General features: G+C 43.1%; 2 protein-coding genes and 1 pseudogene across 4 annotated transcripts; all 3 read right to left on the reverse strand.

The window, feature by feature from the left end:
- Positions 1-43,322: 43,322 nt before the first annotated feature.
- On the reverse strand, positions 43,323-50,336 carry LOC147883674 (GDSL esterase/lipase ENOD8-like; annotated as a pseudogene). The gene is made up of 4 exons (XR_015543821.1): positions 50,031-50,336; positions 49,742-49,945; positions 43,975-44,134; positions 43,323-43,856 (listed from the first exon to the last, which is right to left on the reverse strand). The product of XR_015543821.1 is annotated as a GDSL esterase/lipase ENOD8-like (transcript).
- Positions 50,337-72,012: 21,676 nt separating this feature from the next.
- On the reverse strand, positions 72,013-101,998 carry LOC147883675 (GDSL esterase/lipase ENOD8-like). 2 transcript variants are annotated; one of them, XM_087399832.1, is made up of 5 exons: positions 101,514-101,998; positions 101,226-101,429; positions 100,255-100,415; positions 99,871-100,138; positions 72,013-72,373 (listed from the first exon to the last, which is right to left on the reverse strand). In XM_087399832.1, exons 1-5 carry the CDS (start codon positions 101,746-101,748, stop codon positions 72,093-72,095), a joined length of 1,149 nt encoding a protein of 382 aa, XP_087255958.1. In that variant the 5' UTR covers positions 101,749-101,998; the 3' UTR covers positions 72,013-72,092. The 2 variants fall into 2 exon arrangements, with proteins under 2 accessions (XP_087255958.1, XP_087255959.1); XM_087399833.1 differs by lacking the exon at positions 72,013-72,373 and adding an exon at positions 99,399-99,676 and having other exon boundaries at positions 101,514-101,996.
- A 17,424-nt stretch (positions 101,999-119,422) lies between these two features.
- Positions 119,423-121,302, reverse strand: LOC147883676 (amino acid transporter AVT1H-like). Its single transcript, XM_087399556.1, has 3 exons — positions 120,819-121,302; positions 120,068-120,669; positions 119,423-119,965 (listed from the first exon to the last, which is right to left on the reverse strand). Exons 1-3 carry the CDS (start codon positions 121,300-121,302, stop codon positions 119,423-119,425), a joined length of 1,629 nt encoding a protein of 542 aa, XP_087255682.1.
- Between the last annotated feature and the right edge of the window lie 594 nt (positions 121,303-121,896).

Here is a 121,896-nt window from a genome sequence, read left to right on the forward strand (position 1 = left end):
AGCCTTTGTTGGTTAAAGTCATTGTGCATTCCCGCCAGTTGATTTAGCAATCAACCACCCAACACTAAGTCCTCTCGAGCATAACTTGCTCATCCATAGCACCTGCCGGCATCACATAGCATCTACTAGCCATGATAGGGTTATTAATTGATATTGGCATCTCAATACAACCTATTGTAGGTGACATTTTCCGTTCACAGCACCTGCATTCCCGCCAGTTGATTTAGCAATCAACCACCCAACACTAAGTCCTCTCGAGCATAACTTGCTCATCCATAGCACCTGCCGGCATCACATAGCATCTACTAGCCATGATAGGGTTATTAATTGATATTGGCATCTCAATACAACCTATTGTAGGTGACATTTTCCGTTCACAGCACCTACCATGACAGACATAGGTTCAAGCGTTACCTTAAATGTCAGGAGCTGGGTCATCTCGTATGAAATTAGATTATGGCTTGCACCAAGGTCGACAAAGGCTTCTGTAGAGAAAATAGCATTCTTGCACAATTGGAAGTCCTCTTGTAGTCTAGTGGGGGCAATGGCGAGATCCTCCATGGGGTTTAACCCTTCCATGGATGCCTTGCAAATTGTTATTAGCCTTGGTTTTTTTCTTTCCTCCTCTATCGCTTGCCGCTTCATTCGAGCAACTTCTTTCCTTAGCTCCTTTTCTTGATGAATGTCCAGTACTGTATGGAGCGTTAATGGGCCATAGTAGCATTTAAGCACTTCCATTGCTATAACCATCGATTTCAATACCATCAAGGGACACGATTCTACATGCCCTTGGGGTGTGATTTCCAACAACACGGCATGGACCCATTCCTTGATATTTCAATTTAAGCTTCGTGTTCCTTACACTATACAACAACGTGAGGTAACATTCTTTTAGGTCCTTGTTCCAAAGGTTGCGGTCAAACCATTTTTTGTGGTGTAGTTTTTCAACCTTTATTCCATAGGCTGCTCTCACCTTGTTTCATCAAGCTTTTTGAGTTTGATTAGCCCTTTTGGAATCTCCTTTTCTGATATTTAGTCTTTAACTGATTGTGAGCCTCGGAATGATGTATTCCACAGGCATTACTACTTCCACCCCAAATGCTAGGCTAAAAGGTGTCCAATTGGTAGCGACCTTATATGCCGTTTGGTATGCCCAAGTGCTACGATGAGTTTATGCTCCTAGTTATGACTGGCCTCAAGCGTGCACGTCAATGTGTGGCATAAGGTCTTGTTTGAGCTCTCAGCTTGTCCATTAGCACGAAGGTAAGAGGGTGTGGATTTTTTATGACTCATCAATATGTGGATTGTGTCGTTAACAAAGTGTGCTCCCCAATCACTTATGATTTCCAGTGGGAGGCCAAAGCAAGATATTACGTTCTCATATAGGAACTTAGCGATTGTCCTCGCATCCACTTTCCTTGTGGCCTTGGCTTTTGCCCACTTGGTAAAATAATATATGGCCACTATAATATAATGGGCTTGGGTCCCTTTTGTGGATGGACTAATTCAACGTACAAAATCAATACCCACTTCTCAAAGGGTTGCTCTGTCAGGACGCCTATCATAGGCATGTATTCCTGGCTGTGGGGTATGCAGACTCATTGGTAGGAATCACAATGCTTAACAAACTCGATAGCATATGCGAAGAGCATAGGCCACCATAATTTGGCTTGTAAGACTTGATGGGATGTAAGCTCTCCAGCAAAGTGTCTACCTGCAATGCCCGAATGAGCTTCATCCAAAATCTCCACAAATTCATCCTCTCGAACACAGGGGTGCATTATGCCATCCTTTCCCAATTGATAGAGTTGTCTAGCTATTAATTGATATGGGGCCGCCCCTGGCCCTATCCTTATTAAGGGACTTGTCCTCGGAGAATCCATTGGCTAAGAAGTGTCCGATGTCCTTTGTTGGAAGCGGCTTGCTTATGCATGAAAGTCGCATGGTGATTAGAACACATGGCTATAGAGCAGCGTGATGGAAAAGGCTTTGGAGGCTCCTATGTCTCTGAAGAGGCAATGATTTGCACATCTTTTTCAAGCCACGATTCTGTGGAGATTTGTTGTAGAAAGCTCAATGAGAGTCGGCAATTTTCATTCTTATGATCAATAGTGCTAGATTTCAAGTAGCTAGTTGCTAGCAATCCATAGTTGAATCATTTTACATATCTATATCATGTATTATAAGAAAAGGCTAGTAAGCATGAGCGGAGCATCATGTCAGGTGATTATTTTTGGCAATATAGTGTTGCGATCTTATCAAGCTATGTAGACATATGTATTCCTTCATTAATTTTATATGTGGAACATACTTTCGCTTGAAGAATCATTTATGGATCCCCATTCCTCCAACTACCTTTCTCTTTATAACTTGCTCTTGATCATCTTTATAATATGTATGTTCTTGTTAAGATTTTGCTGCTTTAAAATTTGTCTTAAAGTACCCTAGTAAAACCACCAAAATATTGATTACATGAAATAGATATTGACTAAAAGTAAAAATAAGTGATTGAGTGCTATTACATAATGAAAGATTGATTATATGAAAAGTGTTATAATAAAGGTAGTAATGGAGGCTATGGTGGAAATCCCTACACATGGTGGCTACTCTTGCTCTAGAGAGGATGTCTATGGACAAGGAAGATTTCATATGTGTGTGAGAGAGAGAGAGAGAGAGAGAGAGAGAGAGAGAGAGGCCTACCCAAGAACCAAGATCTATAATTGGATTGGGATAGGGCAATGAGAATCAATTGAATGGGGATTCACATGAGGATTTGTTTGTGGACAAGGAAGATTGCATGAGAAAGAGGCCTACAAGGCAATGAACTAATATTGGACTTGGATAGGCGAATCTCCCCTTTGTATTGAAGTCACGCACTTAACAAATTATTCCTTCTCATGTCTTAAAAGGCAACTAGATGCCATTGTACACACAAGCATTTACTGCCTATGACAAAACTAAAATCTTAAGATTTTGCATAAGTAGATAGTGGAGTACACTAAATTCTTAATATTTTGCATGGGCAGAATAGTGTACATTCCCTTATCCTTCAAGTGAAGTTAGAAAATCACAAGTTGTTGAACACATATAAGGAAAGTGGTGAGAACCAATAGGTCAACGATGAAAGGGGATTTGTTAGAGATCAAGGAGGAAAATTGAGTGTACCAAAGGAACTCTGCACCAAGTTTTGTGTCTCTTAAATTTGCGGTCTTTTTGAGCATGGACCCATGTCCCATAATAGTTTTTGTTTGGGGTACTTTTTATTCTACCATTTTTTGTTTAGCCATATCTTTATGGAATGCTTGTCTATTTTGAAAAGGATGTTTTTCTCAACCATACATAGACCTACACACATGTGTTATGATTGATTTGGCTTGACCTATTCTAAGGATTCTAGTTGAAAGGGATAGGCTTGCCAAAAGACAAATGGTTTGGTACATGTTGGATCTACTATGGATAGAAAGGAAACTTTGTGAGGGGCTGAACTTTATTTATCATCACTTGGTCAAATTTTGAGGTTCTCTGCCTGGAATAGTACTCCAAAAATAATGTTATGTAACTTGCATGCAATTGAAATAGAAGGAGGTGGTGGAAGGATCAAGGTTTTGAGTACAAGGATGAAGAATATAGTGTCTTATGAAGAATCAAGGTTGGATAGGTCTTATTCATTTAGGAACTTCTCTTGTCAATTTGTAGAATGTAAATATGTTTGCCAACTTGAGAGCTTTTAATCATAGGTTTGTCATGCTCAAAATGCTAGTGTTGTTAATGTACCTAACTCTTGGTTCAAACGAGATGCCTCACTTTTTAGTTTGGACATGGTCATTGAGAAATTTCATTACATTTGGACCTAGCACGTTGTAGGGGATCATGCATCAGGCTTAAAATAAATTTAGATGCTCATGAAAAAAAAATGTGGTGGGAGGTAAACAAAAGTAAAAAGAGATCCACGGCAAGTTGTATAAGAAACCAATCAGCTTGAAAAGCAAATAGAGATTAAATCTCCCTTTCTCAATGAAGAAATTCAATAAACAACAACCAAGGAGGTCTATAGGTGCAATAAATGAAGTACTTGTATGTATGATTGGATGGACAAAGTGAATCATCCTTGAAAGGACATTCAATATGATTAGGTGAAATAGGTTAAGGGAGGAGGTATTATTTCTTTGTAGTTATGGTAATTAATGTGGACATAAACCTACTTTATGTTTATATGACTTTTGTTCCATTTTTTATTCTCCTAAGGTGGAGTTTTGAGAGTAAAAAAAAAGCCATGGTCGAAAGTAGTCTCGTGATACTGTTTTGAAAATTCTAAATTGACCTTTCTCTTAGATGAGTTGCATGTTGTTGTAAAACCATAAAGGTTAGAAAAATAATGATTTATTGTTTGAGTTTTATTAGACATTTTGGGATGCTGTCAACCTTAAACTCCTTTGTGTATGGGAAAGCATAGGGGAAGGCTTGCCTTTCTTTTTTTTCTTTTTTTTGTCTCGAGAAAAGAGCGTATATTATATTATGTCATATAATAAGTATTTACATCAGATTTCTCTCTCCCATTAGATAGAAAAAATGGGTAGAAGTAACAAGTCTAGTCAACATAACAAACCAAGAAGATCCTCCGCCTATCATTAAAAAGGAAAAAGAAGTTCCACTATCATAGTTGTTATCAATCCTTTTCCTCTTTAATGCAAAGTCAACTGTGATAGACGACACTAACAACCCGTGGATCAATGATAGCATTCAAGATCCTCTATCCCAACCTCTCTTTCTTCAAGAAAATTGGATGGTGAACCACCATGACTTGGTCTCTGTAGCTGGTGGTGATACTAGGACCCATACCTTCTAGTATGGAGCATTTCGGTTGGTGGGTTAGTTGCTCCCTTCTCCCCTATTTGATTCTTACCGCCTGCGGATAGCCCTGCTTGCATAGGTGCAATTGTGGTGACTTGGCCTCTTGTAGGTGACTTGGGGGCCAATATTTCCATCTAAAGTAACAGTTGAAGATACCAAAACACCATGACTAGATGATGCAAGGTACAATGAAGGTTTGCGAAGAGGGGGGACTTTGAATGTAGGAACCAAAAAATTAGATTGAGGGGCAAGGGGTGGGGAGATCACCATGCTTCTCCACAAATGGTCCCTGGGCAACAAAGGTAGTGGCGGGTAAGCCGAGGATGGAAGAGAGGCTCTAAGGAGGGGGCTTGTTCTGTGGGCTTACCTCTAGGGAGCTTGTTCTGTGGGCTTACCTCTAGGGGGAGGGGACTTTCTTCTCTCTTTTGGTCTTCATCTTTGTCAAAGGCTTCAACAACCTGGTGCCACGTTTGTGTTGTTGCCAACTTAATAAATACAACATCTTTCTGCAGATAACTGTGAACTTGTTGTGCCAACAAATCCAGCCTCTTCGAATTCTCGTTGCGATCCTAAGGTCAACAAACATGTTAGTAAAACATATCATGCATCCACATGTTCCCCTCTCAACAAATAGAAAATCTTTGAAGCCAAATGCTCCACAAAACATTGCTCCTCAGCATGGTCCAGTCTTGAGGTCCCCCAAAAGAATGTAGGCATCATGGGAGGGAAAAAGTGCAATATTACTCCTAACCGTATCCCAAACTTTAGTAGACTATGAGCAATGCATAAAAATGTGGGGAATATCCTCCAGTGATCTTTGACACCCAAGAATTTTCCATCACCATGGCCAATTCTCCTTGCTCTACTAGCCATTCATACTGCTTAATGGAGCCTTTTCCACTATCAAATCTCTTGAGCCAGGTCATGTATTGCCTCTCCTAAGCCATCCTCTATTTAATTCCTCAACCTATTCATCTTGAGTGTCCACTATGACTAGAAGTGGGAAGAGAGAGTTTTCATCTGCCCATATGAATTCTCTGATGGCAAGTTTTGACCTGCCTCCCAACCAAGGCAGAGCATTGAACCTCTCCACTGTTGTACTAAGGCAACATCAAATCTGGTTAGCCTGAATTCCCTTTGTAGCACAATATCCTATTTTCATTTACCCCTTGACCTATCCCAAAGGTCCACCCATACTCTTAGTCCTTTCTTATTTATCCTCACAGCATCTTAATTGCTCTATCCTCAAGCAATTGGTTACTATGTATGATAGAGAACCATAAACAGTCATTGCTATAAAGTATGCTAGTCTTTCTAGAGAATCCTTTCCACTTCAAGAAAGGTCTAAGGGACTTTCAAAATTTCCATATGCCCTTCTGCAATTCTGACTATTTAGCCACACATGGCTCTTTGCCAAACATAGCCACACCTTCTAGTAGGGATGTCCAATCTTTGCATCTTTTTGGTCTGACCTTGGTAATGCTTATCTGAACTAAAGTGCCTCACACAGGATCATGGTTCTTGATAATCCATTGGGCCATGAACCTAGATGAAGATAACTCCACATTGACAATTCCCAATTCCCCCATACTTTTAGGCTTGCTTGCCTTTCTACTATCTTAACACCAGGTTCATCAAGCATCTCATTCCCAAAAAAGGCAACAAACAAGAGTCAAGGCATGTTACCTGCCTAATCGGTCAAACAAAAGTTTTACTAAAGCACATGCATTATAGAATAGAGATTATATGTAAAGGTGGATTTGGGAGGAACAATAGGGTTTTGTCAAAGGGAAAGACATTCTTGCTACTATCATTTTCCTCTAAGAATGCATGAAACATAAGAGGAGTCAAGGCAGAATATTTGCTTCATCAAGATAGATTTTGAGAAGGCCTATGATCGGTTACATAGGTCTTTTGCTACTACGACTAGATGAGACTAGATGTCCTTGCATTTCCCAAGCTATGAACATGGTTCTATTTCAGCCTTTTATTGTGGTATTGTTGAATTGTTACACCTTTGAGAGGATAACTCTCAAAGGCATAAACATGAGAGGAATCAAAGTAGGAGAGAAATTCTCAAGGGATGGAACATAGGAGGAGTGAGGAAAAGATATTTGCTTTATTAGTATAGATTTTGATAAGTGACATGATTCATTGGAGTGGTCTTTTATTGCTAAGAACCTAGACTAGAGGGACAAGGTGTCCTTGCATCTGCCAAGCACTATGTACATGGTTCTATTTTAGCCTTTCGATGTGGTACGCTTGAATATTAATGCCTTGTAGAGGACTAGTCTTCAGAGACCAATTAATAGGGATGCCTTCTTTCTCTTGTGGTTTTTCTATTGAAACTGTTGGTACCATAGACTAGCTTAGAAGACATCTTAAGAAAAGGGGCTAACATTTTTAAGAATGCTGATAGTTTGATCTACCAAATTTTTGCTAACGATGATGAGATGTTACTCAACAAGACCAACTATTTGAAGTTGTTTTTTGATGCTTCAAGCACCTGAGTTGAACGCAAAAAGATAGGACTACGTGTAGGGTATTGGAGAAGAAAATATATTCAAACTATTGGCTACCCCTATTGATTTAAGGTTTCTATGAATCAAAGATAGGATTGGGTCCTCAACAAGGTCAAAGATAAGATTTAGTTTTGGCAAGGACAGAAGCTTGTCCTTATGGGATGCAAGTTGGTGCTTAGCTATGTCCTTTTAAACTTAGTTACTCATTTTTTGAGATTTCTTTAAACTCTCCACTTATGGGCTCAACAAATTGATTATCTTGTGTTGAATTTTTCTTTTGGTCGGCAAAGAGGAAAGATTATACTACATAAATGGCAAATATGTGTATTGGATAAAGATGAAGGGGAGCTTGGGATACATGAAACCAAATGAGATTCCCATATTCTTGGTTGCAAGTGGATTGCCAAAGTTCTTGAAAAATCTAACTAGGTTTGGAGTAGACTTCTTTGACGAAAGTTAGAGAAGCTATTACTTGTGCATTATAAACTATGCAAGGGAAGACATTATTTTGAGTGAGTGTAGGCCAATCTCATTCTAGCAAAAGGTTTTTGACTTATCAAAGAGAGTCTTGAGGGCATGGGAATAGAGAAGGGGAGGTACTCATTGCAATGGATTTTCGTGAGGAAAATGCATGATTGTCACCGACTCCATCTAGTGCTTGTTCATTTGGCCTTAGAGAATAATATTTGGGATGCTTGGAAATTAAGAATTACTTATTGTATCATGTAAAACTTAGTTATTTTGACCAATAACTTTTACAAATGTACATTGATCTTTGGGGTGTTCCGAGCGATTGAGCTGCGCCCATTACAGGATGAGCAAGCCAGTGAGCTATTTGCTCGGTGCGCGTCTCGTTGGGGTGATCCTTTGGGAGAGAAGGACGAGAAGTTTGCGAAAAGGGTCATGAAGCTATGCGGTGGGCTTCCACTTCGACAAATGACTCCAAAGCACTCATTATTGTGCAATAGAGAGTTATGAAGGGATTGCTAATTGCAAGAAGAAATTTCAAGAGTATATAAGGCAAACTAATCTTCCTTTCTCTCCCTAGCACTAAAATTCCTACCCCTTCCATCACTCACACCAAGATCCTTAGTCCTATGCATCTTTTTTCTTTGTACAAGGCTTCGATACTTCAACAGCTAAAAGGAAACATGATCAATTGGATTTTGTGATAATAATTTCCTTATAAAAATGGTGCAACCGACTATCCCTCCAAATGTCACGAGTACTTGAGGATCTAATCAAACATTTATGTTACACCAAAATACCAAGGAGCAGTGAGCATATCCATCCCTATGGATAAAAGTTTTGGACAAGCTTACACTCTAGAAATATTGTGTGGTTGGAGAGTAAGACATCCATTAAAAAGTGTCAAAAGTTTTTCCTTACATTTAACTTTTACACTTAATGCCTCTCAAATCTAGCCATTCTACAATATTCAATATAAAGGCCAAGTAGAGATGGGCTACAAACAATACTTTCTTTGTGTTAGTATTTTCTTCTATACATTATTTCTAGTAACTTGCATTCCTAATTTGAACTCTTTGACAAGGGTTTTAGAGTCTTCTATATTTTCACCCTGCATGACTTCCCTTTTTATTTATTGCATATGAAATAAATGCTCACATCCTCAAAAACAACATTTCTTTCCAAGAAGAGTTGAAAAACACTAAGACAACATTGGCATTCATTCCTCAAATTACCATTTCGTCATGTTCATTCCTCCACAACTAGGGGTGTTTGCTTCCTTATTCATAAATTTTACTCATAACATTTTTACCTTTATCGAGAAAATGCCCACAAATTCCTATTTTTGCAATCATGGGCTATTATCTTATGAAACTCTTCATCAATAAATATTTTCTCAAGCCCATATAGAAATTTTGTTGGGTATTATTTCCATAAAATCATGTATACCAAGGCAGTTGATAGAGCGAGCGGGAAAAACGAGCAAGCCCAAAAAAGCAAGCGAGAATTTGTTGAAGTGCTAGGAAAATCAAGCAAGAAAAGAAAGAATCTAAGTGTTCCAAAAAATAATTGCTTGAAGTAGAAAGTATTCAAAAGGGGGTTCATGTGTCACATTTCTTGAAATTGAGTAGTTTAAACTTAAGGACTATTTTAACGTAACCCATTTGGGTTTGGGGGGGAGGAGGGGGGGGGGGAGGGGTCACTCATAAACATGTAACATAGCACTTTAGTGCACAAAGGGGTATTTTTTTATTAGGGGGACTTACATGCCATTTATGTGCATGAGGAGGTTTATAAAATAGCAACTTAACGTAATTTATATATGTCAATTTATGAAGGGGTTTCACAATTTTAAGACTGAAAATGTAAACATGAACAAGGTGTCATCCATGTATATGATAAAATGTTAAAATGAAAGAATAGGGATAATTTTAAGAACATGCTTTATGGGTTTATGAAGAGTGACCCCTCGAGCGTAATTAGGATGCAGAGGATGTTAAAGTTTGGTTTTTTTTTTTTGCCAAAATAGATGGTGTCTTCTTGCTCCCTATTATGGGAAACCTTGATTTAAATTTGGTGCAACAAATTGAACAAATTCTCATAAATTTCATATTTTAATGCATGCAATTTTTTTAGATGATGCAAAAAGGCATGATATTCATCTAAATCAGTCTTTGTCATTTGTAACATTATGCCACTTGTATTTGATAGTCAAAAGATGAAGGGATGTCAAAAAGTCATTTTTTGAGCCAAATAACCAAATTTAAACACCTTGCAAAGATACAAGGATATGAAAATGTCATCTTTTAGGCCAAAACAAGGGGCGCGTTAAGTGCATGAAAGTTTACTAGATGGTGCAAAAAGGCATGATAATCATTTAAATCATGCCTTGCCATTTGATTTGATATGTAGCATGACCCCATTTGGACTTGTAAATCAAAAGTTATAGGGATGTGAAAATGTCATCTTTTGGGCAAAAACAGGGAGCGCATTCACAAATGGGGTCATGTTACATATCAAATGGGGACATTTTCACATCCCTATAACTTTTGATTTACGAGTCCAAATGGGGTCATGTTACATATCAAATCAAATGGCAAGGCATGATTTAAATGATTATCATGCGTTTTTGCACCATCTAGTAAACTTTCATGCAGCAAAATATGAATTTGTGGTGCTCAATCGATTGCACTAGTTAAAATAGTGGGATGTAAGAGGGAATCATTGGGGAGAGATATTTTTCAGTATAGCAAAGAGACATCAGTTTTGTTCCAAGAGTTTCTTGATCGTTCTATTTCGCATTTAACACTTTTATTGACTTTGATGTTGGCTTGAGAAGGAAAAGGTTTTCAAGATTTCGTACTCGTGAGAGTGTTGTGTATGTTAGATCATGTGCCTTGATGAAGGATCAAAAGCAAGGGAGTAGACCTTAGGAGCGATGGATTGTTCTTGCAGATGCTGGTTGTATTGGAAATTATTTTCTCGACACAAAGTTCAGGTAGTTTTTACCAATTTGGAATTAGTTCATATAGACAAATATTTTCTTTCCAAAGTGATGACATGGATGTTGAGTTTTGTGATTGTTCCATGAAAATCCATGAACCTTTGGTTGGACTTGCTTGCAGGTCCCCGCAGAGGATAACATCTAGTCCTCCGAATGGATTTTGATGATTGTGTTTAATCTCCCTCAAGCGCATGTCAGCTCTACAACCAGGGTGTTATATCCTATTAATGAAACCTCATCAAAGACAACTAGATGTAAGTCTTTCTATAGTTGTGATAGCTCTTGCAGTTTTTTAGATGATAGGCTTGTGTAATGGAAAGCCATTAGTGGCAAATGTAGCACTGAATGTATTGTTGTGCCTCCGATGTTGAATGTGGCTTTTCCAGTGTAGGCCAGTAGCAATATTTTAGGGAGGTCAACGTTGGTTGTTTGTTTGTGTGAATATTGTCTCATAAGTGCTTGTACTATGAGAAGTAGTACAAATGTTTTTCCTATCCCTACATTGCCAGTCAAGAAAAGATTATGTGGCTTTGTTGGTGTGCATCCTTTTTTTAGCATTATGTCTTCTAAAATTAAACGTTGTTCTGTGTTTAGTTTTCTTAAAGTTGAATAGTACTCTTCGTTAGGGATTGTGTTGTACTTTGGCAAGGACTTGTCTTAATGTTGAGTCACCTTTGGTTGATCTTGCATATCAATACCAATGTCGTATTTGTCGATGTTCAAAAATGTAGAGTTGTTAGTTGATGACAATGTTGTGCATGTAGTACTTGAGTTTGTGGGAAACTTAGGAATTAGTTTATTGAATTTGCTTTATCTATGACATATTTGTTTTGACAATACATGTCATGCCATGTCTAATTATTTTCTCTTAGACAAAATTATGTTTGGTGGTATGGGAGGAAGAGAATGCACAACTCTCTATAGTAGTTTTCAGGATTGTGAATTTCGCTAAAGTTGTTGAAACGAATGAATTTTGGTTTTTTCCTTTTTTGGGTCTCTGATGGGAATATTGTGTACTTGCTTGTGCGAATGTTGCCAAAAAAATTGGATGGAGCTCTATTGTGCGTTTCAAATACTTCGCCATAATGTCATCAAAGAAAATGTTGGTGCTTTCAGGATGCATTTTCTCTAGTTGCTCTCGACACTTTAGTAAGTTTGTTTTTCCAGTGGGTTTGTAGTGATGTATTGGAATTGTCTCATTATGAAGGATAGTGACCAGGACAGAGCCATTGAAGTATACTGCTTGCTGCGAGCTAATGTGCTGAGTGTTCAAAATTGCATTGCCAACCTTGCGGATGTGCTCGTTGGTAGGGAGGTTGTTGGAAATGCTTTGGTTCCTAGCATTTTTGACAGCTTCTATAGCTTCTTTGTCTATTTTTGTTATGTATGATGTGCAGTATGCAGCTGCTCCATGTGGATTTAAGATGAATTGGATATCCGTATTTGCTTCCCATAGTTTGGACATTGTTGGATTGAAATTGTTAGTGTAAATATCTTTTGGTTGTCTCCTCAAGAATAATGTTGGTTGTGAAATAGATGATTGAATGGTGAGGATGTAATCTTCTTATGACATTTTCAATGCATATTGAAAGGAGTCATAATTTAAAAACAATGTTTTGTCGTCCAACAAATGGTTATTGATGTGTTTCATTTGTTTCTTGAGAATTTTGTTATTCAAATCATCTTTAAAGGGTAGCAAAATTCTTGTGGTTCGCATGGATAATCGTCTAAATCCAAATCTACATTTTTTTTTCCCTTGAAGCATGTTTTTCGATGTTTATGTGTTTGTATTTCGTGTTTCTCAAGGGGGAATTCATTGATGTCGGTAGAGCTGTATGTGTCGACAAATTCTTCAATGTCTTTGTTGGGAGACACACAAAATGTTAGGGCATTCTCTACCCAAAGAAGGTCGTGGTCATGTTGGCTTCCTCGATTTTGAAATTCTGTGTGAAGAAAAAATCGTGGACCTTGCCTAATATGGTTTTGTCTTTTTTCAACAAAGTTTTCAATGCTTGGAATTTGTGTGCATAGTATTGCGCTGTTGTAATTGGATCAGAGAAAATTAAAATTTGAAGGAAAATGTTTGAGCTCGTTCTTCATTTACATGGTGGTTTAGTTTTCTAAGACAATCAAGTAGTGGCTGCCATAGTTTTTCAACTGCAAATAGTGTTATGAAGAAGTATGGAGGCCCTAGTTGTCTCAACATAGCAAAGAGGTTTTTTTTCAATTGAAATTTGTAGTCAATAGAGCTTCTAAGGTGTGTGCAGTCATGGAATCCAATGTTTGATTGGAGTAGCTTCTCAATGTTTGTATCCAAAACAACATCCTTCACTTGCAATGTTTTTCCCTTGGTTTGTGCCTTTCTCATTCAAACCCAACATGAAGAAAGTACTTGACGCACCAAGATTTTCATTGTTTTAAAGAATAAATTTTATAGTCGAAAGCAAAGCATCTATCAACATTTGTTAATTCCCAACAGCAGCAGGCAATGCTTTGATATGAAGTACGATCCAAGATGTAGTTTCATTGTTTCCCAAAGAACAACTTGGGATATGCTAGTTCCTCACAAAATTTGTCTTTGAAAATACTAAATGGTGAAAATCCTTATGAGGGAGTAACAACAATAGTTTGATCCTCAATGTCTTCAACTTGATGGCTTGCATAAATTCCATGGACGAATGTATCTATTGCATATTCTTTGGCTTTGTGTTCCAAAGGGTTTCCCACATTTTCTTTTTCTATTTCTTCTTCTTTTTGAATGGCTTTTATGTGATTCTCCCAAAGAGGGTTTACCTTTATGTTGTATTGTTGATATAGAGGAGTTTTTAATAATGGTAACCATAGTCAAAGCTGGCCACACAACACCGCTCTGTAAGAAAATAATACAACGTTTGTGCTCAACAGATAACAGGATCTCGTACGCAAGAGAGAAAACAAGATAGTATGGGGAATCAAAAAATTTGATTACTGTAGAATTGATACAATAGATGGCGCTGCCTCCCAGCCGTGCGCTCCTGTGAAAGAAGCTTCGATGACATGCTGGAAACAGTAGAAGACGGAGGCTGAATGCTAAGGAATCAAGGTTGCTGTAGCCAGTGATGAAATGGGCTTCACGGGCTTGCTCTTATATAGACACCAGTCGTAGTTGGTTAGGCTCAATTGGGTGGCCGACCTAGTCCGCCCAAACGGTCGACTGGTGGTCGGTCCCGAAATAGGCCACCGACCATACGATAGAACCGATGCGCAAAATAGAGCAACTAACCTACCGTCTCCGTTCGGCCCACAGCCATCCGAGATCATCTGAGGCTCCAAACGGGCCCCGCAACCCGAGAGTGGACTGCCCCGAGAAATGCTCTGTTTACCCTCAGTGCGATCAGTCAAAGGATGCCTTCCCGCACTTGCATGTAGCCTAGTTGGCGGTGTGCCAACTCTATCTGAAGCCGTCCAGCCATCAGGCCACACATGGCCCCCATCTGGTGTCCAAACTAGGACCTACCAGATAACCAAGCTACTCAAATGCCTTCTCCTCATATGGGAGGGCTTACAAGTAGAGTTAGCTGGTTCCCGCGTAGTTACATGAGAGTGGAGCATTGATATCTAACACCCCCCCTCAATGTCCACCCGCAAGTGAACTTACTTTTTCAGCCCAATGCCAAGTCGATGAAGATGCCTCTCCAGCAAGTCTCTTCCAAGAGCCTTCATGAAGATGTCCACAGCATTCTCTGTAGTCGGACAGTACACCAAGTCGACCTCTCCATCCATGATCAGCTCGTGTACAAAGTGATATTGAATCTCAATGTGTTTTGTGCGAGCGTGGAACACCTGGTTCTTTGCAATCGCCATGCAACTTTGATTGTCACATGATAACTGCGTAGGCTTGTTCTGCACTACACCCATGTCCCCCAAAATCCTCCTCAACCACACTGCCTCGCAAGAAGCAAAGCATGCAGATTTGTACTCGGCCTCGGTAGAAGAAAGAGCAACTCTGGGTTGCTTCTTGCTGACCCATGACACAACTCCAGATCCAAGTGAGAAACAGTACCCTGTCACTGATCTCCTGCTGTCCATGTCTCCTGCCCAATCCGAGTCACAAAATCTGATCAAGATGTTGCCCTTGGTATAGGTGATGCCATAATCAAGTGTGCCTTTAATGTATTTCAGCACAGCATCCCTGCCCTCCAATGGTTCTCCCGGGGCTTATTAGAAAACCTGCTAAGTACACCAGTCGCAAAGCTGATGTCCGACCATGTGTTGCACAGGTAGATCAAGCTGCCCACAAGCCTTCTATACTTCGCTTCGTCCACCAGTGGTGATAAATCCTCGTTTGAGATCTTCGCATTAATCTCCATAGGGGTACTAACTGTCTTGCACTTAGCCATGCCAAATGCCTTCAGTATCTCTCCAGCATACTTCAACTGTGAAAAATGAAGATCTGTTTCAGCTCCTGCCAAACTTCAATCCCAAAACAAAAATGCATCAGTCTGAGGTCTGTCATTTCAAACTCTCTTCCTAGCAAATGCTTCGTCTGCGAGATCTTCTCTTCATGGTTCCCTGTTATGACAAGGTCGTCCACATAAAGGACCACGATCATACACCTGCCTCCTTCTCTGAAGATATATAAATTTGCATCAGATGGACTCCTCCTGAACCCGTTTTGCAGAAAGTAGGCATCAATTCACTGGTACCACGCCAGTGGGGTCTGTTTCAGCCCGTAAAGTGCCTTCTTTAGTTTGCAGACTTTATCTTCTGAACCGGGGATCTCAAAACCTGGTGGTTGTTCCATGTATACCTGCTCCTTGAGATCTCCATTCAGAAAGGCGGATTTCACATCCATCTAAAACACGGGCCAAGTTCCCTAGGCAGCTAAAGCCAAAACACTACGAATTGTGGTTACTCGAGCTGTGGGAGCAAAAGTATCTTGATAATCAAAACCATGTACCTATGCAAATCCTTTTACCACGAGCCGAGCCTTGTACTTATCCAACGTGCCATCAGACTTGTACTTGATCTTGTACACCCACTTGGTTCCGATTACCTTGCGTTTTGGTGGTTGATCCACAAGGTCCCAAGTGTTGTTCTTCATTATGGAGCCATACTCCGACTGCATAGCCTCCATCCACCTATCATCGCCCTCTGCCTCTTCAAGACACTTGGGTTCATTAGCACGGATCACTTCTATCATCAAAGCATAGTTGACCAAGTGTTCCTGCGCCCTTCTTTGCTCCTCTAATCTCTTGGACCGGCGGTGTTTGGATGGTTCCTCCTCAATGGCTGGAGGTTCTCTGCCATCCAAAAGCTGCTTTACCCACTTCGGGAATGGCCGTTGCCATTGTGGTTCTGCAGGCTCTTCTTCATCTTCTTTGTCTTGAATCCTCCCAAGCACCGTTGGGGGGGTTCGGTCTGCTGTTGGTGGCGGTACTGGATGGATATCCTGGTCCTGGTTGTCTGGGAAGGAAGCATCCTCCTCCAATTGATGCGGCTGTTCTGAGAAGACCACATCGCGACTTACAATTACCTTCTTGGTAACAGGGTTATAGAGACGGTAACCCTTCACCTCTTCACTGTATCCCAAGAAAATACACTTTCGGCTCTTCGGTTCCCATTTGGTCCTGGTAGCATCAGGAACATGTACAAAACAGTCACATCCAAAAACTCTGAAATATGCAGCTGAAGGTTTCTTACCAGAAAAGGCTTGCAGTGGAGTCATCCCGTTCACAGCCTTCGTGTAGCTATGATTGAGGATGTAAATTGTAGTGTTACATGCTTCAGCCCAGAAAGTCTTTGGCAAATCTTTCCCTTTCATCATACTCCGGCCCATTTCACAGATGACGCGCATCTTGCGTTCTGCTACTCTATTTTGCTATGATGTATGTGGCGGGGGTTTCTGCCTCTTGATTCCGTCACTTTTGTAGCAACTTTCGAATTCAATCGATGTAAACTCTCCACCTCTGTCTGATCTCAACTTCTTCACCTTCCTCCCCGATTCTTTCTCGACCATTACATGCCATTCCTTGAACCTACTGAAAGCCTCGTCTTTTGTCTTCAGGAAGTATATCCATATCCTTCTATTGTAGTCGTCGATCAGCGTCATGAAGTAGTAGGAACCACCCAAAGCTTCCATCTCCATCTTTCCGCAGAGGTCCATATGAATGAGCTCTAGAGGAGCCTTTGCTCTATTGGCCTCTTTAGGAAAGGGCTACCGATGCTGCTTGCCCATCATGCAAGCTTCACATACATCGGGCAGATCTGAAATTTCTGATAGGTTTGCAATCATTCCACTTTTATGCATCTCCTTCAAAGAACTAAGGTTTAGATGACCAAACCTCTCATGCCACAGCTTAGTGTTATTCACATCCGCTCGAGCACTGAAAGCTGAGAGTTCATAAATGTTGTTGCACCGTGTACCTTTACCAACGACCTTTCCTTGAAGATCCAGGATCTGTGCACCATTCTTATCGAATTGAACTTTGAGGTCCCGATCCGTGATCGCAAAAACAGACAACAAGTTCCTTTTGATATCCGGCACATAAAGAACATCAGATAATTGTTTTACAACTCCATCTGACTTGAGAGCAATCGTACCTTTTCCTTTTGCTGGACATTTTGCATCATTACCGACTGCTACCATGATGTCATTCCCTACCGGCTGTAGAGAGGTATACCAATCCTTCCATGGCGCGATGCACCACTGTCAATGATCCAAGGTTCATCTGCAGGTACATGAACTGCCTCCATGCAAATCTCCTCAATTGTGACAAACAGCTCTATGGGTACTGCTGGCGCGCTGTTGCTGGACTCTTTCTTCACTCCGTTCTTCTCATCTGCAATCTTCTTACGGCACTCATTCTACTTGTACCCTGCCTTGTTGCAATAGAAGCACGTGATCTTCTTCTTTCTCTTTTTATCATCAGAAGAAGAAGGGTTACCAGAGTCCTTACCCTTATCTTTCTTTGATCCGGTCCAGAAAGCCGAATCTTCTCTAGTCCTCGTCTTTTGACGCATCTCCTCCTCCAGAAGCATCGCGCTGAAATCCTCAAAGTTGAGGGGTGGACTTTTGTTCTGTATATTCAGTGCCGTAACAAGACCGTCGTACTTTGGTGGGAGAATCCGTATGCACCTTCGTGCTAGATTCTCGCTGGTGATGGTGATGCCAATCGCAGTCATCTGATCGCGCAGATTCTTCACCCTGGTGATGAACTTCTCTGCCGCTTCAGACTCTGACAACTTTTCATTCGCGAGTTGAGTCTCCAAATTCTGAATCCGCGTCTGATTCATGGTCTCGTACTGATTTTTCAAGACCGTCCATGTCTCCTCTGCTGTGGTGACATGTTGAATTAACGCCATGACGGAATCACTAACACTGCAGACAATAGAACACAGCGCATCTGCATTTCTTCTTGTCCATGCGAGAATCTCATCCGCAGTTGGTACTATCTGTTGTCCTGCATTGGCTGGATCCGGTCTCGGAACCAGCCTCACGTCCACCCTAGTAGCAGTGTCCCAAAGCTCATATGCGCTTAGGATGGTGGTCTTCATCTTGAACTTCCGGAGAGGATAGTTAGAGCCGTCCAACTTTTAGCTTTCACCGAACGGTGGGATTCGCAGTCTTACGGGCTGGGCCATCTCTCACAATCTGCTCGCAAACAGAAACACACTACCAACTCTTCTTGCTAGAGTCCAGGCTCTGATAGCATGTAAGAAAATAATACAACGTCTGTGGTTAACAGATAACAGGATCTCGTATGCAAGAGAGAAAACAAGATAGTATGGAGAATTAAAAAATTTGATTACTGTAGAATTGATACAATAGATGGCGCTGCCTCCCACCAGCCGTGCGCTCCTATGAAAGAAGCTTCGATGGCGTGCTGGAAATAGTAGAAGACGGAGGCTGAATGCTAAGGAATTAAGGTTGCTGTAGCCAGTGATGAAATGGGCTTCACGGGCTTGCTCTTATATAGCCACCAATCGTAGTCGGTTAGGCTCAATTGGGTGGCCGACCCAGTCAGCCCAAAACGGTCGACTGGGGATCGGTCCCAGCCATCCGGAATCATCTGAGGCTCCAAACGGGCCCTGCAACCCAAGAGTGGGCTACCCCGGGAAATGCTCTATCTACCCTCAGTGCGGTCAATCAAAGGATGCCTTCCCACACTTGCATGTAGCCTAGTTGGCGGTGTGCCAACTCTATCTGAAGCCATCCAACCATCAGGCCACACATGGCCCCCATCTGGTGTCCAAACCAGGACCTACCGGATAACCGAGCTACTCAAATGCCTTCTCCTCATATGGGGGGGCTTACAAGTAGAGTTAGTTGGTTCCCGCGTAGTTACATGAGAGTGGAGCATTGATATCTAACACGCTCATGTAGCTATGTTTATATGAAATTTTGTGTTTTATGGCAACTGCCACTGTGTCATTTTCACTCAAAAACCTTGGTAAGATGTGTTGGGCTCTATCAACATCTGCGAACACATTTACAACACTACCGATCTTGTGGAGCACGTATGCGAGACATGTGGAGGATTCCGTGTCATCTGTGATCCACTTCGACCTTTTTGCTACACTTGCAAGGGTCCGGAGACCATTGAGCAAGTTGCAAGCTTGACTAGCGACATAGTACAACGCAATGGAGGGAAAGTTCTAGGGGAGCATATGTGGACATAGTACTGTCACTAGGGGTTCCTTTCCTCCAAATGTATGAAGAAGACCTTATGATGGCACATAGCAAGCTAAAACTTGCAAACCTAGTGGAAGCTTTACAATCAATACCTCTGGTTTTGTCATTGCATTCGAGCTGAATGCATGATGTATGCTTCTACTTTGTTGAAATGATTTCCTTGCATTATGTTTGAATGATAAATTTTGTCTCGATGTACTTTTGAAATCTGCATTGCTTCAAATTTTGGTGTTTAAACTATGGATTTAGAAGGACTTCTTCAAAAAAAAGAAACTTTGCAAGAAACCAAACTTTCTTACATACAAATCCTTCTAACATGAATGTGCTAAATTGTCTCCTACAATTCTTTTCAACTGTAACTCACGATCAATTGTTGAATACAATATTTGAGAACATTTGTGTTTATTCAAACAATTTAAGTAGCCCATGGTATATCTTTACAACAATATCTAAAGCTCTATTCTTGACAATTGAAATAGTGCAAAGCTTGGTTCAAAATTCTTCAACATCACTTGCACTAATTGTTGATATTCTCAAACAGTTTAATTTCACCTTTGGTACATCATTTTCTTTGTTATGCTACAATGGACTTTACATTAAAAATAAAACAACTATAGACACAAGTAAATGAGAAAGTAGAAATACTCTGTTTTTGGATTCATCAAATGACTTTTTGACAATCACTCCGTTGGTTTCTTTGAATGCAAAGCGAACCTACAAAATATGGAATGAAATATCAAAAAAGTTCATTATGCAGCGAGGGGCTTTTTTGAGATCATCATGGTTGATGAGGAGCACCCTCAAGTTTTGATGAAGCACTCTCCTCTCTTCTATGGCCAGCAGATGTTGCCCTGGTCTCCCACCTAGGATTATCAGGCATTGATGCGGCATCGTTGCCCTGTTTAGGTAGAAGTTGTGGATTTTCCCCAATGCTTGTCTTCTCTTCTACCTAAAATTGCAGCTTCCCTCGGTAAGGTGGTATGTCCACTGCGACCCAATGGAAATTCAAATCGCTTCTGCATTTTATGGGATACGGACCATCCCACTCCAGCTTCATATTCGGTTATTGTGAATAATGTTTCCATGGGGAGTGCCTTTTACAAGCTCAAGTGGGGGATATTTGTAGGTGCTTGCTTTGAATGCAAGCAATTTGGGCACATGGCTTCACAATGCCCTTCCCGAGCTCCACGAATGCCAGTGCAAGCTGAAATGGTTCAGCCTTTGAATAAGAATGCAAATGCCTCTTCTATGGTAAAAAACAAAGGGGCCAGACAGTTTTTCTCTGTTCAAGACAAAGGCAAAGCCCCGGCTATCTCAAATGGTAATGCTTCTTTTCCTGTGCCTTTGTCCTCTCCACCTCAGGGAAAGGGGGAAAATTTTTTGACTGATGGATGGCAAACTCCTCGCAAAGTGATCTCCCCCAGGCGACCTTTGCCTTCTCGGACTTGGAGTGGTGCATCCTCTTATGGGAAAACACCTGCTGAAAACTCTGGTGTTGGCTTGACCTGGGCTACTGTGACTACAAATCGGACCTTGTTTCCTGAAGAAGAAGTTGCTGCACTTTTGTCCTCTCCTCAAGCTGATGCTTCATCCCAGGGCAGAGGCCCGGACATTGAGGTGGAAATGCAGACGTAGACAGCCCGTTAGTTGCTGTACATACCTGTCCCATAACTATAAATATGCTTGATGATTATCTGAAGTGTGTTACTCTCAATGTACAAGGAATGTGTGATGGTCGCAAATGGAAACTAGTCTGGATGTATATCAGGCAATTACAGCCCGATATAGTTGCTTTGCAAGAGCATCATCAGCATATGTATGCTGGTCAAATAGGCCATTTTGCTAGTTATGATATCTTCTATGCTGGAGAGCAGTCCTTTTCTGGTGTGGCTTTTTTGGTAAAGCATGACCTTCAACCTGTTGTGGCTCTCAATGATCGCCATGGTAGATGGATTATTATTCAATGCCTTGTTCAAGGGGAAATTTTTGAATTTGCATCGGTTTATGCCCCCCAATCTTCTCGTGATAGAGCTTTGATTTGGGCTGCCATGCATACTTATCCATGGCAACAACATGCCTTCATTTGTGGTGACTTTAATAATGCCCCTCAATCGGGTGACAACACCTCACGCCACACTCATATGTTGGCTTTTGAAACACAGGCATGGTCTGATTTTTTGCTTCAGTTGCACCTAGTTGATCTTTGGAAGAAATTACAGCCCATGCTTCCAGGCTATACCTTTCAGCATAATGTTCAATCTTCTTATCGGGCACGCTTGGACAGATGGTATTGATCCACAGCATTGTGATGCCTTTACTTGTCAAATTTGGGTTGATCATGCTTTCACACATTCGGATCATGCTCCTCTTTGGTTGAGGCTTTCCTTACATGAATTTCCCACTAACAGATTGCCTTGCCGAAGGCTTTTGCTGATTAATAATAGTTATCTGGAGCATGCTGATTTTAAAGCCTTGGTCTCTGATGCTATTCAGCCTCTCTCTCGTCAGATACGCATTGGTTTGGATTATGCCTGGCAAGTTTTTGTTGCTTGGATGCAAGCAATTATTCGAGATTATGGCAAATCCTATATGCAAGCCACAAGGGAGACTGTAGCACATGCCAAATTTACTTGTCAGAGTTTGACTGAGCTTGCTCATCTTTGTCCTTTGTCTTCATAGGAAAGCATGCTCTTATGTCAGGCTCAATTCTCTCATTAATCCAATGATCGCAGAAAGCTTGCTAAATGGAAAACTCGATCCAAACAACGAGCATTTTTGGATAAAGGCTGCTCTTCCAAGCAATTTTTTAAGAGTTTACACTACAAAAGACAGGCTATCAATATTTGTCGGATCCGGATGCCTGATGGTTCTTGGTTAACATCTAATTCAAACCTTGCTAATTTATGTGTGCAGCACTTCTCCACTCATTTTGGGCATGTCGATACTCTTTCTCCTTGGGTTGTGTCTGCACGTCAGCTTCTTGTGTAGCATATTCATCCAATTCTGTCTGATGCTCAGGCTTTGGAACTTGAACATCCCTTCACTGAAAGGGAATTGTCTGATGCACTGAGATCCTCTGGCAGATGGAAATCTCCAGGATGGGATGGTCGCACTGTTGAATTTTTTCTTGCATTTTGGGATCTTCTTAAATTCACCTTGCTGCAAATGGTAAATACAACATGGTAAAATCAGCAGATGCCTGTGTCATGGAAAAAGGGTCTTCTCAAGCTGATTCCAAAAAAGCAGCTATGTGATTCACTTGGTGATTGGAGGCCAATCACACTCATGCCAGTCATTTACAAGATCATTGCCAGAATGGTGGTTGATCGAATTAAAGGTTATTTGCATGATGGGTTGCATCCCTCCCAATATGGCTTTGTTCCACGTCACCATATCACAGATAACATTGCCGATGCTTATATTGGGATTGAATATGCCAAATACACGTAGCAGGATGTTCTACTCTTGCAGGTAGATATTGCAAAAGCTCTTGACACAGTTCAATGGGATTTCATCTTGCAAACTATGCGAGCTTTGGGGTTTGGACAAAAAATGCAGTAGGTTATTTACTGGTTTTACAAAGATAGCAATGCGGCTTGCATTCTTTCTGGGGATATCTCTGATGAGTGGACTCTTCGTTGTTCGGTCCGCCAGGGATGCCCTCTCAGTGCTTTACTGTATGCCATTGCTACTCATCCTATGCTGCAATATATTGATCATCTTGTGGCTACAGGATCACTTCATGGCTTGGAATTGGATGCTAATCGTAGCATGGTTGCTCAAGCTTATGCTAATGATTCTTTCTTTACCCCGAAGAATACGCCTCATGATCCTGGTGCCTTGATGCAGGCCTTCTTTGTTTATGGTTTGGCAGCTGGTCTTCATGTTAATTTTCAGAAGTCTAAGCTGCTCCCTTTGCATTCCAAAGATTGGCATAGTCTGTTATGGCCCAGGGATATCATTCCACCCACTCAGTTTGTTCATCATCTTGGTCACCCTTTGGGGTGGGAACTCACTCGCCGACAACAAACTGATTGGGTTTTGGCTAAGCTTCGAAAAAAGCTTGAGTATTGGAAACTGGCGACCTAACCTTTGCACATTCGTCTTTGAATAGTGCAGTCCATCCTTATGGCATATATTCAATTTTACTTGCCATTGATCATGTTCACTAAGGCAGATCTTACATCTTTCATGTCTGTCTTTATGGAAATCTTCTGGCGATCCAAACATGGCCAAAAAAGTCTCAGGTTGCTTTCGATGCATCACATTTGTTCTCCCAAGATGCATGGTGGATTGAACATCATGGATATTCATGTGCATATTCTTGCCCACAGGGGGAAAATGTTGCTGCAATTTCTGCAAGGTGATCAGCAGCCTTGGGCTCTTATGATTAGGACTCTGGTCACTCATATTAGTATTTCTGTGTTTGGTCATTGGCAACTCGATCACTGGGATTTCTTTTTTGGCTGCATTGATGGCACTTTGCCTAGCTGCCCTTTTGTCTCCCGCTTGCTGCTTGACTAGAAGCATGTTCTTTCTCATTTGGAATAGAATGGACGGCAATCTTTGCTTGGGAATTCTTTGAGAGCTGAAAGCATTCATTGCTCGAAAGTCTTTCAACCTCCCTTGGCTTTACAGGAACCTCCACATTCCTACTTTGTCTCATTTAAAGGCATCACCTCGGTTGTTGATGTTATAGATGATGCTGATACTGTGCTTCCCTTTTCTCTAGCAGCCACTACATATGGATTGGGCTCTCATTATCGTCCTTTGTGGTGACAAATTACTTCTATGCTTTCACCTTTTGTTCTGATTCCTCCTTTGGAACTCCAGGACCGGCTGGAAGATTGGGCTTTGACTTCTCCAGGGTCCTCTTCTCATCCTTTGAGGTTATCTCAGATTACTGTACCTGCATTGTATAAAATCCTTTTGCCTCAACCTTGGGTTTCAGAGAGAGGTGATTCTATTTGGCGAATGCATTGCCTAGCCAAGTGGTGGAGGAAAAGATTACAGCAACTTTGGGCCTATAAAATACCGCTTCGACAACAGGTTTTCTTTTGGCGAATTCTTTTGGGAGTGTTTCCATCTGGATAGCTATTAGCTCATCAACACATTGCTCCTGCACTTTGCCACAAATATTCTGCTTCTTTGGAGACTATGCCTCACTTATTTTGGCATTGTCTGTGCTCTCATGAGTTTTTTTATCTGCTTCAACAGCGCCTGCAAGCGAGATTCCCATCTGTTCTGTTTGGAAAGTTCTTCTGGCTATTTGGGTTTCATCCATCTAGACCGGAGTTGCATCTTTTCTTCGTTTGGGTTCGCTACTGAGCACTATGGACTTTATGGACATATAGGAATTGTAAAGTCTTTGGTGATCCTACTTTCTCTCTATTTGGCTTTTATAGGTGTTCTCTGCAGCAATCTTTCTTTGATTGCTTGGAGACCCGCTGCATAGATCATGAGGTCTTTTTGGCATATACTGAAATTTTCAGTTGATGTAATTGTAACATCTTATTTTGAGGTTGCTACCCATGTAATATAATCAATCAAAGATTTCACCAAAAAAGTGTGTGTGTGTGTGTGTGTGCGCTGAGCATGATCACGGTTGTCCCGACTATCATCCCCACAAGGAAGAAAGTGGAATCATAAGTCACTACCTTTTACATGAGGACCAACAAGTCCCGTTATATCAGACAGCACGCATGGCCTCGAGAGCAAGAGACATGAATTCCTTGGCACGAAGGCCCCGGATCCAATGTTATACATGTTAAGGTCCACACAGGGCAAGCGAATGCCCGTATAAGGGCGCAACGAACTCTCCTATATCATGCTTTAAATGCCAAGGGCTCACTTTTTAAAGGACTGTCCTTACAGGGATCTCATCCTAGTGGTACCCCTTCAACCGGGGCCACACCCCTGTGTGCTAGATGCAAAGTGGAGCATCTATTTAAAGATTGTCCCCTGAGGAGGCCGACGACTCCAACCATGCTGCTTAAGAGCACTAGCATCAATTTGCTAAGCATCGAACAAGGTCAAGAAGTAGCGGTGCCTGTGAAGGTCATCATAAGGATGCAGGCAAGGGCTTGGGCAAGGAGATGAATTAGGCAAGGAAGGACAAGGCTTCTACATCTCAAATCCTCGAGGCACACCAGTCCCCACAGACCAAGCCCAAGAAGGTCAACAGGGTAGGTGAAGGAACAAATCAATTGCTCATCCAAGACGGTTCATATCAGGAGACAGCCACCCCTTGCCACCTCCTCTACATCTGGACGAGCCCCTTCCCTGGATGATCCTAGTCTGCCTCCATATCCGGAGGTAAACAAACCAGTGCGGGCCCAAGGCCTTACATCTCCACCTTCTCATAAGGGAGCTTATCAAGACCCGGTCTTAGAGGAACAACGCTTAATAGACACTCATAACTTGGTACAGGAATGCCAAGAGAAATTTGAGCATAGACTCAAGGGTCAACAAAGGGTCAGATACCATGCACCCTAACCACCTAACAACTCATAGGGGAGTGAAGGTACCTAGGGCGCTAGAGAGAGTGGAAGAAGAGGAACCACCCAACTCCGATAACTCAGAGGTCCCAGACTTGATGCAACGGATATTTCAAGAGGACCCAATGTTGCAGAATCTAAGAGAGAAGGAAGAACTCTACGGCTTTGAGGAGCCACTATTGATGGGGAGGGAGACCTCTTAGGAACCACGTGATATTGCCGGGTTAGTGGCCTTCCTCTCCACAGAGGTTAGAATGCCAATTGCATCCTTGCCACAGGGGAATCCTACCCTCTGTCGAGACCTCTCAAGGGCAAATCCTGGCCCAAGAACCTACCAACCCCGAAGAAAACCAACCACAGAAGGAGGACCGGAACCTACCTAAGGCTGCCATCAATAAATTAGGCTGATACTTTGTAGGGGATGACACTAATGTAGCTATCCCCATAATCTACCAGAACCAAAAGGTTGACGCCATCCTAGATGGGGGAGCAGGTGTAAGTGTCTGCACCAAAGAATGTTGGGAAACATGGGGGAAACCTTCCCTCGAGCGAACCCATCTGGTAGTGAAGCTAGCCGACGGTGAAACTGCTGAACCCCTAGGAGTTCTCACGAGTATTAACATTAAGATGTTTGGTTTCACGCACCCTTTTCCATTTGTGGTTATGGACTTCACCAAGCAGTCTGAATATGAAGTCATCCTAGGTAGGCCCTTCCTGCGAATGTCGGGACTCGTACATTATTGGCGCATGGACAACATCTATTTACGCCATGAGGAGCAAATCGTGTGAGTGGACCTGCGCACCTACAAGGCCCACCCACTGTTAGGACACCTATTTGCCGCAGAATTCGACACAACTGACAAGACAACATCCCTGAAACTGTTCCAAACTTGTGAGAGAGAATGACAGGAAGGAGGCAGATGAGTTTTGGTATGCCCCTCTCCCCAAGCCAGAATTCTCTTAAAATTGGATGCACATCCTGGCAAATATTGACATCCCAGAAAGAATAAGGTTCCAAATAACAACCCCCAAGCATGAAGAGCTGAATATGCTGGTGCCCCTCTGAATGTTTAACATGCTCAAACCCCGCGAGGTGAGAAAGGGGAAAGTTGGAGTCAAATCGGACCTCCATTGGCTAACATATGTAGGGACCACTGCTGTTCACCATGAGCTTTCCTCCAATTCGGGATCTTGGTTGAGTAGGGTTACCTCTCCAATAGGCTTCATAATCGTCATGGAGGAGCCCAGATCATAGGAACTCCTAAATCAAAGGCACCTCCCCAAGTGAGGGCCTTGCATTCTTGAAAATGAAGTCAAGTTGAGTGTGTTTTAGTGTGTTCTACTAGGAGTTCTAGTAGAGTCTTGTGTGTGAGTGCCACGTGTCATATTGGGAGATATCCCATATACACTTTGGTATTCTAGTGTGTATCTATACTATATATGATTGTACTTGTGTGCCACATCAACACACATCAAGGAGTCTACATCAAGCTTTATCAATGTGAGTCTTTCCATGTTGGTCTATTGCTCATTTCCATTTCCTTTCACTTTCATTATGTTTCCATTTGAGTATTATCTTCTCTCTCCCTAGCCTAGCTTCGCTCTCTCCTCTCCACCATGTTTCCTCATGTGGTATCAGAGCCATCCTCCCTCCTCCCTTTCTTTCTTCCTCCATCCTTCCTTCTCCTAGTCTTTTCCCTCTTGCTCCTTGATTTTTCAAGGGATTGAGGTGAGGGAGGCCCAGAAAGAGGAGCTACTCTCCCCCTTTTCTCTTGGAAAGAAGTCCTTCATTCACCATTAGCCTCTCCATGAGCTATCGACTTTGGAGCTGTTTTCGTGGAGTTGATTTATGGAGCTGCTACACGATTTGCTGTGGATTTCAGCTGTGACTATCAGCCTCGAATTTGCTGTAGGATTTTGCTTAGATTTGGAGCAACTTGGTCAACATTCTCGTGGGCATTAGTGGGCGTCTTCGTAGAGGAAAAGACAGCTCGTTTTTTGCTCAAAAGCAGCCCATAATTTGCTGAGAGACAACTCGTTTTTGTTGTTTTTGGGGCGTTTTTGTGAAGGAAATAGTTGCTTACTGTTGTGGAGACATTTCTACTTCTGGTCACCCTAAAATGACCTCATTTGGTGCCCGTTTTTGAAGAAACGACCTACTTGAAGAGTGCTGTTGCTGCTACTATTCATGCTAGCCTTTGCTACGAGCTCGCACTTCAGCCCGTATTGCTGCAACATTTGAAGCAGACATGGAGTCCAAAGTGGGAATTGTCATTGAAAAGTTTTCTGGTAAGAACTTTCCAACTTGGCAAACCAAGATGAGGCTTCTGCTTATGAAGGAAGGTGTGGAAGGTGGTTTGTGGCAAAGACAAGAAACCTGAATCTGAAGGAAAGAAAATTGTAACGTGGGAAACCCTCAATGGCAAAGGTTTTTCTATCATTGGTTTGGGTTTGTCTGATGACGTTATTCATCACTTGGATTTTGATGATAGTGTACATGAATTGCGGGACAAGCTAGAGTGCTTATTTAGCAACAAAATTATCAATTCCAAAGTGTTTCTTAGATAGGAAGTCTTTAAGCTCCATATAAAGCATGAAGATTCTCTTAATGTTCATTCACCACCAAGACCATGACGTATTCCAGGTGTCTTTGCTCAAACCACATGTGGGCCAGCAAGTGCACATTCTCCCAAAGTTGCCCTATGGATGAGGAGGACATATCCTCTATCCACGAGCGCATGTGGGTTTAAAAGATAGAGTACTTCGCAATAAGGTGTACATTGAGTACCTTATCAAATGGAAAGGGCTACTATAGGATGAACAAACATGACAGCCAGAGAGCATTGTTCATGAATATCCCCATTTTCATAGCATGTGATTGACGGGAAAATTCTATGGGGAGGGATGCTGTAATGAAGGGGGAAAGGGACTAACATAGTAGTACCCTAATGAGAGTTAGAGAGAATTATAGAGGTGACCTCTAATTGAGATGCATTTGGCAGTATTGCATTGCTTGGAGTTCATGCTCCACATTTTAGCGAGGCATTGGTTTGGGACAGCACCCCCCATTGATGATAATACCGCGCCTTATCTCAGGACATCCATGACAAGATGCAGTTCCATGATTACACAGATCCATCATTTTCTGAACCTTAAACGTGATGATGCTCGCACATTCGGGGGTGGTCAAAACAAAAAATTTATTCCGAAAGATGTCAAGGATAAGCTCAAGGTGCATAACCTTAAAAGTGAGACATGCACCCCAAAACTGCCTCATGAAGCTGAAAGATTACTTCTGCTTCTACGCCAAACAATGAGAACATCATATTTGCACGGATGCATTTGTAGGAAACAAAAGCAAACATTAGCGCATTCAGCATGTCAAGCAAGTGCTGGAAATTGAAACCCAACAAATGCATTTTTATGGCAAAAAAGGTTGAATACATTGGGCACATCATGCAAAGGTGAAATGCATGAGGGAACGGCTGCAGCCACTAAATCTCACCTAGCTGAGGGGTTTTTTGGGTCTTGCATTCTAAGACGATTATACAAAAATTCGCCAAGAGGGCATCCCCTCTTCCAGACCTCTTGTAGAAGATGCTTTTTTGTGGTCAAAGGAAGCACAGATCAGTTTTGATGACCTAAAATTTTCATTGAATCATGCCCGTATATTGGTATGCCATGATTTCTCATGGCCATTCATTGTGGAGTCGGATGCACTTGACAAAGGCTTTGGGGCTGTTGTAATGGTGCGATAGCTTTTGAAAGCAGAAAATTTGATGCCAAAGAATTCACCGACCATGTTTATGATCAAGAAATGCTGGCCATCTTACATAATTTCAAAAAGTGGCATCACTATTTGTACGGGAGCAAAATCAAAGTAATTTTTTTCCTTAGGCAGCCCAATCTGTCGGCCAAGCAAACGAGATGGTTCGCTCCAATGCAGTCCTCTGATTTTCACATTAGATCCGTTGTCCAAAACATGGGCTTGCATTTTATCAGCAGTCTCTACATACCACCATTGGATATACGGTAGAGTCTCTTCTAGGAAAGAAAGAAAAAAAGAAAGACATATTAACGTCCACGGGAGGCCTCACGGGCCTATGGGACAAAATGCAAAATGTCAATGACTTACACCATCTGGATAAACCAGAGTGTCGAGGAGTGCACATGGCATCTCAGCTTGAAGTTATTATAGCACACATCTAAATTATAGTCCTATCATAAAATGGCCTTCATTACATCAGTTTAATACTGAGGGTCTTTGGGTTTAGATTTGAAATCTCTAATTAGTGCCAATCCTTCGGTAGATTGACCATTTTCCAGCTTTGCGTCGTGCATCTTTCACTTTAGTACGTTCAACATTCCTTTGTTTGAGCTAAGTTGGAGTAACCTCCTCACATATCCATACCCACGTAACCTTCAACTTGTTTGTCTCGCGAAGAATCTGTACTCTTCTTGCCGTCTCATTGAAATAAACTTGTAGTTGTTTGCCTTCTGTAGTGATACAACCAATGTCATCTGCATCCCATTCAACTTGTGCTATCTCCTTTCTTAGGCATGTGATTCTCTCCTCTTGATTGTATCCTTCATCACAATCTTCTTATTACCCCCCAATGCATAGTATTTTCTTATTATATACTCTGACATTCTGCTCTTTTACTTCTACATAAAGATCTTCTTTGTTGATTTTGTTGTTGGCCACAATGGACATCTCTTGTTTGGCTGAACTTACTTGAGTAGTAATAATCTCTTTGACCGTGGAGACAAGGTTGCTAGTGGAGATGTGCTGCACTTTTGTATTACCTCTGCAATGATCTCTTGCTTACCATTTCCTGCCATCTCTGTCACTTTCCTATCAACAGCTGCAACCATAAGCCAGAGCTCTCTTACTTCCCGTTGTAGAAAGTTTATCTGCTCTTGTGGGTCAGGTCCAATCCTCTGCTTGTAAATGCAATGCATAGGGGCTGGGTGTCAATGTTGAGGCTGCAACGTTAGAGTTAGAGGGCTTTCTATTCGATGTAGTGGTAAAAGTCTTCATCTTCGGGAATTCCATGGTGGTGGCATGTGCAGACTTTGATAAGCCCTTTTACTGAAGCTAAGACCCCAAGCTGAGCTCATTCTGGGGTGACCTAGAACTTTGCTGTTTTGCTTCATTGGACGGCTAACGACGGAAGGCTGACAGGATGTACGGGGGGCTGTACAGGGAGCTAGAACTGTACAGCGTGTACGAAAGAAAGCTGTACCGAAAGCTGTACGGGGTGTATGGAAAGCTAACGGAGAACTATGCAGGATGTATGGAGAGCTGTACAGGGTGTACCGAGAACTGTACGGGAGAGAGATGTGGTGAAATCTGTTGCTGAATGTTTGCCATGTCAGCAAAATCAAGTGGACAGCAAACTACCAGCTGGTTTGTTGCAGCCATACCCATTCCAGAGGGAAAATGGACACACATAGCTATTGATTTCATCACGAGGCTGCCTTGTATAGATAGAGGGTGGGGCAGCATCTATGTAGTGGTGGACAGACTAACAAAAAAAGCCCATTTCATCCCTACCAAGACCCGGTATTCAGCATCACAGGTTGCCTGACAGTTCATTGATCAAGATCATAGATTGCCTCACGAGATTGTCAGTGATAGAGATGTAAATTACATAGGTCACTTCTGGCAAGAATTATTTACAGATGCAAAATTATATAAGTTATTTCTAGCAGGAACTCACACCTAGCACAACATACCATCCTAAGTGTAATGGTCAATCTGAAAGGGTGAACAAATGGGCAAAGGAATGCCTAAGGCCTTTTTTCCATGACACCAAGAGGCCTTGGGATAAGTGGCTTGTCCTTGCTGAATTTTGCACAACTTCACCAAGCATCTCTCTATTGGAATAAGCCTGTGTGAGGCAATGCATGGGTGCAAAGTGCCTCCTCAATTGCAAACGTGGCTATGAAAAATCAGCAAGCACGAGATGACTTGGTGAGTGTGGATACTCTTTACAATTAGAAGAAGAGATGCCCAAGACAAGCAAAAGCCAGTATACAGCTGAGCAGAGGAGGTATTTGGTTTTCAAGGGGATTATCGGTATCACATCAAGGCAGGATCACAGAGTTTTTCCCATCGAGTGGCATTGATCGTCCAATCTCTAACCGTAGACGTGACAGAGACCCCGACCCGACAACCGTAGCACGACACACGAGACATCGAGGGGACACACAAATCACTCTAGGGGACCTCCCGTCGTCGTTTAGACCCAAGATACGTCCCACGGGAGTCACGGTGGCTCTGGTCTTGCGTCGAGCCTCCTCCAGGAGACCGAGACGCACGGGACCTCTTGATGGACGCCAGCGTCCCATCACCGGCTATGCACTAGCCAGGGCGACATGACATACGGAGGATTCCGTTCCGCTTCAGTCTTTTTTCTTCTCATTGTCATACCCAGATGTATTTGATTATGTATGATCTGACTTAGGATTCAGCACGGGTAATGATGCTCGTTTTAGTAGCTCCACCCTTACTGTGATTTGTATAAGGTTTTCTTTCAGTCTCATACACCCATCAGTCTTCCGAAGACTCTAATAAAATTTCTTTCTTTCTCCGCCTGCACTGCCCTGCTCTCCACCCGCGCTACTCTTACCCTCTGCTCCTACTCCTCCCCTATGCCTCAGCCTGCAGCTCCTACTACTGCTCCGCCGCCCCTCCACCCGCACTGCTCCTCCTCCCTCCTGCGTTGCTCCTTCTCCCTCCCACGCTCCTCCCTTCCTCCCAGTTGCACTGCAGCTGCTGCAGCCCCGTCTACTACTACAACTCCGACCTCCGCTGCAGCTCCCTCCTCAGCCCGCAGCTCCCCTCTCCGCCCCTCTGCTCCTGCTCCTCCCGCTGCCTGGCTACTCCGCCCTGCCTCGCAGCTCGGCCCGCTAACCTCCCCTCCTGCTCCACAGCTCCACCCTGCTCCGCTCTACAGCTCCGCACTGCCTCCTCCCTCCTCTGCACCTCAGCTCCCCCTCAGCCCGCAGCTCCCCTCTCTGCCCCTTCGCTCCTACTCCTCCTGCTACAGCTCCCTCTTCTGTGCCCCCTCCTCCCCTTCCACCCCACCTCCTCCACTCTAGCCACCCGCTACCACTCAGCTCCCTGCCATCCCTCACCCACCCCCTCTCGACCCCTCAGCTACTCCCTCTACCACTCAGCCACCCCCCCCCTTCCCTACTAGCCCCCCTACCTGCTCTTAGCCTCTTAGCCTACCTACAGCCCCCCCGCCACCCCTCAGCCTCTTTTCAGCCCCCCTGAGGGTACCTCCCATCATGGGGAGGGAGCCCATCATGCTCCCACTCCCGCAATAAGACCTGCACCGAACACAGATCAATCAAAACGAAATGGGAAAAGGTGGCAAGGATACAGATAAAGCCGCCAAGAAAAAATAGACACAGCTAAAACTTGAAGATGTGAACACACGATACAACCGTAGTGGACTTGGAGTGGACAGCAAAGCAAAGGCAGGGCCCACTTCCGCCTCAGTTTCAGCCACAGCCTCAGCTTCAGCTCCAGCTCTAGTATCAGCTTCGATTTCAGCTACATCAGCTACATCCTCATACTCAGCCTCAGCGTCAGCTCCAATTCCAATTCTAGCTCCACTTTCAGCTCCACTTCTACCCATAGCCTCTACTATTACAGATATTGGCTCTGATATACCCCTACCCATGATATCGATTGCCCCATCCTTTCCTCAGATTGAGGGGTTGTCACTAACACCATCTCTTCCATCTCTCCCTTCTCCCGCTACAGTTCTCTCCCCGATTATGACACCTACTTTGGAGGGGTCGTACACTGTTCTGCAGTACTCGCCCTTTCTCTCCCCTCTGCCTCTCAGTCAGCCCACACTCCCTCACCCTACTGGGATTGCCTCATCATCCCCATACCACATCCATCTTACCTAGTGATCGCCCAGTCTCCAGTCTCCAGTCTCTTCCTCACACTTACAGGCCATAGTCCTATCGGTACCCGTTAGAGCATCCATCTTACCTAGTGATCGCCCAGTCTCCAGTCTCTTCCTCACACTTCTAGGCCATAGTCCTATCAGTACCCGTTAGAGCACGGACAAGCTAACCCATCAGAGGCTTGGGAGTATTTGTTGATGGAGGTCTAGAGCATCCGAGAGTGCGAGAGGGAGTTGTCATGCTTCGCACAAGAGCAGACACGCTTCACCCAGGAGCAGGCACAACTCATACAGGAGCAGTCTCACGCTATCCGAGTCCGGGTTGATCTTATTCAAGGGCTCAGATAGGAGATCGCACAGCTCCGATAGGAGGTCACTGCTGTACGTACAGTCCCAGGGAGCACCCCAATCATGGAGGCACAGATTGCGAGCATGCAATCTGCCATCGAGGAGACGTCCAGATGGGTTGACGTCGCCAAACAGGAACCTGCAAGGGTAACCGTTTCGGCTACCATCCTGGAGCAACAGTAGAGAGCCAGCAAGGCTCTTAACATCAGAGTACGTGGGATTCCCTGCACTGAGGCTACCCCGATTGCAGATGCACGGATCTTCATGACCACTACCCTAGGGGTGACTGAGCATAGGATTGAGAGAGCATGGCGGGTTGGGAGGGATCCCAACCGACAGCAACCCCTTATCATCTGGTTCCATGACAGCCAGGCACGACTTTCGGCTTTACGTCGTAGGTCAGTCTTACGAGACCAGCCAACGATCTCCATGGATGAGGACCTCACTCCACTATAGGTTGAGGAGAGGCATTTCTTGTTGCAGCAGCGGGATCAGGCCCGCAAAGAGGGAAAGTGGGCAGTAGTACGAGATGGACGACTCCTTACAGGCCCCTATCGAGCACTCACCTCTCCTCCCACATAGGGAGGCGGGCCTATGACACTCAGACATTCGACACCCTATCTTGTACCATCTGGAACTGTAATGGTATCTTACGGTCACAACCAGGGAACTTCTCGGAATCCTATACATGTCATGATATAGTCTTTTACACAGAGACACATCAGAGTCCAGAGCGCCCACTACCAGCAGTCAGCGGATATACATGGGAGTCTGCCTACAGAGATGAGACGAGGGATACAGGAGGGGTTCGAGAAACAGGATGAGTCACAGTCCTTTAGAGATCCACACTTGTGGGGATCATCTCAGTGGAGCAGAGAGATCCACACGCCACGTTTCTCTGGATTCGGATCCGACACATGGATAGCCCAGATTTGTTTATCACAGTTTGCTGCTTCCCCCCCGAGACCTCCCGCTTTGCTAGAGATATTCGAGGGGAGGATGAGACATCCCCATTTGCTGCTCTTTATCAGTCCATCGTTGACTTCTCCAGCCGTGGGGAAGTCCTAGTTGGGGACTTCAACGCGAGATCAGGCGCTCGTCAGGTACCACTCCTCGACTTCATGGATGATTCCACTCTACTGCCAGACATTGACCTTGAGGAGGCATGTATGCTACGAGTTTCGACTGACAGATGAGGACCGCTCACATCCTATGGGTAGGCCCTATTAGACCTTGGCAGGATGCATGATCTCATTATCTACTATAATGGTTAGATGGCCCACATCAAGTGGCTTCACTTGCTTTCCACATGGATGAGGCTTCAGTGTTGTGGACTATATCATGGGATCCCCTGCCTTCACATCTCGCATCACTGACTTTATCGTAGCACCTCTCCCTCCAGGGGCTGACCATACCTATCTTTTCTTTAGCATTTCTAACCCCCGCCGCACAGCAATTTCTAGCCCATCGAGCTCTCACTCCACTTACCACGATATACGCTTTGATCTTCAATACATCTCGAGCCATCATGCGTCAGGATCAATTCACATTTGCGGGGTCATCTGTTGAGATAGTTTCATCATACACTTATCTTGGGGTTATCTTCTCCAGACCCAAGCTTCACTATGAGACCCGCAATGCATGCACGCTTGAGTAGAGGGTATGCTTCATTGGCCATACTAGAGAGGCAGTGCTTTCGCTCGCACTTTCACGATCCACGCACCAAGGGGTTGCTTTTTGACTCTTGGGCTCGCCCAACGGGGATGTACGGCAGCCCTTGTTGGAGGCCAAACTTGTCGGATACAGAGTGGGCCCGTGTGGAGCAGCTACAGGTTCTCATGTTATCATAGATGATTCGTGGTAAGTCATCCGTTCCTCACCAAATCATTCACGCTGAGTTTGGGTCACCCCCTTTACATCTAGATGTTGCATTTCAGGTCATCACATATCTGTACCGAGTTAGGGAATATGGGGATTATACCTCGGGCATAGCAAGCTACCATGGATAGCTCTATCCTCTTCTATGGCACTTGCAGCAAGAGGAGACCAGAGGTGCTGGTATGCACGTACAGAGAGATGGTTTGAGTGATTGGGGCTCCACATGGATAGACTACCTCCCTTCTAGTACAGCATGGATGCTATGTTTTCTCCCCTCTTATCACACGAGGTCAACCAGGTTATCCGTGAGGATCTGCTACAACTACACACATTTTGGACCTAGTTGGGATGGAGTGAACTCCCAGTGAAGCTTAGCTTCTACAGAGATCACTTCTTATATATCACAGCGGAGAGTTTCATTGACCCACCAGGATACACGCAGATTCACCTACCCCACTCGCTGAGAATCTCTCTTCGGCAGTTCCGGGTCTCTTCACACAGACTTCGCATCGAGATCGGCAAAGCAGAGCGACTACCCAGGGAGAGGCGCATATGCACACTGTGTGACATACAGGAGGTTGAGACAGAGGAGCATTTCATCTTCAGGTGTCCTATGTACTATGAGATCCGAGGGCGTTTCCACTGCCTCTTCAGGGATAGTTATGGGATTTTGGCATGTTTCCTCTCCTACCCAGACCAGTGGTGTTTGGCAGGTTTCATTCATGAGGCACTTAGATACCGTGAGAGGATACTTCGAGCACGGAGACAGGAGTAGACTTCTTCCTCGACTGATCCCTCGTCACACTTGGGGACATCCCCTCCTTGTTTAGGGTCAAAACCCGACCGACGAGAGTCACAGTGGCCTTGGTTAGACGCAGAGCTATGACTTGGAGACATACCAGGACTGCACCCTTGAGGGGGCAACAACGCTCTATTGCTGACCTCATGCCTCCGCTTCCACAGCCTCATCCATCCTGATGTTCTGTTGCTGACAATGATGATGATGATGGTTATGATGGTGATGCCGACGATGATGCTGAGATTGATATATATATATATAGTTGGGATATGACTATGCTGTACTTACGACTTAGTACTGCCATTTTGCATTTTATTGCATTCTGCATTGGTGTGGATGCTCATTTAGTAGCTCCACTACCACAGCTCATTGTATTCAGGTTTTTTCGTAGTCTCATAGACCCATCGGTCTTCCAAAGACTTTAATAAACTTTCTTTCTTTCTTTCTCTCTTTCCTCCAACGTTCATGCACTCTCTCTCTCTCTCTCTCTCTCTCTCTCTCTCTCTCTCTCTCTTTCCATGTTCCCTCCTCCTTCCTCTTTTCTCACACCTCCTTTCCATGACCTTGAACCTCCTCTTTTCTACATAGTCTCCCCCACACCTAGAGAGAGCGAGACAATGACACAGGCAATGCGGGATAGTCTCCAGGAGACCATCAGAACAACAATGGCACTGCCCCTCCACTCGCATCTGCTCCAAAAAAAGTCCGATGGGTGAGCCTACGTGGGCGGCCAGCCAGAAGAAGTAGGATATCTTCCTCGGCTGCAAACTGGACCATAACCGCGTCCAAAACTTGGAACGGACATCCTAGGGCACTCTCTAGGTCCCCAATGCCTCTCCCTCGAGGGGGTCCACCTCAACGAGTCCATCTGAAGCCTTCTGCCAATCCGTATGGTGTAGGAAAACAAGGGCACCTCATCCACCTGCTCGGCTAGGCCGCCCCTGGAAGGCCAGAACCACTCTCTTGGATCCCACTGGACCTACGTCAAGGGTCTACCCTCCCACAACCAAAGGTGCCATCTAGGGGCATCCTGCTCTGAGATACTGGGAGGGTCAATGTGCTGCTCCTTACCTAAACGTCCCACCACTCTGATTATCTGCCAATAGATCCCATCAAGACTCCCATCCATCTCAGGGTCTCTCTCAGTGAGTGGCTGAAGTAGGCCTCCAGGTCCTACACGAAAGAAGCCGGGGTACGTGCTACCTCGCTGCATCAACATCCTTAAGGGGACACCAGTCTAAGAAAACTTCCCCAACCATCTGCTGTCCCTCCATACGCGAAGTCCCTCCCACCAAGACTCGGGAATGGCTAGGTCAATCTCTCTCATTCGATGTCCTCCCCCTCTCGCAGATGTGCTATGGCGTCAAGCCTCGCCTCTGCCTCCATGTGTAATCTGCTCCATCGGCCAAAAGACCCGGCCGGACCACTGTCCCACTGTGCCCAACCAATGTGAGTCCATTGTCCGAGCATACGCCCCTCCTAATCTCTGATCTCTGGGTGCCACATAAGGGGCTGACGCTCAAGCTCCTCTCTGCATCTCGGTAGAGCACGAATGAGACCCCCTGCCAGTCTCTGCCAGACCCTGTATAGCCTCCTCATCAAGGGGGAACCCTTCCCCGTAAGGGGGGGCTCTGAGAAGATCCATCTGTGTGAAGGCTGCCACTGTCCCCCAGTGCATGGGGTGTTTCTTAGAAGTCCTCGCTGTAAGAGGAACTTCCAAGGCTCTGCACTTGGGGTGAGGCCGCGAACAACCAACTTGCCCAGGAGGGCTCTGCTCTGCATCTCTTACTGGAGAGTGGTCTGACATCATGGTACCTGCCATAATCCTAGTAGAGCCGCCTCTGTGCAGTGCCCAGTCCCAAACATAAAAACGGTCTAGTCTCTCAAGCAGTCCACCATGTCTCCTCTGTCCGAAGGAGAAGAGGAGGCTGCCAGGTGTCCTGCCAAAATCTGGCTCTCGCCACGGGTCTCTGCCACTGATCATGAAAATGAACTGCTCCCAGGTGCTACGCTCTGCTGTTGGCATCTCAGAGAAGGAGGCGCCGCCCTACTTGTCTTCCCCAAACTCCAAGTTGTTGAAGTCCGCTCCAACAATCCAGGAGTCTACATCCCGGAAGACACTCTGACAACCTCCTCCAAAAGGCCAGGCGGTGCTGTCTGCACGCTGGGGCATACACATTCAGGATCCCAATCCTGGACTCTCCCATCCGAACTCCCATCCAAACTACCTGTCCTGGGATGAGCTCGCCCTCATCATAGACCTCTGGATCCAAAGTCTGTGAGATTGAGATGCAGACCCCTCCACTCCGTCCTACTGCGGGGGGCCACTCCTCTGGACCTCTCCCTTGGAGAAGGTGGTGTCGTCGTCTGATGTCTGATGCTGAAAACATGTGCTCCTGAATCAAAAGAATGTCCATTGTCCGCCCTACCACTGCCCTCTGCAACTCCTGTCAGAGTATCAGGTACTGTGGCTGGCTACGAGCATGGGCGTGGAGCCCGTGCATGTTCCAACTCACTATGGTCCAGCTCATGAGGACGGGGGTGCCGAGAACAAGGCTCTCCTGTGGGTGGATGCCTGTTCTAGAAAGACTTCCTCATGTGACTTTGCCGAGGGTTTGGAGGGCAAATAGTCCGTGTTTGTGCAACGACGTACTAGGGTAGATACCGGCTCAATGCCGATCTTCCGTGCCCACTTCATCATGAAGGAGACTTCCACCCCGAACAGCTCCGCACACTTCTAGAGGGGCCAGTAGTATGCCTCCTCCACCTTTGCCTCTAGCGGCAATCTGATAATTCCTACCGCCAAACCACACATCGGCTCCTCTCGCGTGAAGCTCGGCTGAAAATTCACCTCCACACCATGGACGTGCCAAAGGTCCAATCCTTGTGGCCCCATCCAATCATCCATCATGCGTGAAATCTGATCTCCCATAATAGCATCAAACACCTCTGGGGACCACTTCTCCAACCCTTTGGAGGCAAACTGGAATCTCCAAACGGGGTGTGTTTGAGAGCCCACTGCGCTGATCAGACCCCCATTCCGGGACTGTAGGACCATGAACGTTACCTCCAGTGGTAGAGGATAAGAGTCCGGAATCTCCAAATAGTTCCAAGGTCCTAACCTCTAGAAGTCCCGTGGTAAGGGACGCCTAGGCTGGAGGTTGGGAGCTGCTAACCGAGAGGACAAGCCCCTGGTCCTCGGATGGATCGGCTGCTATGATGAGGAAGCAGAAGGGGGCATCGCCTTACCCTTGCCTGCCGACAGGGGTGTCGAGGCATGGGAGGGAAGGGAGGATGAAGAACCTGCTGCGGAGGTGGAGAGGGGGGCGGCGGGGGAGGGAGGAGGGCGGGGGGTGGAGGGAGGGGGGCAAGTGGTGAGAGTGATCATAGCAGGAGGGGTAGGGGGGGAAGGAGGCAAGGGGAACCCCGGAGGGGTGGGGGGGGGGGGGGGGGGGAGTGGAAAGGAAGAGTAGGGATCTGGAGGGGGAGGAGGAGGGATAGGGACGACCATAGGCCCCCCCTGTTGATCAGGCTCATCAGGGCTCTGGATCCGCTCCTCCGCAGCCACTGTCGAGCTAGCATCCGCGGCTTCCACCATTGCCGCATCTGAAGCTCCTGGGGCTCGTTGCCGATGCAAGGGTGAATGCAAAAGCTGAACCTCCGAAACGGGAGGTCATTTGGTGGCTAGGCGGTGGCCCCTTCTGCTGGGGGAGGTGGCTCCTCTTGTTCCTCCTCAGGTGCCTCTCGGTCAACCCTGTCCCTCTCTGTGCATCTGGCCCTCTGCCTGCGGCGCTTACAGGCCTGTTTGCTTGGTTTCTTTTTCTGTTTAACCTGGGTCTAATCCCCTTCTGAGGGGGTAATCTAGGGGTCTGAGACTCCTGCTGCTCCTGCCTGAGAGGGTACTAGACTCAGGCCTGCTGACTCTACCGGCTCTGCGGGGTTGGGGGGGAGGTACTCGGCCATGGCCATGGGGGCAATCTCTGGCTAAGTGACCCATCAGTCTGCAACGGAGACACTGGCCTGGTAACCGAAAAATCTCCACTCGCTGGTGAAGTGTACCCTCTTCAAGGTTCTCTAGAAGAATCAACTCTGGGAGGGACTCTGGGCTCTCAACCACCAGTCTGATCCTGGGGACCCCGTCATCTGCTCTACCACTATTGTGGCCGAATCTAGAGGAGAATCTGGAGGAAACTCGAGCACGGTGCCAAATGCCCGACCAATGGAGGGAAGGATGGCTCTGTACTCCTTTGGGAGCCCATGGAAGCGGAGCGTAACCGGAAAGCGGGGAATATGGTGTGTCGTGTCGATGTCCTTCACTGTAAAGCCATGGTACCAAGGAAAGAGTTACACCAAATGCGGGCCAAGGAGGATGGGGCTCTGCTCCACAAGTGTCAAGGCTGTATCGGGGGAGCTCAGCTGAATGAGGAAGACGCCTCTTCCATAAATGGTGACCTCCTGAATGTGGTCACCCTCTAGTGCCAAGCTCGCCTGGATCCACTCTCGCACTGTCACCTTGTGGGTGTGAGGTCCACAATTCTACCCACAATTGCCTTGGAGGGACTCAATTGCTTGCTGAACTTGTAGTTTGTCGACTGGAGAAAGAAGGACCTTAACGGCTGTGGGATTCGAGGGTGCTGCCATAGAGCCCCTCTGGCCAGACCAAAGGTCACCACCAAGATCTTCCTCCTCTTGACAAACACAAATGCTCCTGCTGCAGGTGAAGAATGGAAAGAAAAACGGGGGAGGTGGGGCGAGGGGGGATGGACAAGGCGGGAGGGCAGAGGCGAAGAAAGGAGACGAAGAAAGAAGTGGAGCGGGCGAGACAAAAAAGCAGCGGGGGGGAGGTCAGGAAGGGGGCGGAAGGGAGGCGGAGGGGGAAGGAAGCACCGGGGGGGGGGGCGGAGAGGAGGCGGGAGGGGGCAGAAAAGGAGGTGGGGGTGAAGGTGTGAAGGGGGTGGGAGGGCGATGAAAAGAAGGCAGGGGAAGAGAAGGAGGTGGAGTCGGGAAGGGAGGGTGGGACGAAGTGGGTGGCAGGAGGGTGAGCAGGCGGGGAGGTGGAGCGGAAGGTGGAAGGGGAGGCGAAGGTGGAGAGGGATGGACACAATGTCACATGCATCAGTGCAAGGCACAGATGGCAGTGACACCTGGCTGCACAGTCAGAAATTCATAGCATATTTTGTGAATTTTTGGGCAAGGATTCAGAGCCAGCACAGGTGCCAAAGTGCACACTATTTGAGGCCCAAAAGATGGCTTTATATAGCCCAGCCTGGTTGCCTAGTGTCGGCCCATAGGGCCAACCAGGTCACTCAAAAACAGCTGACCAGCCTGGTCAATCAACTGGCTGTTCTAGTCGTCCATCTCAGGCCCTATATAAAGGGCTCTTTGTCCCCATTTGCAGCATTCAGTTTCTGGTCTTCTACCCTGTTGTTCCAGCCTGCCTCCACGCCTAGTTGCAGCTTGTTCCTTGCAGCAAACCAGTCCCATAGCCTCGCCAAATTGAGCAGATCTTCAGCAGCATGCCAAGGCAGTTCCAGACCTGTTTCCGCAGTAGTCATCCAGCATCCCCAGTAGTCATCCAGCATCAGCAGTAGCCGCATGATACATATTCATATCCATATTTGCAGTCATGTACAGTCAGCCATTCAGCATGTTGCCAGCATTTGTAATATAAGCATGTGTACAGTAAAGATCTCAAGTGTCATTGGTGCTTGAGTTCTCTATTTGCACACATCTATCCAGTACGCTTCCGCATAGTGCAGTAGATCTCACAGTAAGTCCCTGCACATTACACACAAACTTTCCTGGAAATGTTTCTAGAAATGGGTTTCGGGGTTTCAAATAGAAATGCTTCAAAAATCTCAAAGGGGTTTTGCCTGGAAACGTGCATAATCAATATATGTAAAATATAGAATATAGATACAATACATATAATCTGAAAACTGAAGTCCGATACACATGAACTTGCATTCTAAAGATTTTATTGTTCACAATACATTGCTCGCATCTGCTGTAACTCCTCACCAAAAGCCCTAATTTTGACCTAGAAGCCCTAAATTTGGACCCAAAAATCCTAATTTTGGGGATTTCGCCAAAAACTAACAGTTCCACCAGTTTCCTAGAAACGTTTTGGGCACAAAAGTTTCTAAATGTTCCAGATGCCCGAAACACATTTTGTGGTGACTATGGTATGGACTCACAATTGAGTAAAAGTTATTTCCCCTCATAATGTATGGACTTGAAATTGAGTTAAAGAGAATTGCTCATCCCCTCTAATCTTTTAAGGCGTTACACATTTCACTTAAAATTGTAATTCTAACTAGTAATTTTTAATAGGTGTCTTGTCTCTTAAATATTGCACGTGCTGTTTGTAATAGATGTCTTGTCTTCTCAGCTGTAGCTACACAGCCTCTACCTCTTGTTCAAAGACACTCCTGACTTTCTGTCAAAATCGTTAATAGCCTTTAAGGATTGGGAAGATGGACAACGCAACATCCACTGTATCCTCGTTAATATCTCTAGTCGTGTTGATTTAAAAACTAATATTTTTTAAGGACACAAATGCTTTTGATCTTAAAGGAATCAAATTACAGTGAGCAAGGTCTGTCTGAAAAGTACCATATTTTGAAGGATTGTGGTATCCATCCAAATTAAGGGTGTAAGCCTCGAAGAGGATCCATTCAGCTGTTGGTAATTCCACACGCAACTGCCCTAGAAGCTCTTCGAGGTGCTCATTATGCATGCTTACGAGATCAAGATAGTCAACCTTGCATCCATATTCATCCCTTTTAGTAGTACGATACGGATTACTTAATATAGATGGCGCACAGCCAAGTGGTGTGACATTCATGATCAGAAAAAAGCCTTGCCCCTGAACTGTATAATGCCTGCAATCCACAAGAGTTTTGATTGGTCTGGTAAATAATGAGAGCAAGAAATCCAGAATGACATGTTTAACTAATCCAATCCCACCAAAATGAACCAATTATAAGAAACCAGACTCACCTGAAATGCTTCTCGCATTGCAGGTATTGTAGCTATACTGTATTCAGGGGATCAAAGTCAGCTGTCTTGAATGCAACTTTGATGTAATCATTGTGAGCTGTCTCGATGAAATAAACAGATTCTGAAAATTGTCGCTTCAGCTGAGATCTCTGTAGAGACCCTTTGATCCACAAAGCAGAAGTATGTCAGTGTGACATTCAAGTTGACCGTCAGATTGCATTGTTGTTGAGCCTAGGTCCTACTTCGGTGTGTTGAAGAATACATCATCAAATTTACATGAGTAGGGCCTATTCAGAACAAAGGTAGGCCTCCCTCGGGGATTTTGAGGCTGCTCCTCTCCCCGTGAGCTCTGCTGCCCCCCCCCTCTCTCTCCTCTCTCAGCCAGCCCCGTCCCCCTCTCCCTCACCCTCGCTGTCCCCCCCTCTCCCTCCCCTCACCAGCCCCCTCTCCCTCTCTCCTCGCCAGCCCCCTCTCCCTCACCCTCCCGCTCCCCTTCCTCCTCCCCGCCCTCCCTCTCCTCCACCTGCCAGCCCCCCCTCCCCCCTCCTCCACCCCCGCCCCCTCCCTCCTTCTCCCCCGTCCACCCCCTCCCCCTCCGCCAGCCCCTCTCCCTCCCCGCCAACCCCCTCTCCCCCCTCCCTCACCCTCCCGCTCCCCTTCCTCCTCCCCTCCCTCCCTCTCCTCCACCCGCCAGGCCCCCCACCCCCCTCCTCCACCCCCGCCCCCTCCCTCCTTCTCCCCCGCCCACCCTCTCCCCCTCCGCCAGCCCCCTCTCCCTCCCCGTCAACCCCCTCTCCCTCCTCCCTCACCCTCCCGCTCCCCTTCGTCCTCCCCGCCCTCCCTCTCCTCCACCCGCCAGCCCCCCCGCCCCCCCTCCACCCCCGCCCCCTCCCTCCTTCTCCCCCGCCACCCTCTCCCCCTCCGCCTGCCTACCCGCCTTCCCTCTCCCCCTTGCCAGCCTCCTCGCCCGCTCTCCCACCCGCCCCCTCCCCCGCGCCCCGCACCCTCCTTTCCTCTCCCCCGCCCACCCTCTCCCTCCCAGCCAGCCCCCTCCCCCCCCCCTCCCTTCCTAACCCGCAGCTCCCCTCCGCCTCCCCCCGCCCCCCTCCTCCCCCCCGCTGCTGCCTCCCCGCCTCCTCTCCTCCTCTTCCCCTCTCTCCTATCCTCTCCTGTTCTCCTTCCTCCAACGCCCATGTTCTAGGGCGTCCTGGGCAGTAGTTTCACGGACGGAACTTTTTCAGTGTTTGAATCGGCCTTTTCACATCGATTGGCGAATGGATCCCCACTCAGCCAATCTTCATCCACTTCCACCGGCCGGGAGAACCGTCATTTTTCTACTCTTGGTTGCTGGTCATGGTATTATCTCTCCCTCTAGAGCTCAATGGATCATTATGTTGATTGAAGGGCGTAATTTTGGTCTTCTCAATCTGTATGCCCCCAACAACAGAGGGGAGCGAGTCTCCTTTTGGAAGGAGTTACTATCTTGGGCCCCCATTGCAGATTCTTGGATCATTAGTGGCGATTTCAACATGGTTGAGTTGCCATCAGACAAAAAGGGAGGCAGACAGGGTGGAATTCATTCTTTGGAGAGGGCAGCCTAGGATGCCTCTCTCTTTCAGTACAGTGGCAGGGACACTTGGTTTGATGATGCCTTTCATGTTATGCCACAGTCACTCCTGTACTCTTGGTCAAACAGGAGAGTACACATGCCCATCCATGCATGTATTGACAGATTTTATGTAAACGATTGGGGACTTGATAGAGGCAGATCTGTATGCATTTCTACTGGGGTTACCACCTCAGATCATTTTCCAGTGGTGTTGCAGATTCTTGAGCCGGAGAGGACGCTCTGCCAGTGTCAGGATTCCGGATGCTTTTTATGCAGAGGAGAGCCTCACGGAGGATATTTTACAGATTTGGGTTTCTCACATACAAGGTGAAGTTGTCCGCCCATCTCAGGTTGCTGCAGCCTTATCCGGAATTAGTGACTATTATCATACAGTCGCTGATTCCAAGAGACGTGAGATTGGTATACGCCAGCAGCAGTTAGCGTCCCTTCAGAGAGAAGAGCAGAAGAGGACCACAGATGCTTGGATTCAGGAGCGCCTTGCTGCAGCAAGGGCTCATATACAGATATTGTTGGATCAGAGAGCAGAGTATGCCTTTCATGCACGGGAATCCTTTTGGATTTAGATAGGTGGTAGGGTCAACAAACACTTTTTCTCTACTCATGGGCCCAGACATAATAGAGATAGTGTCTCGCAGCTTGTTGACTCGGACGGGGTGTTACAATCAGATCTTGATGCCGTCATGCGTGTAGCTTTAGATTTTTTTGCATCCCTTTTTATTGCAGATCCGAGCACATAGGCCATAGATGATGCCAGAGAGGTTATTTGGCAATGTATCCCTGTATTGGTGAAGGATGAGATGTATGTTTCTCTTGATGCACCTTTCACCATTGCAGAATTCAAGACTGCATTACTTGCCCTTCACAAGGGCAAGTGCCCAGGTTCGGATGGACTTACCCCTTCTTTTTTTATTACTTTTTGGGAGCAGATTGGTGATCACATTACATCAGCCCTGCAGGGCATGTGGGACTCTGGTGAGATGCCTGACTCACTTACAGATGGTCTCATTCATCTCATCCCAAAGGATGGTAATAGGAATCTAGTGTCACAATAAAGACCCATCACTCTATTGGGCACTTTTTACAAGATTCTAGCGAAAGCCATCAGTCTGCGGCTACAGGTTTTTCTTCCAGATTTGATTCATGACACGCAGACAGGGTTTGTGCATGGCAGAAGCATTTTCGATAATATTCTCATTTTGGGAGGCCTCAGAATGGGCCATGCAGAGCCGCCAGAGGTTGGCCATTCTACTCTTGGACTTTGAGAAAGCTTACAACAAAGTAGACTCATATTTTTTAGAGGGTACTCTATCTTGCTTTGGTTTTTCAGATGCATGGATTAGAGGAGTATCCTCTCTCTACAGATCAGCCCATAGCCAGGTGCTTATTGGGGGGGTAAGAGGGGACAGATTTCAGATCGGTAGATCAGTCTGCCAGGGATGTCCTCTTGCCCCTTTCCTTTTTCTGTTTGTGGATGAAGCTATGAGTATCTACCTTAGATCTCAAGCTGATATTTATGGGCTGAGGCTTCCTCTCCGCTAGGAAGAAGAGCTCCTGGATAGTGAGTTGGCAGATGACACAGCTGTTTTTTTGGATGCCTCCCCCAGGACACTCACTTCCTTCCGGACAGCCTTGGATTTATTTTGCACGGCTGTAGGTGCACACATTAATTGGCATAAATCCAATGGTTTTTGGATTTGCAATGATGACACCCTGGATTGGGGTAATGATATTGGTTTCACTTGGGTACAAAGGGGTGTCTCCCTCAGATATTTGGGCTGCCAGGTTGGGGTGGGCATCTCTCCTTCACAACAATTTGCTCCGGTGTTGGAGAGCATCAGAAGAAAGCTCCTTTTCTAGAGCTCAACCGAACTTGACTTGGCATCCAGAGTGGTGGTGGTTAACCAGGTTCTTCTAGCCACAGCATGGTTTGCATGCTCTTATTGGTGCCACTCTAGGGATTGTATCACTCAGCTCAAGAGGCCCATACGAAACTTTTTATGGAGTGGTCTAGATGGCACAACTGATGTTACAGCCAGGGAGACCTTGATTCTTTCTACAAGAGAAGGGGGTTTGAATATCATCGACCCGGATCTACAGTGCAGAGCCTTACTCTGCAAGGTCATTGTGAGAGGACTTATGCCAGGGCAAGAGCCTTGGAAGGACTTTTTTATCAGATGCATACAGTCTCGCACACCCACTTTAGGAGATGATTGGATACACGGTAGCAGATGGGTTTTCACCACAGCCCACCTCAGATCTCCTTCTTCCCCTCTTATGGTTGCTATCCTGAAAGCATGGGCTAGCTTCAGGAGTACTCTTCGCAAGATTTCCCCCGTCCAACATGAAGAGATTGAAAGGCAGCCTATCACGTGGAACGACAGTATTTTGGATGAGCATGGCAGACCACTTGGGGCTTCTCTTTACATGCAGTGGCCCAGATGGGAGAGGGGCCCTGCATCTACTGTGGGAACATGGAAAGCCTTCAAGAGGCTTCCTACAGACCGACATGCCCAGGTGGTTCATAATCTCAGAGGGAGTGCAGGGAGAGTTCAACAGATTGATGCAGCCTTGCCCTTGGATTGGGTGGACACAGATGACATGCCTATTACTTGTTCCACCTGGATGGGGGCATTTTCCAGATCGGGTATTCCTTTGCAGGTGATTGCTTTATGTAACACACATGAGGATGCCCTAGTCTTTGATGTTTCTTCAGAGCCAAATGCACTAAGGCTATGGAGGGTTCTCAGGTTCACGCTTCTCAGATCTTGGCCAGAACTTGGACAGATACGGTACACACTCTGATGGCCATATGGGCGACCATGCAGGGATCCTCTCGAGCAGCCTCCTCCAGGAGAGTTACTTTTCTCAGGGATTGGAGAGACTCTCCCTTCCTTGCTGAGACTTCTACAGGGTTGAGTTGGCATTTTCAGCCTCAGCCTTGGTTTCTTTCTACCTCATTCTTCTGAGGTGTTTTTTATTACATGCTTAGCATGTTGTATTTCCGCACAGAGCTTGCTCTAGCAAGTTTCTTTCTTACTTAATAGAAGTCTCTTTTTTGCAAAAAAAAAAAGAACAAAGGTAGGTAGTTACAAAAATATAGTCAACGGGAAAATGGTCAAATTATGGTGAGTATACCAAGCGAATGACTCCACATCAAATCAACCATCTCCTAGCTGTTCAATTTCAGAGACATCCTTCAGGGATGACATTACGGGCATTTGGCTCTAAATGTACACAATGAAAGACGAGCCCTCCAGCTTTTGTGGACCTAGCCCTTCTTGAAAATGCTTAAACTTTTGTTGAAGCATGCAGCAAAGACCTCCAATGCTTAATTCCCATCGTACCACAGACATAACGTGTAAGAGCATTAAATGAGTTTTATGGATCCTCAAAGACCGCTGATCACTTAATTGCCACGGCGTGTGAGGGCAAACTGAGTTTAAATTTGAGTAATTGCATTTTGAGTTTGCAACTTTGCAGCCGCTGCAAAAAGCCAAAGGTCCAGAACAGCATGTTTACTTGTCTGGGAGACTCACACAGATTCTGACGGTGCAAATTGTTAAAAATGCAGGGATCACTTCATGTTTGTGCGAACATTGGGAAAACGGACCGAATAAATACATGTATTTCTCCCAGACTGATATCAACAGACCCTTAGCATATTCGTACTGTTACTGTACTGTCTAGATAGTACATATACGAATGCCTTAAGGGGAGGAGTCGTCATATACTAGAGTACATCGACATTCAAAGGGCATAGTGTGAAGCAGAAAACCTTGGCATGCAAATTCCGATGAGCACCTGCATTTTTGTGACTGTTTGCATTGAGAACGAATGAAGTACAAAATCATCAGGATATGGAAACTACGAGTCCTGCTAAATTGCACTAAAGCATGCATGACAACTGAAGACATGGGCATCATGCATTGAAATAGGAACAGAATATGACTCCCCCAGCAAAAACTTCAAGTTAACGATATAGACTTCTTTTCTTTGTAAGCAATTGCCCAACTCTTACGGATTCCCAATCAAGCTGGCATAGTAACACATACAGTGCTTCGCGTTCTATCCTACCAGTATGCTTCGATTCCTTTTCTCTCTCTCTCTCTCATTCCAGTATGCTTCGCATTCCTTTACCTTGATGCCTGGATAGCAAATAGTCTTGAAATTCCCGAAACTGCTCGACCTGAACCAATAGCGAAAATACGCCACCGCTGTCGTCGCCTTCGGCCGTCGAGTTTTGGGCAGTGGAACCGCTAGACGCGAAGTTCACCCCATGGCTGAAATCCGAGCCTAAAGATTTGAGGAAGGGAGGCAACAAGCCGTAGCCTAGTTCTTGAGCTGCATGATCGCCCCATAGAGCCCATCAGAAAATTTGAGCGTAAAGAAGGAATAAGCCAAGTCGACAAGAAGCTCCTCAACTCACAGAAAAGATCCATAAAAGTTCTTCCGTTGCTCCAGCGCCCCACAGGCTTGGAGAAGTAATCCATTCCGTAAGGAGGAAACTCTGCTGCTGAACGGAGAGGCATAGCAACGGCGTTTGTTCCGGAGTCGACCATGGAAGCTCCGAACACGTACAAGGAAGGCGGCAGAGATGTGGGCAGGGCCTGGGATCGTGGAACGAGCGATGCAAAGAGTGTGAGCAGCAGGAGAGAGCCCATTTTCGAGGATCACGGCCGGAACTGTAGCGCTGCGAGACAGCACTGAGCAAACGCCCGATGGGAGGAGAGAAGGCCTCGGGCCTCAGAAGTGAGTTGCTCGTTGAGGCGTGCATTTAAATTCGTAAAGGCTAGCCAACACCGAAAGAATCACGAGTCGCTACTACTCATCAGGAACCAAAGACATCAATTGACGTCTGATCATTCACGAATCACGAATTAACGATTGCGTTCGCCGGAAAGAGAGACCAAACACATCACGATCGCTGCAGGAACGTACAGAATCTGTCACGTAACATGACGTACTTCAGCTGAAGGTCGGCGATGGCGACGGACAGCGTATTCCTGACATTGTTCCCAACCAATCAAATATAAGATAAAGATAGCCTGTTTTTCTCTACCAGATTTCGACATTTGACCGAATTTCCTCAAAGGTGGGGTTGGTGCATTTGGGCTTTCGTGTTGAAAATTGTGCACTCTTTTTGGCCTGCCTTGGGTAGCCTTAGAGGGCCTCCCTGCGCCAGCCAGTGCCTCTAGGGGACGATTTATTTGAAGCCCCATGGAGCTGGAGAGCTGGCTCAGTCGGGCTCCCTGGGAGTCCAATGCCAACCAAGAGAGCTTGAAAATTGGGATTCCAGGCCAGCATTGGACTGCTGGGAGGAAAGATCCTCTCCCATTGGTGGAGAGGGGGACAGTGCAAGCTGTGAAGCCAATGGAGGATGCAGACAATTTGAAAATCCAGCTTCACAAAGCCCCCTGCTGTCTCAGCAACCTCCCCAGCGTCTGGCGCGACGTCTGGCGCGACGCGAGGAGCTGCTCTTCTCTTCTCTCTATTCTTTAAGGAGAAGTTTCGACGTGGCATAATTCTAGAGGTTTGGAAAGAGGCGAAGGGAGGTTCGCAATAGGTTCGGAGAGCTTGGAGGAGGTTCGGAGGAGCGAACGCGCGAGACAAGGACACGTGGTACGAGGACCTGCATTGATGACACATGGTAGTGCGACACGTAAGCGTTGAGCAATTGAGCAAAGGCAGACTCGAGCAGAGGCGCAGAGTAGAAGCGAACTGATAGATGGCAGCGTGTGAGCAGAGGCACGTGAATTGGTAGAGGCACATGAGCAGAGGGCGCGTGAATTGGTAGGGGCACGTGAGCAGAGACGCGTGAACTGGTAGAGGCACGTGAGCAGAGGGCACGTGAACTGGTAGGGGCGCATGAGCAGAGACGCGTGAACTGGCAAAGGCAGACTCCAGAGCACAGCCAGTTATGTGCACGGAACTGCTAGAGGTGCAGAGCAGAGTCAAGCGAACTGCCAGAGGTGCAGAGCAAAGTCAGAGGCACTATATGACACGTGGTCTATGTGGGGTTGCCACATGGTGCACAACGAACACACTAGAGAAGGAGATCGGGTCGTAGAGGCGCGACATAAATGACATGTGGCAATAGTGGAAGGCACACCTCACATACGACACATGATGCGAAAAGACATGTGGCACATTGAGAGGGTAATAGACATGATGCGTGGAGCATGCGAGACGGGGCTAGGAGAAGGGGGGGGGAGAGAGAGAGAGAGAGACAGAGAGACAGAGAGAGACTACCACATGGCAATATATATATACGGCTTTATATCTATATATATTTATATTTATATTTATATGTTTATATAAATATAAATATACAAATATAAATAAATAAATTATGTATATAGCTTTATATCTATATATGTATATATAGATATATTTATATATAAATATAAATAAATGAACAAATATATGTAGAGTCAAGAGTGGAGCGATGAAGCGGAGCTAAGTCTTCCTTATCTTTGTATTGCATTGGGGGAATATAACTCTACTCAAGTATGTCAATTTCAATCTTCACATATGATCTTAGAAACTCAAATGATGTAGACTTGAGAGATGACATCGAGGAAATACATCATTTGAGTTTCTAAGATCATATGTGAAGATTGAAATTGACATACTTGAGTAGAGTTATATTCCCCCAATGCAATACAAAGATAAGGAAGACTTAGCTCCGCTTCATCGCTCCACTCTTGACATACTTGAGTAGAGTTATATCCCCCCAATGCAATACAAAGATAAGGAAGACTTAGCTCCGCTTCATCGCTCCACTCTTCGTACACCACACGTATCTACCTCCCACTCTTTGTATAGACACACACACACGTGCATATGTGTAGACAAACCATGACGTGTATGCACACATATATATGTGTAGACTTAGACATGTACACTCACACAAGCATACATGCACTTGAGCATGTGCACATATGTGATAATATACAAATGTATGTGAGTGGTTTCCATACATACATACATAGAGAGAGAGAGAGAGAGAGAGAGAGAGAGAGAGAGAGACAGGGACAGAGACAGAGAGAGTTTATCCTCAAAGTAGAATAAATGCATTGAATATACACCAATCTAATAAATATGTCTTAAAATTTTAGAGTTCTATGAAACATTTTTACTTTTTAGAGTTATGATTGAGAGGGATTGTGTGTTGTTTTGTGATAGAGAGAGAGAGAGAGAGAGAGAGAGAGATGCCATCGAGGAAGATACATCATTTGAGTTTCTAAGATCACATGTGAAGATTGAAACTGACATACTTAAGTAGAGTTATATTTGTCCGAAAGCAATGTAAAGATAAGGAAGAGTTAGCTCCACTCTTCGTACACCACACACACATATCTATCTCCCACTCTTTGTATAGACACACAAACATGTGCATATGTGTAGGCACACCATGATGTGTATGCATACATAGGTAAACACACATATATATGTGTAGACTTAGACATGTACACTCACACGAGCATCATACACTTGAGCATGTGGTAATATACAAATATATGTGAGTGGTTTCCATACATACACACACACACATACACATGACATCGAGGAAGGTACATCTTTTGAGTTTCTAAGATCATATGTGAAGATTGAGATTAACATACTTGGCTAGAGTTATATTTGCCGCAATGTAATCAAAAGATAAGGAACAGTTAGCTCCACTCTTTGTACACCACACACACATCTCTATCTCCCACTCTTTGTATAGACACACACACATGTGCATATGTGTAGACAAACCATGATGTGTATGGACACCTAAGTAAACACACATATATATGTGTAGACTCCTCCAAAAGAAGGGTTAGGGGAGAGAGTAGACTAACTAGCAACGCCATTGAGCTTGACGATGATGTATTGAGGGGAGAAGAGGAGAGGAATGGAGGAAGGGGTCAGGTTCATGGTCAATCCATGGAGAGGGTAGAGGAGGAGATGGGTGAGATTGCCCCAAAGTTGTTACCATTCTTGCTCCTCCAGCTACTAGTACAGCTAGCTGCATCATTATGCTACTATTGGTAGTGCCTCTTCTAGCTACTGCTATGGGGGATGGAGCTATGGCAATGCAGTGCAAGTGATTTAGATTGTGGTGGCCATTACAAGCTATAGGGATGCCAATTGTGGGGTGTGATTCATAGCAATGGTGATGGAGATTTACAAATATGAAATTTAGAGAGGGAAATGGGAATTGCAAAGGTAGAAAGGAAGAAGGAGCTATGGCAATGGCGATGGTGGAAAGGCATACAAGAAGAAGAAGGGAAGGGAGCTATTGTGATGCAATAGCTTGCAATGAAAAGGAGAAACCCTAATTAGCTTTGAGAAAGAATTCATAACGATGAGGATGAATATGTATAGATATTCCGAAGGTGGACTCAGCCACATATCCACATTGCAAGTTTCTCTAATCATATTCTCAAAGAAAGAAGGCAATTTGGATGTGTGAACATCAAGATTTAGGGGATTATAGCGAAAAATATATAGAAAGTGCCAGGGGTGGTTTCTCCTATTCTAGCAAAGAATAAATAGAAGAAGAGCAGGAGAGAAGTAGATGATATAAACATAAGAGCATGGAGAAAGTATGTAATGCACAATTAGATCATAGTCGTACATAGGCCACAAATGGATAAGTCTAGCGTAGAGCTGACACATTTACATCATGAATGGATAAGTCTAGCATAGATTTGACACATGTACATCATGAATGGATAAGTCTAACATAGAATTGACACATGTAAGTGTGCATGCATATATGTGCAAGCACACACATGTACATACATTAGTACATCTACACGTAAATAGACACACATGCATCTACACATAAAATTACACACACACATGCTCAAGTATCCATATACACATGCATGCGCACATGTGTATGTGTGTATATCTATGTGCATGTGGAGATTTTTAAATCTTAATGTGCATGTAGATGTGATTCTCTAGGCATGTGTGAGTCTATCTCCATATGTGTGCATGTGGTGTTATTATACATGTCTGTCTCTATGTGTGTTTGTTTATGTTTATAAGGGTGAGTAAACACACATAGACCGCATGCACATGTGGATAGAGATACGCACACTCATACATGCCCAACAACTCAACATGCACACATAGGCAAACACACACATGTGCATGTGTAGGTACATAGGATACACATGTACAAGAGCATACATACATTTGGCCATGTGCACACATGTGAGAAATACAACTCTGTGTGTGTGTGTGTGTGTGTGTGTGTGTGTGTGTGAGAGAGAGAGATGGAACATTTGTATGCTTTTTAGTAAGTTTACAAATCAAATCCCAATGAAGCATTTATTTAGACAATGAAGTATAACAAATATTTTGTCCAAATAAATGCATTCAATATTGAGTTGATTTGTAAATTTCCTTTAAAATGAGCTGGGTAGATTTCCTTTAAAAGCATTCAATATTGAGATTTGTCAACAAAAGCTAAGCTTTGATTCCTTAAAATTAAAGGCACCCTAGGATCTAAGCCTTGAGACCTTTTCCCCCTCCCCCTTTAGGACGTCTCTTCTATTCTTCTATTCTTCTATTCTTCTATTCTATTCTATATGGAAGCTAATCCCATATCAGCCACGTGGAAGGGATTGGGAGGTTTGGGGATGAATTCTAGAGGTTCGAAGAAGGAGGAAGGAGGTTCAGGGAAAGAGGAGGAGGTTTGGGAATCGCTAGAGAGGAAAGGGCCGGAGTCCAGCTTTCCATTCAATCATCTATTCTATTCTATATGGACGCTAATCCCATACCAGCCACGTGGAAGGGATTGGGAGGTTTGGGGATGAATTCTAGAGGTTTGGAGAAGGAGGAAAGAGGTTCAGGGAAAGAGGAGGTTCAAGAATTGCTAGAGAGGAAAGGGTCGGAGTTCGGCTTTGAGCCATTCAATCAATCTACATCTAATGGTGATGGTTGACTGTGGACTCTACAGGGACGAACGTGCCACATGGCATGTGATACTGCATGGAGCAGGGCGGGCAAGGCACGGGCCAAGCAGGGCAAGGGGCAGAGTAAATGCCTAAGAGGGCCTCCCTGTGCGAGCCAGTGGCTGTAGGGGAACCCTACTGGCACGATTTATTTGCAGCCCCATGGAGTTGGAGAGTTGGCTCATCCGAGCTCCCTGACAGTCCAATGCCAGCCGAGAGAGCTTGAAAACTAGGATTCGAGACCAGCATTGGACTACTGGGAGGAAAGATCCTCTCCCATTGGTGGAGAGGGGGACAGTGCAGGCTATGAAGCCAATGGAGGATGTAGACAATTTGAAAATCCATCTTTCTTCTACACACGGGGATACAAAATTGATCGCAAAGCCGCCTGCTGTCTCAACAGCCTCCCTAGCGTCTGGCACGACACGGGGAGCTACTCTAACTAGCGGTTGGCAGTGCGAGTCGTGTTCAACTATTACCACATGGCGTGTGCCCCGAGGCACGGGCATGGGGAATGAATGCCACAAGGCGCAGTCGTACTACAACAAGCAAGAGAGCACCATGTGGCGACGAGATAGCACGGAGATAAACTTGGAGGCATGACTAGCAGCACGTGGCACCATAAGAAGAAACCACCCGTCGCCACCATTATTGCTCCATCTCAAGCGTCGTTATTGCACTATCGCGCCACGATCAGTCTAATCGACTTTGACTCTGATGCCAACCACAGACCATGGCACTATTCGTCTGACCACACTAACACGTGGTGGATATACCGTAGTCTGATGTAGTCTCGAAGAGAGAGAGAGAGAGAGAGAGAGAGAGAGAGAGAATAATATAATTTATATTAAAATATATTATACTATATTATATTATACTTTTTATTAATTATTATATATTAATATACTATCATATATATTAAGTGATATATAATATATAATGCATTGTGTGTGTGTGTGTGTGTTCTATAAGTACACACACACACACCGAGAGAGAGAGAGAGAGAGAGAGAGAGAGAGAGAGAGAAATATGTATAAACATAAACTTAAAAATCCCACCAATATTGAAAGCCCAATATGATATCTCCAAGTTGGCAATAGCTTTACATTACATTTGCAAAACACAGAGAACTAGATTAAGGGACACGCATTAGAAAGCACAAATAGGGTAGCTCAAATGAGGCTAATTCGAACCATAGTTAGTCACCTTAATGATAGACAAACTGCAGGGCACACACGTCTAGCCAAACACAAAAGGCAACACCTGGCAAAGCACAGAAAGCTGCAAAGACCCAAGATCAATCAGCACAAAGTAGAAGGCTAACAAGACAACACTATCTACCCCAAACTAGCTAGCGCAACTTAAAACCCACAATCACAACAAACACCATTGCAAAAAGTAGAGTACCAAGATGTGGCACTACAAACAGGTTGATAAAACAATCGATAAGGCAGCATGTGTGTGTGTGTGCACGTGTGTGCGCAAAACAATCGATAAGGTAGCATGCATGTGTGTGTGTGTGCGCGCACGCACACACGTGTGTCTGAGTGCACATGCGTGGGTAGAGAGAGAGAGAGAGAGAGAGAAAGATTAACGGCCTCGTGGGCCTATGGGACAAAGTACATAGAAAAGCAAACTCATACAAGCCTCAATGGGTTGAAGCAAAGGGCATGCTAGCACCCTTGTTGAGTACTAATCTATGCTAACAAAGTCATAATCATAAATAGAAATAGTCAATTACAACTACATAGTGGGCTAGATTAATCTATCTACTAGTATGAGGAACAAACTAAAAAACAAGTCACTATTGGCATTGGGACTCAGAACAAAATCAAAAATCGAAGCGTGGGCTACGAACATGTCTTGTATCTGTGTATCAGTCATGACAAAGGGCCGAAACCACTCCCTCCTAATAGAGACAGTGGCAGGGCCCCTGGATCTTGTAGTTGGTTGGGCAAACACAAAGAAGATGCTCCTCTGTCTCAACTGCCCCCAGCGGACATAGCGTGCAAACCCGCTACTCTTTGGGTATACCTGCTGCTCTCCCTGCCTCGATCCTCAGTTGATGGGACGAAACCCGCATCTGACCAATAGCAATCCTCAGTGCATGGGAGACTCCTCTATCCTCGAGATTATGGGGTTTGATGATGAATCCCTCCTCTAATACTCTCAAGAAGTGGTCGCGATAAAACTGGGTCTTGGTGGGGAGCTCTTGGTCCTCCCCCCAAGTCCGAGATGTATGAAGCTAGAGGAGGTCTAATCGTATGATACGATTGATCTCATCTCGCGGGATAGACTCAAGAGGCATATCCATGCTGTACTGAAAGGGGGGAAGCCTGTCCATCTAGATACCGTGCCTGGCAAACCAAGTGGATATGCGTGCATACCATGTGTCTACCCCGCTCTCTACTAGTCGTTTGGATGACTCTAGGGCCAACCTCGGAAGTCTCCAGTGGGATAAGTCCGAGACTCTGTGGATGAAAGTCATTGTTTGAAAGATGGCATCAACCTGGAGAGGTGTCATGGCGAACTTTGCCTGTACTATCTCATGTGGGACTGAGGGCTTACATTGGATCATCCTGGACCCCATCGTCACCTGTAGCCACTCGAAACCCCTCCAGTTTGTCCTTGGAAGATTGCATCCCCAGAATGGTGCTGCATACATTGCAGTCGGTCGCACCAGTGTGTCAAAAAGCTAGCCCTTCGTTAGTGGATCCTAGAAGTATGCCTAGAAGCACTGTCGCTCTAGTCTAGCCAAAGCACTACGCCCTCATGTGTGCCATACCTGGGTTGCATGGGTCATCGTGAAGATGGGTCCTGTGAAGACTCCTCCCAATATGTGTACGACTGCATTATTTCCACTGCTCGCCATGATGTGAAACTAAGTCGATGAATCACTACTCGTGAGGTGTTCAAGATCATAACCTTAGTTTTCCCAAGGTTGACCGTCAGGTCTCTCTCTCTACAAAACACCTCTAATGCCTCCATGTCTCTCTGTAGCCCCTCTGCGGAAGAGGATATAAGGACTATATAATCAGCATATAGCAATATCTGTATTAGGAGATCACCTAGTAATGAACCCTTTCTCCCTAGGCGATCTATGAAAGATGTGATATCATCAATGTAGAGTCCAAAGAGAGTCGGCGAGAGAGGGTAGCCTATGAAAGATGTGATATCATCAATGTAGAGTCCAAAGAGAGTCGGCGAGAGAGGGCAGCCCTCACCCCAATGGTCCTCTTGACGCAATTCGATAGATCGCCAGAAGCATGGACCTTACCTCTAACTGACTCGTATAGGCTCATCACACCCCAAATCAGCGTCTTTGGAATCTACATCTCCTGTAGTCTACTGATCATGCGAGGTCGTGGGACAGTGTTGAAAGCCTTACGAAAGTCTACGAAACATGTGTAGACTTTTTTATGTCTGAACCTCGCCTCCTCAATGACAACCCTCCTAGTGAAAATGTGGTTTAGAGTAAAGTGTTGCCTCCTGAATCCTACCTACCCTAGTGCTCGCTACCCTCGTGCCTTTGTATGACTACTGATCTCCCTCTCTAGTACTGATCCATAGATCTTGGCCAATGTGTGGCCAATCATGAGGGTGTGATAGTTTCCGGTGTCCATGAGGCCTCCTGCTTTGTGTATCGGTACGATAGTGGTGGTGCTCCATGCTAGTGGGAAGCCGTGAGACAAACTGCAAGGTTAAACATATGTGCAAGAATCAGTGCTAGAACTTCCTACCCATGTGTGAAGGGCTCTTTCTCAAAACCCTCATGATCTTGTGCTTTTCGATTGCAGCCCGCACATTCTACATAATGAATAGATGAAAGGTAGTGGGCTTGGGCACAGAGGACATGTATGACAGTGTCTGCCTCGAGACATCATATATGGAGCATGCATAAGTGTGCCACACTCCCGGATCAATGATGGGGATGGGTGGCTTCCCCTTCGAAAGGAGTCCCCATCCAGTGGTCCGGCCTCCCTCGCGAAATGATCTGACGATCTCATCCATCCTTTGTGTAGGAAAGCATGGGCGAGGTCTAAATCACCCTCCAATAGGGCCAGAAGCTCTCTTATTGATTCTCGTTCTACGACTAGAGTAGCAGATGTTCCTTTTCTGGCAGTCGATGAAGATGAAGAGAGGCTTGTAAATGAGTGGTTCTAATTGTAGCCTTGCAAAGGATGAGTGGGTGCACAAACGATTTGATGTCTGGAGGAGATTGAATGGCATTGATTCGACTATTTGGATTGAGAATATTGAGTTGCAGGAGGTTTTTTCTGCAGATGGTCAAGCTTGACCGATCTTTGTATCCCATTTGAGTCGATTATGGGGATGTTTCGTTATTTTGGGCAGATTCTTAAACGTGACCAGGATGTTCGAGTTGTTGCAATTGGCATCATGGAGGTTCCATTCAACATCTTAAAAAGCCCTATCCTCAAGGCTTCTCAGGGTGCTGTTGTTATGGTGGCGATGGACTAATACATGTAGTAAATAAGAAAACTACATGTAGCATAATTATTGTCCTTCAACTTGTGTATAGTCTGGCAATGACTCCACATGTTGTAGGGATCTTGGAGGAATGATGACAGAAACTCCACTCCCGAGCAACTCCATGTGAGAGCTTTGCAAGCATGAGCCTAACACTTGTGTCACTCAAGTGTCTATTGGAATGTGTCAATGTGATCCCATGAGATTAAAGAAGGAAGGAGAAGAGAAGAAGGGAAGGGGTGTGGAAGAGAAGAGAAGAGTGAGGGAGGGGAGTGGCAATCATAAGGCAACACACAATGGAAAGCAAGAAGTCTCACTCAATGAGAGGATAGAGAGAATGTGAGAGCTCGTATTCCAAAAGTTTGCAAGTACACAATTAAGACCAAAGTAAAACTTTTGGTCAAAAACTTTTGGTCATTTATACAATCCACCTTTTGAAGGGAGAGCTAACCTTGTACTCTCTTGCACCTCTCTTACTCTCTTTTTTTTACAAGCCCATATGGCTCTAAAGTGGATATTATATAGTCTTGCTCTCCTACTTCTCTGCTTTATCTTTAAAATCACTTGGTGCTTGATGACTGTAAATCGTGGTGGCTAACGTGCCCCCCTTCTTGTTCACAATCCATACTTGGACTGTGTCCAGTTCATGATGTCTGATTTGAGGGCATTGTTCATGATGTGATGCCGATCAAATAATCTATGGGATATTCTGCAGAACGGATGGAGAGGCTTCCAAAAGTGTGTCTCAAACATTTCTTTGAAGGTCTGGATGTAGTGATGGTGAAGATTTTGGACACATATGTAGAGCTGCATTACTTGAGAAAATCGAGGCAAATACAATTTTAGAGTGGAGCCTTTGATGCTTTGGGGATGATTTTCTTCTGTCGTGCAAAGGTGAAAGTAGTGTTGAATTCCTCCATTTGAGTTGTTAAGGTATAGGAGGATCCCAATTTCAAAAATTTGAGCTTAGGAAAATTGTAGCCAATATTGGGATTTGAGGCTCACATTTTCTCAAAATCTAGCCAAGACTATCTACAACGCAATGGCATATAAGTGGGATTGGCACCCCGGTCGACACTGACTAAGCAATAGGTATGCAAAAATGCCGCATGCATCAAAAAAGAAATTCTCCATTGAGGGTGAACTCCTACTGTAGTATCCGTAGTAGGCACCTAGCCGTCTGTAGCTCCTCTTATGCTCCTGAGATTTTGCCTCTACCATTTTTTGAAACTCTACTGGGTTAGCTTGATCAGTGCCCACACTTCCATAATATCCTTTTTGACTAAGGTGGAATCTTTTGGAGCTTACTGCTCCAAGGGTTTACATCTACCACATCATTGACGACCCTAAATGAGGTGATGGCCTCATACCAAGTCTCATGATCGGGTGTTAGCTCCTAATATTTCTCCTCTTCTTCCCAGGGGTATTCACTGACTTCTTCATGTTCTCCTCCTCATAGGGACCTTTGACAACTGAGAAGAGCGTGGATTTAAGAATTTTATACCAAGTGTTTGTACCCATGTCTATAGGACCCTCTAGTCCGATTGACTGTTGTTGCTGCGTGTTGGTGGTGGGTGGTGCTATGGTGTGCAATGAGGTGGAGAGTTGTGATGGATCAGTGGTGCCAATGTGGCTGACAGAAGAAGTGGAGTCAGGATTAGGTGCTCCGTCAGAATTAGAAGTTGGGGGGTTGTGGGCGAGTAAAGTTAAATAGAGCCCATGCTGTATCTGCATCTACTTCATGTAGAGCTATTGGGTATGCTACATGCAAATCATCAAATTGGCTAATGCCAATTTGAATCATGTTCTAAATAGCTTCCATGATATTATTGTACAGGACTCTTATGCCGGCAGGGGGACAACGCTTGATGTTGTTTGCAAAAAGGCAATTGAAGACAAAATTGGCATCCCCTTGGCCATACACTTGCAGCCACTATAGGCTTCTGGCCAATATCTATGGTCGCAAGGTAGGTCCTATAGGTCATTAGGCTTGAGAAATTCTCGCATAGGGCTCTCATTGGAAAAAATGGAGGAGTCTTGGACCCACGCCATAAAATTAGATACAATGGGGTGGTATGCAAGTGTTCGAATATGGCATCATCTTGGAGGACAATGTCTTCATGAATATATGCCATAGCTATGAAGGATTATGTTATCACGGCAAAGAAGAGTGTCGAGGTCATTGGCGAAGAGTGGGTGCTCAAAATTGATATCATGCTATATAGTGGTGGGCGGAGATGGTGTGGAGGAAATAGTTGAAGGTATTCAACTGTGCGGATAGTGAATGTTAAAGGCACGTGTGGATGCATTTAGCAGTCACTCATGGAGGTTGTTCACGTCTTGCTGAGGAGGAGTAGCAGCTCGTGTAGCCTGGAGATCTTCTTGGAGGGAGATGATCTATTGTTGCCTGTCTTGGATGAGTGCATGGAGCCACTTTATGTATTGGGCTTCTTGACCCACTCTACCATGCAGAGCTAGCTTTTAGTCTTGTGCCGTTGCGTATTGTAGTTTCTGATCCATGGTGGCGTACCTTTGGAGAGCATCATAGTCAGCTGCGGCGTATTAGTGGCAAGTGCCCTTTATCTCAAGCTACTTGCCAAACTCAGTTGTCTTTTGGCCACTTGCCTATACCATCATCCTATTGGGCTCTTCCTTCTAAAGTGCTTCGTCATGGACTCGTGAAGAAGGCCTCCTTTTGTGGCATGAGCTTGTCTTTGCGCACGAGTTTGGCGTAGCTCTCTACAGAGTCATACGCATCGGTGGTACAGTGCTCAATTAGTTGAAAGGATGTTGGGCGGTGACTGTTGTTGTCCCTCTTCCTATGTTCGTATTCTTGCCAGGGCTTCCTTGCCTCTGCTCCTGTTTCAACCTCTGTGCCCTGGCGCCTGTAGGATTTTGTAGAGGGGTTTGCCCAACTTGCTCTTGAGTAATATCAAGAAGTTTATCGCCCTGCAGCATCAGCTTCTTGAGGGCACGCTATGGTTTGAGCTTTTCGGCGGTTCTCTTCCTCCTGATACCACTTGAGTTCTGCCTACTACTGTTGGAATGCCTCCTGCTCCGGTTTCCTTTTTGCCTCAGCCTCTGCTTTCACTTGTTTGCTGTTGTCTTCTTCCTTCCTTTTTTTGGGAAAGGGCTTGGTAGGCATGGTCTGTGGAGTGGGAGATGGCAACAGTGTGTTGTCTTTTGCGGCGTCCCCGTAAGCCTCTGGGATCCGATAGTTGAACAAATAAAGTATGATCGGCATGAAAATCATGGGATTGCCAATTTTGTCCTTGGAGTGCATCTGTAAAGAAACGGTCCGCCCAATTGGGTTCCTCAGGTGTAAACAGGTGCTCTAGCAGATTCGGTAGAATTACATTATGGTTCTTTGTATGATGAATCTGAGCTAGTAGGGTCACTAGACGAGCGGCTTTAGCAAAGGGGGACCTTGAAATAGAGCCAATAGGAATGCCACCCTATGTATCTTAGTGTTATATTCCACAAGTCCCTGTAGCTGCCACTTATCCATGCACCGAAGGATGGCATAAGGCTTGGGAACACTAGGGAGTCCAAACACGATGCAGACTGTTTCAGCTGTGATGTGATAAATTGCTACTCCCCATCTGTATGTAACCAGCCTCATCTGGGAAGCATTGTTGAAGCGGTCCACAAAGTCTACCAGCCTGTTGTCGGGGAAGCATTGTTGAAGTGGTCTCAAAGTCTACCACCTGTCGTCGCAGGTTTAGGTAGTAGGGAAATCGGTCTGCTACTGATTTGAGGCCCATTGTTTGGATCATGGGAGCCACAGAGGGGGTCCTGGAGCACTTGATAAGAGGCCGCATTATGATAGTAAACATAGAAGTCCTTAATATTTGCACTTTACTGTGAATGGATCACCACCCCCTGTATTTGTTCTAATAATTCTTGTCCAAGTGGGGAAAAGTGTGTGATCTTCATGTTATGCTTGGAGTAGCTCTGCACATCTTTGGTATTTTGTGCTTCTTTTGTGGCCAGGTGGTGGACTCCTAGTCTGTATCTCAGAGGGATCCATACAGGATGGGAGGGGTATGAAAAGATTATGAGAACTCGAGGGAGTGGAACAGGGTGGAGAGGCAAGAGTCTTCGTTACTCGAGCAATTATGTGGCGGAAAAGAGATATTTGGCGTGTCGGTAGAACAATTGTATTGACTCAAAATGTGCCCTTGGGACCTAGGGACCCTAGAGATGGGACGTGTGCGAATTTGATGACCCTATTTACATAATGGACTTGCGTTGAACTGACCTCATTAGTACATATCACAAGTGAAGAAGGGTGCTGTTTTCACTTAAGGGCAAACTAGGCGTGGAGATTCCCTATTTTCCCTTGTGTTGTAGAGTGCCTATTCTCACCTAGACTCAATGTATGAAGATTATAGGGACTTGGTGTACTTGCCTTCTTTCCAAGCCACATAGCTGCTGAGTGCACCTATGAAGAGGGTGGAGAGCTTCATCTTAGAATTATGGACGAATGTTGTTATCAGCTCGTTAATGTTGAATTATGTAGGCCAGGCACTTGCATCGATTGAAAGGAGTATAGCCTAAAGATCCGCATAAACCTGTGGTACCGCTTGAATTTTCGTGGCACTTGTGGAAATGTTGGTGCCTAAAGATGGTCCCTATAGCGTAGTAGCGAGGTAGATTCTTGTGAGGTTGCCTCATTTTTAGGAGCAAGTTCTTGTGTGACCATCGTGCCTATTGTGGATGTCGAGATGGGAGTGGATGTTGTCTCCAGTGATTGGCTCTTGGAGATCCATCGAGCCTCACATTTTCTTTTGATGCAGTAGGTTCTTGTGTAGCTGCTGCCTTTTTAGGGACAGGTTCTCGTGTGGGTATGTCTTTCCTTGCAAAACCATAACTCGGGGGTAGAAGGGAGTTTCTTAGTGATATTTTTCCTGGAGGAACTAGCGGTAGGTTCTTGTAGGACTACATCCGTTTTAGAGGCAGGTTCTTGTGGGGCTACTGCTAACTTGCTCATGAATGATGCCAAAGGTTGCTTGGTATTAGTGAGAAACTTACAAGAACGTAGAATCGTAGTAGAGCAGGGCTTAGGTACCCAAATATACATGTTGCCTTCATAGCAGCCTTGGGCTTGGAGCACCTTCATTGGAATCCAGTTGGGGTGGCTTCTTTGCTTTTTGCCCTTGATGCATGTCCTTTTGCTTGAGATTTCCTTGGTTTAGCAACTTACAACCACATCGGTGTGGGAAGTAGTGAAGGAAGCAGAGCTGCCTGTTGATGTTGATTCTTTAGAGATTGCAGAGTATGGGTTAGAGGCACTCCTTTTGGAATCCAGTAGGATTCCCTCCCTTTGGAGAAAAAGATAGGGGTGGAAGCCATCGGTGTGGTAGATGTATTTGTTCATGGTCCTTTTGCCTTCATTGTTGGTGCCCCAATGGTATTGTTGTTGCAAGGTGTGTGAATTGCCTTGATGTTAGCAGAGGTGGACTATGATCCTTCCATTGTGCTCAAAGTACTCATGGCCAAGGAAAGTAAAAAGGGAACAATTTATACATCTGTGCACCTTTTAGATCCAATAGCAATGGTCAAATATGTCCAAGTGGCCCATTTGGTGTATTTCCAAAAATCCTTCTCTACTTAGGCTTGCTATATTACATGTATGCAAGAGGTTATTTGAACTTATTCACATAGACAACTTCACTTTCCTCTTGTTTGAAAGTTAGTTTTGTCTTGGGAGTTCTTATCACTCAAAATGTATTTTGCCAAAGCGATCTCTTAAAGACTCCTTTCACATTCCTCTTTCATTTGTTTTGAAAATGCCACTCTTTGGAAGGACAATGTGAATAAAATGTGGATGATTAGATCGAAGGAAAGAGAATTATAAGAAAATGTAATAAAATTACAAATATTTAGTTTATAATAGCTATCTACTTTGCCCTTGTGGAAAGCTCGTCAATATCTCTATAATTTATTTTGCATTGTTTCTCATTCTAAGTGCTGTCTCTTTGAGGTTTCAGTGTTTTTGTCTTTAAGGTGTCAACCACTTCATGTTCGTTTTGGTATTTGAGTTACAAAGTTTGCATGTGTTCCTCCTTTATTGCTATCAATTCATTTTGAGTGCTTTGAGATTATTCTTGAAAAGGTAAAAATTAATTCCTTAGTAAGTTTTCTTCATAATCATGAATCTATGAGTAATTTCTTAAGTTTCCATGAAATTGTATATTTCTTTGTTGATCATACGTATCACCCTTTGTCTTTAGGTTGTTGGAAATACCCAAGGATATCTTCAATATATTAAAAATTTTATATAGGACCTAGAAATTGAAGCACATTGGTTGGTAAGAATATCTCTAGGATAGATTTCCTTGTGATATCAAACATTAAGCAACGTGGACCTTTTCCTTCCAAGTTTCAAAATTAATTGCCTATGCACTTCTTTCTTATCAAGCTATTATAGATGTGTATTGCTTTGGTAATTTGATATGCAGAATAGATATTTGCTTGCTTGAAGGATCATTAATGGATCCCCATTCAACCACACTAGTAAAAATGTGATTTCTCTACCCTTCTCTTTGTAATTGCTTTGATTCCCTTTTAATGTGTTAATCCATGTTAAGACTTTTTTATTTTAAATGTTTCTTAAAGTATCCTAATATGACCTTGATAATCTTGAGTGAAGCTAGGATTTAAAAGTTAAAATAATTGATTGAGTGATATTGTAATGAGAGAGTGATGATATGAAAAGCGGTAAAGGTAGGAATGGAGGCTACGCTGATCTGCTAAGACTCTTGCTCTAGAGAGGATATGTCTATGGACAAGGAATATCTCATGACAAAAATTTCTACTAGACCAAGATCTATTACAATCTTGGGATATGGCAATAAGAATAAACTAAGTAACAATTTACATGCGGATGTGTTTGTGGCTAAGGACAATTTCATGAGAGAGAGGACTACAAGGACATGAACTACTATTCAATTTGTATTAGGCTAATGGAAACAATTGAGTGACATTTTACATGAGCGCAATGGGCCTCGTATGCTTTTTCTTGACACCAAACTAATATTTATGCAAAATACTACATAATACACTCTGAACTTCCACTATTAAAAGAGGCCATAGGCAAAAATTTCCCTATTTATTCAAGCCACCCATTTAACGTATTACTTGCTCTAATGTCTTGAAAGGCAACAAGATGCCATCATACAGACAAGCTTTTATTGAACCTGTGAGATCAAACGAAAATCTTAAGATTTAACATGGGTAGACTAGTAGACTAAACTAAAGTCTTACCATTTTGCATGGGTAGAATAGTGGACATCCATTTTTCTTCAATCTCATAAATTTTATGGTGAGGTTAAGGAACTAGTAGACTAAACTAAAGTCTTACCATTTTGCATGGATAGAATAGTGGACATCCATTTTACTTCAATCTCATAAATTTTATGGTGAGGTTATGGTGAGGTTAGCACATCTCATGAAAATGGTGAGAACTAACAAGTCAACACTGCCAGGGGATTTGCTAGACATGAAGTAGGAGAATTGAGTGTACCAAAGGAAAGAAGCTTCTGAAATATCCATCCAAGCAAAAATGGAACTATTAGTTCTTCTTTGGTGCAAGAGAAACTTCAAAAATGGTTTTGGACTATTGGAAAATCAGCCATGTTAGTGTTCTCGTGCTATTTGTCTCTTAAATGTGTGGTGTTTTTTGTGCATGGATCCGTGTCCCACAATAGTTTTTGTTTTGGGGAATCTTTTATTTTTCCATTTTCTTTTTAGCCATATCTTTGTAAATGATTACAATATGGACCATGGTGCCCTGCCACTTTCGCTGTCTCCCATTCTTAGTCTCTTCAGACTCCTCAGGACTTAATTTCTCTACCATTATCCAAAGGCTTCCAATAAATGAATTCCATTGGGATTGCTTCTTTCATTCCATTGGGACGATATTCTTCGGGCACTGGGAAGATTTGTCTTGTTTGAAAGGGAGGAGTGGCTTAACCCATGTATACACCCACAGAAATGTGATATGATTGATTTACTTTGACCTCTTCAAAACAAGTTACAACTTTTGGCTGAGAGGGATAGGCTTGTCAAAAGACAATGGTTTGGTACAAAAACTTGCTTGAGTTTACTTAATCTACTATAGACAGAAAGGCGACTTTATGAGGGGATACCAAAGTCACGTGCATGCAATTGAAAATAGAAGGAGATGGAAGGATCAAGGATTGAAATACAAGGATGATGAAAAGATCCGAGATAAAGATCAAGAGGGCATGTTAGCTAAGGGAAATCAAGATTCTTAAGAGGCTAGTGGATTCCATAGGGGAGGTGATGGACAAACCAGATAAGTGTCCCATGGAGAAAGCTAGTGTGAGAGGGTGGTTCAAGATATGGAAGTTAAGGTCAAAATGAAAGATGCCTAATACATTTTATCTTGATGGCATCAATACTTCTAATGAGATTGCTTGGTTAAATAATCAAGTATGTAGTAATATGTGTACTATTGTAACTAACTCTTGGTTCAAAGGAGACACCTACCTTTTTGGTCTAGAGATGGTGGTCTTTGAGAACGTTCATGACATTTGGACCTAGTAATTTGTGTATTGGGCTTGGAGTTAATTTAATTTCAAATGAAAAAAATTGTGGTGTGAGGCAAGTCAAAGGAAAAAGAGAGTTGGGGCAAGTTGTACAAAACCAATAAGCTGGAAAAGGCAAGAGCGAAGGAGAAATTTAATAAACGATGACAAGGAAGTCTATGAGGTGCAACAAATGAAGTACTTGCATGAATGGTGGATGGACAAAGTGAAGGTATAGTGATTGAACCTAGGTTATGTTTCTATGCACTTTTGTTCCATTTTTTATTCTCCTAAGGTGGAGTCTTAAGAAAACAGATGGTCTTTGAGAACGTTCATGACGTTTGGACCTAGTAATTTGTGTATTGGGCTTGGAGTTAATTTGATTTCAAATGAAAAAAATTGTGGTGTGAGGCAAGTCAAAGGAAAAAGAGAGTTGGGGCAAGTTGTACAAAACCAATAAGCTTGAAAAGGCAAGAGCGAACCAGAAATGTAATAAATGATGACAAGGAAGTCTATGAGGTGCAACAAATGAAGTACTTGCACGAATGGTGGATGGACAAAGTGAAGGTATAGTGATTGAACCTAGGTTATGTTTCTATGCACTTTTGTTCCATTTTTTATTCTCCTAAGGTGGAGTCTTAAGAAAGCAGATGGTCTTTGAGAACGTTCATGACATTTGGACCTAGTAATTTGTGTATTGGGCTTGGAGTTAATTTAATTTCAAATGAAAAAAATTGTGGTGTGAGGCAAGTAAAAGGAAAAAGAGAGTTGGGGCAAGTTGTAAAAAACCAATAAGCTTGAAAAGGCAAGAGCGAAGGAGAAATTTAATAAACGATGACAAGGAAGTCTATGAGGTGCAACAAATGATGTACTTGCATGAATGGTGGATGGACAAAGTGAAGGTGTAGTGATTGAATCTAGGTTATGTTTCTATGCACTTTTGTTCCATTTTTTATTCTCCTAAGGTGGAGTCTTAAGAAAACAGATTTGCCATAGACACAAGCTGTTCAAAAGAAAGTAGTCTCATGGGGAAGGGGGATTGTTGAGATCATAAAGGTTAGAAAACCAACTTATTTATTAGTTGAGTTTTCTTAGATTTTTTGGGAGCCTGTCAACCCCACAACTCCTTTGGCTATGAGAAAGCTACTAGGGGAAGGCATGCCTTTCTACTATCTTAACACAGGTTTCATCAAGCACCTCATTCCCAAAGGAGGCAACGAATAGGAGTTGAGAAATTGGGGACCAGTTATAAATGCCTAATTGCTCATATAAGCATTTTCCTAGAGCACTTATTAGAGATTGAAGATTATATGTAAAGGTGGATATGCTAAAAACAAAATGATTGTGTAATGGAGATGCATTCTTGCTACTATCATACTCCTCTGAGAAGGCATGGAACATAAGAGGAGCTAGGGCAGGATGTTTGATTTATCAAGATAGGTCTTTATAAGGCCTATGATCGACTACAACAATGGTCGTTTATTACGACTAGATGGGATTGGGTGTCCTTGCACTTGCCAATATTTTAGTTGTTTCTTGTGGTGTCATTAAATGGTTATGCACCTTTGAGAGCAATACTCTCAAACGCATAACCATATCCATCAAGGCATGGAAAATAAGAGGAGCGAGGGCAAGATTTTTCCTTTATCAAGACTAGCTTCTAGAAGATTTAAGCAAGGGATTGACAAACATGTCTAAGAACGTCAATACCTTGATGTACTAACTCTTTGCTAAGAATATGAACTCGAACCCAAGAAGTCAAGAGGTGTCCCTCAACGAGACCTAAAAATATTTGAAATTGTTTTATGATGCTTCAAGATGCCGACTTAGTTAAAAAAAGATAAGACAAAACCTACACCTCATTTTTTTGGAAGTCTTATACAATGGATGAAATGGGTCTACATCCCAATTACCAACCTTCCTCTAACCAACATCCATTTATGCACCACTTTTTGAAGCAAGAATCTTGCACTACCAAAATTACAATGTTTCTAGATATTATGGCACCTATTCCACCACCATATAGTCCCTTAGATTCCATTTTGTATTCATCCCTTTCATGAGGGATATAAACATGTATAGAATTACTTCATTGTTATCTTTCTCGATACTCCCACTAGTTTTGGTCCATCAATTGACTCAAGGATGCCACATTAGAAGGACCCATAGTCAAATTATTGGGTATCCCATGAATTGAGGGTTCCTATGATTCAAAGATGGGATTGGGTCCTCAACAAGGTCAAAGTCAAGGTTTATTTTTCGCAAGACCCCAAAGGAGATTTCTGTTTGCTTAGATTGCAAGTGGATTACGAAAGCTCTTGAAAAACCTAACCAAGGTTGGAGCAAACTTCCATGAAAGTTAGAGAAGTTGTTACTTGTAACGGAAGCCAAGTCATATTGAGTTTGAATGGGCCAATCTCATTCTAAAGCTCTCTCATGGCAAACTTAGCTATTTTGACAAATGACTTTTATGAACACCCATCAATCTTTGGGGTGAAGCTTAAAGGAGAAGAATGATGTTAAGTAGGATAAAGATCTCATTTAGATTAGAATGTTCCTCGGGTGACGATCAAGTCCAAAGAAATTATTATGCGATGGAAGGCTATGACAAGCTTGGTAAATGCAAAAAGAGTTTTTCAAGAGTAAGGCTAATTGATCATCCTTCTCTCCTTAAGACTAAAATCCTACCTTTTTCCTCACTCACACCAAGATCCTTGGCCCTATGCATCTAGTGTTGCACACATTTCTTTGACCCTGCCTCTCTAACGTTACCCCTTTGTCTCTTTCACGAGGCACCAAGATTAATTGGATTTTGGGATAATAATTTCCTTATAAAAATGGTGCAATTCAACAAAGCCCTCGAGATCTCACAAGTACTCCAAGATCCTACAAAACACTTATATTGACCAAAACATGCACCGAAACACAAGCAATGTGAATATTTCAAATCCATCACCATAGATAGAGTATTTTGGACAAACTTACACCCTGATGATGTTGCATGGTTGGAAAGTAAGACATCCATGAAAGGCTATCAAATAATTTTTCTTTTTTTTAACTTTGCACTTATTGTCTCTTGAATGTAGCCATTATGAAATGTTCAATATAAATGTTAAGGAAAGATGGCCTACATATAATAGTTTCTTTATATAAGTCTTCTTTACCCTTCATTCTAGCTATTGCATGCCTGGCTTGAATCTTTTAAGAAGGGTTTTGGAATCTCTACTTTCACCCTAGTTTGAAATCTTTTGAAAAGGGTTTTGGAAAGAGAGAGAGAAGGGGGGGGGGGGGGGGGGGGGGGAGTGGGGTGTGTTCAATCTTTGAAAAGGGTTTTGAAAAGAGAGAGAGAGAGAGGGGGGGGGGGGAGTGGGGTGTGGTCAATCTTTATCTCAACCTCTCCAAAAGCATTTTAAATAGAGAAATGTCCTCTTGGATTCTCTCTGCACTTGATTCATATGTTTAATAAAACAATACAAATAAGATTTGTGCCTAGCATGTTGCTTTGAGCACATTTAGTGAACCAATCCTCTCTGTGATGTTAAAGCTAGGCTTAAGGTAAGTACCATTTAGCACACCCTGTGCAAGGTACTGGCTAAATGATTCAACTGGATGTATTGAATCCCATATGAGATGCAAGGAAGGATTGGCACATCGCTTTGCCACTATATAAGTCCCATTTATATATTGTCCAATGTTCCCACATTCCACATCTTTCATGAAATTATACTTGCCACCAGCACCACAACATGCTTGGAAGGGATATTCAATACCTATATTGAAAATCCAAGCAATCAATAGTGCTTATTATCTCATTGAGAAAGTGCACAAAATGGCTTGAGAAAAAATAGCCATTATGAAGCAACATGAAAAAGAGTATAATATCCTCTAAACATGATATTAGAACACAAAGGATAAATATATATATACACACGAACATGTGTGCACACTTGCGCGCGTGTGTGTGTGTGTGTTAAACCTGAGAAAAGCATCTCCACAAAAGATGATCAAGTTCTCTCTCTCTCAATTGAATAATAGGCCTCAAGAAGAATACACCTCAAATTCAATGGAATGAAAACGACATTAGCTTCATCGCTCAAAAGGGAACAAGTGCAAGTTTATTTCAATGAAAGGATAGAGAGAGTCAATATCCTCCGACATACACATGAGCTGAAGGGTACAAAGATATGGATATCTGAGGAACTCACTCCAACTCAATTCAAACTAGGGAATAGTGAACTCACCAAAGTCAAGACGCACGTAAAGCTGGAAAATGGGTAGTCTGCCTAGAATAGCATTAATATGAGATTTCAAATCTAATCCTAAAGACCCTCGGTCTTAAACTAATGTAGTGAAGGCCTTCCTGATATAGGACTACAACTTAGAATAAGCTTTAATAAGCTCGAACTAAGTTGCCATGTGCACTCCTCGACCCTCTCTGGTTTATCCAGATGATGTAAGAATTTATGTTTTCACTTTGTCCCATAAGCCCATGAGGCTTTCTGCGGATGTTAATAGATCTTTCTTTTTTCCTCTCATAAACATGTGCATGCGCGTGCACGTGCACGCGCGTGCGTGTGTGTGACCTGAGAAAAACAACTCGACAAAAGATCAAAAAGTTCTTCTCTCTCTCTCTCTCTCTCTCTCTCTCTCTCTCTCTCTCTCATCCACCAAGTTATCGAGCCCAAAACATCCTCTACACCATGCCTTTCATGTCAACCACCTGCCTGGCTATTCATCCACCCCTCCCTCACTTTAACGTGCACTCAGCCCCCACCTTGTGTGCGAGAGTGATAGCATAAGATCACAAGAAGAAGAGAAAAATTGATTGTATTCCAAAATTTCATAGCTCACACGTCGGTCCGAATGGTATGGTTGAGGACACTACCTCTCATACAAATAGTCATTGGCCCTTAGGCATGGTGCGGACTCCGCCATGGAATCCCCTAAACACTCACAATGGTCAATGGTAACGTTGACTTTTGTGGTCAATCCAGATGTTGGCTTTTTAGTTTCTAATACCCTCTACCATCCCAAAAGAGTTAAAGTGCGCTTCAACGAAGCGACAACTATAATTACAAAAGGGTCCAAGTTACCGCCGACTATTGCCTTAGGTTGCCCTACTATGACTCAATACAAAACTTCTTGACAAAAGTGTTTGTTAAAAGGGGCATAACCATCTCTATCAATGGGTTACCCAGCTATGCCACACTTGCTAACCTAGCCCACTATCTAAAGATAATTGACACCTTGTTGTGTAGATATTGATTAACCATTTGTATCATTTGATTAGTTGTTCTATTGTGTGTACTCGAGTCCCCGATCTAGAGAGTCGAGATCATCCAAGAGTAATCTTTCAAGAGCTTGAACCTTTTTGCCCCTGTTTCCTTACTGAGCGGTCTAATGACTCTTCATCAAAGGAGCCTAACTCTTTAACCTATTGGTCACTAGACATTGCATCGTTGTTGGGCTTCGCATATGTCATACTCTCTAGATTGTAAGACTCCACCTCTGAAACCTCGAGTACCTATGTCTTCTTCTACTTAAGAACCGCAGTCATCACCGCACATCGTAACATATTGACCCACACAAGTACATGTGCTGATTCAGTCGCACACAATAGCCTACTGTTTTCTAGGTCCTCCGTGTCAAACCGTGTACCAAACCCCCGCTGAGCCTTCAAAGCCATCACCGATGAATGACTTGCTTGATTCTGCTTTCTTAGGGCAATCATGAGCATATTAGTCTTTTCCACACTCATAACATTCCCACTTTGGCACTCGTAGAACGAACGCTACACGGCCACTATCATTGCCTATCGACTTAGAACCGAGCTTCATCTTCATGTGTCCCATAGCCTGCCCCCAATGTCAATGATCCGCTCCCCCATAATAAATGCCTCCAGGTAATCCTTCGACTCTTGCTTTTCGACGGCCTCCCTCTAAACCTAGTACTGGAGCCCATACAGCAAGCTGTGGAGTTATCATACTCATGCATTTCGCAGTTCACACCACTCATCCTGGATTCAAAACTTTTCGTTGGCCAAGATGAAGTAAGCTGTCATTTTTCTCTCAATTCGTTAAAGGTCACAAAGATTCTCTCGTGCCTCCTTTGACATAGGCGTCCCCTACTAACTGCTTGGTTGTCAACGTGTTGATCCACCGACACATGAGCCATGATGAAGAGATCCTTCATATCATGAACCCATTTGTCCACCACTACTGAGTCCCGCTGTCCAGTGTACTTATATGGAAGCTGCGACTAAATTACTAGTCTTTTGTCTCCTTGAGAGACACAATAATGGCAGCATCTGAGGGACTTTCTAGTGTTCATCATGTTTGCATGCATTTGGGTCTTCGTCCTTTTCACCTTACTCTTTTTCAAGGTCTTGTGCAAGACTTCTTCCACATCAGTCTCACCCATCACCGTGATGTAATGTTCATCTTGGAACTCATTTGGCTCCCATTAGGCACATAGGCTCTTTGACATCGTTCCTTTCATACATCGCTAGTGGAGGACTTGCTCTCTACAACATCCACCACGCAAGGGTCACCTAGCGCTCTAGAACTCCCAAATCCTCAACAAGTGTTGCCCAAAGGTAGCTCTGATACCAAGTGTAAGGTGCCAACTCTGCTAGATAGCTGAAATTCCAAGTTGCCTATCTTCACCCGAATGCAAGTCTCCGGATCCCAATCACACACACCCTGCTTGTGTGCAGGAGGGGTCACAAACCTTAGCGTATCCTTGTCATCCCATCACGAAGCGCATAATGAGGTTGGTTGTCGAGTGAACATCAATCCTAGTGAATCACCTGTGGCCGACTCCTCGTCTAGCCAAGGACTAGCCTACATGACTAGGTCCTCACAACACTCCAAATGTTGCACCCGATTTCCAGTCAGCCCCAAGGCTCGAACCAAAGGTTCAAAGTACCTACCCTTGAAGAGCTCGTCACGTCCTTCTCACCGGCATAGGTTTAGTCCCAATCCAAGTACGTATGAAAGAGTTATCATAGAACTCGTCTGCTATTCGCAAGAGGAGACCACACCTCTCTGTTCTTTAGTTTATCCACACCATCGTCTACGTCACACACTATGACACCATCCCAATGCACTACTTACAATGACATACACTTTGATAACAAATTAAAAACCGAGTACTCTACACATCTCTCTGATTTGCTCAAAGACATTGATTGCATATGCTGCTTAGAGGATCAAACCATATTGATCACACTCTCTCCATGAGGCCGCCCTACACTTTCTCCCACTACTCGATCGAGATGCGCTTGCCACTCAGCTTAACATGATGACAAGTACAACTCTTTGCGCCTACAACTCCAACTTGAAACTAAGCATCACCTTTCGAGTTAGGCAAAAACCATACGCAAGTATAGCCGTCCAGTTCACCAAATAAGTAGAGTTTTGTTTGCCGAAACAAGGAGTTAATAAATATTATGTTTAGTAGCCACTTTCTTAGAACTTCTAAGAGCTTGAGCATCAAGCCCCATCCCCTCTCACTCACTCTAAAACTTGGCATCCTAAAAACACACACGCGCGTGCGCTGTATGATGTCCGTAATCAATCCACACCCGATCTCACATGTACCACGCCACGCTTCACAATCGGAGGTGCCAAACACGCAACCCTAAACAATCAAGTGAAGGATTATGAGGGCCTATATATGTAATTCATTGCATATGGAATCAACACCTTGGTCCCGATCTTAGCAAAGCTTTTTTTTTTTTTTTTGGCGAAAAAAAGTAGTTTTATATTATGCCTCAAGAGACTAATAATCACATAAAGTTCCAATTACAACTGGTGTATGATCTTCATTTGCGCTCCCTTTTTCTATTTTGGTTTCTCAAATGTGTACTGGTGGAATTAGCAAAGCTTTTCAACGAAGCAGTTTGCACAAGCTTCCCACATGCTTAGACCCTTAAGACCATCACCCCCATCCACAAGGCAGAAGGTTCCATCAGACCGTCTACAGAACCATTATGATTGGACATGTCATGTTCAAGATCTATGCATTAGGTATTCATGTAGAGATTAGCCTGATTGCAGTTTCAAAGCCATGAGACAAAAGCGAGATTTCGGATGGATCATGGGACAATGGATCATATACCAACTTTGCGGGAGATTATTGAGGAGTGGAGGGCGTAGAGACACGGGGACTAATGTTGCTTTGTGGTTTTCCACAAGGCGTTTGACACAAGAATGAGGACGCAACTCATCAGACGTCTACAAGAGTTGGGATATGATTAAAAGATCGCCTGGGTAGCCACAACATTGTATGAGAGAGTCTCAAGTCAGAGGTTGGAACAGGTGCAGGGTACACAGAGGAGATCATGAGCACCATTGGGATCAAACAAGGTTGTCCAAAGTGGGCTCACGTTGAGAGGCTTCAAGTTCTCATGCTCTCATGGATGATTCGCAGTAAACCCTCCATTCCAAATCAAATAGTCCTGGGTGAATTTGGAGCATCCCCAGTATAGATTGATGCGAATTTCACGTTATCATTGTATCTTTACAACATTAGACAATATGGCTCTTGCACCACAGGGCCATGTAGGCTTCAAGGAGGAAGTCTCTACTCCTATTTGGGTCGGCTAGCACACTGGTTTAGCGATCAATGTGTAACCTACTTAACCTGATTCACCAATCCTATACATATTATTGCTATTGCAAAGCCCAATCCTGGTCTATCATGCGAGAAGGCTAGGTGAAACATGGCTATGTGGCTGTGGGCGATCCACAACACCTTCCCTTGCTATCATTTAGTCTTGCATCATAAGGTCAAAGAGAAGAGGGTCCACTACTACTCTCTTATGGATGCAAAGTTGAAACCCCAAAAATGCCAGGGCAATTACTACCTTTATAAGGTTACAAAATCAAGACCAACATCACTAGAGCAATGGGATAATCGTCCGGGATATTGAAGTAGTTGCAAGGACCTTGCATCCCAAAGTCTCTCAAAAGGGGTTGTCGTGGGTGAGGCATTGGTCCGAACAACTAAGAGGATAGGGAGGCGGGGTACATTGGGTCCATAGTAGTCGAGTAACTGATGAGGACCAAGATTGGACTGTGATGATGAAAAGATGTTCTCTTGCTAGGTGGCCTAGGCACAGAATGGTGCCTATAAATTGAAGAGTTTGGACGGAAGGAGGGAGCAAGAGAGGCTATGGTGACTGAGGAGACGATTGGGAAAGAAGAACATATGGAGGGGGAGGGGAGGGGGTAGTAGACGGCATAGGCAGAAGCCAAGAGCTGAGAGTGATAACCAACTACAGGGGGATGGATAGTTGGACATGGAGGTGAGAGGTGGAGGAGAAGAGGCTAGGAGCGACAACATTTGGGGAGGGGGGGGGATTTGCGGGCGGAGTAGGAAGGCTCGAAGGGAAAATCTCTCTTATGACCTAGCCGCTGAGGGTGATCATGACATGGATTACCACCACGAAGGGGCCGACCAGGGTCTCTACGATGATTTGATTACAAAGACTGCCTTCAGTGAATTCACCACCGCTCTCGACGCAAAGTTTGAGCTCATTAATGGAAATCAAACGCGATTGATGCAGCAACTCCAAGGGATTCAAGCTTCTATCACGCTTTTGACCAGCACTGTTCAAGCGCTCACGCATGTGGATGCTTTGGCTTCAGTGTTGAGTCCAAATATTACACCAGATCTCTATCCCAGAGATCATAAATCCAGGTCCAAGGAGGTGGTTGACACTTGGTTGCACAAGTGGCAAGTACACTTCCAATCTCACCCTTATCCTGATGAGAAGAAGATGCAACTTGCCGCAGGGTATTTATCAGGGAAGGCTTTCTTGTGGTGGAAGGAGCTCCAACCGAAGCCCTCCACATAGATCGAAGAGGTCTTCAGGAAAGAGTTCCTAAAGAAGGAGCAGGATTATGATATCGTAGGCAAGCTTAAGGCCCTCTATATCTCCAAGCTGAATTTGACTTTTGAAGTTTATATTCAAAAGTTTCATGATCTGCAGACCAAAGCTACAAACATGGACCTCATCAACTAATTGGGCTTCTTTGTGGATGGTTTGCCTAACTCGTATAAGCTTCAAATGTATCACTTTGCAAGAGGCCATGAACTATGCGCGCATCGATGATGCTACTATGGCCAGTGCAAAGGGAACCACTACTGCCGACACGAGTGGGTAGAATAAGAGGAAGTTCTTCCAGTCAACGACTGGTACAAGGGAGTGGGAGTCAAAGTCAGTTGACAACGCCTCCAACACTTAGACGAAGAATGGTAGAGTCCGTTTCCTACGCAACCTTAAGCTAAAGAAAGAAAGAAGTTTTATTTGTGAGGAGCGGGGCCACACTCAGAATGATTATCCTAAGCGCAAGAACCAGATGCAAGCGCCAAGACCAAAGCTCCATGTAGGCCAAGAAACCAAAGCTAAGGGAGCTAACCAAGCATCAATGAGAACTATTCATATAAATGTCGTTACCTGTCAACTTTCTTGCAATTGCACTTTTAATAATTCGTAATTTGGACCCCATGACCTTTTTCGAGCTTATGGAGAAGGGACCAAAGAGTTCACATTCTCTTTGACCCAAGCAGCTCTCACAATTTTGTGAACTATAAACTTGTACAGAGGATGGGATTGTCCACGATACCTAGCAATCACACCTACAAGGTGCAGCTTCAATAAGGAAGCAATTTTGGGATTGTAAGGCCAACGAACTTTCTATCTGAATTCAAGACTAAACAACTGCTCTTACATGCTATGTCATGCACTTGGAACATGTGGACTTGCTAGTCGGAATAGAGTGGTTTAAAACCCACGATATTCGGATTGGATGGAAAGATCTTACACTCTCTTTTTTGGATGAGGACACTTAATTTTGCATTCAATGTGATAATATTCCTTCTTCTCAGGGACCTATTGTATCTGTAATGCAGCTTCAAAATATAATAAACACTTATGATGTGTATCAATGTGTTCTGATTCCGCTTTCTTCATTTGTTATATCTGTTAATAACAAAAATGACTTAAGCATATTTGAACATCATGAATTGAGAACATTGTTAGATGATTTCATGGATGTATTTCCAACACAATTTTCGAAAGATTTACCTCCAAAACAAGTAGTAGATCATCGCATATATTTAGTATCTAGGGCTCAACCTATTAGTATTCCACCTTATAGGATGAGTCAACTCGAGGAGGATGAGTTAGCTTCATAACTACATATCTAAATATGGGTTATATTCGCCCAAGTAAATCACCTTGGGATGCACCTATTCTCTTAAGAAAGAAGAAAGATGGTTCGTGGAGAATGTGTGTAGATTATAAACGCTTTAATAGAGTGACAATTAAGAGTAAATACCCTCTTCCTCGTTTGGATAATTTGATAGACCGATTGGCTGGAGCGAAGTACTTCATTAAGATTAATTTGCGTACGAGTTACCACAAAATTCGTATCTATGCTAAACACATAGATAAAACCGCTTTCCGTACTAGATATGGCCACTACGAGTTTCTCGTATTACCTTTTGGTTTGACCAATGCTCTCGCAATGAACGATTTGTTCAAAGATTATTTGGGCAAATTCATTGTCGTGTTCTTAGATGACATCTTGGTATATAGTTGATCGCTAGAAGATCACATTGGACACCTCCAGATTGTGTTAGTTATTTTAAGACAACATAAGCTCTATGTCAAGATGAGTAAATGTGACTTCTTTGTGAAGGAGATCTTTTACTTAGAACACAAGATTTCTTCTGAAGGTAAGCTATATGGTTTGCCTTTTGACATAGTCAATGACAGGGACTCTAAGTTTACAAGTAACTTTTGGACACTTGTTTTTGAGAAGTTGGAAACTTCTCTAAGTATGAGTTTCTCAGATCATGCACAATCCGGTGGCAGTACAGAGAAGGTTAACCAATTGGTTGAAGATATGCTTCGTGTATATGTTTCTAAGAGACAATCTTCATGGGAAGATTACCTCCCCATTATCGGATTTGCTTATAAAAGTGCAAAGCATTCAAGTACACGTTATAGTCCTTTTATGCTTATTTACGGTTTTCAACCTAAGTCACCAGTTATGGTTGGGTTCAAGGGACTTCAAAATGATGCTACAAGAACATTCTTGCAAGACATGCAAGAAATGTTCTAGTTTGCCAAAGAGTTTATCGGAACTGCCCAAGATCAGAATAGATTTTATGCTAATAGACATCGTTCACCCAAAGAGTACTCTGAAGGGACAATGGTATATTTACGTATTCCCAAGGAATCCAAGAGCCTAAGTACTGGTTTGGTTCTAAAATTATCCCCCAGATGCTACGGTTCATTCAAGATTATTAAAGGAATTAGATCAGTTGCATATAAACTAGAATTGCCTCTTGATGTTAAAGTACATCAAGTTTTTCATGTCAGTAGACTAAAAGAGTTATTGCGTGCGGATGATCAACTTGTTTCTCCTCAAGAAATAATAGAAGTTACAAATGTGACTTTTATTCCACACGAACCTGAGAGTATTCTTGAATTTTGTCAAAGACAGATTCGGAATAAAACTATCACGAGATACAAGATCAAGTGGAAGGATCATGCTGACGAGGATGCAACATGGGAGACATTATAACCTCCAGAGGACATTCCCGGGTTTTCTAGCGAGCTTAGGAGAGAGTTCTTAGAGGAGGGGAAGTATGTCATGTGCACGGATTCGTATCTGACGTGTACTGGGGTACATAAGACTAGCTCAAGTAGCATGGGGAGACTTAGGGCTAGGCAGGCTTGATTCTCGAGTTGAGTGGCAAGGGTACGAATCAGATAGGCTACTTTTGGTGCATTTATAGGCCTGAGTCTATATAAGAGTCCCAAAGGTTTAGTTTTCAAAGAGCTGATGGGAGCAAGTATAGTTCCCTTGTGCTAGGTCTGATCCTGGATTGAGTCGCGGATGCGCGCCTGCATCTTCGCATAGCCCAAGGCCCAGCAGATCCAAGGCCTCTAGGCACCACCTGGTGGTATGGGACACCAGGCTGGTCAGGATCTGGTTGGGAGTTTGTACCAGTAGCTCAGCTCGTGGCTCGGAGGGGACATCTCTTGAATCACGATCATATCCCATAGGTGTCATGGTTGGGTGGTAAGCAGCCTGCTCAAATTCCTCACGTTTGGTGTGTTCTAGTGTTTGCTTGCAGGTCAAAGGTTTCAAGAGTGTTGGGGTCGTGTCAACTAGGGACAGATTTGGGGAGAGGATGGTCCGGTGGACTACTAGTAATAGCTCAGGGTTGTGTTCAAGTCTTCTATGCCAATGGATTGATGCTAGGACAGCATGGGAAAGAATGGACTTGCCTTGAGTGCTCTGGTTGATGCAAGGACAATCTCGAAGGGGCTAGGTGCATTGGAAGTGGATGCTTTTTGCCATGAATGCTCAGAGCAAAGGATTGCAAACGTTATGCTTTGGGCTAGGATGCCTAACGGGTCATGGAATGTCCCAAGTACAAGAGAAATTGTATCCTTTGTATAGCTTGGATTCAAGATCTTTCACTTAATTGAAGAAATACCGAAAGGAGCGCCAAGGTTTGGGGCTAATCTGTGTCTTTGTCTTGGTACAAGGGCACAAGCGTATATTTGCTGAATTGCTGAAGAAACAGTGTTGGCTGGTTATTTGTAGTCTACTGCCCTTTAATTTAATGAAGGCCTGTTTCAGAAACCTTGACCCTCTACCAAAGCTCCCCCCCCCCATTGAGTAGATCTCCTCTAGCAGGGTCTCTGGACACTCTACAATCACCCTAAATCATGAAATCACGTCATCTGTAAGAACCGACGCTGCTATGGTGGGTGGAAAGTTATGTACTATGCCAAAGGAGCCTTCGATGGAGAACAAGATGGAGTGGTAATCCTTCGAGAGCAACAATAAATGAAGCGTTACTAAGAAGCATGGCACGTGATCCGCCGTCCACTATGAGCCCCTGACACCATGGCATGAAGAACACTAGGTGTGGATCAAGGAAAATGAGACTCTGCTCTACCAATGTGCATGCGTGCGTGCGCAAGCCCAGCTATTTGTCGTAGGTGTTTAGCTCCGAGGGATTCTGTATCTCATATTTTTTGGCACGTCTTGAGACACAGAGCTTCTTGGGCATCCTTCAGCAGAGATTGAGACTGCGATTTCCTGAGGCAAGCTTTTCTGGCTGTTTGGAATATGTCCTCGATGGCTGGATTTTGAGTTGTTCTTTACCTAGGTTCACTATTGGGCACTCTGGACGCTCTGGAAAGATACAAAACAACAGAGTCTTTGGTGATCCAGTTTTTTTTGCTTTTGTTTTCTTCCGTCGTTCTTTGCAGCAATCCGCTCTTCGATTGTCTGCAAACTCGTTGCATAGATCATGATGTATATTTGTCCTACACCGAGATTTTCTCTTGATGTAATCTTTCAGCTTACCAGTTTTCTAAGAAATCCATCTTGTAATATAAAGCATTCAAAGTTTTCACTAAAAATGTGTGTGTGTGTGTGTGTGTGTGTGTGTGTGTGTGTGTTCTTATTTATTTCATCCAAAGGGATTCAGTTGGTGGGTGATGTGCTTCCTGTTGATGCTACTTTATTATCCTTTCCATTGGTAGCCAGGCAGTATGGGTTAGGAATGTATGATCAACCCCTTCGGCACTATCTTTCCCAGATGCTTCACTCTTTTTCCCAGTACCAACACTGGAATTTTCTGGGATACTCTACACCGCTAGGGTTTTTCCACTCATCCCTTACGGCTGGCTGATGTCACTGTGGCCAGTTTGTACAAGATCCTGATGCCTGTTCCTTGGATTTCACATTGGAAATCAGCTTTCATCTATCAATCGTAATACCAAATGGTGGCATAAAAGATTGCAGCAGCTTTGGTGCTGCAAACTTCCTCTTTCATCAACAAGTTTTTGTATGGCAAGTGATGCTTGGGGTTATTCCCTTTGGCCAACTCTTGGCACGTTGACATATTGCTCCTGCTATTTGTCACAGTTGTCAGGCTCTAAGGGAATCCTTGCTCTCCATCTTTTCTAGTATTGCCCTCTGACTCGTGACTTTCTTCTTTTTCTTCAATAGCATCTTTGAGCCCGGTTTCCTACTGCTTGCTTTGGCAAGCTTTTTTGGCTCTTCGGTATTCAGCCACGAAGGCATGAGTTTGATCTTTTTTTCACTTGGGTTCGATACTGGTATGCTGGACTCTATGGAAAGACAGAAATCATAGTGTGTTTGAAGTTTCACTATTTCCGGATGTCACTCAAGCAATCTTTTTATGATCGCCCATCTGTTCGTCAGATAGATTACTTTGTTTACTTGTCTTACAATGAAATCTTCTGATTGCATGTTTCCTCTTTGGGGACTGCTTCCTTGTAATTGCATGTTTCCTCTTTGGGGACTGCTTCTTGTAAAAGAGCTCAGACCAAGGGGTGCTTGAGCAGGAAAAGGGTCCTGCTTCAGATACCCCAACAGCTGCTGACCAGCCCTGCTAGTGTGCAACCAGCAGAGCCCCAGAAAAGAACCCAACCCCCAATGAAGCAGCAGCCTCTCTTCAAGAACTGCTGGCAGGCACATAGGGTGCAGAAAAAACCCCACAACCTGGTTGTGAAGCGATCAGGCCGGGACAGCAAGCAGGGGGGGCGTTGCAAATGTACACAGGGCAGGGAGATGGAGCAAAGGCTGAAGAAGGCAGGGGGAATGGCAGGAGGGACGAGGCGCAGGACGGGGGCAGGGGCAGAACAGCCAGGGGGAAGAAAGTGGGCGAGAAGGAGGGGAGAGGGGTGAGAGAGCTACAGATGGGCGACAGCGAGCCACCTTCATGCCACCGAGGCATGAAGAGAACTTGACCTTCTATTGTGAAAGGTTTATGCAACTCGACTAAAGAGTAATGCCGAATTTACATACAAGTTTTGAAAACTCTCTTTAGAGTTACCCGAAAAGAGTGAGGAAGATAGAAGACAAATATATTTAGCAACCCTAAGCCCATGAGATTGAAATGTTCAATCCAACCACTCGTAGAGACCTCACTGAACTGGCTGAAAGGGAGTTGAATCCTCATATACCCTTCAATAACGATTGTGGGTCACATCCAAGAACAACAACACACCAACCTATAGGAAAACTAAATCAGTTCAAGAATAATAAGGGGAAGCGCAAAGCTCTTGTATGGAATGTGAACAGCCAATCACGTCCCGTATGGGTGCCATTCCCTTCTATGACTAATGAAGAAAATAAGAGACTCATTAAGAAGGGCAATTGTTTTGGATGTAAGAAACAGAAGCCAAGGCATGTATGGAGCATGTAGGATAGAAATAGAGGTGGTAGAAAAACAAATTGAGGATCTATTGCACAAAGGCCTAATTAGAACACCAAGGCTCACCCCCAAAGTCTATCTGAAGGTGTCAAGAAGAGAGAGAGAGAGAGAGAGAGAGAGAGAGAGAGAGAGAGAGAAAGAAAGAAAGAAAGAAACTATTATTATCGTCCTCTGGGGGCCTGAAATCGACCCATGGGACCCAATGGAATGTCACAAAAAGTCTCCTTCTTTGAAGAAGGGTGGAGTGGACAGCTAGCATGTTGCTACCTGTGTAATACATTGGTCACGGTATGCAAGGACCTTGGTAATGTAATTGCCCAAGGCTGCGAGGTGAGGATGGGAAAGCAAGCTCTCCAAACTGTTGTGATGCTGCGTGACATTGCTGAAATCTTCTCTTAGATGCTCATATCACAGACATGTCAAAAGAACATGTGCCTCATTTTCCACTTCATCTAAGTTGCATAGCTGGCAGAGTCTTTGTTCCCTTGATACTCCTTCCCATGCTTTTTTCTCCACTTCTAGGGAGTGTGATCGAGTTCGGATGATTGCGATGCTTCTTCTTGCCTTGAGAGAGAGAGGTGTGCATATATATTTGTGTGCTTTGTTCTCTTTCTGAGAGTATGTGGTCCAATAGTTGGGGTTGATATTCTCACAATAATATTCATATTTGGTCCTTTTCTTCGCTGATTGCCATTTACTGTGTAGTACTTCTAAAAGGGCTGTAGAAAATGTCCTTTTCTCCTCTTCCCTTGGCATTGCATCTAGGTAAGAAGCAACTTACCATCTTTGGAACCAGCCTTTAATGTCATACCCCCATCCAGATGATAGCATCTTGCTCTTGTTTGTTTTTTGAGGTCTCTTGCTTGCCTCCCATGCTCTCTTTGGTAGCCTATGTGCTTGCATATCTTGAATCCTCTTTATATATTTGAAGACTCTTTCCAGTGCTCTCAGCTCAATGGGTCTGCAACCAGTTTCAAGAAGCATGATTGAGTATGGTGTGGTGGATTTAATTCCTAAATGCTTTTTGAGAAATGACTTCTGCAATTTCTCAATGTCATTCCATTTTGATGCTGAAATGCTGCCTCCCCATACCTCCACACCGTAAAGCACTGTTTGAATGACATACGCATCAAATAGCACATGCCTAATATCCCATCTCGTGGTGTCATTCTTTCTGCAGTCATTTTCAAAGCGGTAGTACTTACCCCATCCTGCATCAATCCTCCTCTGAACACAATCTCCCCATCTATGGTTAGATGGTACATCTATCCCCAAGTATTTGAAAGTTTGCACCCTCTCGATTTCCTTCTTATCATACATAATGCTTGGGATGTTGGCTGGCTGTATTGTCTTTATTACCATCATTTTGGTCTTATTGACATTAACTGTTAGACCACTCTCCATGCAAAATTTATGGAGGGTGTGCATCATCCGCTGCATATTCTCTGCTGTGTAAGAGAAGAAGACCACATCATCTACATAAAGCAATAGTAGAATGGTATATCCACATATTTGGGGACTCGTTGGCTGCTCTCCCTGTAGCATCATATGAATTAACTCTTCCAGCTTGTCTATGCATAGACCAAACAATGTTGGGGATAATGGGCAGCCTTGTTTGACTCCCATGTTACTATAAAATGTGGCTGACAGCCCATTATTCCCTTTTAGTTGGCATGCTACTTTCTCATACATTCTGAAGATTGCCATTCTCAGATGATCAGGCACTTCTAAATGCACCAATCTTTCCCATAAATGGTTCCTGGGGACAGTGTCAAATGCTTTTGTAAAATCAATAAAGCAACAAAAAAGGGGCTGTCCTCTTAGCCTGCTTTCTTCCATTAGTACCCTCAATTTAAAGATGGGTTTTATCCAATTATCTTGCCAGTCTGGTGGGAAACCATGTTTAATTGCATCATTAAGCAACTGGGCTAAGCACCCTCTTGTATAATCCTTTGTCCACTTGATCATCTCAGTATGAAAATGTAGAGTGTCTGGTGCTTTCCCATTGGCCATTTTTTTAAGACCTTTATCTACCGGATCACCCTCCACCTGATATTAAGTTATCAACATGTTGTACAAGATTGATGACGCTTTGCACATCCACAAGTTTTTTAATGCCCTATGGGTCTCCCAACGTCTGCTCGCCGTCTCCCATCGTCCGCTCGTCGTTGATCCCGTTGCTCGTCATCGTTCGTCGTCTGCTCCTCGCTGATCGCCGTCGCTCGTCGCTAATCCCATCCGAGTTCACCATTTGTTCAGGAAATCATCGCTTGGTGCTCAAACACTTCATCACTAAGCAGCTCCAAGTCGCTGATAAGCTAAAATCTGTAGTAAGTTTTTGAGCACTGTTTATACGGGAGGGTAGGCACATAGCTATGCACATAGCTAGTGGGTGGTAGTTTTGAGTTTATGGACACTCTCATCAAAAGACTCTATACTGATGTAAATACTTTCTTTGACATTGTAAATGCTTTTGCAGGGACTCTTGGGATATGATGAAAACGCAGTGCGATTGCACCAGGGTAATCCAGAGCATGGTATCCAATTTCGTATGTGTGGTGATGGGATGGCATGTGTTCCTAATTATTGTCCTATTTCTCATGTTTGTAATGTTATGGGTGATGATCACCTTTGTTAAGGGTCATGTTTCCATGCATGTAATGGGTTGGGGCATTTTCTAGCCCTTGTTGTGAGCATTGGTTGAGGATATGTGAGTAAATTCATGTTTAAAGTGTTGAATGAAGGCTTTGGCAAAGTTAGGTGCTAGTAGGTTCAAAGCGGAAAAAAGCCCTGGCATTAGATATTGAAATTCTTTTGAAAGTGGAGGGGGCTAAAGCAAATCATTACCTGGGTGATCGTGGCAAACACTAAGGTCCAAAAGGAGCTGCATGCATGTGGATGAAATTGGCAAATGAAGAATCTCGGATCCTCAACTAATCGTGTCGCATAAAGAAATCTTGAGGTAGCTGGATCGTTTGGGAAGTAACATGCCCATGCACTACTTGGCGTCGTGAGACTCAACGGAGAGTTTCTGGAGGCGAGGTGGCGGCTAGGAGCTGATTGATGGGAGCTTGCTGGAAGGATTGTTCGTGACTCTTGACAAGGGGCTCCATGAATGGGATGCGGAGAATGGAAATACGAGTTTGAGGCTCGTAGGTGATAGCAAAGGTCGTCAGAGAGAGGCTGAAGCATTCCCTTGCTTGATGAGGTGACGAATGGAGCTTGTCTATGAGAGACCATTGCTCTTCGATCGTTGTCGTTGAGAGGGAAGATGCTTGCTGCAGATCAGTGCGGCGCTGTTTTCTAAATGAATTGTGGGAGGATGCTATTCATCCCTAATGTTGCTGTGTCAGTTTGTATGCTGTCACGTGGAGTCTAGCACAGTTTTTTTTGGACAAATTATATTGCCCAGGGGTGCTCATTGTTAGTGCGCAGGCTGGTATTGGTTCGTGAGCATGAACGAGACTCTTAATGGCTGCATATATGCATGGATAAGCTAATTCACACACACTGAACAAGGCAGTTCTGTCTTGGAGAAAAGCCTGCATAGACTACGTGCGACCTGTTTTGTGGAGCTCTAAATTTGGTTCGTGGTTGGGATCTTGGGCAGACACGAAGTGATAACGATCACTACGAGCTGTATATTTGTGGCTATACATGGTTGACTTGTTACTGAACGGTGTAGAGGGTTTTTTTGGCAGTGGTGCAGATCTGAAGATCATCAATGACCTGTGCATCCTGAGTCGTGGATTTTCTGTTTTTTGTATATCTAAAATCAGTCAGTTTTGTGGGGGGGTTTGTCTTGGTTTCTTGTACAAGGATACATGCTCTGGAGCTCGGTGCATAAGCTCAACACTTGGAGCCCGCACTGTTTCTGATCCTTCTTGCCCTTGCTTCAGTTTGTGTTTCATAAGTACTTGAATTTTGAAGTTGAATATGATTCTGTCTTTGGAGTTAGACTCAGAGGTGCTTGGAGTTCTTTTTCATGGTTTCCAGATTGAGGTATTGTTTAGTGAGGTTCATGGAAATTAATGGTCGTTGCTTCTCCGAGTAATAGAAGAAGAATGGGTAGGAATAACTCTGATAGATGGGGAGGATCTCCTTGAATGTATCTTGCATCTAGAGTTTTGTGAAGATGTGAATGGGCATTGAATCTCTTGAAAAAGAACTAATAGTCTTCTGAGCTTATCTTTCACTTTTTTTCCACTCTCCCTATCTTCCCTCTTTCCTTTTATCATCGCCGTCTAACAGCAGCAGCAGCAGCTCGCCTCACAACTCACCTCCACTCCATCTCAGTTCGACCCAATTAGGGTTTGCGCCGCCACTTCAGTTCAATCCTAACCAATCTGAACCAGTTCGTCAATTAGGGTTCGTCATTTCGTTCGTTAGTCTTCTATAGTTCCACGTCACCCCAAGCCTAGTCTGGGGGTTAGCTTCAGCTTTGGGGATACTCAGATATGGCCAGCATGGAATGGCCAACTCTTCCCTCGAAATCCCCCTCAACGCCAGCAACCTCAACCAAGGCATAATATGCGACAGTGACAGCCATGACACCCTCTCCGTTTGCACGCCACTACCAACAAGCAGGTTCAAGGTGACCTATCATTGGGCAATATGAACAGATTTATTATTTGCAGCAAACAGTCAAAGTGTTAAGGCTGGAGTTGGCAGAAGTAAAGGTTGACTTCAAGTTCTAGAAGGGCATGGCAAACAGGACGTGATTGATGAGGTTGTGAAGTCTTGTAAGGCTTCCCCCCCTACCCCCCAGCTACTCTCCACAGTCAAGGATTTAGTTCATAATGAAATACAAAAAGCCAAACAGGAGCTCATTGTGGAGTTTGACCAAAGGTCAACAAAGTTGATATTCAGCAGGAGATCAAGGAACATGAAGCCAAACGGGATAATGCACTCAAAATGGGGGACTCCCAAAAGGATGGTACAAGGAGGAGGACTCATTCAGTGATACCTTAGCAAATGTCAAAGCAGCCATGCCCGACAACATTGATTGGACAGCTGACGAGGATGACAAGCCTAACAATTCTGATAGTGATGGTGAAGCTAGAACAGTCTTTATTGCCGAGAGTAAAGGTCATGCTGTCCTTAAGTTTAATTCACCAGATTTACAGCTCGAGATTTTACGACAATTTTACAACTGAAAGGTACTAAGCTACGGATAGACGAGGAACTCACAAGGGATTAGCTGAAAGATAAAGCAACGGAATTAGCCAAAAATAAGGCTGCCAGGAAACATGGTAGATGGGCAGTGTACCGTGGAGGAATAGCAATTCTTAAGGAGTTTAAATCAAAACCAAAAGACACTCAGTCTTAAAATGATGTATGCTTTTTTCTAGGACATAATCTAGGTACTCTAAATAAATGGAGTTGCTTTATGCACTCTCAGGGAGCTGCCCTCATCCATGTGCCCTCCATAAGCTGATGTACTAGATGGATTCTCTATTGTCCCATTGACCTTTGGTCTCCCATGGACGTTGATAGAATCTCTCTCTCTCTCTCTCTCTCTCTCTCTCTCTCTCTCTCTCAATTGAAGACCCAACTAGAGAAGCAATCTAGCCAAGAACGCATTCAGGAAGCCGTACACCAGTGTATGAGTGATCCCCCTTCACATGTTATTTCTAAGCTTGATAATCTGATTTCGCATGAGGTGAGATCCAAACTCGATAAACATGTGGATTTGGCATTTAAGGAAGAAAAAGCTAGGGAAAAACTTGCACTTCATGTGCGGATTGGGGGTTTGCGGGAGAATTGGTGAAGCGAGGACTTCAAAGTTCTTTCACCATTTGAACAATGCCTTGAGAGTATAGCGAACGCCATGCCCATGATCACTTGGGACACTGCATTAGTTGAGGCATTCCAACACACACCACAAAATCATCCATCATCGCGTTCAAGACACGAGAGGATAGGTTAGCAATCCTTCACCAAACAAAAGCCTTAAAAGGCACCCAAAAATGGGTACCAGCAGACCTAACTCCTCAACGGCTTAAGATGAAGGCTAATGAACTTCAAAAAGTACAAGAAGCTCGAAAGAATGGCAAGTGGGCAGTATGTCGTGAAGGCATTGCAATCATTTAAGACGTCAAATCCGCTAAGGCACCAAGGTAGATGTGGAGACACTCAATCCATAACTGTTGTAATACATAAGTTTTCTAAGACAGTAGGATCAACAGAGGGTGGCTATTTTCCTTCTCGAGGCCTAGAGACATAGAGATCAGCTCATATGGACATAGAGGAGAGCACCAGAGGACCGGCCGAGCCCAATCAGAGCACAATCATGGGATTTTTTCTCTGCTGATCCGAGCCAGGGACAGTAGGAGATCAGATGCAGGAGAGAGCCTAATGACACGACTTGCATGCTCCAACCCCGAGTGAAAACTCACATGAGAGCCATAGATATATTCCACTCTCTTCGACATTGGGGAGATAGACCACTGGAGTGACCATAGAACTTGTCAAACAGCGGGCCATATCGCGAAGACTATAGAGGAGGAGGGATGGACCCAAACAGGCTGAACGACAACAACATTCTATCACTCATGTTCTCTCTCGACGCCAGCCCTCGCCAGATCCTAAGCCACTATCAGACAGTCTCCTCAGTCATCCAATCATGTTGGTCCCGGTGACCGATTGATAGATGACCAGAGGATTGTCCTTGGTGTTTGCTCCCCCTTTGTGGGTTTCTCTTACAGTGATAGAGCAATGTACTATTTTTATTTCTAGTCACAAGCATCAACCTTGGTGTAGAGGAGCTCATTTGTAGTGGTCCCACCCTTAGTTTTCATTGTAACTGGTTTCTTTTCAGTCTCATAGACCCTTGGGAATGTCATAGACATTAATAGATGATAATTTTACGGAGGGATACACAGTAGAAGAGAATATCACAAGTCTCAAGAAGGAGATACCACAGATAGAATGGGATGACACTGACATCAATTGGATCTCTCAGAAGGGAACACAAGTACAAGTTGAGTTCACAAAGAGGGCAGGTAGAGTCAAGATTCTCTGACAAACAAACAAATTGAAAGGCACACGGGTATGGATATCTGAGGAGCTTACCCCGAATCAGCTCAAACAAAGGAATGTTGAGCTTACTAAAGTGAAGGATGCACGCAAAGATGGAAAATGGGCAGTATATAGAGATGGACAAGCCTTGATCCGTGAAGTTATGAGTCTCTAACTGATGTTGATGATTTTGGTGTTTTTTTGTCCCATAGACCTGCGAGGTCTTCTGTGGACGTTAATCTCTCTCTCTCTCTCTCTCTCTCTCTCTCTCTCTCTTGCTACCCTGAGAGAGAGAGAGAGAGAGAGAGAGAGAGAGAGATTAACATCATCAGAAGGCCTCACAAGCCTATGAGAAAGAAAGAAAGAAAGAAAGTTTATGAAAGTCTTGGGAAGACCGATGGGTCTATGAGACTGTGAGAAACCTAATATGATAAGCTGAAAGGGTGAAGCTAGTAAACGATCACCCATGCTAAATAAAATTCATGACATCATCATCATCATCATCATGTCAAATCAGATCCAATGCCGAGTCTGGTCATATCTCTCAGATACAGACGCCCCAAAAGGGGAGATCATGATGGGCCGGGTGGGTGGGGCTGCATTGGCATGAGGTCACAGATAGAACACTGGCGGCTATCATAGAGGGCATCTGAAGATGAAGTGCTCCTCTGACTCGATCTCCTGTCGATCACACAAGGCGTAGATGGAACTCTCCCAGGGTACTCCCTCAGCTCACCCACTCTCCATGCGAAGTCGATGTGATGAAACACGAAATTGTCTAATTTGCTTGCAAAATGGCATCCAAACAGCCCTTTACGAGCTTCAGTAAGTACCATAGCTCGTGCGTGTGATAATACCCACTATTGAAGTAGACCATCAACACCATGTCAATACAATTACCCACATATTAAGCTCTATTTCCAAGCCTTAATAACTATTGCCTGTGCTTGCCCTTGGACATATGTTGGAGCATCTCATCATACTCTGTTTCAGTGAAATCGACTAGAAAGAGATTCGCATCTGGTAGCTCTGTGCAACACCTGTTGCATTTGCTTCAGATGACAACCGAGACAAACAATTAGCTCTTGGACATATGTTGAGGAAATGTTCTCTGAGATAGATAGTGGACCATCTCATCATACTCTGTTTGAGTGAAATCGACTGCAAAGAGATTGGCCTCCGGTAGCTCACTGCCAACGCATGTCTCATTTGCTTGAGATGGCAACCGAGACAAACAATTAGCTCTTGCATGTGACTTACCGAGTTTATGCACAATGCAAAATTTGAATTCTTGAAGCAACAACATCCATCTCACCAACCTGCCTTGAATCACAGTTTTGTTGATGTGATATAATAAAGCTTGATGATCTACATAAAATATGAACTACTGATTGGCCAATAAATAATGTCTAAATTTTTGGACATTGTATACCATACCAAGAGCTTTCTGCTCAGTAGTACTAGGTAGTCGCATTTGGGTTTTGTCATTAGTCTGCTTGCACAATAAATTGGATAATCCAGCTTCCCATCTGGTTATGCCAAAATAATTCCAATTACATATCCAAAAGCATCCACATGAATATGAAAAATGATGTCCCACTTTGGCTTTCTAAGAATTGGTCTTTCAAAGACATGTTTCTTTAAGATATGCAATGCATTAGATAACTCAGGTGTCCAATGAGCTTGCACGATCTCCACTGGCTCCCCTCGGCAAGTGAGGCTATTTGGATGAAGTATTGCCCATGGGTATTGAAAATTATAACCTTGGTCTTGCCAAGGTTAACTATCAAGTCTCTCTCTCTGCAAAACACCTCTAGGGCCTCCAAATGTCTATGTAATCCTACTGCTGAAGAGGATAGGAGTATATGTATCATCAAATCAGCAAGCAACGATCCCTCACCTCCTAGGCAATCAATGGAGGTCGTGTCAATGTAGAGCCCAAACAATGTCGTTGAGAAGAAAATCCTTGCTTCACTTTGATCGTGCTCTCAGCCCAATCTGAAAGGTCTCTACGGGCACATACTCTCCCTCTGACTGACTACCCCCAAATTATGTCTCCTAGAGTTTGCATCTCCTGAAGCCATTTAATCATGTGGGATCTTGAGATTGTGCCAAAGGCCTTCCGAAAGTCTATAAAGCGAGATAGACTTTATGGGATCTCGATCTCACCTCCTCGATCATGGCCCGTATAGTAAAGATATGGCCAAGAGTCGAATGCTTTCTCCAGAATCCAGCTTGCCCCAACACCCATTGTTCGTGTGTCTTTATGTAGGAGCTGATCTCTCTCTCTAGTACTGATCCATAAATCTTGGCCAATGTGTGACCAATCATGAGAGTACAGTAATTCCTAGTGTCCCGGGATACCATGCTGCTTTGTGTATCGGCACAATGATGGTGGTACTCCAAGCAAGGGGAAGCCGTGACGCACATCACACTTGATCCTCTGCACTAGGATCGGGACCCAGACCTCCTGTCAATGTGCAAAGTGCTCAGTCCACAGCCCCTCATGGTCCTGGGCTCTTTGGATGTGGGAGTTGACGTGATGCAGCTCACACATTCTGTGCGAAGAACAAATGGATGTGGTGGCTGGGTAGGTACTAGGGAGGACAATGTAAGTGGTGCATGGATCGATGTCATAGAGCGATGTCGCATAAGTGTGCTAGACACTTGAATCTATGATGTAAATAGGTAGCTTCCCCTTAGAGAGAAGACCCCATGCAATAGTCTCCTCAAAAGGATCAAATCACCTCATCCATCCTATGCAAGAGGAAAGCTTGCCTCTTGCGGTGTCGGGCGACATGAGATCCGCTGTGCCTTGGCCGTTGTCAGGTGTCCCAAACCCTGCTCACGATGATGTGAAATCTCATCTCTTGACACTCATCATCAAACCAAGGGTTCTAAGGCATCTTCCCAGCTGGGTCATGTGTTACCTATACCCCATGTCTTCCTTGTTCTCCCCATTTCCACCATAGCCATGGCCTCATCTGTGTCTAGCAAAGGTAAATGAGGGAAGGATCTGGCAGTGGCATCCTGAAACATTGATATGAGAGTGTCTGAGGCATGGGCAAGGTCCACATCATCTCCAAGGAGGGTGAATAGCTCATGAGATAGGTGGCTCATGCAGCCCACATCGAGAGTATGGTCAAAGTGTATCTGCAAACAGGTGGGGAGACGAGGGTCCCTATGGCTGACATGGCGGTCGAGACACTATATGCTAGGTAGGAGTGGTTGCTGAGTTGAGGAGGGGGGACAATAAAGTAATGCACTTGCAACACAAAGGCTTGGGAGCGCATCAAGTAGTCCACTGTACTATAGAGAGAGAGAGAGAGAGAGAGAGAGAGAGATTCGCAAGAGGCCTCGCGGACCTATGGGACAAAGTACGGAATCAAGTAACTCATACAAACCACTGTGGGCCGGGGCAAAGGGCTCACTAAGTCCCTTGCTAAGTACTAAAATGCTATACTAGTACAAAATAACAAAAAAGTAGCAAAATAGCATGAGGGTGGCATGAAAATATCAAGTGCTCAGAGCTAGAGTCCAAGTGCATGAACCGGCTCCATGGTGGGTCTCCGATGAGATGCAAAGAGCTCACATATCTGCACTTGTCAAGCTGTCTCCCGTGGTGGTGGAGAGTGTGGTCTCCTCAATCTCTGGGTCCGATGGGCTATGTCAAGGGTGACGCCTCGCCTCGGTCGATCTCCTCTGAGGAGAGTTGAAATAGGTCGAACCTCAATCGTGTGTGCTCTAGTCGTCTATCGCGTCATGTACCGTCTCTGTGTCCCTCGTCTAGCAATGTTGTGTCGGCTCTCTCCACCGATCCATACATCTCTCATGTCGGCTAGCTCCTCCTCCTCTACCCTAGAGTGCCTTGAAGCTGAGTCAAATGCATAGAAATCCGGGACCTATCTCTGCGCTCGGTCTACCTCAGTGCCTTGTAGTGCGGTGGTCCCATCCTGCTGCTCTATGAGAGAGAGAGAGAGAGAGAGAGAGACTGAAGGGTCTATGAGACTTAAAAAGACCAAATACAATGAGCCGAATGTGTGGAGCATCTAAGCAGGCACCTACACCCAAGACAAATGCAAAAGTAACATAGAAACACTAGTACATCAAACGTATGAGTCAATGGAGAGGATGGAAGCTATGGTATGGCATCACTGTGATGGTCCTGTGGATGCAGGCAAAGGGGCTGAGCCTATGGGAGATCCCGATGATGTAAAAGGTTCCGGTGGCATAAAACCTATGATAGCTTGCTCGTGATGATCGGTGTGTATGGTCTCCTAGTTGTGGCCCCATGTTCGACAATTCCCACAATAAAACCAATCAACCATGTCTCCGGTCTGGTAAACATGGAGGGAAGATCCTCGAGCCTAATCTACGCCTCGAGCCACTAGCAAGTATAGCGTGTCTCTCGTTCCAAGCCTCTGCTCCCTGGTGCTTGTTGCCTTGTACTTTGACTCCATCTCCTACACATGGTGCACGGGCACGCACACACATAGAAAGAAAGATATATTAACATCTTTGGGAGCAAGAGTAACTTATGCAAGCTACTATAGGCTAAGGCAAAGGGCTCGCTAAGGCCCTTGCTGAGCACTATAGTAAAGTACTATAAAGTCAAAAGACTGAGTACACAAATCAAGAAATCCTGAAATGACAATATATGTGATCAAAAACCATCTATCATCCTGGTTCCATGGCAACTCTCTGATGGGATGCAAAGATGTCTCATATTTGTCTTTGCCAGACTGTTTCTCACTGTAGTGTGGGGCGAGGTCATCATGATCTCTGTATCCGGTGGGCCATATGGGGAGTGACGCCTCAACTTTGGGGATCCACTCGGAGATCTAAGTAAAGATGGACCTGGTGTATCATGCGTGGTCTCTGTGCATCTGGCTCTATGGCTCCACCTCGTCTCTTCTCGTTGATCCACTCTATCCTTGTATCAACTAATTCCTCATCTTCCATTCGATTGTGCCCTAGGACTGACTCGAATGTCTAGAAGTCAGTAACATGTCGCTATGCCCAATCTATCTCTAGTGCTGCCGTCACCTAATCTCTGTGTTATCGCATCTCAATCAAATAGAGACCAACACAAACCTATTCATGAAAGTGGATGAGTCAAGAGTGTCCCAAAACCGTGCCCCTCTTGGAAAAGGCAGAGGTATCATCCGCAGATCTCATAGTAGACTGGACAGATGCATAGGAAATGCGCCTTTGTATCCACCGCCCTCAAAATGCAAATCTGTTGCTCTCTATGTTTATGTGCTTCGTCCGTGCTTGATCCTCAGCTAATGGGACGAGACCCACATCTGCCCATTGGCAATCCTCGATGCACGTGAGACTTGGCTGTCCTCCAAGTAGTGGGGTGATAGAACTGGATCTTGGTGGGAAACTCCTAGTCCCTCCCAGTCCAAGATGTATAAAGCTGGAGTAATCCAACCTTATGATATGGTTGATCTCATCTCCAGCACAGAGAAAAGGGGGCAGGAGGAGAAGGGGGGGGGGGGCCATGAACGCCTGCAGAAGGCCAAATATTCTTGTGGCCTCACTCTCTCATTCCAATCAAAGCCTCTGTTAGGCGCCCATAAGTAGCTTCAGCTTTCAGCCTACTTGGCTGAGATAGCCTTTAGCACGTGGCTGATCTTTTGGAACACCATCCTGCACTTGCAGTCCACAATCATTGCCTTCTCTTCATATGGGGCATTGCATATTAAGCAACTAAGGACTGACCTAGAACCTGAAGGGTGAAACAATGATCCAAAAAGTAGATATGTAATATCAAACTATAATCTTCACACCATTCATTAACTTGCTCGTTGTTGCCATATCACAAGTAGATCTTAACTTTAAAAATTTGTCTGCGATAACCGGTTTGTGAGGAGAAATATCACATGATCATCTGTAGAAGGCCAAATAGGCTTGTGGCCTCACTCTCATTCCAACCAAAGCCTCTGTTAGGTGCCCACGAGGAGTTATAGTCATCTATCTTCAGCTTTCAGCCTACTTGGCTGAGATAGCCTTTAGCACTTGGCTGATCTTTTGGAACAGCACCCTGCACTTGCAGTCGAGAATCGTTGCCCTCTCTTCATATGGGGCACTGCATGTTAAGCAACTAAGGATCCTGCACTTGCAGTCCACTTCATATGGGGCATTGCATATTAAGCAACTAAGGACTGACCCAGAACCCAAATTGATCCAAAAGTAGATATGTAATATCAAACTATATTCTTCACACCATTCATTAACTTGCTCGTTGTTGCCATATCACAAGTAGATCTAAACTTTAAAAATTTGTCTGCGATAAAGGGTTTGTGAAGAGAAATATCACATGATCATCTGCAGAAGGCAAAATAGGCTCATTCCAACCAAAGCCTCTGTTAGGTGCCCACGAGGAGTTGTAATCATCTATCTTCAGCTTTCGGCCTACTTGGCTGAGATAGCCTTTAGCACGTGGCTGATCTTTTGGAACAGCACCCTGCACTTGCTGTCCAGAATCGTTGCCCTCTCTTCATATGGGGCACAGCATGTTGAGAAACTAAGGACCAACCTAGAGGCTAGAACCCAAGGGGCAAAACATTAAACCAAAAAATATATATGTAAGATCAAACTATATCCTTCACACCATTCATTAAATTGCTAGTCGTTGCCATATCATAAGTGGATCTAAACTTTAGAAATTTGTCTGCGATTAAGGGTTTGTGACGAGAAATATCACATGACAGAATTGTGGCCTCACTTTCTCATTCCAACAAAAGCCTCTGTTAGGCGCCTAGGAGGATTGTAGTCATTTATCTTCAGCTTTCAGCCTACTTGGCTGAGATAGCCTTTAGCACTTGGCTGATCTTTTGGAACAGCATCCTGCACTTGAAGTCCACAATCATTGCCTTCTCTTCATATGGGGCACTGCATGTTAAGCAACTAAGGACTCACCTAGAACCTGAAGGGTGGTATATTGATCCAAAAATAGATATGTAATATCAAACTATATCCTTCACACCATTCATTAACTTGCTAGTCATTGCCATATCACGGTAGATCTAAACTTTAAAATTTTTCTGCGATAAAGGGTTTGTGACAAGAAATATTACGTGCCCATGAGCAGAACAATAAATTAGGAGTGATTCTCTTTATATGTGTCCTCCTATGTATGAAATATCGCACCATTTGTTAGCTAGCTAGTAGTTGCTAAATCACAAGTAGATCTATACTCTAAAAATATACATGTGATACGGGATTGTGAAGAGTATATTGCACATCCATGAGTAGAACAATAAACCAAGGCTATTTTTCCTCACTATACGTGTTCTCCAATGGGACTGCTATGTGTTTCATCCTGAAATAAAGAATTAGAGTTCTAGCTGGATGCATGCTATGATGTTGTAGAAGCAACATATTAGAAGGAATTTCAATTGGCTCCATCTGAAATGTCATATTGAGCTAATCAAGGACCTGTTGGTTGCTCTTTGGGTCACCATGAAATTGCTCATTAAAAAAGAGTAAGCATATGTCCATTGATTGAGCTTCTTTGTTCTAGAGTTTATGCATACTTAGCAATAGCTCTCTGTCACTAATCCTGATTCCTAGTCCCCTCTTAAATATCTAAACCTCTTTTGTTGCTTGTAGGTAACTTTGCTTTTGTTTATGCATTCATTCCCAAACTGATTGAGAACCCCACTCAACACACACACACACACATGCATGTGCTGTTTGTAATAGATGTCTTGCATCTCAGCTGCTGCTACACAGTCCTCTAAAGACATTCTTCAAGGTTCCTGAAATTCTCTCAAAATCGTTAATACCCTTTAAGAATTGGGAAGATGGACAACACTACACAACTGTATCCCTGCTAATTCCAAATGAATTGCTAGTCATCTTGACTTCAAAACTAGTATGAAACACATGTATCAAAATAGACATGATCTTAAAGGAATCAAATTACAATAAGCAAGGTCTGATTGAGAAGTACCATATTTTGAAGGATTGTGGTATCCATCCAACATAAGGCTATAAGCGTCGAAGAGTATCCATTCTGCTGTTGGTAATTCCACACGCAACTGCCCCAGAAGATCTTCGAGGTGCTGATTATGCATGCTTACAAGATCAAGATAGTCAACCTTGCATCCATATTCATCCCTTTTAGTAGTACGATAAGGATTACTTAATATAGATGGCGCACAGCCAAGTGGTGTGACATTCATGACCAGAAAAATCCTTGCCCCTGAACTGTATAACGCCTGCAATCCACAAGAATTTTAATTGGTCTAGTAAATAATGAGAGCAAGAATCAAGAATGACATGTTTAACTCGTCCCTCCCACCAAAATGAACCAATAAGAATCAACCATACTCACCTGAAAAGCTTCTCGCATTGCAGATATTGTAGCTATTACTGTATTCAGGGGGTCAAAGTCAGCTGTCTTGAATGCAACTTCGAGGTAATCATTGTGAGCTGTCTCGATGAAATAAATAGATTCTGAAAATTGTCGCTTCAGCTGAGATCTCTGCAGAGACCCTTTGGTCAACAAAGAGAAGTATTTCAGGCCAGGGGAAAGCATAAAAAATGTACCCAAAAAAAAAGACAAAGGCAAATTATGATGAGTATATAACTCCACGTCAAGTCAACCATCCCTAGCTGTTAAATTTCAGACATCCTAGGGGCATTTGGCTCTAAATTTATACAATGAAAGACAAGATCCCTCCAGTTTTAATGCTTAGATTCCTGTCGTAGCGTCACAGAGATTCTGACAACGCAAGTTGTTAAAAGTGCTTTACGTATGTGCCAACATTGGATAAACAAACCGAAAAAGTACATGCATTTCTCCCACACTGATATCCACAGACCCTTAGCATATTCGTACTGTTACTGTCCTGTCTACAAGGTACACACACGAATGCCTTAAGCGGATGAGTCATATATTAGAGGACATCGACATCCAAAGGGCAGTGTGAAGCAGAAAACCTTGGCAAGCAAATTCTGGTAAGCATCTGTATTTCTTTGACTGTTTGCTTTGAGAACAAATTAAGTGCAAACTCATCAGGATATGGAAACCACCAGTCCTGCTAAATTGGATTAAAGTACCAACTGCTTATTACCCTCCAGAAACATGACAACTAAAGACATGGGCATCATGCATTGAAACAGAAACAGAAACAGAAACAGAATATCACTCCCCCCAGAAAAAGACTCCAAACTAACGAAATAGACTTCTTTTCTATGCAAGGAATCGCCAATTCTTACGCAATTCCTAATCACGCTGGCATACTACCAGTGTGCTTCGCATTACAGCTAATTGCGAGACTAGTTAAGAAGTACCGATTTTACCTTGATGCCTAGATAGTAAATAGCCTTGAAATTCCCGAAACTGCTCGACCTGGACCAATAGCGAAAATAGGCCACCGCTGTCATCGCCTTCGGCCGTCGTGTTTTGCGCAGTGGAACCGCTAGACGCGAAGTTCACCCCATGGCTGAAATCCGAGCCTAAAGATTTAAGGAAGGGAGACAACAAACCGTAGCCTAGTTCTTGAGCTGCATGATCGCACCATAGAGCCCATCAGAAAATGGAAGTTCAGGGAAGGACTAAGCCGAGTGGACAAGAAGCTCCCCACTCACAGATAAGATCCATGAAAGTTCTTCCGTTGCTCCATCGCCCAATGGGCTTGGAGAAGTAATCCAGTCCGTAAGGAGGAAACTCTGCTCTGGAGCGGAGAGGCATGGCGACGGCGTTTTCACCGGAGTCGACCATGGAAGCTCCGAACACGTACAAGGAAGGCTGGAGGGATGAGGGAAGGGCCTGGGATGGAGGAACGAGCAACGCAAAGAGTGCGAGCAGGAGGAGGGAGCCCATGTTCGAGGACTGTAGCGCTGCGAGATCACAGGAGCGCGCGTCGACGGAAGGAGAGGCGGCCTCGGGAACGAGGTGCTCGTTGAAGCGAGCATTTAAATTCAAAGAATCACGAGTAATCAAGATTGCGATCGCCGGCACGGAACCAGTAACCCAAACAGATCACGATTGCTGGAGGAACGTAACCGAAAATTCTGTCACGTAACGTACTGACGTAATCGGTAGAAAGATCCGCGACAGAGAGACAGACGTAACCTTTAAGGCCGGCCTTATGAATGGCAAAATCATTCAACTTGTTTTGTTGGCCTCATAGGGTAATAACTTGGGAGTGGGAAAAGGTGGTACTGGGAAAAGGTGGTCCCAAGTGGTCCCATGCATATTTCTATCCTATTCCCATTGTTTAAGAGGTGAAGACCTTGTGGGGACAAGGACACATGTCATCCTTCCATGTTTTTGAACCGCTAAAAAAGGGGAACCCGTTCAGAGTGTAGGATGGGAGTAATGATGACAAAAATATTCCCATCCTAAACCCATGCTAGCCCCATCCGTGTGCTAAGGCCCTTAGTGCATCTTTTGGGCTTGAAAGAGAAAAATGTAGAATTTAGATCTTTGAAAATTAATTCCTTTTAGTGCAGTCCAACTTTCACTTTCTATCTTCTTCCTTGGAATTATACTCTCTCTCTCTCTCTCTCTCTCTCAGCATTCCGCCCTCTTTTCCATGCTACGCATCCAATTCGTCTCCCCTCCCCCCCTATCTCTCTCTCAGCTTTCTATCCTCTTTTCCATGCCAGGCATCCAATTCATCGTCTCTTTCGATCTTAGGCAGGCCTTATGAATGATTTTCATCATTCATCTATTCACGCTAAGACAAGCTAGCACTTTTCTTCGCCGTGCAGCACGCACCATCCTAACAAGCTTGTTTGAGGGTAGTGTTCACACAACTAGATACAATGCACCTGCAGCATTTTCATTTTAACCTATAAAAAATGCTCTCTCATTTTTTGTAAACTCTGCAAAATTCTAGCCTGTTTAGTTATATTTTTGCTAAAAAAGTCTGCAGATTTGGAAGAAAAGCCTTTTGAATTTTGAAACCCCAAGTTTTGTGATTGGTTAAGAAAAATATTTTCTATGGAACACTCTTGCTAACAGAGCATAGCAATGGCCAAACATTGAGATTTAATCTAATATATCTATCTTCCACACTTTTGGCCAACGAGTCTCCAAGACCCTGTCAAGCCTCGTAAATGTCATTTTGAGATAAGGCAAAGACTTTATGGGAACTTGTTATGTACATGCTAGCTTCAATGTTGAAACTTCAGCCTTAGCAACCTCCTTGGGAAGGTCCTCTAAGGGTTTATGGAAAGATAGAAATTTTTTTTGCTAATCTAGGCACATGTTGGAAAATTAGTTCAAAAAGTCATGCTTTTTGAACCATGATAAAGGTTTGTGAGGAGAAGTATTACGTGCCCATGAGTAGAACAATAAATTAGGACTGATTCTCTTTATATGTGTCCATGTGCCAACAGTCAAATCAACTTGGTCTAGGATGGGAGTAATGATGAAAAAGAGGCTCCTATTCGAAACCTATGCTAGTCCCATCCATGTGTAAGGGCGTTAGTTAGTCACTGCCCTATGACGGGTGTGAGTCCTTTTGCTTCATAATGAATTGATTGTACTTTTTGTTGTCAAGCATCTCTTAAATCAAACATTCCCCTCTTTGTTCAAGAGCCATAGCCTAGCATTTTTTAAAGAGGGAAATAGGTGTAGACCATTCCTCTACACTGGAAGGGTCAATACAACCTAATGATTACCTTAGATTGTTTGTGTATAACCTAAATATTTGGCAATTCATGGCAAGGGGCAAAGAGCATATTTAGATAGACTATCATACCTTCATATGTATGACTATAAGTAATGGTACGGTGCTCTATGGGATGGACTTAAAGTAAAGTTGCTCCCAAAAGCACTACCTTAAAATAGTGGGGCACTTAGGGGCTCTTCTAGCATTAGGATTTTACCTTGAAAATGAAGGCCCTTGCCATCACAGAAAAACCTATAGCTTGATAATATTCACCAGATGGCTTGACATCCCACCAGGCTTCCTAGACACATGACAGCATGCTTCCTGCCAAACCCATCCATTGTCATATGATTATGGGAATGTGCTCTTATCAATTGCTTACATAATGACTATACTTTAGTGGTACAAAAGACTTCCATTGACTTGTATTTGCTAAATCTAAAATGTTGAAAATGTCTATAATTAAAATCATGTCCTTCGAGCACGTTGTTCTCCTTGAAACGAGCATGGCATCATGAAAGAATGGGTCAAAGGGAGATGTAAAGAAAACCTGACGTGAGAAACTCAACGGTCTTAAGATCTTAGGTATTGCTTTATCCACTCTCCCTAGCGTGTGGGATTGCAATTATGTTGCTACATACCAAAATCAACAAAGCCTAACCCAGAGGATATAAGTGTCTTCTCACCTACTATTTTATGAGATCCGTCCCTAGCATTTCCATGAGCTTGATATGTGATGTAGGACTCGATTTTCCCAATGTTTGGGGCTCACAACATAGGAAGACCATTAGCAAAACTCTATTCGATCATAGAGATTCCCATCATAAAGCTATTAATATGTGAGGTGTATCTAACTTAGCAACCTACTAAAAGCATTCTAAAGAGCACTTTAAAACCAAATAAACCTTAATTAGGAGCTTAAGCTTATATTAAGAGGACTAATCATCGATGGTCTATCAAACTTTTGGTTTTGTCTATACAATCCCTCTACCCTTATGTGATCTCTCTCTCTCTCTCTCTCTCTCTCCCCCCCTTTATTTGAACCCACGTGGTTTACTTATTTCTAGGTGGACCCCCTGGGGATCACTATCGAGGGAAATTATGAGCAACATCTAGGCAACATGCTTCTTTGATGTAGCTATAACGAACCACTTTATTTAAAAATAAAAATTCTTCTCTCTCAAATTTATAAGAGACTATTGGTGAAGCATATGCTGTATCTTATGAGATTGTACCAAAATTGAATATCATATAATGTGTCATATTCGATTATAGAAAAATTAAATAGCATATGATGTGTCATATGTGATTATATCAAAATTAAATATCATATGAAAATGTCTACATGCTATTTAAGGCAATAAATGGCTTGTGTTCTATGTAAATATTTGACTAGGGGGTCCAAGGATAAGAAGATGTATTGAAATTTGAATGAACAAAAAGATGCCTCTTTCTATACACAATTACAAGTTGTTTCCAAAATTCAATTAAAATGCCCCATATTAAAAATACCTTTTTGGAAATTTACCTTAAATTTTAATTTAAAAACATTGGGACCCATGTGGTATACTTACATATTCAACCAAGAACAAATTTGCTTTCGCCTCAAATTTATAGGAGCAAATGATGTGTCATATGTGACTATATCAAAATGAAATATCATATGAAAATGTCTACATGCAATTTAAGGCAATACATGGCTGGAATTCTACATAAATATTTGACTAGGGGTACAAGGATAAGAAAATGTATTTGGATTGAATTAAAACATGTTTTCAACAAGGTGCCCCTAGGGCTGGTTACTACTCTTTTCAACAAGGTGTGGCTCAGGGTTTCTTCTCTTGTTCAACAAGGTATGGCTGGGGTAGTTACTTCTCATGTTTTGATTTTTCATTCCTTAGCAATTCCCTTGAGTACATTTCCACCATGACCTATCCCTTCTTCATTCATTGCCTTTCTAGAAGCCTTATGTCACCATTGAGGGACTTCAAGTTAATTTTAAAAGGCTATGGTAAAGAATTCCACTTAATAAAAAGTCCATGTGGATTTTCCATTTCATCTTCATCACAAAAATATTAATATATGAGGTGCATATAACCTAGCAAACTACTAGAATCATTCTAAAGAGCACTTTAAAACTAGATAAACCCCAATTAGGAGCTTAAGCTTATATTAAAGGACTAATTATAGATTGTAGATCAAATGTTTTGTTTTGTCTATACAATCCCTCTACCCTTATGTGAACTCTCTCTCTCTCTCTCTCTCTCTCTCTCTCTCTCTATCTATCTATCTATCTACATAAATAAATAAATAAATTATATATATATATATATCATTGCATTGGCAAAATTCCTCACATATATTATGGTTGCTTTCTTGGTTTGGAATCTCCCACATTTCATGAGGCATGATAAATTTTATTTTAAATAGGAGAGCTCCACAATTCATTAGAGGAGTGAAATTTGGCATAGGCAAATATGTCCTTGGGAGGCTTTTTGAGAGTGGAGGACATATTTTGAGAATACATAAGGATCCATTGGACATCAATCAAAAATTTCATGGTTGATCAGCCTTAAGTGATTCATTGTCCCTTGAGTGTGTTTGCAATGGAATTTTGTTTTTTAAGTGCATCACTTCAATAGGTGATGAAAAGAGACAAAACCCTCAAGCCACATGTTACTTTGTGATTCTTTATTAATCCCCTCCTTCCCTTGAGCTAAACATATGGAACTCTTCTTTACTTATTGAAACCTATAATTTCTTCATTTATTTTTTTGAAATATATGTCCCTTCATTGAATTAATGACACAATGTAAGCCCTTTCACTATTCCTTTCTATTTTTCAATATCTACATAGCCTAAAGTCTAACTGCCTATACTTGACGTACATGAACAAATCATGAAAACATTACTAGAATGGAGGGAAAAATATCATAAATTATGGTCATACCAAAGGTTGGTATAGTAAGAAAAAAAATAGGGAAGGTTTGCAATATATATACATGTATGTATGTATGTGTGTGTGTGTTTGGGGGGGGGGGGGGGGGGTGCACATGTGTGTGTGTGTGTTTATATTGATAAATAATCCACAATTTCAAAACAAGGCCTCAACAAGCCATCAATAATATATGCATGTCAACATACCAATTGAACCTTTCATGATATTTTAATTAAAAGATACATACTCTTTTTCATTAATAGTGCTTTGAGACCTAAGAAAGTTGATTCTTGACTCATTCTTGATAAAATACTATATATATGGTGCTCATAAGTATTTAAAACACAATCTTGATCTTAACACTATTACCTGTCAAAGTACACATTCAATATAGGCATATGTAAAATGGGTGTAAAATAAAATACTATAAAATATATTCAATATAAAACTATGGTGAAGTAGGCTTTTGCAAAACCATTATAGAAAATTAAAGCCTAGAAGTAAGGACTTGATTATATTTTAGCATTTTTTGGGATCAAAGGATTATTCTAGTGTGAATAGGAAGGCATGTTTTTTGTTTTGTCATTTAGAAGATTAAGACTTGAGAATAGTTATGAGCATCATTTATTTCATGTATAGTTTTTGTCAAGAACGAGTCAAGAATCAACTTTCTTATGTCTCAAAGTTTGTATGCATCTTCTTGCTCCTCAATACTCCCTCAATAGTGGCTACAAAACTTTGATACATAAGAAATTCGATTCTTGACTCGTTCATGATAAAACTATACATGAAACAAATGATGCTCATATCTATTCTCAAGTATTAATCTTCTAAATGATAAAACAAAAAGCTCGTCTTCATAGTCATACTAGAATAAATGTTTGAAGCCCAAAAAATGTTAAAATATAATGATGTCCTTAATTCTAGGCTTGATAAAGAATTTTGTACAAGTTTGGGGTCCGATTAGACACTATATGAGAGTAGTACTTGGCATTGGACATAAAGAATTTACCATTTAGACACAACTATTGACATGCAAAAAATGCTCAAAATTTCTTTAATTCTTATCCATAGGGCAGTACTTAATTTGCATCAAAATTAAAAACCTACAAAGAATTTTATTGGATACATTGAAGTTATAGTTTTCATTTGTCTCTTTTGGATCATGATTATGGAGTATTATAGAAGATGCAAGATTTCCCAAATCAGAAGGTATAACGTTGGCTAACATAGGTGCCAAAGGGACAAAAAGGATTGTGCAACCATGATGTTTAAGTTTTGACTCCATGGCAATAATGTTCCTTAGTGTCTTAGTAACACTGTTTGAACAAGGATAAGGAAATTATGAAATGAATGTCAGTTGTGATCTCACTTTAATTCCTAGAATTACCATTGTCGTAACAAAACCCCTTGCTTAATGAGAGTTTTTGTCCTACAAAATGAATTCTAGAAATATTTTGTAAAGTGTGCTCAACTTTTCCCAAGTATAGCCTTCCTCAAGCCTATATCCTTCCATAGCTCAATAAGATTTTCTAGTACCTCTACGCCAACAATGTTAGCATCGTTACCTAAAACTTTCGATAGTCTACTCACATGGAAGACTAGATTAACTTTAGTGCCCTCTACTAAGACCAACTTATAAGCACAATTCTAGGCTGCAATACCTTGGTGATAGTTTAGGAACTACCTCAAACTTTAAGGACTTTGCTCAGGAACCCTCAAATACACTTTAGCACCTTCCTCGAAGGTAAACTATCAACATAATGTCTAGCATGGTCCTGCGCCCATCTAACATTTTCCTTCCTAATTTTTCGCATCTCCTAGAGATCTTTAGAAATTTCCAAATGTCAAGCTCTTCCTTGAGTCCAATGACCATGAAGACTCAAAGTTGAAAATGGTATGTGTCTCGCCATTTTATTAGTGACTTGCAATACAAGTAACTTGAAGGAACTTGTTGGGTTCACTTTTACTATGGCCATGCTCATAGCATCTCTTTTGGAATTGGATTAACTTTCTCAATTGAATCAACTCTCCATGAGGGATCAAGTATACTCTAGCTTAGCATAGTATCAAATCTTAGAGAACAGCATGCCAAGGTAATCATTGAACTTTGTATCTTGCTTACTATAGGCAATCAGCCCATAAAGCAACCAATAAACTCATTAAAGAGCTGAGATACTCTAGTATACTCATAATATTTCATTGGAATAAACTAAGACCTTTGACACAATCAACCCATAAAGCAGTCGATAAACTCACTGAATAGCCGAGATACTCTGGTATACTCGCGTATATTTTCATTGGAATAAACCAACACCTTTGATTTAATCCATTTTGGACTATTGAAACCAAACCAAAGTCTCTATTCGCTTGGGCAATCCTCTAGAACTCAAAAGTTCTATTTGTTTTTTGTTGACCGACCGTAGACTTATAAGCTAGGAGTGCACTAACTTGAAAGTTCCTTTGGATGAGAACTTTCTCAACCAATCACTCGTCAACCACTTTCGATTACCTCAGTCCTCATCATCCACCATCTACTAAGTGTCCCACACCACCTAGCTAATACAAGGATACTTTGGTAATCTGGTATTGGGACTAGATTCTCTTATAAGAGGACATCCTTTATTCTAGCCAATAACTTTCTTTTTTGCCACACTAATTCAAGTAAGACGATGTCACATCTAACATTCTTAACGTGGTAGTTTTAAACTTAACCATTCTAATTGAAGGGTGGATTGTGATAAGGAATCATCTAACATATCCGACACTACCCTCTTTATGAGACTTATTGCTAGTGCTTGTGCCTATCTCGATGAAGAGACCACTTTTTTTTCTTTTTTTGGGCAGAAAAAAGTTTTTTATATTAACTTGAGTAAACTTTTTACATCATCAGAGTTCATCCAAAACAAGTGAGCTGACCTCACATAGGCTTACTCTCTTACATTAAGAGTGATAACAGCAAAAAATAGTAGATTCCTCATTAAATATTGAGAGATGCATCAGGAACATGGAAGGAGATACTGGTAGATTCCTCATTGTAGTCAGTAGCCGGAATAGTAACAATAGGAACAATAGGAACAGTAGTACCAACAGGAACATCAGTAGGAACACCTTGGGTAGGGTCAATAGACTTCTCCTATGTAGCCTGCATTTGAGATGAGAGAGTAACATCATCCAACATCTGAGTAGAAGGAATATGATTGAATGGACCAGCATCAGTAGGGTTGGGATCAACCTTGCTGAGAAGAACACACAAAGCTTTCTCACTTGTTGTAGAGAAGAACTACTCCAGAAGAGACCACTTTACATTAAGATGAGTATCTTCCTATCTTTAGGGAACACCACCAATAGGAATCATGGGGATCATCAACTCACTACCTCTTTAAGTGCTTGCAATCAATCACTCACTCTCTCTTTTAGTAATCTTGATTTGTTAACCATGGGTTTACGATTGAACGTGTCGACGAATGCATTGTAACAATATACTTTCTTTTTTTGAGTTGAAAGTCTCTCCCCACACATTTTACAGCCTTCCAACTCCTTTTTAAAAAATAGATCCATCTCCTTTAAGTGATTGCTTCACACATATGGGCTTGTGTGCTTCTTCTCTTATATGTACCCAACATTTCTCCCATTATTTGTTCATGTAAGATCCCTGCCCAATTGAGTGGTTGCCCTTGCTTTTCTAGATACAATGGGGTGAAAGTATCTTTGCTCATAAAGTTATACTTTGTTAACAGCAAATTCCTTTCCAAGTACCGATAGCGTTAAACCTGCCTAACTTGTTTTCTACAATGCTTGATATCCCTTTTGTGGGGTGGCCTGTTGAGCTCCTTTCTCATCGCTTCGTGCAGACACTTCACAATCACTTAACACAACATAATCCAAAGGAAATTTTGAAGATTTGAGGAATCAACTCAGGAGCGACTGGCATCTATGGTGTTAAGAAACCCTTACTGGCCTACAACTATGAAAACTATTGTGTGACATGGAGATTGAAGGCATGCTTTCACCTCGCTTTCACCAATCGAGCTTGTGATATTCATACAAACCAATATTTTTCAACCAAGTAACATTTAATGTAATCTTGTCATCTAATTCATATTCGTACTTGAAATTATGGAAGACAGTAAAAAGCCCCTGTGGACAACCTTTTTGGAGAAGGTTTTGTAGAATCCAATATGTTCTCCTCATCCTGTGCAACCTGGGATGTCTAATTGTGAAGTCTTTTCCTAGGGGCAAATGAAACTTTGTGTTTCACCATAACTATAGAGGAGGTTGCTATCTCTACTACAATTTGCAAACTAGATGTTGCATTTTTGGTTGCCTCTTCTTCAAGGTGATCCTCAGAGCACCTTGCATCCTCACTTGATAGATGTTGAAGGTGATAGTTTGCACAATGAAAACTGGTACCTGACATGTAAGATTTGAAAAACTCAAACACTTTATAGAAAGAAAACTCAAAGTCCAAAACTAAGGACAAATAACAAGACTCATAATCAAAGTCAGAGTTAGAAGACATAGCCATGTGCCATGATAGCTCCTCTCTTGTGAGCTGTGAAAACATCTCGTATCTGAGTCTCTGTGATTGTCTTATGTTGTGGGTGGGGTCCATGGTCTCCGAGATCCTTGTATCTTGTGGGCCATATTGATAGTGATGCCTCTAGTCACATGGTCTCCACCGATCAGAGGGCATTCAACTTTGTTTAAAAAGATGCTTGTTATAGCACCCATCCTATTACCGCTAGACTAAAAGTTGAAATTCCATGTCTTTGTGGAAGCATCTGAAATCTAAATTGGCATCATATTGTGGATCACGAGGCATTGATTTATCTAGTGACAAGCCATAGCCCATGGGGAGATTGGCATGGTGGATACTTTTACACACACTACATTATTTGTGGATACATAAATACATAGAAGTACAAAAAAAAAAAGGGTTTCGAAAAAATAAAGACCACATCAAATTGAACATCCATACATGATGACAAAATATGTAAACATGCCGATGTGCCACATATACATGTCGTGTCTCCCATGCTTGCATAGGATCTACCATATATTTGATCCCAAACTTGGAAGTAAATCCAGCTATGCCATAGCTTTATAGAGCAAAAAAACACACTACATCTGATGCACTAGGAAAATATGTGAGGGTTCATACATAAATTGTCTGCACACCAGAAAGTCTTTGGCATCATCTACTCAATTGAAGTTGGTTGTCTCCTGCCCCCTAGAGCTTGAAATAACTCAACCTTTGTCAGAGCTTCCTGGTGCATAAATTGATGCACTTTGTCACTCATGAATCCTAGCACTGCAGTGAACACAAAGTAAATGTGCTTGCAAGGCATGTAAGGTTTTTTACTTGCCTCCCTCTATGTGAAGTCAAGGCATGTGCAACGTGGAAATTCTGAAATCAACACAGAGTATGTCAGGCCCTAAAAGATTCAACCAGATGTACGAGCATGAAACACATATACCTCATTTGGAATTATAATATTCTCTCTAACAACCTCCCCTTTCTCCGTAAGTTCCTTATCAATCCTTTCAATGAACTCTTTATTTAATTTACTTCTCCACATGACACGATCTTACCATGGAGGATAGACAGGGCTTGGTGTATGTGTTTTTTTCAAGCGAGACGGGGGTCCCATGTAACCGACTACATCATCTGCCTCAAACACAAACCCTGCCTTCATGAGGTTCTCCCTCTCTTCCATAGTAATAGATGTTCTGCTTGCAACTTTCCAAACACCTGGCGCATTACCAGGAACACCTTGAATGGACATATCAAACTTTCAAGTGTGGGTCACAGAAGTGCTGCAGGACCAAACTAGTTGCTCTGTCACTCCATTAGGGTGTTGTCTTCTTCCCTTGAAGCATTGAGCTGGCACACCATGGCTAGCATTTCTTCCAAGTGCATTGATCATTGCTCCACATCGTTGCCGAGTTTCCTGCAGGTATCTGAAGCATGTGACAACACTGTGTGGCTCAGTTCTCCTAATGGCCAAATTGGCATCATGTATCTCTGTCTCTTTACAAACCTCCTCCTTAGAAGGACTCACAAACTCAAGTTGTCATTTCTTTCCAGCCACTCTCCTTATCGTGACTGTAATGTATTCGGGCCGATGACTATCAAGTGCATCTATCACAGATGAACATGTGGAACTCCTATTTCTTTGCACACTTATAGGCTCTGCTATTGGTCTACTCATCTTGGGGGAGTGTATCCCAGCCTCCTCAAGCAATGTGTGTGTTAAAGCAATAAGCTTATTCCTGTCCCCCTTTTACTAGATCCACTTCCATCAACAATGCACTTTCAGAGGGTTTTCAAATTTTGTCATGTTCCAAGATGTTTGCCAGACGTGAAAGCATTGTAATGAGCACATTGAAGCACACTCATTGCCAAGTCTGCTGCACAAGCTTCATACAATGAGATATGTTTTTCATAGTCATGTGTTGCTCTCATGCTTGAGTGTTTTGTCTCCGAAAGATTTGTAGTTGGAACAAAAGTTGAATGTTCATCTTGTTGCAAGAACATTCCTCCCCACTGGGAGACTCTAACATCCCACCAAGCTAATCATGTCTATAGTGTTGGCAACTCGCTCTATTTAACATGGACTGGAGACCAATACAATGTCAACCATCTCTTGCACTAGTCAATAGAAGCTGTTGTTGTTGCGACCTTCCATTTTTGACACATAACTTTATGCTCTTCATGAAACAGAGGCTTTATGCACCTTTTTGTATGCTCAACCATGCTCATCTCCCAGTGGAAACCACATGTCCTTTCTTTACCCTCCATCACATTTTGAGGGCCCCCATTGTACACTGTGCGGACAATAAGCCAATTTGCACCTGCAACATCTGGCATAAATCCCCAAAATTCAGGTGCTTCAAATCCACTCTTCTCCATCTGGTTGTTCAAAAGACTCCAGAATTGAACTTGTGCATTTGTATCTTGTACCTTAAATTCACATATTGCTATTGTTTGAAGTTCTCTTATGAAGGGGTCATGTACATGAGCTCCCATTGTCGACCATCCTTTTACTCAATGGACATGGTCAAAGTGAACCCATTGTGACTTAAGGCTTCCCTGGGGGCACATGCAATTCACCAGATCCACGCCAGAACCTGGACCAATGGTGGACATTTTAAAAATATGTGGTTGCACATCATCTTGCAATTGTCTGAAAAATAAAATGCTTTGCACATATGGGTACTTGCATCTCCATTTTAGATCCATTATTGAATCCAATTCACCATCTTCTCCTCTAGCTTCACTTCTTGCACTTTCCACCACTCTTTGAAGCCTCCTCCTCTATGTTATTGGTGTGATGGTATCCAAAGCCTCTTGAAATTGATGATTATCAAGTGTTTCCACATCAACCCCATCCTTTGCAAGTAACATATCCATCATCACATCTTTTGTCACTGACACCTCTATGTTTTTGCAAGAAGCAAATATATTTACATTATGGGATTTATAAATTTTGCAAAATTTTACAGAGGGGGTATAAGGAAATACAAAAAATAGGTAACATAGGGGTTTATAAAAGAAGCCTTGAATGCACATGATATAGACATATTACACTAAGTGACCCCTCTGAGACCTTAATTGCATGTATCAACAAATATACTCAAAATTATCTAAGATGATATTGTGTTTACTGAAATTTATTTAAGATGATTTTTGTATTTATCTATTTGAAGGAGATGCTTTGTGAATTTATGCACATGCATGATCATGATAGCATAAGAGTTGCCGAGCCTTCCAACATGAAGGAGATGCTTCATGAATCTACGCACATGCAAGATCATGACAACATAGTTGTCGAGTCTTGTCACATGGAGAAGGTACTATCTAGTAATCTATGTTCACATGGAGAAGGTACTATCTAGTAATCTATGTTGTGAATACAAAAGTGGCATAGAAATTAATTTGTGACACAGCTTGAAGCTTTTGTGGTAATTAATCTTTTATCAATAATGCTCAGTTTCATTTCATTACATGTATATTATACAATTGACTATCATTTTGAGAAGTGTTCTAGTGTATACGATGTCTTGAATGTTCGGTATTGAATGTTTGTGGCAATTAACTTTTTGTCAAATACGCTCAGTTTTTTTCCATTACATGGATTTTATGATTGATTATCATCTTTGGAAGTGTTCTAGTGTATAAGATATCTTCAATGTCTCCATTGCATCATGTCTTTCATCAGCCTTGATTGTGCTTTTCGTATCCTATGTTTTTGTAATAAGCATGATTTAATGTGCATACGATGTCTTCAATGTTTGGTGTTGAATGTTTGTGGAAATTATTTGTTTATCAAATATGCTCAGTTTTATTCCATTACATGGATTTAATGATTGATTATTATCTTCTGAAGTGTTCTAGTGTTTAAGATGTCTTCAATCTCTCCATTGCATCATGTCTTCCATTAGCCTTGGGTGTGCTCTTCATATCCTATGGTTTTGTAATAAGTATGATTTAATGTGCATACAATGTCTTCAATGTTTGGTGTTGAATGCTTGTGGCAGTTAAATTTTATCAACTATGCTTAGTTTTATTCTACTACATGGATTGTATGATTGATTATCGTCTGTGGAATTCTAGTGTATAAGATGTCTTCAATCTCTCCATTGCATCATGTCTTCTACTAGTCTTGGTTGTGCTCTTCATATCCTATGGTTTTGTAATAAGCATGATTTAATGTGCATATGATGTCTTCAATGTTTGGTGTTTAATGTTTGTGGCAATTAATTTCTTATCAAATATGCTCAGTTTATTCCACTACATGGATTGTATGATTGATTATCATCTTCAAAAGTATTCTAGTGTATAAGATCTCTTCAACATCTTTGTTGCATCATGTCTTCCATTAGCCTTGATTGTGCTTTTCATATCCTATGGTTTTCTAATAAGCATGATTTAATGTGCATACGATGTCTTCATTATTTGGCGTTGAATGTTTGTGGCAATTAGTTTTATCAAATATGATTAGTTTTATTCCACTATATGGATCATACAATTCATTATCATCTTCAGAATTGTTCTAGTGTGTAAGATGTCTTCAATATCTCCATTGCATCATGTCTTCCATTAGCCTTAATGATTGTGCTTTTCATATCCTATGGTTTTGTAATAAGCATGATTTAATTATTGAACATGCTTAGTTTTATTCCAATGCATGTAGTATATAAATTTTTGAAGTGTTCTAGTATGTAAGATATCTTCAATGTTTGGTGTTGAACTTTTGCATTCTTTATATATGTGCTACCTAGTAGCTTTTATCATTTGAATCCTTGAGTTTTTGAGATTCTGTTGTGTTAACTCTTATTTATTTACTCATCATATTTGTATTTATCTTTGTGAAGGATGTGCATAATGAATCAATTCACATGGAGGATCATGATAACATTAGAGTTATGCACACTTTTTGCATGGATAAGGTATTGACATCTAGTCTTATGGTGTGAATAAAAAAGTGGCAAAGAAAGTTATAATCTTATATTTGCTTCTAGTTTAATAGGATAAAGCTCATAGTCATTTAATTTCTTAACACAGCCATTTGAGTTTCCATGATGATTTTAAAGAATTAGAGTTTCATTATTATGAGTTGGATGGACATAAATTTTTATAGGATGATGAGACATCTACCCATATGGATCACAAGAGTGACGTGGATGGATCTTTTGTGAATGAGGTACTTAGTAACTTATGTCATGTTGAATCCAAGAGTTCTTAAATTTTAATTATGTTTTTGCATGTTTAAATTTTGAGCGATTTTAAATGTGTATTTTCATTGCATGTTTTCATCTTTCCAAGGTTGTGTTAAAACAGATTCTTACACTCATTAATTTATACCTTTTGTAATTCATTTGTAGGATGATTATTACAAGTGTGGAAAATGGGACACAATTCCCAATTTGTGGATCATTTTTTCAACTTCTTCAAGGTATGGATAGAAATGACATGGCCCCACAAGATTCATCATGTATGCAGGTAAGCATGTTACAATGTTTGTCTTTCTAGGTTAGTCATCTTATTAATTGATGTAATTATTTCTTAGTGTACTTTGTGTTGTTATTTTCTTTCTAGAATAAGAAATCAAAGCAACAAAAATCTAGTAGTCAAAGGAGTCAACAACCTATCAAGGTATGCAATGATGTTTGCATTTCACTTATTTTTTATATTATAAAGTATAGAATAAAGTGTACATCTCTTAGAATTTAACTCTTAGAAAAAGTTTTCTTAACAAAGGTGATTTCATTTTATTATGGTTATGAATTTGGTTAAATGTTTGGATTGTGAATGGAGAAGATCCAATATTGAAAAGTAAAGATTTTGCATAGCCTATTAAGGTGAGATAAAGCATAATTACTCATGGAGTTTTTAAAGCTCCATTGTATTACTTAATATTTTTTAATTAAAATTATTATTATTCTCAATACAAGTGATAAATTAAGATATTTAGACTTGCATTAAATTTTGATTTACTTTACTTTGTCATTTGTTATAAGGGCTGGAGTGTAGTTAATCAAGAAACAATGGTCATGTAGTTAATCAAGAAACAATGGTCATGAAATTCATTAGAGCTAGAACTGTAGATGAGATGTATAGCCAATTAAAACTTGTTTGGAATTGCGTAAAGAGTAAGGCAAAAGGTTTGAATGTCATTCGAAGTGACAAGGATTATCATTCGATGAGAGAGGACATAGTAGAATGGCTTTTACAAGAAGGCAAAATAGCCATTTAAAATCATGGAGCAACAATTTTGCATCTTGATGATGTAGAATTGGTATAATTATAACATTTTTAACAATTATTTTTCCATTGATAGTAATTTTTAATTAAACTCATACAAGTTATATATTTTGCAGATTAAACTTTGTTCAAATAATATTTTTTAAGATTGAAATTAAAAAACAACTTTTATTTAAATAAGAAGTTACTATAAAGAAAAAACTACTTTGTTTTACTTTTCTTTTCCAAGTTCTCTCTATATAGTAAAGTTAATAAACAATTATTCTTTCATTAACAATGATTTTCAAGTAAACTTATATAGCTTATGTATTTTATAGATTGAATTTTGTTGAAATATTTTTTTTTCAAGATTGAAGTAAAATAAATACTTTTATCTTAATGAAAAGTTACTCTAACGACAAAACTACTTTGTTTTACTTTTCTTTTCCAAGTTTTCACTATATTCTAAAGTTGATATAGAGGGAAAAATTAACTATCTAGGAAAAAAACCCCTATGTAGGAAAAAAAACCCCATGTAGGAAAGAATTAACTATATAGGAAAAAACACCTATGTAGGAAAAAATTGCTATATAGGAAAAAAATACCATATAGGATTAAACTCCTATATAGGAAATTGGATGTGGAAAAGACTTCTTCCTTTTCCTAGGAAGAGTATCTAGGAAGTGACCCATTTTCTCTAGTTAGGACTTTTCCTAGTTCCTCTCATTTGGAACTAGGAAAATGCCTTTTTTTTCCTATATGGTGAACGGATACAAGTTCCTTGTGAGTGGAGAGTGAGAATGTTATGTGCTCTACTTTGAACTTCCTCTAATGATAGTTATCTTTTTGTGCTGTCCAGAGTCTATTGAACAATCTCAGAATGTTGGAATCATCCCGCTCAAGGACACATGTAGATCCTCTCAGGGTCACATTGGCAAGTTTTTTGAATATAGTCTCTCGCGGTTTGACTACAATTATGACTATTGACATTCAGATAATATGCCAGTTTCTTATCCATTCGCGAGACTTATCCTCGGCACTAATATTCTCAGCATTTATATTCTCGGTGTTATCTCGGCACCCAAGGAAGGGCCCATTTCCTCGAATTATAACTCTTTGGGAAAGGAAGCATGCCGCCTCCCTGCCCATACTAAGTGTGGTTATAATAATTATTTATTATATATTATATATTATAATATAAATATTTTCAATTACTGATCCATTCAAAATTTCATGTTTTTAATCTAAATTCTTATAAGATTCCTCTCATTTAATGCATGTTATTGATGCGAGGGAGCAAGAAAATCCAAGATAGATGCGAGATTGAAGGATGACTATACCTTTATTCATATGGTTGTAGTCCATGTGACGATATTATAAAAATTGCAACAAGGATCAGTTATTCTATCGCCATATTCATGTATTTGTTGGACTTCACCTTCCAAAATATGAACATCACAAAATCAATAATAAATCACCACCCCTGACATTTGCAGGGAGGATCAAGTCCTAATGGATCCTATGTCACGTCTCATGTTCCCTATTTTCATTCTCTTTTATCCTTAAACAATTGATAAAATAAAAAGGATTCAGCTTCAATTTCAAGTTAGTAGTTACTTGCTCCACGATGGAAAGACTGCCTTCCGCAAATCTAGTTTTTTTTAGTAAAACTCAGTCTATGAATAAGGGCCTATTCTTAGCGGCGATTCAAAAGGAGTGGTCTTTTAAGGCTAGGTGTGTTTCAATTCAAACCCTTCAAGTAGTCGGGACTATTTTTGTGGAGAGAAACATGTCTAGATAGTTTAAAAAAGAATTTAACGTATTGGTGGGCATTGGGAATGCTTTATTAAGAATACTAAAGGGTAAAGATCGATTCACAACACTCCTACATGGATCCAGATCTAAAAGTTCTTATTATCCACCCCCTCTTAAGTTTGCGAAGCGCATTTGGATGAAACCTTTGCGAGATCTTACTAGTTTCAAGTACAGAGAGTCAAACTCCACTTCGCGAGAAGCATGAAGGTCACCATGGATACTATAGGATGGATATCTTACAGCTGGAGAAATCTCATGTATGAGCTAGAAACCGGCTTTTTCTTATATAGGCTTGTCATTAAGGAGCAACAATGCTTTCCCTCAAGTTGGGGTTTATCTTGATGCATTGCGGACGCATATAAAAGTGATAGACTCAATTGGTGTGGCTATTTTTTTTGTTGATCAAGCCTTCGAAGGAAACAACAGTACCACACATTCCAGCAATGATGCCGAGAGCCACCAGCGCGAAGATCATGGCAAGAGTTCGTATTCTAAGCGTGTTCGGAGAAAGTTTGATGTAGAAAATGCATGGAAAAATCATGCAGATTGTAATCGTCATGGAAGAGCCGATCAGTGCGACAATGCAGTCGAAGTAAGGGAAAACCATGGAGAAGATTACAATTAGAGCTACGACCATGGAGCGCATGAGCGTTCCAACTGCAAACTGCAGTGATGGAGAAGATTTCCAGCGTCTACGCAGCTCAGTCTCCAGCGCTGTGGTGATGGGAGATAACAGCAACGCAAACTTGAACATGGGCGTCACCACCGTCATCCACAACACAATCTTCGAGCTGATGAACTGAATGGGCATGCTAAGAGTTACTTGTGAGGCAGTTTGATCTCCAAACATCGTCGCGCCAGCAACACCAAGCCCAGCAATGCAAGCAGTCGCTATGACAAAGCTGAGAACCAGCACCTGTTACGAATAGAAGACATATTTTCACCCGAACTATGCAAGAAGTGAAGGACAAAAATGGAGCTCTTAAGGAAGGTCGCGGGCCTGGAGCAAGACACCTACCTGCGTGAACTTTGTGGGATCCTTCATCGACTTGTAGATGCTTGGGAACACACCGGTGCCGCCATATGAGAAAGCATAGAGCCCAGCGGCGATTGGAACTCCTTGAAGGCGTAGGATTGGGATCGGGTGGGAGAATCCGATATGATCGATGGTTGCGGCCAGCATTACAGCAATCAGTAGCAATATGGTGCTCACAATACACCACATCGACGTGAAAGAGAGCGCCCTGAGATCCCTCAGCCACACCGTTGGAAGCATACAAAGAGATGCAACAAATAGCATGAAGTTCCGTTTGCTCAGGCCCGGCAGATCAAATTCCGAGTTGGGAAAGATGTGGGAAAGGTTATCGCCAACAGAGATGCAATAACCCACAAGGGTGCCTGTCAATTCGATGTAGAAAAGTGCTGTGATCACCAACCGTGTCCTCCGACCAAGGGCTAGTTTGGTGACGTCCTGGTAAGTGGAGCAATCCGGGTGGCATTTGAGGCATCTCGTCATCAAATACGAGGTGTATGCATAAATGGTTGATACGACGAGTGATATAATAACGCCCATCCACCCTGCTTTAGCGACCGCATACGGAGACGAAAGGATTCCGAGTCCTGGGAAATGAGCAATGTTAGAGCCTGATGAATTTGAGACTCTTATCGTCTTGCAGAAAGCAAACGTCTGTTTAACGCGCGCTACTTTTGAATAAACACGTCCGAAGATCGACTGAAGAGGAGAGCTGGAAGTTTGCAGCACTATTTACCGAAAAGTAAGCTCACGCAATTCACGGTCGCCTGCGTGAAGGTGGAGGTTCCTTGGTTGGAGACGCCGCTAACATCCGCAGCTAGATCTACTTTGAGTTTCTCGTCCTTTTCGGTGTCGAAACTGTTGTCGAACATCTCACGAGTCACGTATGTGATGTGCTTTAAAGCGGGACGCTCTTTATAGCTCTCAGGCTGCAGCGAACGCCAACTTTCATCCGCCAAGGGTGCAACGAGCTCTTGCTCGACGTCGAGAGCAATCTCACGTAGGCCCATCGGGATAATGTTCTCAGGGCGCTTTTCGCCGTCGATTGAAGGTATTGTCACTTTAAGTTGGTGGCAGCGTGCAAGCTGCATTTCTTGGGCTGCCGCTTGCTGATGACCGGTGTGACCGACCGAAGGCGAAACGGATGTTTGCACTGTGGTAAGGTGGTAATCAGCTCCTGAGACAGGGCAATTGATCACCGTTGGACTAGGTGAGTCCATGGAACTGATGAACTACTTACGTGCTGCTTGGGAAGTGCAGAAGCTTAAAGTGTGCGATATTGCTTCTCTTCCAGGCCTTTGACAAAAAGAGCGAGGAGAAAGACAGTCAGGCAAGATGTCATGAGGAGCATGAACAAGATGAAGACACAAAAGAAAAAGAAAGAAAGAGACAAAGAGAAACAGTTTGCTAGTACCTTGTGTAATTAATTGGCGAGCGCAACACAACTGCTTGAGGATTGATGGATATCTCTTTTACGGAAAGACAAGTGCATCACAGTTGAACAAATGCATGCAGAAGGGAGAAATGAGGAGGATAAGTCTGAATGGGCAGGTCGTGTTCTTTATACTAGTCGCTACGTCTTGAGCCGTATATGAGAGAGAATGTGTGTGTGTACTGCATCCTTTCGTTTTTTGCGCACCACGAAAGCTCTTTGTATGCCAGTCCTTCCCTATCTATTAGACACTGCCAGCAGCACCATTTAGCCAAGTTTCAAAATGCCTTTTGTGAGCTCCGAGCTCATAAGGTCTAGCCTTTGAGATTCTACTCTCCTGCACAAACAAAAGTTTGGATCTAAAGTTTGGGTCATGGTTACA

The sequence above is a fragment of the Dipteris shenzhenensis genome, chromosome 28 (assembly GCF_047967505.1).
Source record: "Dipteris shenzhenensis isolate YYH24624 ecotype China chromosome 28, Dip_SZ_1.0, whole genome shotgun sequence".
NCBI lineage: Eukaryota > Viridiplantae > Streptophyta > Polypodiopsida > Gleicheniales > Dipteridaceae > Dipteris > Dipteris shenzhenensis.

What these genes read in the sequence shown, in the direction of transcription:
- LOC147883676 (XM_087399556.1), bottom strand. Translation starts at nt 121,302, where the DNA reads ATGGACTCACCTAGTCCAACGGTGATCAATTGCCCTGTCTCAGGAGCT. An exon ending in TTGCGTGAGCTTACTTTTCG is followed by an intron (nt 120,670 to 120,818) that starts GTAAATAGTGCT and finishes CTCATTTCCCAG; the next exon opens with GACTCGGAATCCTTTCGTCT. An exon ending in ATCCCACAAAGTTCACGCAG is followed by an intron (nt 119,966 to 120,067) that starts GTAGGTGTCTTG and finishes TATTCGTAACAG; the next exon opens with GTGCTGGTTCTCAGCTTTGT.
- LOC147883675 (XM_087399832.1), bottom strand. Translation starts at nt 101,748, where the DNA reads ATGGGCTCCCTCCTCCTGCTCGCACTCTTTGCGTTGCTCGTTCCTCCA. An exon ending in AACTTTCATGGATCTTATCT is followed by an intron (nt 101,430 to 101,513) that starts GTGAGTGGGGAG and finishes GCGATCATGCAG; the next exon opens with CTCAAGAACTAGGCTACGGT. An exon ending in CCACAATCCTTCAAAATATG is followed by an intron (nt 72,374 to 99,870) that starts GTACTTCTCAAT and finishes TTTTCAATATAG; the next exon opens with GTATTGAATATCCCTTCCAA.